Here is a 144,179-nt window from a genome sequence, read left to right on the forward strand (position 1 = left end):
CATATATTCATTTGTTTTGAATTTTGCACCTGAGCACAAGGAAATCAGTTTCCTCTGAGCAGATGTTTTTACAGCTGCATCGCAAAGTAGCTGGAACGCCACTTGCCAACACCACCTGCGTGAGTCACATTGCTAATTTGCAGTTGTGAGCAAAGATATAAATCAATGGTTAATGTATGTGGCTCATGCTTTTTTTTTTGTTTGTTTTTAGGCTCCTTGATCTAATCATTGATTAAACAGCACATGAAATGGTCTCTGGTTTACTTACGATCACAGTGCGTCTATAGACAAAAATGTGATTCTGATGCACTTAACTGGTGGCTGATGATCGAATCCCACATTTTCTCTTGATTAGAGCTGCCAATAATGATTATTAGCATCATCAATTAATCCACAGGCCAAAGGTCAGATCTTCAAATTGTTTGTTTTTTCTGACCACATATCCATTCAACTATCAAATAAGACAAAGAAAAGCTGAAAATCATCACACACAAAATACTTGAAACAAAGAATGCTCGGCATTGTTGCTTAAGAAATGACTTAAACGACTAATGAATTGCCTAAACAGTTGCCAAACAACTAATTGATCAATCAACAAATTGTTTCAAATCAACTCTGGTTCCCAATTCTGATACCTAAACTCATGGCAGTGGCCCATACAGAGTATCAATAGGCATTTTTCAATCAGTTGTGTTATTGATAACTTCAACGATGGCTCCAATTATTCAAGTAAACCGCTAAATGGAATTTTGATATTATTCACACCTAATAATCCGACAGACACATGTCAAAATGTCTTCTGTGAAAAAGACCATCAGATACTAGTGTCACTAGTAACACTGATATTTTTGTGAGGCAGCATTTGGGTGCATATTTTCTGATTTATAGTGTCAACATGGAGCATATCCAACCAGCATAGAGACTTAACATAAGGTTTAGGGTCACAGCCCATTTATCACATGCAACAAGATCTGTACAAAATTCAAAGACAGTTTAAAGTCAGGTTATCAGCCCCTACCACATTTCGTGACAATGAGCTCTAATATCTAATCTAACCCCGTTCTGACCTGCACTCTGCAACCAAAATGCAATAAAGTGCACAGCAGGAGGTCAAACGCAGTTGTTATACGAGGCCTCTTTTTCCTCGTCAGTGTGCCATTGTGATGAGTAAAACTAATCTCCAAATGTAAGTCCAATGCTTAATCTGTATTGGAAAAAACTGAACAGAAAAAATCTGATGCACAATAGTCCAGTGAAGATGAAGATATTCCATATAGCTTAAATACAATGGGCACACAATCGTTCATTCGTATAACCTTTTTCAAGGCTAGAAAAATCAATTCTGCTATATCTTTGTGTCCACTTCATGTCTAACTTCCTAACACTAATACTTCAAGTGATATCAGTTACAGCCATGTCTGATATAACTAAGTTAAGCCGTTCAAAAGACATAGCATTAAATTCTGTGAATGTCCCGGCAGCTCAGCTGTGAACAAGATTGATATCTGAACTCAAAAAGGCGGATAATTACCTCAAACTCCTATGGGAGGCAGAATGGTGTCAAGAAACTGTTGATTGTGAAACTATTCAATAAGACAGCAAATTACTTTGATTCATTTGATTATAAGCAGAGGAACGCTACAATGAAGTCAGCACTGCATTCATCTCTTATTTGTGCGTATCAAATATGGCATTGAGGAAGAAGAACGTGCGCAGATAGTCTTGACAATGGAAAGCGATTGAAAAGGGGACACAACTGTCAAGCTATCACTATGCATCAAAACCTGCTCGCTGCCTCCATGGGCTCTTATAGCTTATCAGAGCCCCTTTCGATGGCAAACGCAGCCTAGTCTCAGAGGGAATTGTTGATTGTCGGTAAACTTTTGACAAGGCCTATTACACAGATGGATAGCTGTTTTCACTGGGAAAACACAGACCAGCCAAACTGAGCTGTGTTTCCTGTCAAGTGTCCCTCAACAGCAAGCCAGTTAAAAACACTTCAGGCAACTCATTTCTGATGAGGTGTTTTGCTTTTTCAACAGCCACTGCCATGTCGCAAAGTGCTGTTACCTAATCACAGCTCCAATCATCTATAATACATAACTATTGTGGTTGGGAGTTGCAGTGAAATACAGCTTCAAAACTCATTATAGACAGCCTCTTACACGATGAGCAGCTCCAAGGCTATGCTTAACATACTTATAGCTTATTCAGAGTAGAGGTCGACCGATAATGGATTCTTGAAGGCCAATATAATAATAATAATTTGAAGCAGGAATAAGGTGATAGCCAATTAAAATCGGTCGATAACCCCATCACGGGGATAAGGAAACAATCAACCTCAGTGAACAATTGTTGACTCTATTACAGACTGTACACACTGGATAACTGTTGAACTGAACATCTAAGTAAAAAAAAAGAAAATCTGGATTAATGGACATTAAACTCAAAGTAATAAATACCTAAATAAATAGCCTATATACAGTAACTGATGAATCTGGAAGTGAACATCAAGCTCAAAGGAATAAAAAGTAGGGATGGTCACAAAAGTCACATACTTTATGCAACTATTGTCTTGTTTTAAAAATATTATATCACCGTTGCAGGCACAGCCTAGTAGTAACGTCGTAGTAACTATGTGTGTGTGTGTGTGTGTGTGTGTGTGTGTGTGTGTGTGTGTGTGTGTGTGTGTGTGTGTGTGTGTGTATTGCCGCACCCCCCTAGTTTCAGCTGGAAAATGTGTTCAAGCGGCAGAGCATTGTAAAACACACTTCATTCAAAACTCAACAGAAATAAAATAAAACTCACCAAAAACATCTTTCCACCATTCCAACAGTTGGCTCAAAACAAACCCTTAATTCATCAATTGAGAGTGGAAAATGTGCGGCTCTACGCACTGTTTTTGCCCACTCTCCCTCTCTCCCTCCCCACGGAGCTTCTGTTGCGCGTCCCGTTACCTTGTTGAATGCTACTCGTACAAACGATTAATGTTTGTGCATATTCCTGAGGGAAAGAGGATCTTAAAGTGTGCGATTTACCATGAATGGGTAAGTTACATGGCTGGATTATTTGGAAGAGAGAACGCCAAATTGGTAAGTAAGTTAAAGTAAGTTCTTCCCCGTCTGCCTTTTGTGTATCGTGAACAAAGAGCTGATAGTGTTGCGTTATATATTTCAGAGAAAACTTTTGTGGTGAGAAATAAACTGAAAACGAGTCAGATGTGACATGAATACCTCAAAGACCAGCTGTTCACCTGAACCGCAAAGGTTTAGCCCACATGTTCTGACCCTATCGCCAGAAAGAATAGAAAAGTTGTAGGTTTTTGGAGTTTTTATGTGTTGGAGAATTGCTTTCTGAAAAAAATATTTCTCATGTAGTCTACATTGGAAAAATGTAATTCAAGGTCTGTCAAGCATTTAGACATTTACGGATGAGTCACATCTATATTTCCTTCACTATGTTGAAGTTAAGTTTCTTAGGTGCTTATATTCAACAAGTCTTACGGACAAGGCTTTTTACAAACATATACACACACATATATATATATATATATATATATATATATTCCCTGATTTAAGATTTTTCCTGTCAATAGTGTGACACAAGCCCCACTGACACTCTGTCAGACTACCAAGCTCCAAGCTGCTGTGTAAGACAACCAGCTCCACAGATGAAAAGCTGACACGCCACAAAACAAAAAGTGAAGACAGAGGCAGAACACATATCCAGATACATCCAAGAGCAGACTAAAGGAGCCAGTCTATATCTGAGTCAAGGGACTCCTACAGCGTGCACTCTGGAGGCAGAATATGCCATGCCATCTTTAGGCAGCTGTAAAATCAATGATTGATATCTCCGTATGCACAACTCATGTCCGCTTCTCCCCAGCAATTAATACTGCACTCACATTAACTTCTCATCTAGGCGGGACATCTCTGCGTCATCTTTAAGAAGCAGATAATCTACAATGCTGACTGACTAATCCTATTCATAAATCACTTAACTGTTGGGCAACATTGTGTCCTTTAGTGCATGGAAAGATTGATGTTAGCCGAAGCATAATAGTGCATTATCAGCAGGGATACACTTTGTATTATCTTCAGGCAAATTCTTTAAGCTATTAAAAATGAATAGAGCCTCGTTACATAGTATAAATATAGTATCTGGAGCAATAGAGTTGTGCATTTATATCCTAGGTAATATAATAATCATCAGCTTAGTTAATGGACCTGTGCAAATGTGTAATAAATGCAGTGAAACTGTGGAGTGGGAAAATGGCGCAAATCATAAGCTGAATTACAAGTCCCCGTAGAATGCTGCTTTCTAAATACGATTACCACTTTTTTTTCAATACAGTAATGGTTTTACTGCTCCAAATCTCTGCTGATGACATTGCAGTCAACACACAAAAACTCAATCCTCAAGCCCCTTCGCGAAATCTGATTAGTGCCAGCTTTGGTGAGAGTGAGGAAGCAGGAGAGAGGGGGTTTCGAAATCACTCACTTTTTTTTTTCCTCCTCTGGACCGTTGCCAGGATGTAGGATCCACAGTGTAATGTCAAAGACGGGGCAAACACCAGGCAGGTGAGGCCAAGTCATCGCTGAGTGGTAGCGACTCACCAGGGGAGAGGAGTTGCTTTGATCTAGAAATATACAGAAAACACAACAATAGAAAACTTGCTTTTATTCCCTCATGTACAATGAAAGGATGGACAACTGAGTATTGGATATGTATGCAGATGTACACAGCCCTCTACTTTACAAGTTTCACAAAGAGTCATGCACACAAAAAAATATCTATCTTTCCCTCCACTTTATTCTGTTTAACCACAGGTGTTGTTTCATAATGTCTATCCACCTCTATCGATTTTACAATTGTGCTTTGGGAAAGTAAGTGTCGAGAGGACATTGCTGTATATCCACCTTAAGAGCTGGACAAGGAGGAGAAAGTGATTTTGTCTGGACACAGAACAAAACAAAAATGGTGTATCTGGACTCACTGAGCACTGATGCTTTGTTGTGAGTCGTTTTAAGATTCAGCCCAGCATTGGCTCTGCCTTAATGTGATTAGAGGAAAGAGAGGAAGGAGGAAAAGCTGTAGAGGTAGTGAGAGAAGGAAAAGTGGACGGATAGATGGCATGCCGGCGAGATGAGAGGTTGACTGGGCAGGGTTGAGGCTTAAGAGAATGACAGACTGGCTGCCAGAATTGGAAGATGAGGAAGTGCGACAGATGCGGTAAACAGAACTAAAGATGACTCAATACAGGGCTACCAGGAAGTGCTGTAATGAGATGCATTTGATCAGAATGCAGAATGTTCATTCAGAGGGAGAGGTAAGTAGAGTACAACTAACAGTCAAACTGAAATATTGCCAGAATAAAAAAAGAAGTCAACTAAATATGTACTGGCCAACTGTGTAACATCCGCCAAATTAAACAAGACCGGCAGAAAGAACCCGCCAAAAAGATATAAAAACATTATTTCTAGGATAACAGTTACGTGGTCTAGTCTTGCGGGGGCTGAGATGATCTCACTTTGTGATGAAAATACACACCTGGAAACAACCAGGTGCTAACAGACCAATATATTGCACAACCTGCCCCTGAACAATTTTAGCAAAATCCCAATATGGCCTATACTGAAATTTTCACATTGGAGGAGGCACAACATTTGTTATGGGCAAAATGTGTCTAATGTCTCTAATGTGTTTAAATAAAATATTGTCTTGCTGCTAAGATGCCATGGCCTGCACATCATATTCTACTGACTTAAGAGAACAACTTTGTTTGGTACAGATCACCGCAAAAAAAAAATCACACATAATCATTTTAATATGTTTTTCAATAAAAATTAGAATAATTATGTAAAAACTACCATCCCCTCTAACATACACTCGCTAGCTATTAGGTACACCAAGATAAAACTAATGTAATCTACTATGACAGCCACCTAATCCTGCATTCATAAAGGTTGTGATGTTAAGCTTTAGTTGAAACTGTTTTAGTTGTGGTGGTGGTACTGTTGAATTGTACTGCTTTTTACTGAAAAGTGTTTCTAATACGTGGTCCACCCTCATTGACGTTAATGGGGTGGACAAAATATAAATAATACTTCTCAGAGTAGCCGAATGCATCATGCATCATAAGCAATACAAGCTGCAGCCTTCAGACTAAAGATACATTTGAATCAACACTTCTCTAAAACAAAAAAAGCAAAAACTGAACATTATAGCCTTTGTGAAGGTGCGATTTTATTGCAGGGCTGTAATTAGTTTTAGCTAGGTGTACCTAATAAACTGGCGACTACATGTAGTCCTGCAACAGCATAATCAAATCAAGTCAAAATTATTTTCAAAATGTGAACATCTTCTTGCTTTCTTTAGTCTTCCACAAATGTAAAACTATAGCATCTCATTGGGCTGTTGGACTGTTGGTCACATGAAACAAGACATCTGAAGACGTCACCTTGGGCTTTCCTAAGTTGTGATCAGCATTTTTCATCATTTGACAATTTATAGACCAAACCATTAATCAAGTAGTTGACAGAATTATCAACATTAAACTGTTTTGGCCATAAATAAGTGTTTGTCAGCCAAAAAAGTAAGATGAAATTGCAGTGCAGATATCCCAAAGATATATCCCAAAGATAATTTACAAACTGTCATGTTGCAATTACATTATCACCCTTTTCCTCACACAGTACAAATACCTTAAGCACAATTATTTAATTGTCATGTTTATCAAAAAATGTGTCGTTATATGTGATACAATTAATATCGTTTAATCTATCATTATCACAGTTTTAAAACTCTCAAATATCGATATTGGTATCGGTTGCACTCTAGTCGGTGCAATCAGCAGGGGACACATGCAGCTGCCTCAACCCCATCAATTAACTGCTCTGCCAGCCCAACGATGCCTCTACTAAAGGCGAACACGTCTCTTGAGGAATGTTCCTTTTTCACACTTGTGTTGTGTTCCCCATTAATATGACACGCATCTGCATAATTCACTGAAGCCTATAGCGTTGACTTTTCACTCACACTAATGAAGTTAATTAACCAGGCATGTTGTTAGCCGCATTTTGTTGACAAGAGCACATTGCAACGTCTTTGTTCAAACCACCGCCCATGCAGTATTTGGAGCCTCGACTACACAGTTCTTTGAACTGGTTTGGAAATGTTGTACGTGGTTAACTATGACGTAGTTCTCACCCACATTCAGGCCAAAAACACACCACAGTTGTTACTTAACATGTGTTGCTGTGTAACTGGCCTCACAGGGCCACCTGACAGACAGCTCCCATCAGTCCAGGCAGAGGTCCAGGCTATAGGCTCAATACAGCTCACAAGCTCCCTGCTGCGCTGGAAACAGCCTCTCAGATCGCCTCATAATTATTCTGTTGGTCCTGTTAAGAGACTCTCTCCCTGCTCCATTACTCACACACTGCCAAAGACACTGCAAAGAGGCTCCCCAGGCTGCGCCACTACACAGCTGCGACTGTGTAGGCAGAGGCCCGCGTGTAAACAAACAGAGCAGACTCAAGGTGTGCTTTAACATTCAAACATTGCCTCATTACGGCACACAGACAGTGATTAAGATGCGTTTCTCACAACAACTTAAAGCTTTTAAACCGGTGGAAGGATAAAATGTTTCATGTGTTGTAAATCATTTGCATATGCTTAACAAGATCTAAAGACAAAGGCTGAACCGTTTGTGTCTTGTCCATTTTGATCAAATATGCTGTTGAGAAAAAGTGAGCCGAGAACGTGTTTAATGATGGCTAAGAAACAGTTTATATACGCAGCCTCCGAAGACAAGTTCGCAGATGAGGATAATGTTCTTCAGGTCCCCAAGGTCAAACATGAGATCAAAAAAAAATAACACCGGCATAACCTTAGATGATGACATCACCAGTAATCTAGTTCTCACACATCAGACACGTAAGCCAGCAACTCTCATGGGCACCGAAGAAGTAGCAAATTAAAAAGGAAAATGAGCTAAAAACCTGCCATGTGTTAACCTGTCATCCCATCAGCCATGCCTGACAGCAACATGAAAACCTTCTAAATTCCATTTCAACAAAGGATGAAGCCACCTGATGGCAACAGTTTACAATCTGCTGGATGTCATGGTAGCAAACATGATCCTAGAGGCTGGGCGATAAAAGGTTACATAACAGCCAGTGCAATGAAAGACAAACGTATGCAGGATGGGGGTGTTATGCTATCTCATGATGTGGAGTCCGACAAATTTATGGGATTAAATGTGACTGTGAAGCCAAGCCAGCCCATATGTTGCATTTGATTAAACGAGAGGCCTGTACCGAATCCATAAATATATGATAATTAGCTGGCTGAGATATTTAGATCAGTAGACATACATCATCAAAATCAAAAGGTAAAATGGGACCGACCTTGTACAGAATACAGCGCTACAATAAGACCGTGCACACACGCGTGCTGTGCTCATGCAAACCTGTAAAGGTCCTTGAACATTTTCATGCTGTACTCCCTCAAGAGATGCAAAGGGCTTTTTTTGTGATCCATTATAAAAATTATTGTTGGTTTAGTCTTTTTTTTTTTTAATACAGTTGCTGCTCAAACCCCTATTTATCTCTCAATAAAGTTAAAAGGATCTGTAGACCCCATTATAAGAACCTTTGTTTCAAAGGACAATGAGACATTTAGTGGGGGAAACTTTATCTGAAGGACTGCAGCACATTGTGACACAAAATGTGTGCTGAAATGTAGTGCTTTATAACGCACCATTAGTGGATTTTTGGGCCTTGGTTAGTTCATAAAAAGTAAATCGGAAGGTAATACAATCTTGAAACCCTAAATAATCCTTGTGGTGGCCCCTTGAAGAATCTCTGTAAGCATCCTTCCAGTGTACACACCATGGTCTTACATGCTGTATGCTAGCAAACACTAGTGAATTAACTAAGATCACTGGACATACTGCATTAGAAATAGCCTTATGTGGACAACTGAGCAAAAAAAAAACACACATCTTGAAATTAAACTACAAACCTGTGGATTTCAAGGGCCTTTGTGGTCATTGCAGTAACCCAAGGAGAACAGCACCTTGGCCTGTGAAGCACATGGTGAAGAAATTGTACATGTGATTTAGGCTGCCACAACGCTGCAGAGCCTCAGAAGGGAGGACGTCAAGAGAAATGACTGCACTGAAAGGGGTGTGGGCAAAGGAGAGCCGTACAGTTCATCAAACAAACAGCTCCATCTAGTGGTCAGCTCAGTAAAGCTAGAAATGGGTTTCTGTGCAAGGTGACCCATGCTTTAAATTGATATTCTGGCCTTTAGGATGCTGCAGCAAGAGACGCTTCCTACAAGCAAATTCTCCCTTTAAGCAGATTTAATACAACTTGGATGTAAACTAGTGCAGTTCAAAAGTTCTTTTGACTATAAAGCAGGAGCTATTTAACATTAGATGAACAATACAACAATACAACACTGCCAACATTACACCTGCACAGTTTACTGTAAACACAACTTTCTAGATAAGGTTGATGTTTTACTGTAATGTCACCTCTCACTGCGGTGGGATTTAGGATGTTAGGTCTCTAACCTTCCCAAAAGAATTGTCCCTCAGAAAACATGATTGCTTTCTTAAAATTGTAAGTTAATAAATCATTTGCAAAATAACCTAACGAGACTACGATGATGGCGATTCAGTTACTGTCTCGTGTTTTACATTGGAGACTTCAATATTAACGTTGGCTAAGTTTTGAGTCAATTAGTGAGTTACCACGATTTACCTCTGTTATGAAGACATTTCCTGAAGCTTCAGTGCAAGTAGAAACACAAAAATAATCCCATCGCTGCCTTAAGTAACTCAACTATAAAGAGTTTAATTAAACCCGCTCTGGAAGTTAGGAGTTGGCCCCTTTTCCTCGTAGTAAATAAAGATGGCAACCGGAGGTGACATAAAAGCACCTTGTAACATGATTAAAATGACATTATTTAATTACTAAATCTAAGTTTACAACGTAATATATTTAGCAAATTTGCCTTCATTTTACATTTCCATATCCTATCTAAAACCTATTTGGCTTGCCTTGTGCATCACTGCTGCCACCTTTATTTGGTTTAAGAAGTCAAAAACGTAACTTGCAATTAAAATACGTATTTCCCAGTTGTCCAAGCTGGATATACATTTTTACAGAAACTAGAAATGCACAAATTGAAGATGTGTTAGGTTTACTTGTTAGGCGATTGAACAAATAAGAATTCTGATGATATGGTCACAGTTGCAGGCTTTCATTTGTCAGAATGTCTAGGACATTTTCTTGAAAAACTACTCTATATACAACTTTCAGATAAAACTTTTAAATTATTAGCGATGTAGTTGCAAGCTTGTGAACGTGATTTAGCAATATGAATGTGATTGAAAAGACAACCAAACTAAAAGAACACTCGCCATGCACAGGACATTAACATTGGATTTCTATTTCTTCAAATTCTCTTTTCCATTTTGACTTTCTCATCATCATGGAAATCATATTGAAGAAAGACAACACATGCATAAGAGGTTGGATTTTATTTAGTCCACTTTCAAAAATTTACATTTTCTGTCGAGATTCATTAAAAAAAGACAAAGCATCATCAGCTTTGCAGTCCGTATCACAAAAAGACTGCAACAAGGAAAGAGTGAAGTAGAATGAAGATGACTTAGTAGGCACATTTTTCAAATGATACATGTTAATCTAATTGATGGCAAAGTATGTACAGCAATGATTTTATCTTGTGGTAGCACATGCTTGGGACTTCGGAGTCAAGAGTTCACAGGTTAGTAAAAGCACAGATTTATGCAGACAAAGACTTTTTCACCGTCTATAAAAAGATGTCTCAAGTTGACTACATGAGGCAGTCGATTTCCCAAAACTGTATGCCAGTTCAATTTGAAATAAATTAAACCTTAGATAAGAGAGGAATGAGGAATATCAATTAACTTGTGAAACTAATTGACCGGCGCTTGTCAAACTTAAGCATGTTAACAGACTTTAGCAAATGAATCAAGAATACTGAGCTAAAAGTGGACACGACATCCACCCGATGAAATAACTTGAGAAATAAATTAGAAATGGTTAGTTGTATTCAGAAGTACCTGATTTTCTCTCTCTCTCTAGCCTAAGTTTGATACCTTTGCATAACTTATACAAAACCTGTCACTTTCTTTTAAAAACTCACAGTAATTCATTCATTTATCACAAGTCCTGATACCACCTAAGACCGGCACAGGATTCTACCCTGCAGAATCCACATACCCTCGAGTTAAACGCGCTGGATATTCCATACAAATAAAGGACACTTTTTTTCCTGTTTATATACATAACACTTTTGTACAGTCTTTGCACTTCCATTATAACAGATTGAAGCATCCCCACGTACAAAGTAAATGGAAATCAAATCATGTTCAGTGGATAAAACCTTGAGTGAATCCAAAGCTTAAATTGAGCACTTGGTTACATGTAAAATGAACGAGTTCAACTGCTTTTACATTGAAGGAAAAGAACAAGAACAAAAACAAAAAAAAGGAATAAAACGATGAAATTCTGTCGTACTGGGTTATCTTGGAGATCCGGTTTGAAGTTTGCCATAGACACAGTTCAGGGTGAGTTTCAGTCATCCACACTAACTAAAAATTGTGAAACTGACCTGTGACCAGTGCCCATGGAAACTTCACTCCACTCAAAACAGGAGAAACTGTAAAAAATCAACTCTGTTAACCAGCTATGCTAAGTAGTAGAGAGTTGCATTGATAAAGTATTTTGATCATGTTATCAAGTGATTCAACTTATACTTCAAAACATTAAACAGCATTAGAATAGAAGGAAATGTTAACTGTGGATCCGCCCACCAGCCATTGAAAGGTGAACAGAACAAACAAAAAAACTCCCAATCCAATATAGGAGGCAGTGAATGTTCAAAGTTTGTGGGTCTGCTTAAGTCAAACCCCCGAAGACAAGTCCAGTCATTCCACCTGCTTTCATACCGCATACAGCTTATTCCTGGCTCATACCACTTCCTACGACTGCACACACAGTGCTGTCCTAGGCCTAACAGCAGTGTAAACTAAACAGTTGAGTGGCTATGACGCTCCACCACACATTAAGGATCTTGCTGAGGTGGAAGGTGACAGCTGGACCGTCCCAAAGCACACACCAGAGCCTACACTAGTGGAAAAGGGCCCAACAGTTTGGGGGGTGGGTTGGGACAACGGGGTCACTTGGGTCCCTTGGAAGAGGTGTCTGTCTCTGTGGATTGGCGGCCATCGTTCCAGGCCTCCCGTGTGCTCTTAAGGGCCTGCGTCCGTTGCTGGTCCACAACCACGTAGTCAACACGCTCATCTGAAACTGCCATTCCCGTTCCATTGCTTTTAACCTGAGTAAAGAAAAACACAAAAAAAAGGTCGGTCTTGAAGTTCCTTTAAAATGACTTGTGAACACACGGCTCAGGATGTGAGGACTGAGTAATTCCTACCTTCCTAGGTGGGGTAGACTTGCCGGAGTCAAGATCCAAATCCAGGTACTCCACCTGTTTGTCTCCCTTCTGAATCATCATAGGGCTGCTCCCACCATCCGCAGTCATGGGGGCACCAAGCTTCATGAACTACATAAGCCAGAAAAGGACGCTTTTATTGACTGACTGGGAACACTGAGTCAGTGTCAGTGAAGCAAACTCACACTTCAATACAATCTGGCATTGTCACAATACCCAATATTGGTTTGCTAAGATTGCAAGAGATTGACTGATTTGATTTCCCAAAAAGTTGGTACTTTCACATGTCGCATGTCCTGCGAGCCCAAACTACATTCAAGCCCAACTTGGTGGTTTGTGGACCGGAACATTTAAAAAAGGATGAAAAGATGGACATCAATATACAATTAACCCAAAATGTGTGTGTATACAATTAGTCAACATAATCAGTCCATGTATGAATTGTCAGAATTGGAGCAGTGAATAACAGCACTACCTCGATGAAGTTGATCATCGTTTCATTCTAAGAATAGATTCGTTTAATCAGTGAACATCTTTTCATCTCGCTGGTCTGATCAAACAGGCACCAGACCGTCAAAGTTTGAAGCGTGGACACATCATTCCGCTGATACAGCCAACAAAAAAAAAAAAAAAATGGGCGACAGACCGACATGCCAAAACTCCAGTTGCTTCAAAGCGGTCCAATGAAATACAAATGACTGAGCAAAGCATCTCAGAATTTAACATTTTAATTTAAATTCTGCAAAAGGTGTTTGCACTTTGTTCAGATTGCAGAGTTTATGTTTATCGTTTAGTTTGTTATGCTTTCCCTATTTTACATTGAATAAAGTAGTGGTGGGTCAGTGACATCACTTTGTGTTTACAGCAAATTCCAGATAAGGAGAAAGCGCTTTAAGTCAAAGTTATGGTATTGTGACAACGCTAAGATACACGTTGGACCTATAGGTAGTGTTAATTTCTAACTACAAGTTGGGGGTGGTGTTATTAGAACTAAGATGGTGACAAAACTAGTGCATACCAAGTGTAATGAAAGTGATGGTATTTCACTGCACTGCAAACTGTGTATCCAAGCCACAGATCCTAGCTGGTGTTGGGGAGCGATAACAGCACAGCAAAGTATGCACGATGAACTTGCTGAATGTCTGATCAAATGATAACACCGTAAACTGGTAACCGCTGGTGTTCTGACAGAGCAGGCCATGCACGTCTAAACCTGGCAACCCTGCTCACCTCCTCTATGATGTCAAGTTCCTCCACCTCCCTCTTTACAGGGGTGATGGGGACTGTGCAGTAGAAGGACTCCTCTCTACACAGAGTGAGAAGGAAGCAGCGACAAAAGGAAAAAAGAAACAGCAGATGGTCAAGAACAAAATGCGGGGGGGGGGGAAAGAAAACGAATGAAGCCAGAGCCTGGTGAAGCCAAAGAAATGAAGAACTAGGGAGAAAGAAATGAACATGAGTGATGAAAGAACAGGAAGTCAGCAGACAGTATCAAAGCAAATGTTGGAAAAAGTTAAATTGTTACAGCAAGAAAAACAGGAAAATGATTCATCTAATACCCAAAACTGTAAGAGAAAGAAACCCCAATGACGGAAATGTAATCCTATCACTGTATGGCTGATGTGCCCGATGTTATTACAGCTACATAAGCCAATTGTGCCCGTGTCCGCAGAAAAGATATCTCATTTTGATGCCATTAAAGCCAGTGCCCAGTAAGTAAGGGTACTTATTTGACCAAAAAAAAAAAAAAAAAAGCATTTTTCTTAATTCAAGAACACACTACCTGAAAAGCAGAAGAACAAAATAGAGAATAAAGAAAGCCGAGCTGCAGAACAAGAAGAAATTGCAAAGAAAAGAGCTGAAGTGTCGAGGAGTCCATCTGCAGCAACCAGTTATTTGTCCACACTAATGTGTGCCTTAGAGGAGCGAGAGCTGGAAATGGGCTTTCTCATGTTGTCTGTGCAACAATCACAGCTTAAAATTCTAGGTTGCTCAACCCTGAGAACTTTGCCTGCCTCGTACATACTCTCTACTGTATTCATGGTGCATCTGTAGTGAAAACTGTCTTTGTAAATTTCATATAGAACAATGATTTGAAATAGCTTCGACAAACCACACAAACACATGTCACAATAACAATCAAATAAGACATTTAGCACATTTGTCTATAGCTGTGATTATCTGCGATTTGAGATTAGAAAACAATAATCATGCAACGTCTTATATCAGAGGATAGTTGTGTGTTACATACTGGTTCATCTGTGGACTTATTAGAGACCATGGCTACATAATTCTCATCACAGTCTTCGGAGTCAGTGCTGGAGGCCGTACTATGCACTGACGCGGGTCTCGTTGGCATTGGAAACCTAGAAAGACTGAGCAGCATTCACAATGTTTACACACCGACTTTCCAGACAAGTGAAGTCTCTGGTGAGCACAGAATATATATATAACACAGACATAACAGCCACAGCTATAACCCACTGCAGCCCAGAGGAGTCCCTGCAGCACAAAGCACAGGAATAGACCTAATACAGGACAATAAACTGCATTCAGTGTAACGTAGCTCTGAGGCTGAAGCCCAGACCAGTGTGTATGAGCAGTGCTACTTCGGTCACAAGGTGACGACAGTAATGCATGAAGTGTTAGTGCCTACTTATTTAGTTAATTGTATCCACTACAAAAGGGAATGTTCACGCCAAATAATATTTTTTTTACTTTAAAAAAATAACTGTATTTTGTGTTGGTAAAAACAGTTAATGCACACTGTTTCCGTAACATCGGCTGCTTAAGTTCAGTCCCTTGGTGAAGAAGCGCAGCAATTTATTTTTATTGCCCCTAGCTTTTTTTTATTTTTTAAAGCACGACTAATAAGAAGGGAACCTTTTTTTTTTTTTTTTTAAACGGGCTAAGGAAACAGTGGCGTGGACATTCCCTTAGTTGTTAGCAAAATGCAGAACTATGAAAAATGCTGCAGATCATTTTAGGTACTTACTCCCGAGCGAATGAGCGTGTGACGGGCGAGCGGACGGGCGTAGAGGGCTCCTCCCATTCTGGCAGTGGTATGATCTCAAGTGGAGCTGGTCTTCCTGAAGCAAAGTACACACAACAACAGTCAGCTTCCTGCTTAAGAAACATACTTTAAACTACACTTATGTAAGGCAGGGAAAGGTCAACGACTGGAATGTTGTAAATACTGTGAAGTAAAGCAACCTGTGTGTTCCTAATTATACATTTGAATAGTTTTGAACCTTAAATTATTACTAATGCAGATCAAGTCTGGAACAAATGACTGCATAATGTATGTAGATGCAAACAATGTTATTTGAAAAAGAAATGATAACTTATCAGTTACAAACAGCTAAAAATCAAAAACCAAAAATTAAAAAAAAAACAATCGGGATGAAAATCAAAATATATTCCATTTAAATAGCAATTCTCTCTGGTATCATTTATTGCTCTACAAATTACAAATAAATAAATAAATAAATAAATAAATAATATTCAGCAGCATTTCCCGCCCATTTATTCCTTAAATTTCTATCACCCAAAGTTCTCATCACAAGCGGATCTTGTCTGCTACACACTGTGGCGAGACCTTTGTAGCAAGAGAACAACAATCGTTGCAAGTGTGAGGACATCAAATGTGTGAAACATAGTTTGAACCAATTTCCTCCCTTTAAGAAGGTGAAAAACAAGACAAACTGAAAACAATTGAGCAATTGTACAATGCAAAATCGTGTGCAAGGAGTCGGACTAAAAACATTGTAAACTACATACTTGCTAGTACAAGCTGCACGTACACAAGCAGAAGAGATCATCTGTCTGAGTCTCTCTTTTTATTAGATGATATCATCGTTTCATTTCCTCTTGAAGAGCCTTCGACTACTTCCCAGAGCCACGTGACTGTTCCTTGTGACAATAATTCTGTTGCGGCTGCTACATCTGAATGTGTGCTTTTGGAAAGACAATATATGAAATAAAGACACAAAAAGAAATGTTTTGTCGTTTGTCTGACTGCATGTAAGGAGTCACATCAGAGGGAGAAGATAGTTAGTGTAAGGAGGTAGTAACGGTGTATTCTGAGAGGCATGCTGTGACTCCAATCCACCGTGTATGAAGTGCACACTCAGTCCCCCTCCTGCTGGGATTTAAAATAACACTGGATTAGTGCAACAGCTCTGACACCCATGTTTTGTTCTTAAACCTATTTGGGCAGCTCTGGATGGATGTGCTCATCGCAGCCAGCAAATAGTAAAAAGGTACGGTTTAATTGAGTCTGGTTTGCACACAGTTTCTTACAAGAGGAATCCAACAGAACACGACATGCAAAGAGTCGGAGATGGAGTGTGAGAGAGGTCAGGGAATGGAAAGTTGTCAGATACACAATGGCAGTTCAAGTGGTGAGTACCTACCCTTGCGTCGTCCCCTCGGGAATTCACCTACGGTTTGAGAGTCGGTTCGCTCTAAACCGACACCTTTTGCTCTTATTATTTTAGGACTCTGACCTGATTGGTGAAAGAAGACTTTGCTCATTATAAAATCTTTGGTGATCACAACAGTTAAGCCCAAGTGTAACAACCGTCCCGGCATGCAAAGCAAAAGACGAGACTTTGCTAAACAACACAAACGACACCCTCGCGTACATTTTAAAATCACTTGTTTCTTGTGCAGCACAGTTTTCAAGAGGATGATTGTCATGACAACAGCGGGACCCATACGGCCCAACATGCACCTCACTCCATGCACCACGGCTTCCCACACAAAGACTGACATCACAGCTGTGCATGCACGACGAGCTGTGTATAAGCACGGAAGAAATGATGTCACGGTAAAGAAGACACATACTGGAGCTCCTTTTTTACAAGAGCAAAAAAAAAACAACAACAAACGTGCCAAATCTCAAAGTGAGACGATTCATTTCAGTTGAACATATCATGGTGTTAATACAGTAAAAGCCGTTTGCTGGCCTTGACCACAGATGTCAACGCCCTCGCAACATACGGCTGAGACAAACCGGAGCAGAGAGAGAAGCGCACACAAGATGAACATGGCTGCTGGTGAGTCGGGTTAGTCCACAGTACAGAGGAATGTTGTGTGGCTCAGGGTAAATAAAGACATGAATGATATCCCAAGGTAAAAATCAATAGATGTCAAATGTTTTTACTCTACTATAAACACAGAGTTTAGAGAATAGATATCTAAATAGTGATGTTACTCACTATTGTTTACTTTTCTTCACTTTCAGTCTGAATGTCACACTTTAAATACATCTGTCAAATAGATTTGTGTACATTTTTGGAATTAGCCGTGCTGAATTCTCGTCCATGTGCCGTTTCTACGACAAAATACAGCAGCAAGCCGATCCAAGTTTCCTAAATCCAAGATCCACAGAGCTGAACATTTTGTACTGGGAGCGGTGGGACTGAGGGTTACATCTGAACCCTAATAAAAATCTACATTTGTTTCGTAACTTTCAAATGATCAACTGCAAAGTGCTTTCCATAAACATTAAAATACATCAACAAGATAGCATCAGAAGAGGTTTTTGAGATGTTTTTAACAAAGAATAGCAGTAGATACACTTCTGTCTCTTAGCTCTCCTAATAACACCAAAACACATGGTAAAGTTAGTCAAATAAGATGAATAGTGGTAGAAGTACATTTAATTGTCAACAAAGAAAAAGAAAAGAATCTTGGTTGCTTGACAATAGCAATGAGAGGAAGTGATAGATGGCAAGAAAAAACTACAAATGGCAGGGCCAAAACTACAAAAGAGACTTTTGCCACACCTTTCTGGAAAGTAAGGATCAAAAGCTACAGGCCTAAATATGAATTATACTGACATCCCCCAGAATTCTGTACCAACAGTTAAACATTTCTAAAGACTGAATGTAATATGCGAGTCGATTGGGCAAACTGTCCCTCCGCTAACTAGAGTTTATACATTCTGGAATAAACTGTGTCCAACACACTGCATAACTAGTGCCAAAACAATCACAAATCAACAATGTAACTATGTAACTGTTTGACAATGTTTATCCATGTTTCATGAGCACTGAAGATTTACAGTTATGATTTGGAGAAATTAAAATCTTTTTATAACTTTCAGTCATGGTGGTCCAGCAATGATGCATGCCAAATTTGGAGATGCCTGATTCAAAGGTCAGAGGAAAAAAAGGATTCCCCACCGGGGAACTGTAAACCTCTACAACGCGTCCTATCTGTCTTCAGCGACATTGACAGCCACGGCTTTTGGTTTGCCTACGTGATGACTCCCCGTCTCCCTGACGTCCCTCCGTCCCCTTTCTCTCTTTGCCCATGACTCAGCCTTTCAATCTGCCCCAGATTGTAAGTCCCCTTGCTATTAGGTCTTTCATCAAAGAGCTCCATTCAGATGAAGGGAACAAAGGGGATTGAGGTGACCACTCCGGGCTTCGGTCACTCCATGGCACAGGGACCGCCCCCCCTCCAAAACGGTCTACAGGCCTCTTGAGCTCTGGACAAAAGTGCTTTTGACAAGGAGCTCACTGTGTTGGATGTAAGAGGATGTAGCAGGCACTAAACTCATTTATCAAGAGGTGAAATAAGCTGGTCAAGGACAGGCACAGAAGAAGACGATGGTATTCAACACACCAGACAAACAGAGAGAGACTAAATTAATAGACATATTTGTCCACAATGGCAACTGAAGTACGATGAAGAAAGACAGTGTTTTGAGGACGGTTGGAAATGATAAAATGCTGTGCAGATGGCTTCATGACCACGAGCCAGCACCGTGACAATAGCAGCCGAGTGTGAGACATGGTCAGTTGTTGCATTAGTGAACACTGAACATACTGAAGCAACAATACACTCCTGCACACATCAACCCCCTCAGCAAGAATTTCCACACAAAACACCAGCAACACGTGCATGCACACCTGTTGTCCTCTCACCTTTGCGATCAGGTTTGAGATTGCGGTCCACAGGCGGGGGCTGGCAGTCGCTGAGCATTGGCCTGCGCGGCGGGGTCTTGGGACTGGAGCGGAAGCCCATGTGGGCGGGCGGGGGGACCTGTTTCCCCAGGGAGGAGAACTCCATGGTGCTCGGGGTCATGGGCACATAGTTCGGCTCGTGCATCGGCTCCGACAAACTGCCCGAGCGATGGTGCGACGGCGAGTTGGCGCTCATGGGGACGTAGTTCTGGTCGACCTCTTCTGTGGACTGGCTGCCCACTGGCATCATTCCTTTATTTTTCTGAGGGGGAGAAGGCACACAAACACGTTCACAAACAAAGGACAATCAGAGCTGGTATGTGCCTCTAAACGGTAATGATATTCAACTTTATCTTAAGACAAAACCCTGAGCAGTCATCTGTACACACACTCAAACTATTTTTGTGTTAGATATTCCTTCAGACAAAAGCAATCGAGGATCAACTCAAAGAACTCATAAACCCATACAGGTTGGTGTTTGTTTTGATACTAGTCAGCATACATTACATTACACCACCAAGATATAGAGAAATGAATGCAGCAGCAGATAACACCGGCTCTATCATGAAGCAAAACTGCTTGCGGGATTGCTAAAGACTTATCACCAGCGAGAAATAATGAACAAATGTCAATACACACACGGTAAGTGTTGTCGACTGCTATTATGTTAAATTCAATGAAGGTCTTTGTAGAACACTAGCAGTCTAATTAGAAACTGCTACAGTGCGTCTGGTATCTCTTTTACACGTTATGTTACTTCAATCCTCAATAAAGTGAACTGATGTTCTTCTGTAGCCTTGGGACTAACGGAGCCAATTAATCACTTAATTATTTTGTCAGATTATTCTCCGATCACACCTGACTGTAGCCATTGTTTCACTTACATACAATAATGTATGAATGCCAAAAAAAGAAGAGTTAGCAGTGACTTATAAACTGCATTTAGCAGGCTTGCTTATGAAGTAGGGCAGCAATGAAGAACGGAAAACCGTAATACACGTCGACAGCTTCCTCTAACACGTTACGACTAATCTCTGCCCCACAACGCAGAATAGCATCATGGGAGCAGAGATGGGAATGCAGCATTTGCAGTATGAACGGCTGAGAAAAGTCCAAACTTTATTGTGAGCAGAAAAGTTTTCTCACGTCTACGTCTCTAATAACAATTACGATGAAGATTGTAAAAACAGCCAAATTCATGACTCAAAAAACGTATCTTTAAGTTGGCAAACGCTACTTGAAAGCACACATCTGTGAGTTAATAAACCGGTGAACCTTGGAGCAACACTTACAAAGTAGCTGTTGAAGCTTTCATTGAAGTCAAACGAACAGCTTTTCTCAGAGGGGAATGATCGAGGAATGTCGTAGCAGTCCTGGGATCCAAAATCTGAAAAAACAAAACAAATAAAATCAACAAATATACGCCTCCATTCAATATTCAAATTCGATATTGAACCGGCAATAATTTTATCAGTACATGAAGAGCACTACGCATAATGTTTCCCCATATCAAAGCAAAATGCTTAATTTCAAGCCCATTTATGCTCCAGCATAAACCCAACGCCACACACACACACACACACACACACACACACACACACACACACACACACACACACACACACACACACACACACACACACACACACACACACACACACACACACACACACACACACACACACACACACACACACACACACAAGGCCTTATTAAAGTACAGTACGTGTTTCCACTGGAAAGACTATTGTGTTTAGCGGGACAGAGCTCAGTAGCTGTACAGCATGTAATGACTCCACTGTGTAGCACAGAAGTATTGTTTTTTGCATTCTCATTAGGCGCTAATGCAGAGTCGCTAATGCATCTCACTTACAGCCACAAGAACCACAGCGGGGGGGGGGGGACCATGACGGGGAATAATTGCATTGACTAATGCCATTTCTTTGAAATATTGTAATTGCCCCCCCTAATAAGTAAAATGTATCGTTACAAATTGGTCGGATGAAATCCTGTTTACAGTATAAATAATTCAACTAGTCAATGGTCCTTCACAGTGTGTTTGCACCCTGGCCTGTGTATTTGTCACCAGGATGCAGAGCAGCAGAATTAAACCCTTCAACCCAGTCTCGTGTTGGGTGAAATATTCTCAACGTGAACTCACACACACACACACACACACACACACACACACACACACACAACACCTCCTCCTCTGAGCCCGGGGTATCCACTGTCCACAGCCTTCACAAGCGATGCGCGCAGGTTAGGCCGATAACAGAGTTTCACCAAAGACTTCAGCGTCTCTTGGGTTTGTGTAAACAATTATTTTGCCACCAATACTTCTGTAATGACACTTGTCACCACAAGAGGGAGGAGTGAGTGGAAGGATATATTATGTTGTGTCCATACTTCAAAAGTGTCTTTCTTCTTGTCAGACAGTTGTGTTCTGTCTATTTTAAGCCTTTCTACAAAGGGTGCTGTGCATCGATTTAAAATTGCTGCTATAAATGTAACATTTTATAATTAGATTTGCTTCTTTTTTTTCGAATTATACTCAACTCTCATTATAAAACGCATCTCTTGTCTACACAGAATATCTAATTCGTATGATTTTAGTAGAATCTTCTCTTGATTTGATACACAGTGGAAGTGATGCAACAGAGGGGATGCACTTGTCCACAAGTAAGGGCATATGAAGATGATTCCTAATGTATATTGCCTGCATTTTAATGTTTGAGCTGAGTATCATAACCACAAACCAAGGCCTTAAATCGTCAAGACATCTGCAGGAAACTCTCTGCTCTGTGTTCAGGTCTGATAAGCTGATAAGCATTGTGACCAGAACAGAGGAGTGAGGGCCAAAATAGGGATTGAAGGTAGAAGGAAACCTGCCAAGAGCTCCGGTGGTGTCATCCATCAACAGAATGTATAAAGAATACCAAATGCCGACATAAATGTTGTGCAAAAGCCATATATATACAGCTGATACAAATGATCACTGCACTTAAAGGTCAAGAAGTTATGGAGGAAAGTGGCTTTGTCAATGTGTGTGTCCTATCGAACATAACATTTAACTTAAGTATTCTAAGACCATAAAGCATAATTTCTACTTTCATAGTGGTTTTCCAAAAGCATAGGAAATCTCTCCCCGACACAAACCTTTGCGGAGGCGCGAACAGTCCACAGTGCCAATAGTGTTGCTGCGTAAAGCCTTATTCCCAGCGCTAGTAGGCACACAGTAGTTTCCGTCCGTCTCGGACGCTGAGCGAGGCACGAAATAGTTGTCCGTAGGTGAGCGCTCGGCTGGGGGTGGCGGAGGTCCTGAGGTGGAACTGAGCGAAGGCTTGGGTGGTCTGGGAGGGGGTACTGCATCTCCCCCGCCCTCTGAGCCTCCCACACCTGTCGACGCTGACAAAGTGCGGGGCACCTGGTAGGTACAGTTTGCGCCAGGCGTAGGTGGAATATCGTAACTGATGGAAAGGTTGCGCATCTGCGACTCCATCGAGGGCTTCCGTGACGGCGTGTTGAAGACGTACAGCTCGGAGGCATCCCCGCTGTCCGGGTGGGCCACGGGGGAGGAGGCGGACTTTGGGAGCAGCACAGTGTCCTGGGAGTAGCTGCGAGGGAGGTGGTACAGGCCCGCGTCTGTCGATAGAGAGGCACAACGCGATGGAGGCGAGTCGTAGATGGAAGAGGCGGAGGCGGGGGCCGGGTGCTGTGGGAAGAAGCCGTTGTGCGAGGTGTGTTTAGCTGAGGAGGTGGAGGAGGTGGGCGTGCGGTGAGAGGGGAGGTTGTCATTCAGGTCCGTCTCTGAAGAGGTAGACTTGGAACACTCAGCATGAGCTCTAAAGGAGACAATATACAAATACACCAGAGAATTAAATATCCACGATTGATTTTGGCAAGCAGAGAAATCCACTCAGTCAAGGTAAGCCTTCACAGCACTGTCTGCAAGCCACGGTTAGTAACACAACGTTATAAACAGAGACATCTAGTCACTAATCTCAGCACCTCCAGCTACATTAGCATCTCGTTTCTCAGAAGATGTCGGGTGAATATCTGTTTTCAACATGCAGGCAACGAAAAGTGTTAGGTAGAGGACAACTCGGTCTGTTCTGATCTACAAGGATCAGACAAATCCAGCTCTAACATTCATCTACAGGAGGCATGTAAATCTACAGCTATGAAGTTTTTGGAGTGTCGCTGTTGATCTGTCTTGTTTTCTTTTTTTAAACACACGGGTAGCACTCCACACACAAGCAGGCAGTTCCAGCTGGATGGCTGGCCACTCACAGACTAGCCTGAAGAGGAAGCGTCTTGCTCTCACACTCCTCCAGGAGCAAATACTGCTGGTCTCCCTCCAATGGAGAGTGACGCTGCACTGAGCTACACGGCCACACAGCAGAGACAAGGACGAGAGTGGCAGTGGGTTGGAAAAATATACAGCGAGCAGCTTGTGCCACAGTGTAGCACTCCGGCAAAAAAGTGAATACGGAGACTCGTATACGTACGATAAGCGCACGTTGACGCAAAACAAACTCACCTGTTGGGTTCAGGCTTTTTGCTCTCGCAGTTGACGAGCCACAGGTAGTCCTGGGGCTCCTCTGAACTGGACTGAGAGTCCAGGTGTCGCACGCTGACCGGCTGGTATGGAGGGGGCACGCTGGACAGCACTGCTGGTGGACCGGCGATATGTGCCGGGTGTGGTGGGGTGTCCACCACCAGGCCTCCGATGGCTGACTGGTGAGCAGCTTTTGCTGCCTCTGCAGGAAAGAAACAAGAAGGCTGTTTACGTATTATCTTCTTTAGCACAGCAAACCCCAAAAAATAAAAAATACACCGCTTTTTGACAGATGACTATAGAGGAGGTGGGCCACTGCTGCTGAATTAACGATCACCTGCACTAAAAACAGAATAACTTAATACACTTTTATGGAGCCTACAGGGGGTGCTATTTTGTACAACAAAGGCCACTAATTCATGAACTGGACCGTAATCAAGTGATTAAATTGATGCCAAAAGATGAGATGCCATCCAGATCTGTCTATGAATGGCTGTTTAGGCTTACATGTTGTTCAGTGGCTTTGCGGCTATTAATGAGGGCAGCACAAGGCACACATTAGAAGATCACATTCATTCGATGTAAGGCATCAGGATGATGGAAGTCTGAAGGATCCATCAGTTCTTTTATTTACTTTAGCTGGACTTTCTTTGGATGCATTTCAATAAATCCAGCGGTCATATTGGACTCATTTCAGTGGGCCAATATATTTCATAGACATCTCATACTGAATTTACTACATTTGTATTGGTCCTATTTTAAGCATTATGCTAATAATAATAAGCACATTGTTGCATTTTTTGTTAACCTATGGCTCCAACTGAACCCTCAGTCGTCCATGAAGCCGGGCCCTGCTCCTGCTGCGGATCTGTAAAGCCCAGTGAGTCAGTGCGGGCGATGTTGATGACTGATGATATTAAGCAGAAAGTAAACAGTAAGCTGTGTTTGCCGATGTCAACCGGCTGAGTAAACTTGGACCCAAGCTGTTTCCTAGCAACCCAATTCCACACCGACACTACATCAACTTTACACCTCGATAGCATCTGAACCTGAGCGGCCGATGTGTGTAGACTCAACAACACGAGGACAAATCTCAGATAGCTCTTTAGAATAGCTCAACCGAAAATCAACAAGCCACAAGAATCCAAAAAACTCACTTCCTTCTTGGGTGGAAAATAACAGGGAGCAACCAAACCTTTTCAAATAAAGCGCGCTGTCCAACTTTAGGGGAAGGACATGATATAGATGTGACATGCGTGATATTTGTGTGAGAAGATTCCCTGAATAACACCGTCACTGAGAGCTAATATCAAGTTAAAGCACACTCCAGTCATCGCTGTCAATGTACGTACAAAAAAAAAAAACATCACGAATTAGTATTTTCATCCTTCTTTTCACGTCCCGACACACACATATACGCATGAAACCCACTTAGAAGCACCATTTGTCCGTGAGCAGCCTGAATACGGTGTTTGCCTTCAGAATCCCACACACTCCTTCTCAGACAGCATTTCCTCAAGGTCTCTGCTTTGTCACACAAATACCAGAGTCCTTTTCAAACCCTTCTGCTCGAGCTGATTGTTGCACTGCACGGAGAGCCAAGATGGCTGATGCGTATGCTCGGTGAAATATCTGTATTCATTCCGCATCTTTCTACTTCTTTCACAGTTCTCCTCCCACTCTCTTCTATAACCGACATGGTTTTCTTTTACACAAGGAAGGTCCCCCCTTTCTCTTCTTTAAAAGGTCAACTTCTCTCATCACAGTGCATCATTTGCTCCTCTGCTCACCCCCCCCCCCCCCCCCCCCCGTTTGTTTGTTGAAGCTGTGAAGTGGAAAAGGGGAAAATCCCCTCTGCTCATACTCATCTTTACCTCCTCCACTGTCTCTCAGAGCACTCCTAATGTTCCCTCCTCTAATATCAGGCCGGCCATGAAGCACTCCAGCGTGGCCACACACACGACAGAACGCCGAGTCGGGTCTCACACGCAGAGGAGTGAGAGCGAGCGCCAAAGGGAGAGCCAAGGACATTCTTTTGTAACAGGAACTGTGAGGAGGGCTATCTGCGAGGAGTTTTGTCTTTAGACCCACTTTCTCCTTGAATGGGCTCACTGTTTGTCGGCACATTAGGGTTTTAACAGCCAGTTTCAATAACTGTGTTGAATAGTGTTGTCGGGCTCGCCCTGCGACACCAGCCATGTAACAGACGTGGGGGCATAGACGCAACGCTTGTGGAGCAGATGACCTCGGAGGAGCGTAATCGGTGACTCGGTTGCCAAGTTTGAAATCCCGGGTGGCGTGATATGTCAGACAGCGAATTAGTTCTCCTCACATTCAAATGCTGACACGTTTAGTTGAGGGGGGGGGAGATGCAAATAGCAAAGCTTGCAATTAGGCTCGAAGACAGAGGACAGAGAGGGAAACAAGAGAACGCAAAACGAGAGACAATGAGAACCAGATAAGAGGGAGAGAACCAAAGAGGGGCAGTGAGACCGAGAGGCACACAATGACTTGATTATACAGTATTGGGGACGAGGGTAACGTGAGATTTAACACAACACATGGATCAACACATGGATCATTAGACCTCTGCTGAGAACTATGCTGAATAGAGGCCCTCTGGCACATTCAGCTAGTTCGCCTAACTCCTTTAGAGAAAGAGGGGCAGATATTTAAGAGGTAAAACAGTGGCATGAAATAAGAGAGACCAACCAAATGTACAGTAATTAACTTGTGAGCGAATATGGAATTGTTAAGAGTCTAGAAATATACTTGCTGACTGCTGGTGATGAAGCTGCTACACAGCAATTCAGCTTTTCCTCTATTTATGCACATTCATTATACAAGGTGTTAATGCATGAGAAGAGCAATACCGTATTAAAACACACAATCCTTACTGTGGAGTGAGGTCAATAATATAACTTTTAAGTTGTTGTTTTTTCACATATGGTAATATCATAGCGCTGGTTACTGTCATAGTGACATCATCAGGTGGTTATACGGTTGACGGATTGCTCCAAGGATCTCAGAGGATGAACGTTTCCCGTTTGGTATTTTATCATTTTAGCAATAAATTAGTCAACAACAAAATGATAATGTGTGGTTAACTATCTAATGCCAATGCTTACCGTCATCGGTGGGGTTAAAACCACAGATGTCGCAGATGCAGCGAACCCACTTATTCATCTCTTCTTCGGTGTCAGCCACCAGGTAGAAGACACGGTCGATGGTCTTGATGTCGAATATGAAGCTGTGCTCCAGGTCCTTCTTGTTGAACGTCAGCCCAGCGTCCACCTGGAGCGGTAACAAACAAGTCGCAGTTTAACATGACATCAGTCACGAACAAATATATTAACAGATGTATAAACAAAGTGATGATTTACAGCCAATGAAACATGTATAGATAAATAGTAGAGCTGGAATAAATAGCCCTTCCAAACATTCAAAATGTTATTATTTATTTTACATTGTTATTGACATCTATACCAGTTATTTTCAGAAAAGCAAACGATTCAAATTGGGAAATAAATGATTGTATTTTTATTTAAATACTTGGGAAGTTAAACAGGTCATAATTCCCTCTCAAATATCTATTTTGCTGTGAAAACATCCGATTGAGTGTTTTAAATGTTTTTACGGTTTTTATTCACGGCTTATATTAGACCTGCAGTTGTGACAAATTGTGAGCTTTATGAAATATGAGGCTGACCTATACAGTCACCGGTCATGGCCGAACTGCTGAAAACCATGTGGTTGAAAAATGTTTGAACAATTCACCAGTCCCTCCGTATGACGTAAAGTAAAACCGCCTAACGTCACGATGACATGACGGGCATAGACTGCGATTGGTCAAAATTGGACTACATTTAATTTAAGAATGAATCATACATTCAGACTGTTGGAGACTGCAGGCTGATAGTATAGAGAGGAACCATACCTGCTCACACAAGTTGAGATCAATCACGCGGATGGGCTTCTTGGCATGGTCATTCTTGTAGTACTCCAATACGTCTGGGTCGCCCGTCAGACGGCCACTGCGAAGAACAAACCACCGCTTCTTCCATGCCTGCAGGGAGAGAAACGAGGCCAAAGGTTATATGTGTGTTCTCACAATGACTGCTCCATTCTTGCCCGACCGCTGGCCAAATGCTGTATTTTTCCAGTTTAGCCAATGTGTCCCGGGCATAGCTTGTGTCTCTGTGTGCACTCTCCACCAGCTGCACTGCCCTCGCTGAAGAACTCTCAAGGCCAGAGGCCCGCAACCAGAAATATGTGTCTGGGATGACCAGAACAAAAGACGCATGGTTTGACCTCGCACCATGATTGGGGTGAATAACCAAAAGAGAAACTGGGTATTTTCTTTCAAATGGGATTTGTTGTCTGTGAGGAAAAAGGTACCACAAAGCAGGGAAAGAGTTTAAATTCAGGCAAAGCAGACAGACAAAAATAAAAGCAATCAAGTGAGATCTACGACTTCATTTTGGGTACATGAATAAAAGGACAGTTTAATAATAAAATCCTTATCCTAAAGAGCATTAAAGAGATAGACAATAAGAACCTTCTCTTATCTGGGAGAATTTATTAAATGTGATTCATTACTGAATTATTAAAAAAGGCCCACTGTGCCACTGAAATTGAAAATACAGAGCTAATTAAATCATGGCAGAAAAAACAAACCATAAAGCTTGAGAACTTGTTTACATCTCACGCATAGCAGTCATATCATGTGTTGTTGTTGTCGTTTAAAAGATGTAGGTCAGTGAGAGTGAGAAGCCTCTTCAGCCCTTCAAAAGCAAATACGACGCCACATTGTTCTGTTTCTAGATTGCGTTTCCCACCTCATGGTGTTTGTAGTTATATTTAGAAAACATACCCAGCAGTGATTCATATAAATGCAGACTCAAGAGGGTCACGAACTCTCGATTTTGCCGAGTCATTGGAGTCAGGCTGAATGTTTTTGTTTTACGGCTCAAAATATGCTCTCCACAAAATACTAGCAAAAGTTGTCTGCGCATATTTGCTGGATTTGATCATAAGATAAGAGAGTTATCCAAAAATGATTCGCTCCCCTTTGTTGCTGAAGCTAGGGGGAAGTATGTATGGACGCTTTGTACAGGTTTCACCAACCGAATACTGTAGTACTCGACCAGAAATCAAATAACTGATCGAATACCAGAAACGTGTCCAGTGCCGTTTGAAATGTTAGTAAATGATAGACAAAGAACACAAACAAGCGGCACAGAGATCAGACAGATCAGGAAGCAGACCAACCGAGTGCGAGGAATGCGAACTAAAGCTTTTTTGTTATTGTTTTTGGGGTACGATTTTGTCCGTATTAACAATGCCGTGCATGTGGGGTTTTTTTCATCCCGTAGCTGTTTTTCCAACCACAGGGTGTCCTTTGTTAGAGGGCCAAGCCCCTGCCTGAGACAGCATGATGAGCATCAGACCTTTCCCTCCACAAACAGGATGAAGAACAAATTGAGGATCTGAACAAGAGCCTGGCTTTTAAACTGCAGGCACACGGACATACAGGAATCACATACAAGAACACTAAAACATGAAATCACACACACACACACACACACACACACACACAGTCACATATAAAAAGAAAACAACTCACATCCCACACTGACATGTTGCACACACACGTGCAGCACATGTTTCAGACAGTGTAGTTCAAAAGGACAGCGTTATATAATCGCAAACACACCCACATAGTCCGAATGAGGCTTAAACCTATTAAACCTACACGCTTTGAGGCAGGCCTCCTTAAATACCAAATTTAACCTGACGTGAATGTGCTAAAACAACAGTGATGTGTCTGTGTTGGGTTGGTCGCACAAAGGCGGTGGGTGTGGAGAGGGTCTCTCTCTCTCTCTCTCTCTCTCTCTCTCTCATGACAAAGCAATCTTGGGTCAAGTTACCCTGTGGGGAACAGAAGGACCGAGAGCTTGGGTTACAGCGAGGCCAGGCCCGCCCAGGGTGAGAAGTTGACAACTGGGGAAGTTATGCTGAAGACAAGAGGCAAGTGAGACCTGTTTAATCAGACTGCCTCGCAGTCATTGAGGAGGAGTTCCTTGTAAAATTCATGAGAAAACAACCAGTTATTTAGAGCGAAGAGACACGAACCAAACAGAGGGCGACATAAGATACACACGCTGATACGTCACAATGCATTTAATATTTACATTTTGATATCTGAGAAATACTGAATGCATTGCTTGGTCTGCTCTTTGACATCGACTTGGTGGCTGCAGTTTCTGCACAACTAAAAATGAAACGGCTTTAAGAACAGCACTTGACAATACTGATAGATCATAAAAATGTGCAACTATAAAAAAAAGGGGCCATAACAGGAAGAATATGGAATGAAAAACATCAAAACATTTCATCATGTACAACAAAGAAGAGATTAATATAGCAAGACAAAAGATAAATATATCAAATTGACTGCCCCAAACAAATACGACTATAAAAGATGCAATGAGCCAAAATTAGTACAGCCAGGAAATAATCAAAAAGATAAGAGAAAAGAGGATGTGTGTACAGCCGTTCAGTGCTGGGGCAAGACAGCCAAAATGCATTCATCTCAAAATAAATGAGAATAAGTTATAATGTAAAAAAAAAAAAAAAAAATGTAACTAAAATGTTATAAGCAGCGTTCTTCGATTCAAAGAAGAGAAGAGAATCTGCATGTTTCTGAAGTGCCACATTAGCACGCTCACAGACACGAGTGGTTCTGGGATGACAAGCTGTGTGCTAGCTTGAGCATCTCTCCTCCATCTGTGGACTTTCACACAGCTCTCCTCATGCACAATTATACACACTTGCACCACTTGATTCGTACCACCCATTCGGCACCAGACACATGCATTAAAAACAAAAACGTATATAATGATGCAAAAAAATTTAAAAACGTATCCCAGAGTCAGAAACATCCGTACTTGACATGCATATGGACACGGGCTTCATTTATATGCTCACAAGACAACAGGAAAGGGGAAGAAATCAGGTTAAGACAGGAAGTCAGACAACACATTTACATGCAGTGCAATAACTCGGTTACTGTAAAATCCACATTTGCGTGCAGCTGGTCAGTAATTCGATTTCTCCTCTGCCGTCCACCATGTTTTTGAACCAATGCGGGCAGATTTTAAGTGCGTTAGTGATATGCACTGCAGCCTGAAGTGTTCCTTTTTCTTTTTTTTACTCAAAGCGTTTGGGCTGAGAGCACAGTGGGAGAACAAGCACTTGTAGTGAGACAACACACAGTTTGTATTCCCTCATGTGCGAATGTGTCTGCATTTAAAAATCTACAGTTCAGCTGAGGGAACTTTAAAAAAACAGTAATTTATCTTAGAATTTGTCTCACTTGTAGTTGGACTATATTTATATAAGATGCGAGGATGCACCACTACGAGTAACCGTCTTGCCTTTCATCCCTATGATTTGCTCTTACTATGAGAATTTGTCATGCATGCACACTCTTGTGGCAGACTTGTTGAAAACCTGCTCGTGTGGTCAAAACTCTTTCCCTTGTTTCTCTCGACTAGATTTTGTCAATTTGACCCAGAATCCAGACAATAAATGTGCCAATAGAAACACATCGACTCCACCAATTTCCACCACAGTCACATCTCTTTGTGTGTGTGTAAACACACTGAATATCAACAAGACAGAACCCAAACCACACCAGAGTACTTTGAACCCAATGCCACAAACAAACAGTGGAACAGTGTTACCACATACTGAGTAGTTGTCCACCGTTACATACCTCCCGTCAAGGCTCGTGAAGAGCACGATGAGGCATCTAGTCCTGCTTTTCTTTTGTGTATTCCATTGTGTCCGGTGTAAAATGAATGGCTAAATCCCACCTGGTCCAGGCCAGGGTCAAGTTAATGACTGACAGAAACATACACATCCATTTCGAGTTTTCCTTAATCCACCGAATGATTGTGAACCGTTTGGCTCACTCAACAATCACAGAGCCCACTTCGGCTTGTAGGAGTCTAGTGTTCATGGGCCCCAGGGTTGGGAATGGGACGGCATGGGACGATACCGGACTGGGATGGTGGGGGCTCCCCTAGCATGGCAGCTGTCCCCGCCAACCCCTCTCTATCCCCCCCCCCCCCCCCCCCCCGTTTCTAGTGTCTTCTGATAGGGTGAAACACAGGAAGACACCCTCTATTCGCCCACCCAGGACCTACAGCCTGTGGGGCCAGACAGAGAGGGCATTGAGGGTCTGACTAAGAAGATGACCAGGGAAGGAAGGGTGGGAGGGTTGAGGGGAGATGCCAACTGAGTGGAGTCACGCTGCCGTCAGAGGCCTTCTGACCCAACATCACTGGAGCATGACAAAGGCAAAGATGGAGAGAGAAGTAGGTTAAGTGCGTAAGCAGGGAGAAAATACGCACAAATAGAAGATTTAATATAGCATTATGAGCTTATTTGCTTACTTAATGAGCAGTTGATATCCCCCTCGTGTCCGTCTCTACGGCCAGCAGCAGTAGTCAACAACGGCTATAGCGACAATGCAAGTGTTAAACTATTCCTTTTAGACACTGGCTGGCATCAATAGAGACATTATCGCCAAAGCCATGTGACTATTCTTAGAAATGTCTCATCTATTACAGCTCCATAGCCGACATGTTCAGCGTCTTCTCCCCGTTGACGGACATCAAAGAATGAAATGAGCCATAGCATTCCCACACCAGACTGTCCTACTTGGTAACATGCCATGCCAAAATCCAAACCAGGAGAAGTAAAGACATGAATGAGACAATATGGCAGCGCTGCATGTTGATTAATGACTTGGCAAGACTCCTAAAGTGCAGTAAGATGTGAACAAAAAGACAGTGGAACTGAGCTCTTATGTTTTAGCCTGCAGCTGCTAAAAATAAGTGTGTGGCCAAATACAAGAGTTTGATCTGATCTATTAGTCTAAATGTATGAAACTAGTTTCTGGTGAACCATCCTGCAAACACCACTCAAGCTCCACCAACTCCGCTTTTACTGCGCTTAAAAGGCTAATTGTGCTTCATGGTTTCGATAGATTAATGCGGCCTAAAAAGCCTTTAAGTGCACTAATTACTAATGCACCGTCATCGCAGGCTGTTAAACTACATACTTAAACTCATCCTCCATATCTCTAATGGTACTGAGACAGGCCTGTGGGTTACTGCGTTTCTGCAGTAGCAGCAGTTGGGACATTAGACTGTGTCTTCAGGATGTGGACAGGTCTCCCCCTGACACTGCTGTTGGACAATGAGTCACAATGACAACAGCGTCATTCGTGTTTCAACTGATTCATGTATGCCAGTCAGTGTTAGTGCAGGCAAACATGTGCCCGCTTTGCACATTACATTCAATGGACCAACGACGATTGTCGGGCATTTAAAAAGGGACACTAAATAGATTGCCAACACTAAATCTTAAGCGTTGCATTCGCACATTCACTCTCACTGTGAAACAGCGACGCTTTTATGTTTACTGCATAGGCAAGTTTACAAGCTAGTCTGGGTAACCTATGACTTCATAGATTGAAATGTTTCTGGTATATGTGCTGCTGCAGCTGCAGCATGTGCACTCACTCAAGACAACCGCACAGACAACATCCAAACATGCCTCCAATCTACGTACGTTTTTTTGCAATAGGAGGTTAACGGAGAACACAGAACACATTCTAGTCCTAGAAAGCATACAACCAAATAAGCATGGCTAAGGGAAGTGCACAGCAAATATGCCACATCATAAATCCTAATATATATATATAGGCACTTAGGGGTCCATGCTTCTTTTAAAAAGGCCGGCATCCGTGTCTCAGTATTCAGTTGAGATACACGGTCCTTGCACCGATGGCGAAAACAAAACAGCAAGATAAAAAATGAGTGTTATGATAGAAATCAAAAGCGTTGGCTCACTCTGGGAGGAGAATCTGTGCGTGGTTGTCCTATAGTGCTGTCAGAATTGCATCAGCGATTTTGTCACAGCCAATAAAAGCTACCAAATTTGAAATTCATAGCATATCTAGTACAATACAATACAACACAATACAAAGGAATTTGTATTATTTGTATAGTCTCTGCTGATTTCACTTGGGAATGCACTTAGTGTCATTGTTGTGCGTTCCCGAGTGAAATCAGCAGCACAAGCCACTCAAAAGAAAAAAGGCCCCGGTGCATTATTCATCTCTATCTACAGTAAATCAGTGGTTTGAGAGCATTATCTGAGCCTCTCACCCATTATGTGTTAGCATTAGCTTAGCTCACAGAATCTGGCTGCAGAGTTAGCACTTAGCAGCCTGCGAGCGGCCGGGGCCATCTGTCCCGTCTGAGTGGGCTGTGGGTAAAATGACCTGCACCCCAGCTGCACTGACTCATCCCGACTGGGACAGCTTCTCCGTTTGTCCCTCAGAAAAACACAGAGGAAGGGACGGGGGCGAGGGAGAGACGGGGCGCAGATAGAGCGCAGGGTGAAGACGAGGGAAGGAGGGTCAAGATTTTGGTTGATAGCGGAAACAAATGAGTACGTGGTATTGTTTAATCTGCCAGAAATCACAACCAGATGACATTTTATGGACACGGAGAAAACAGACCACCTTTTTACAGTCAGTTGATATGAAATGAAAATAGAAAAAAAACTCTCTCTCTAGCAGGAAATTAAACATACAACAGTGTGTCAATATCTGTGTGCTCTTCGGGGAAGTCCAATTAGAAGGAATGAGGATGCTTAGAGCGAGCTGAGAAAATGGGAAGTAAGTATCAGGCGCTGTGATTTTAAATAGAAAATGGAAATATGACATTCATGACTTAGCGCTACATCAGAAAGCAATTCATTTTATTTTCTTTGTTTTCAATTTTTAAAAAGGCTTCAGCTGTAAACATTTAAGCAGGTCAGGTACCTAAACAAATTGTTCTTTAAGAGTGAATATATTTAAAGGAAATGTTTCATAATTAAGGAGAACTCCGTGAAATGTTACACAAATCACGGACTGACTTTCAGAGAGTGCGTGTGACATTTTCAATAATCTTATAGCAAACACCTGGATATTCAATCGCCGCATTTGCTGGTGAAGAAAAGTAACAGAACTACAAAATATTGCCATGACACTGCAGTCTGACCCAAATGCAATAAACAAATACGCAATCTTGTAGACCGCAGTGCTTCCCTTCGCCTCACTATCGGGACCGTAGGACTGTGCTGAACAAAGGATGTTCCAAGAGAGGAGTGTCAAGAGCGTCAGAGGTTTTGGCGCTCACAGCGTTTGTGACGAGGTCTGGAGCAGGAGAAGGAGGGGGGGGGGGGGGGGGGGGGGGGAACAAAAGCTCCTCTATGCTTAGTGTCGCAACTTGTATAAATCAGTCTTTGTTAGCGAGACGTGACTGGGATTTTTGCTAAACAGCTATTTTTACATCCTTGAGCGCGAGAGAGGGCAGTTGACGTACAAGTAAGAGTGCACGGCCTTTTTGGCTCAGTGAGGCCGCTCGGTCCAACGTCATCGGCCCTCCGCCTGCTGGAAGGAGAGGGGACTTCCATGAAACATGAAACATGTACTTGCCTGAGCAGTGGGCGGTTAACAGTCAGCCGACTCTACCGCCAGCTTCTGACACTCCTGCTGGAGACTTGTTAGATAAACCCAATGCACTGCTCGACCTGACATGAACAACATCCACAGCCGGTGGGAAGCTCAGTATCTGATTCACAACAGATGAAGTGAAGAACCGTCTGGCAAACACCACCTTATCCCTCCATATGCATCCAAACCGTGTTCTCGATTATTCATCTATACACCAATAAAGATTAGGATCCAGCATGCAAATGTAAAGCTTAGACAGGCTATAGATATCTCTGAAGGTTTTGACATCTCCATACTTAACTATCTCCATTTGGTCCATTTCAGGCATCAAGCACTGTGTGCTATTTTTGCAAGCATGCGGTTAGTTCACATTTAAAGTCAAAGTAAACTAAACCCAAGCAGTCACAATTGAACCGGTAACACTGGCTATTTATATATAATGCTCTGCCTTTTTTTTATTTTTTTTAGGTAGAGAAATTGTGTAACTGGATCCAAAATTGAATGGAAATTGATAACACACGCTCAAAACAAGCTTTGGTGAACTAATAAGCACTTTGTCCTGATCCCACAGCATCGGTACCAACCTTCATGCCCAAACACTAACCGCCAGCACCAAGACTGAGGCAGAGCACCACAAAGCTCGACATAATAAAAAAAAAGACTTCAATATTCCCATAAATGTTTACAGATCTCCTGTTGAAGAACGTGAGTGGACAACAGTGACCCTACCTTGCGAGCTGTATATCCATAGGAGCTGTTTACTTCAGAGTCTCGTTTCTGTAACTGACAGTGAGTAGAAGCGATTGCTGCCTGTTGTTTGTTGTTGTTGTTTTTGCGCCTTCTGACTTTATCACGTGCAGCCGTGTGTGTGTGAGGGTCTAGTGTTCAAGACCTCTCCCTCCTCTGAACTTCCTGTTCTATGTAATCAGGTTGTCCCAGACCCTCTTAACTGCCACTGCTCTATCAGAGAGGGGTGTGGGGAGAGGAGAGACCAAAGAGCGTGCGCTAAGTTGACAAAAATGTGGTGAGAGTGCACCCCAATAAAAAAAAACAGTGAAATGTTTAGCAATGAAGTTATTTTATGTTACAATTTGGCTCTTTTTTTCTTATAATTGTGGCCACCAATGCTATACATTACTATTAAATTCCAAAACCACAGAGATGCTGTGACTCATCACAGTGTGACTGAGATCATACAGGTTTTTAACAAGTCCAGTTTAACCAAAGTACACACTAAATGAGGGTTAAGCCTGTCCGGCATACGTACCCTCTACTCTTAGACCTGCGATCATTGTGGCACGGTAAACATCCAGAGACTACCTGGACTGTTCAACGGCCTTTGTCTCCCGAAATGACATTGATTTAGAATGATCTTTCACTGCGTTATGCCATGCCTGACATCCTGCTTCAAGAGGAAACGCAGCACATTAAGGAAGTAAAGACAGCGTTTCATGGGGGTTTTAAAGCCCGTCTCGTCTTACCACTCGTGTTGCATGTCTTAATGGTTCTAATGCATCCCCGTCCCAAGATTCCAGCAGTAAAACATTCCTTTCTTCATTCCCATTGCTAATCAAAAGGTCTATGCAGCTCAGAGTTATTGACAAATCACTTTCCTTGTATTTCTCTTCCCAGTGTTGCATCTGAAGGCTCCATCCCCGTCTCTGGATCGGAGCCTTCCTCTGCTTCCTGTTAGAGACTTTATGATTCTGTTTCCCATCTGCACTCTCAATGAAAAAAAAAAAGGTCAGAGATGCCACAGCATGGACAGCTTCCTCTACATGCCCGCTTCACAAAAAGCTCTCCCTTGGCAGCCGGGGACACTTCTGCTAATGCTGCAAAGACAGCTAGTCAGTGACTGGAGGTCTTTTAAAGTGAGGCGATAACAAGGGCTTACAGAGCGCAGGAAAGTGTAAGAAAGCTCTTACCCAGACTTCTGTCCAATATTAAAAGGCACTGATTTGCGATCCTGTCCTCTGCCTTTGTGTTCTCTCGCAGCGCGCATGTTTGATGGTCGCTTTTATTTTACCATTTCAGTGGCAATGATGTGCTTTTTATTATGTTGCTCTAACAAAGTGCAGCACAAAAAGCAAGTGATGTTGCCGGGCAGCCTGAAGGAAGCTAAGTCATGCATGAAAGCTTTGCAGACTGCACCTTTCTGCATAAACAGAAGTACTTTTAACTACTTTGTAACCCTAACCATAGCAGTCTCAAGCCCTCAACAACAGAGGTGTAGAATTATTATTATTGCTCAGCCATGATTTGAATATTTCCACATTGAATAACACTAATGAGCTATTGTAAAAGTAGTCCTGTATAGATACAATGAAAACAATTGACAAAAATTGATAATTAAGAAATCTAAAAGTCTCTTTTCCTTGCACCCATAGTAGGATTGAGGCCGAAGACAACAGAGGAAATGCACAAAGACAAATAGAGTGAGGACAAGCTAAAGATAGGACCACCCAGGCAAACAGCAACACTAGCTTAGGTGTGACTGTGTGTGTGTCCGACTGAACCCGCACATGTCCATCTGACAAACGCCCACAGAGACAAAATTGTAACTCCCCGCTGTATCTGAACTTATCAATTATCATGTGTATCCACCCCATCGCGCTGCTCCCATGCGAGAGTCAACCTCTTCCTTTCTCTCTCTCTCCAAGAGAAAACAAGAACAAATCTTTGTTAAACTGAAACATCACAACCTCGCTTTGTGTGCAAGCGCCCCATCTTCCCACACAGGTCAGAGACACAACAGTGAGAATCTCAAGTCTCGATTCTTCCAGAAGAGCCGAAGCTCAAGATCCAGAGTTCCTAAGAAACGAGACATCCATTTTTAATGGACTGCAAAATGACTAACCTCGCATTAACACAAGGCCGTATACGCTTGTATGTGCTCCTAATTATCCGTGTTCTAGTTTTGCCTTAATCGTCACAAGAGAGACGATCAAGAGTTAGACGAAGTGACGAGTGACAAGAAACACAAATGTAGCGACGGATGTTAAAAGGACCGTAAGAATCAATGATTTACAACGGCTCCGATACGTCCTCGTTCTGTGGCTGCACATTAAGTCAGTACACAGCTGGGAGATGTAAATGTAAACTAAAAGGGTTTATGATCCATCTGGTTGAATCATCTCCTTGAATCATATTCAGAACAGGGGTGACCAACATGGACAAAATTAATATAGCAATTTCTTCTTTTCTTCTTGCTGTGCTTGAAATCTTGTGGAAATATTAAACTTGTTATCGTGCATTTAGACGCAACGGTTTTCCTAAAAAATGCGATTATATGAAACAACTATGAATAATACTATTGAATTATTCCATAACCAGATAGCAAGTTAATGGGCTTCTTTACAAACACCGCTGCAGCAATGTGAGACAGCTCGAGCCTCTGTGCCGGGCTACGAGGCCAAACAAGTTAGCTCCGTACCATAAAACAGAGCAGTTGTTTTATGCAGCTGGGCAGATGCTATGGAGGCAACACTGGTGTGTTCCTATTTTGCTGAAAAACTGACATCTGCCATGTAACGTAAAGACGGTGTTCATATGTTTTTATGTGTGATAATGATATTACCGAATGCTTCAAAGTCAGAAAGTGAGATATACTTTTCCTAACACCAACTTTGAGCAGCTGAGTCTACAAAAGCAGCTCCTCACTGAGAGTGTAGGTTACATCAGCATGCTGGCATGTAGGCTCATCAACCGCGTATTGATCCATAAAGGAGCACCGATGATCAAAACGAGTCGGTTTCTCTCCCTTCTCCGTCAACACAACCCCTCGCTCTCTCTCTCTCCCTCGATTTGCCATCTCACAGTCGCTCTCTTTCATCTGCAGCTGTGAAATTCTCACCCAGTCAGGCGCCATCTGACCCCAGCCCCGACGATCTACGGTAACCGTCCAAAGAACACAGACCGTGGTAGTCATACTGCTATCTCTGCAAACAGCGCACACAAAGACCAACATTTTCATGAAAGACCGTCTGAAAGGCGAACAGGTGTTCCTAATTTATGGGCTTTTCACGTGTGACCTGATTACAAGACGATGTCGTGGTTTTTCCAAAACTATCTTACAAGACAAAAACTATTACTACCACAAGTATTCAGAATGAGACCCTGTGTTCAGGACTACTACACAGAGGCCCATTGTGGAATCATTTAACAAGGTTTAAACTGTGATCAAACTTTGGCTTTTTCCACAAAACTTTCGACAAAAACTATCTGCAGAGGAAATAGAGACGCTTACCAAAGTTGTCAACAGCAGGTATTATATTCTCTGCTTTGTTGGAAAGGTATCTCACCGGCCAATTCTATGGTCTTTTGCACCTTTTCCATACATCCCAGGACCACCGTGCCGCTGTTACTCCAGTGTGTTGGATAGCCGAATGTGTAATCGCTGTCGTTGGCGTACACTTTCTCTTAGGGCGGGACAGGATCTCTCAGTCAAGTAATAATTCCGTATCATTCATTAGAGTATCCACAGACTGAGGGAGGGATGGACCAAGAGAGAGGGTGAGTGAGCGGCAGAAGGTGGGGAAGATGTAGCAGAGGAGAGCGCGACGAAACGAGGGACTGCGCTGTGGCTGAGGGCGGCAGGTCTCGTTCTCCTTCGGGATGGATCAATCATTTTTCTACCAACCGCATTTGACATCTGCCACCTCCAATAGCAATAAGCCCCCCCCCCCCGACAAACACAGCTACCCCCTGGCCTCTCTACGCAGCTTTCGGACAGGTTAGGTTCAGACTTAAACCCTGCGCACGGGGTGAAGCATTAACTCAGTGGAGAGCAGGTTTAAACATTAACACAACCTCACATCATGTATGAATGAGGGAGCGTAGAAGCATCAGTAGTCACACATAATGAAGGAAACTGTTCAGCAGTCACGGTGTTAGCCTTCTTCTTCAACACTAAACCAGCTACCTCTCACTGTGTTTTCCAGGAAACATGGGGCTTTGTGAAACACAGAAGTGGAGAGAAAAAAAAAAAAAAAAAAAAAAAAACACACACAAGGCAAAATAACATCCTTTGGTGGAAGTTTCCACTTTGTTAGCGCTTTTTATCTTCCTGGTCATCTGTTCCAGACACACACTCTGGGCAAGAAAGATTTCCGCTTTTGCCTCTGTGGTTGTGTTTGGGGGTCGGTCGGGAGCTAACTTTAGAACCTCTTCTATATTAACATTTACCTAATGCTGCAACAGCTAATGCCTCGTATGTTCAAGTACTGTTGCTATGTATGCTTTTAGTAGACAAAGCAGAGAGCAAATCACATCTGTACTGTGAAATCACAATAACCACATTTTGTGATTTGCTCACATTAGACAGGTTTTTTTTTGTCTGACCTGTGTTGGAGGAAATGTGACGTTATTTGTGAGTGAGATGATTCTCTTTATTCTAAAATGACACTAAGCAACTAACTGCATACGGTATACATGCTGCAGCACTACTCCACTGAAACAACAATCAAATGTATATGTGTATGTTTACACATTTCACAGATGGACAAAGGTACTGATGAAATATTTGCTTGACTTTATGCAAATAAATTGGTGACATTCTCATCATTTCCAGAAATACATGTGATAAAGGCAGAAGCCTACATTTTTATTTTTGTGGAGAATCCACTCATCAACCAAGAAAACAAATTTTGCATCAACATATTTGTATTCCAACCATACCAACCTCGGTTTGAGGTATCTCAAAAAACTAAAGCCTTTTTGGGGATTTGCTCCTCTACTGATGTCCTTGTTTGTAGCCGTTAGCCTCTATAAAAAGAGTCAAAGGAGAAGGATATACATAGCGCAATCAACCTATTTTATAACTAAAGACACGTACCTCGTGGGGCCACAATTTCTGGCAACCCACGTGCACGTACACTGCCAATCGTGTTAATTGGAAAGACTGACCAAGCCACAGATACCACTGCACGGGTCTACAGTGAGGGGCCCTGCCATCACAATATGCATCGATACATTGCACAGCTCAACTTTGAAAGAAACCTCGTGCTGACCTGCATGTCATAAAACTCACGTAGGAATCAGTGTCGAATTTTGTAATATTCATGCTTGTTTTTTTTTTTTACGTTAAAGTGCAACAGAGTGGAGCTAATTATGTGGCACTCAAATGGCTGTTTAAGAGCCGTTGACATGCCGGTAAAGGGCTTTTATTGTGAAATAAGACATAATGAATATCTCCACAGTCAGGTGTCGGGAATGTTACAATAATCAATCAAATACATTGGCACAACAACACAGCACTGAGCCTGCCACTAACCATAAAAAACAAGCGTCACCTGATTGCAGAACAAAGGCTCGGAGAGAAGACGAAGTAATCACAGAATGAACTTTGCTCATTCTTTCAGGCCACTGTGGCCTCAAGATCTCTTATTCAAAAATGCAATGTTGCAAACATTTCAACGTTCTCACGCCAGAGCTGTCACTGCACACGCTGGAAGTGGTCGCACTCATGGCCATTTCTTTGCATGGCCAAGGCTCTCACTTATCTTTATACGATTTATTATTTAACACTAAGGGTCACTCATACACTGCGTTGTAACCATTTGGTTTAATTCCGATTGCATTCCTCTATGATTCCCTTCAGGATTCATCTGTTCAGCTGTAACATTGGATCAATGCTTTTGACAGCCCGATGCCCCCAAAACACACCATTACGGTGGTATTGAGGTTCTGCGTCATCAAATTTCCGCCCACTTCCTGTCTTCCATATTTTCGCCCCAAACACTCCACGCTGATGTTCAAGAAGAATCGGTTTGACAGTTAAGTCCGTCTCTAACCTTCTGCTGAGAGAAACGAGCCAACAGCGTTTGTAAACCCCCTGACAGAGACAGTTTTCAAACGAAGATTCTAAACGACAAGCTTGCCAATTATCGAAATGCAATTCGTGGCCCTTTTACCTGGTTCTGAAGAGTCCAAGCAGGAACATTGCGATAGAAGCAAGGTAAGCAAGCTGCTGACCGGCCACTGTTGTCGAGTGAGTCTGGCCACTTTCCTGCCTACCCTGCTGACTTCCCTTCCCTCCTCGTTACTCCGTCAAGTCTGCAACACCCTGCTCCAATAACCCCTGACCCGCAGGAAGTAGACACAATGGACTGAAAATAACACACACACCACCTCCCCTGGCAACAACTGCCCACCCCTACCCCCTATTACACACCACTTCTCCACTACAGCACACCTACAATACGCCGGCCCAGCATAGGTGGGTAGAACCAAAAATACCAGTAACTACTCAACGAGCTGTGCCCACAAGCTAAACAAAAAAAGAAAGAAAAGTGCACCATCCCACGTCGAATTCCCGTAGTGGCTTTTGATTCACTCCTGCACAAGTCAGGTCCATCCATAGTATTATAAATACGGTCCTTCTGAGATATTTTAACATCAGATGCTTCAATAGGAGCCTGCAGCTCTCCGTGAAGCAGAAGGTTTCACACTACAGCCGGTAGTGGGTTGAGCGCAGACTCGTGATGGTTCCCACTGCTTCCTGTAGGGGAACCACTGCATGAACAGCATCTGTGGGTGAGCGTGCGTGCGGACTTACGTGCGTTTATGTGCGAGTGTTTGGATTATACCTTTAATGAGGATGTGTTCAAATCAATTTTCTTCGCATGCATTACACACCAATTAAGCAACAGAAAGTGTGGTTTGTATATTCTAAGGCTTTCTGATTGATTACAATTCAATAAGATTTAAAAAAATAAAAATAAAAAATTGGTAGTAGGTATACCTTGTTAATGTTGTCAATAGTGTTAGTCCACTCTGTCTGTCTGTGTGTGTGTGTGTGTGTGTGTGTGTGTGTGTGTGTGTGTGTGTGTGTGTGTGTGTGTGTGTGTGTGTGTGTGTGTGTGTGTAACCCAATCGTTATCCGTGCAGGGAGCAGCAGCAGTCTAATCCAATCAGTCCAATGAAAATTATTACAAATTGCATTTAGTGGCCAGTGAGAGGTTTCCTTAGACATGATCTAATTACCCCCTCTCCGGCTAGAGTCTATCCACTAGGAAATGGACTGAGATGCCATACGGGAGATAAGGAAATGGACTCTGATACGCACTTCTGTGTTGCATTCAAAGAAGTGGCCCCTGGTTACTCAGCAGAACAGGAGATGAAACCGCACACTTTAGCTTATTCCAGTCAACGAATATTGGAAATGATCTAATTAACAGGGAAATGAGTGAATGTCATTAATTCAGGTGCTGCTTTAAATTATATTTGACTATTTTTTTTTTTTTAATTTATGATCAGAAATACAACACGCTTCTTCTTAGTACTTGCTTTAACCGAGTTTGGCGTCCTGTTCTACGAGCTGAGCTGTTGAGCATGCCGAGGCTTGTTGAGTCTAGGAAGACACGCCTCCGTTTTTCAAGCAGTCCCCAGAAACCGGTACGCACCTCCACTCTCTTGTTGTCACATTCAGATGATACCGGCTTCACTTTCAGTTGAAAGAGAATGTGCGTGGTGAGAGCACATACCTCAGAGGCTGTGCGCTGCGTGTGTGTTCATGCGATTCCCGCACAGTGATCCACATTCAGGGAAGAATGTGTGGAATCCCTCGTGCACAGTCGCTTTAAGCCAGCAAGGGGAACGATGCAAAATATTTTTCCAACTAAGTCATTACGCAAACGGACCAAAAAACGATGTCAGCATTTAAAAAACATTTCAGCTGTGGGTTGGCTTCTGTGGGTGTGTGCCTGCATGTCTGGAGGTTTGTTCTAACAGCTTGCACTCACCAGCTCTCATTGTATCAAAAGGTGTCATTTTCTAACCTTTTCAGTGTCTGAACTATTGTGTTATTCAACCAATTACATTTAATACATTTGTGCATTTTACGTTTGCTGGATAACGCATGCTCTGTTGCCAACAGAGAGGCCAAAAGGACGGTTTTGGAACCACTGTTGACATAAACATAAACTGCTTTTAAGGATGTATCTACTTTAAAATGAAATAACCTGTAAAACCAAACACAAATCCCAAACGAAAGAGCCTTCACCACAACATTCCCGAAAAAGCTCAAAAGCACACAAAAAAACGAGCCACCAAAGACGGAGTGATATGTGAACCTAAAGCTGCAATATTCAACTTCAGAGGTTCAATGACGCAAGGAAAGACGACATAATCGATAATCTGCTGAACTATTAAAAAGGTCCATTACGTCCATTTTCAAAACTCATACATGTTATTCCTATGGTCCAAGACAGTTCAAATATATTAGTAAACATGAACAATTCTCAACCAAATCCAAAAACTACAATGCTAAAACTCAAATTTGTGATGTCATCACAAATAAAGTCTGGAGCTGCTCCATAGATAATGAATGGGAGACTGACACAGACTGTTTGCTCCTTTATACCCAAATGAACATTTTATTGTAGTGTTCTCAGTTGTGAAACAGAAAATGTACCCGTATATACTTTACTACGTATATACATATACTCAGATCATTCATCTGGGTGCTCGTAGTGGCATCTATAACATCTCTACCAATTTATTGTCTATGGAGCAGTTCCACACTTTATACTTGATGACATAACAAATTTGAGTTTTAGCACTCTAGTTTTTGACTTTTGAGATATACTCCTCTGGTTTCTGGCTTTGAGAGATAGTAGCTCATGTTCACAAACACTGATTGAACTTTCTCGGGCCGATAAAATAACATATTCGACTTCTAAATTTAGGTGGTGTTCCCCTTTAAAGTGGAGCTCTCGAAGACTTTCATTGAAATACATGTCTGTTAAGTCACTATCTATTGGTGAAGAGGGCCCACTGATGAAAGTATTGTAATATCTATATATTTGAAGTATTAGGGTGTTCGTGTCAACATTCCTGGAAACTTTTCTCCATTTAACACACACACACACCAAAATGGACCTGTGCACCTAATCCTGAAAAGTAATGTAATAGAAATGTCTGATGCAGCCCGGGACTCTAAGCTCAAAAGGATTGTCACTTTAAGTGTGTATATAACCTCCTTCGTTTCCAAACGGTCCAGTATATTCCCACCAAGTTACATGACGTATTCTAATGCTTTTAATCGGATTGTTGGGAGAATAAAGGACTGTATAAACCCTGCTAGCGATAAAGATTGCAATTGTACAGCAATACAATACAAATCAGATTCTAATAAGGCGCCTTCATGACAAGCATACAAATGTAGTCCGCACACAAGAAAGATCTCCAAAGCACACATCGTGTCGAGGCAACATGTGCTCCATCCCTTAAGTATCTTTCTCACTTTCTTGTAATTCATAGTTATTGCTCCTCCGGCATGGTGAAAATGCACTCACACAGGCTTGTGGTGGCAAGGGGTAGAATCCAGGTCACCAATCAATACCTATTACCCTGCAGAGTCGGAAACAGCATTCAGCTAAGGACGTGGAGACATGGAGGGTGAGCATCCGTTATGCACATTGTGCTTAAACCAGCAGGCCCAGTTTTTCTTCACTTTGTAAAAACACGGATAAAAGTCAAAACATAAACAAAAGCATTTCTCTTTCTTTTTTAACTCTTTAAAGACAGTTTTCTTTCCTACTTCACAGAAAGGATCAGATGACAGTCTTGTCGCACTGATGCATGAAAATGAAAAAAAATAACTGATCTTTTTTGATTTCTTGGTCAAATGGCACCAGCTGCTCGTGACTGTGTGTATATTTAACTCCTCTAATAAAGAAATGCCCAGACAGAAACTCAAGTGTTATTCCCTGACTAATGCATTAACGCCAACATTACTTCGGGTCCTTTATAGAAGAATCTTTGCTGAAAATGTCCGAGACTGGACGCAGCGCCCGATTCAATCTGCATACTCAAGAGGACAGCCCGCTCTCAGCCATGAGAACCGAAGCTGCACGAGAGATAAAGACTCTAAAGCCTCATCCGACTCTCCCCAAAACACAACTTTATCACATTCCCACAGAATCTCCTTGTCCTTTTTCAGTTATAATATTGTTTCCTTTTTTTCCCCAGATAAACAGGAGGTCAAACTGTTGCAGGGGTTGCTCCTCCACAATCTCTCTCTCTCTCTCTCTCTCTCTCTCTCTCTCTCTCTCTCTCTCTCTCTCTCTCTCTCTCTCTCTCTCTCTCTCTCTCTCTCTCTCTCTCTCTCTCTCTCTCTCTCTCTCTCTCTCTCTCTCTCTCTCTCTCTCTCTCTCTCTCTCTCTCTCTCTCTCTCTCTCTCTCTCTCTCTCTCTCTCTCTCTCTCTCTCTCTCTCTCTCTCCATGCTCTTGTCAAAGCAGCATCATTAGAATTCAACACATTCCTTTGGACTGGCAGACTTGGTTCACATGATCACGCTGTTCCTTGACCGCTGACGAGAGGCGCTCAAACAATTCTCCTTTCAGCCCCTCTTTGCCTCTGCGCGGCCAAACAGTGCAGCCCAGACAGATGTGTCCACAATAGTTCAGAAATAAACACAGTAGAACGTAGACTGTGGCACATAATCATATGCAGAGAAAAAAGTTCTGATTTAAGATGTAGTCTGGGACGTCAAATATTTAATACACAAGCAAGAGCACCAACACCACTACTGAGCAGCTAGTGCAACTTGTGCTATTCAGCAGGTTTTAGGCTAAATGTAACAAACGTTGTGAAAGCTATAATTCATGAAGTTGTCCCTTGAATCTTTGCTACACTACAACTGTGTCTGTTACACTGAACACCTGTGACTAATCCTGCTGATCATAAAAGGGTGACGCTGGAAGTTCCCTTTACAACTTCATCCAGTGTTGGGCAGGACTTCACAACACAGGAGAATTTCATTTGCCGACCGTCATGTTTTCTACAATTATGAATTTAGAAATTCATATTTCCTCTTGTATTTACCAATACAACCTGTATTCCTACCTCAAAAAAAACAATTGGTATATTATAATATTTCCAAATTGTGATTCAGAGTCAAACAAATTACCAACCTTGAGTTGTGCTTGGATTCCAAACAGCTCGTAGTTGTTTATCCGAATGCCATATGGGCAGGAGCTGAGACAAAGATGGTCGAGGTATTCCACAGGTTTTTTTAGACACACGAGCAAGAAGTGTAAAGAGAAGAGCAGAGTGCCAGGGAAAGTTCAGACAACAGCCAGGAAAGGACGTGGACAAGTGGAGGAGGTCCTCCACACTCTGAGCTTCCAATCAGACTAGAAACGAAATAGTCTCTGAGAGCGGGGGTCTGCTGCATCTGTGTCTCTCTCATAGTCTCTGTGTGTGTGTGTGTGTGTGTGTGTGTTTGTGTACATGTTTAACCACGGACAGCACCATAGTAACTGTAATGTAATCAGGGATGGTGGCCAGAACAGGACCGATGGTGAGCAGCAGAGAGCCCTCCGTCTTTCTCCGACTATTTGCTGAAGCTGATTTGTAAAACTAGATTAGATGATTGAATTCCACATAAAAATAATAATTAATTACAAGTACAGCTTTTTTTTTTTTTTTATTATTGAAGGCCTGTCTGAGTCACAGTAACTTGGGAAATTACACAGGTCAGTAGCAATATTTCGCATCTAGTCTCCAGGCTGACACCCCCAACACCCCCCCCCCCCCCCCCCCCCCCCGCTCTAACTCAGCCGGTTCCTCATGCCGGGACAAACATGCGCACGTATTGGTGCACGCATCTCACGGAGCAAAGGACGAGGGGCAAAAACTACCATGACAGCAGTGGGCTATATTAAGGGGCTGCAGACACAGCGGCTGGGGTCAGATCACACAGCACCACATGACTAGAGTGCCAGCTGCATGTGTGTGTGTGTGTGTGTGTGTGTGTGTGTGTGTGTGTGTGTGTGTGTGTGTGTGTGTGTGTGTGTGTGTGTGTGTGTGTGTGTGTGTGTGTGTGTGTGTGTGTGAGAGAAGTGACAGGTGAGCCTTTGGAGTTAAATGTGAACAAATAGTGTCGCACATATTTCTACCTTCAAAGGCTTCCCTCAAACGTGATCGCTCTGATCGTCCAACATTCTGGAGAACTGCACTTCTCCAAGGAAAACAACAGCAGTTCCCTGGGAAGGACTCATAAAGATGTAATCATCTGTACAACCTTCTGGGAAGTACCGTATTTTCCGCACTATAAGGCGCACTTAAAAGCCTTTAATTTTCTCAAAAAACGACAGTGCGCCTTGTAATCCGGAGCGCCTTATATATGGATCAATTGGTTAATTGGTTGATCCATACTGGTTGTACACGGCGCTCTGTCAAAATGTTTCAGTACGACTGGTAAACTACAAAGCCGCACCGCGGTAAACACCGGTACTGTGCTTACTCCTAGTCCAACACCACTTGTGTGTATAAAGACCCCAAAATGGCACCTTTCAAGAGACACGCTTACGACGCTATTCTATTCTATGCGCCTTATAATCCGGCGCGCCCTATATATAAAAACAGTTCTAAAATAGGCCATTCATTGAAGGTGCGCCTTATAATCCGGTGCGCTTTATAGTGCGGAAAATACGGTATTTGATGCCCTGCCTCTTCAACCAGTAGTATTGACAGAGTGGAACTTTTCTCTTTGACAGGCATTTGACAAATAAATAAACCCCAGCTAACGAGTAGATTACCCCACCAACAGGACGCGTTATTTTAAAGACCGAGGTCACAAGACACCCGACAGAAATGTCTTCTCTTTGTCAGACTAACTTCGGATCATAAACATCACATTGCTCAATCATTTTCCAAGTGTACACTGATAACATCATTCAAAATGTAACTTGTGATGTGAAGTGTCACTGCTGTTCAATTCAATAAAGCTTTACAGATGCATGTCATTTTAGAGCTGAAGCCAGTACTCAATTAATCAAGGAGGCGATCAGCAGGAACAATTTTGATTATCAATTGATTGTTGAAGTCAATTTTAAGCAAAAATGACAAAAAGCTTCCGTTTGGCTTCCAGATGTAATTATTATATTTCCTGGTTTTCTTACTTGTGATAGTAAACTTAATATTTTTCAAATGTAAATAAAATATAATAATGTACAATATCTTTTTACAATCTTCTAACAGGGATCAAACAATTCATGGATTAATAGAGAATAAAAGCTTAATTAGTAGCTCGGTTTTAATGAGGCAACAGTAGCAAATAATTGCCCTTTTTTTTCCATCTCTAAGCCAAACTTCTCCTCAAAGTGTTCTTATGAGATAAGATGATTAAATGCGGATCTTCCGGGACAAATTCAATGTTAGCATGCAATATAGCTAATGTCTCTTTAAAACTAGTTGAGGGAGAGCACAAACAGGTCAACCTCCAAACAAGGCAATTAGAGCTAATTGTTAAGTCATTCGTGACCATGTTTGCACCCTCGAGACTCCGCTGAGGAGGTGATAGTGGTCTCTGAGTTTAGAGGGCCTCCTGTTGGTGAGAAGCAGGCTTTCAGAGATGTCGGTGCTCATGACTTCTTTGCTGAAGCCCATCGAGCACCACATGCAGCCCTCAGCTCCTGCGCAACAGGTGCACACTTCTGTGGTGATTGCAGCCACAGCGACGATAAAGCTTAATGTTAAAACGTTACACTTAAAGAGTGTATGCGTCACGAATGGGCTTTTAAAGTATACAATCCTCCAGTGAGTCACCTATCACAAAGTGAGTCATCGTTTAGTGTCTGTAAGGGTATGTAACACCGAGAGAAACAGTACTTAGTAGGAAGCCTGGAGGCTGGCAACATCAGGTTCACCACCACTCTCCCTTTCATCCTCTTTCATTCAGAGAACAGTTAGCTGCTGCAGCAAAAAGGGGGGAGAGAAAGATAAAGATGACGACGAAACAAAGTGTTTTGTGAGAGAAAAGTAGAGGATACAAGCACAGAAAAGAACAATATAAAAAGAGGGATGGATAAAAAGAGAGAAGGCAGGAGTACAGGACCTCCTTCTCCTCCTCCTCTCTTCACCCGCCATCTGGTAGCCATCAGCGCCTCACACAGGAAGGGGCGGCCATGCCTTGCTGGGGCGCCAGGGAGCGGCTCCTCTTCCCTCCCGTTGCTGCAGAATCAACAATCGGCCAGTGCATTGCATAGCATTGCAGCGCAGTGCAGTGCAGCGCAGTGCAGTGCAGTGCAGTGCAACCCATCCTCGCCCGAGTTGAACGACCAGCGGCCCGGGACCAGGCGCTCACAGCCCAGCGAGACCGGCAGAGAGGAGCACAGAGCAGCCTCGCATTCCTGCCGTCTGCGGCTGCCAAGAAGCTCTGGGAACGGAAAGAAAGAGGGAGAGAACAGAGCGCGTCTCTCACTGGAGGCTGCACTCGCGCTGTTGCTTTGAGAAGCACTGCGGTCGTCCTCATCCCGCTCGCTTTCGCCTCACCGTCCACAACAGTGACGACGAGGTCATCGATTGCCATTGTGCTACGTCACAGCCTGCATGTCCCTGCATACATATCTATAGGCATGCAGCAGTACGCCTGAAGAAGTTTCCCCCTGCTTTCCAAGAATTCGGGGAATGCACATTATCATACTTCTGTTTGTCCTTCTTCTCAAATCGACACGCACACGCACACACACACACACACACATCTGATGGGAACCGAGATCCCTGCAGCCATTCTGTCTGGTTAGTGTTGTAGACCATCTTTGGCCATCTGTGTTCTCCTACCAGCCCTGTTTTATGTCCAGAACAGACTACAACTCTACTCTGGAATTAGAAAGCAGCCTTATGACACACACTATTTTTAACTGCCTGGTGTCATTAGCTGTAACAGTTGAAACATGAGACAATGTAAAGCAAGTATTTGAGACATTTGATTAAAGAAAACACCCTCTTTAAATTGAATTTGTTTCCCATCAATGTGTATGAAAACCGTCCTGATCAATCACAAATTGTAAAAAAACAACAACACATGATCATGTGTACAATTAGCCTCGCCAAAAAGTTGAGAGGTTTCCGTCATCTGAACTTCATAATAGCCGCGCTTCAAACTGTTCGACTTGGCACGGTGACAAGCGGCACAAAGGGATCATTTTACAACTCAGCAGAATCGTATTCCAACAGAAACAAGTCGGTTCCCAAGATTCAAACAGGAAAAACCGAGTCTGCATGAGAACCAGTTCTCTGCAGCCACACCACGAGCTGCCAGCGCACAGGAGAGTAAACAGCTGCACCAGGCAAAGAGAGACACATCTGTTTACAAAACGCTCCATATCGGCTCTGGCCCACCGATTCCATCCAACAATCTCAGAGCTGAGCTCCACTAAGGAGACAACTAAAGTGTAAAGGATACGATAACAACAACGTAATTCAAACATAATCTGCTCATAGTACCTGAAACTTTTTTTTTTTCACTTCCTGAAAATGTTTGTGACTTTGTTATGATGTACCAGTACAGATGCAAATGTGTTTCAACCAATAACATACTTGTTACCTTCAAACGTATGCAGGGAAGTCTCTAAGTATCTAGTTTACATGACAAACGAGTGACGATCTGCTGTGAAAGGAACCGTATACGTGAGGGAAAGTGACCAAACTACCTGCATTGTTCTGATGCAGATGCTACTTACAACTGCTGGTCATGTGGCAACAGAGACAACAGGGATGCATAAAACAATAAAAGCTGTGTGCGCGCCTAATTCTGTTTTATACAGCTCGATCGTTTGTGCATGAGCCCCATTTCCCCTCCCACGGGCAGCCAGTAATTGACGTAGAAACGCCCTGAGTCACTTGTGTGTCACGGGGGAAAGAGTGGCACCAATGTAAATATAAAGAACGATAACAACGCACCACTCTTGAAGTTATCTAAAATGAAGCTTGTAAATGTTACTGATTTCTGTGACGCAGTCAGGGAATTTGGCAAAGAAACGACCATGTTTTACTTCAAGACTACGTCTCTCACCTTGTGTCTCCTTATCGCCGAGCTCCTCTTATCATTTCACGCCTGGTCTGAGGTATGTGAGGAGCGCAGTCTCACCACACATGCTTCTTTTATAAATAACTGTGTTTGTGGGAAATGGCGAATGCATGGTATTTGTGCATATGCATCTTTTATACATAGATTTGTGGGACTCTGAAACAACGCTGCAAGGACCACAGAGAGACAATGAGCTGTCCGAAATACACACGTATGGGCGATCGTTCTTTACTTGTGATGTGTGTAATTCATGTTTTCAAGACTCTCATAAACTGCTGTCACATAAAAATGGATGACACACAAATATAATTATGAAAACTGTGTAAAATAAAGACAAAGACACTGATGTGAAGCTGCAAAACACTGGTGACATGTTTACCATGCGTCAACTGTCAGAGGGCTCTGCTCTCACTTGGCTGTGTTGTTTTTGTGGCTGTGTTGGTCTTTGTGATGCAACAACATGATTTCAGGCTCACTGCCCTCTATAAATAGCCAGAAGAAGACGGAGACATAAACATTTTCACTTCTATTGTGTTTGGAAACAAAGACCTAAACACCAGTTTGGTTCGTAAAAGCTTTTCAACTGAAAAGAAACGTATCCCTGGTGGGTTCAATCAAAGCTCGGCCGATTAAAATGAGACTCATCCGGCTTTCACCTCGTTTGCGGAGTCCTTACAGCAGAACTTTTAGCTATTCGGCTACATTGCAACTGATACGCCTACGTCTAACACAATGGTGATAGTCTGTGTCTGGGACAAAAGTGGGGCCGGTGAGGATAACTATTGTAGTAGCACAGATATGAATATTTAATGGATATTTGTTTGTAATGGACATTAAATAATTAATGGCACATGCAATCCATTTTCAAGCTGTGGCAGATCACACAACAGCAGTGCCGAGCCGAGTCGCTGTGGCAGCCAGGACACAGTCCAGTCATTTTGTCAGTGTTAGCCTGAGAGGCTAATGCTGCACAAGTAGCCCTCTGTTGCATCCTGTTCCACTTGCTCGGTGTTTGTTTCTTCAAGCATGTGGGGGGGGGGGGGGGGGGGGGTGGTTCAACAGAAAGTGAGTGTTTGTTCTCTGTTCCACTTGCTACGCAGATTTAATGAATCCTCTACTTAATCAAAGAGCTATGCCTCCATTTTCGTTTGCCTGCCCCGTCACATTAGTTACATAAACATTTCTCTTACACTTTGCAAGTGACAATTGCGTCCAATCAGACAGATGGATGTGAAGGCTCATGGCCACAAGTATTGTATGCTGTGTGAATGTATTTTCCCTCAGCTGAGAGGGTTTCATCCTCAATCTCCCTTTACAGCCATCAGATGAGGACCTCCAGGGTTCAATATTTTCCTTCTTCCGGTCTACACAGCAGCCTTGTAGCGCAGCGCTGAGGCCCTATTAAGGGCTGGACGAATACAACATAATCCTTATCTGCTTCTCGTGGGTACAAGCCAATGGACTGCAGGGATTAGAGTGGTCCATCCATACAGCCATGTGCAACGGGAGGAAAGAACCGAGGAGCTGCCCAGCCAAATTAGGGATAGGAAATATAATTTTACATCTTCATCGCAGTTGTGATAAACTGAAAATATATATACAGGATTCCCACTCTTCCCACATTTTCCAGGACTTTTTCAGTGATGATCTAGCTGGTATGACAGACAGGTATCGTGGCATACACTAATATGTTCCCCTCTGTGGAAGTCTGATTCAACAGACATGTGGGAACCCTAATATATACAGTATATATATACACAGTATATATATGAATGGATAGATGGACAGATAGATTGATGTATTTGTCTTTATATATAATCTTACCATGTATTACACACATCACAATGGACTGTCACACTTAACAGAGTGATGCTGAAAACAACCTTGGAACTTCCTGCCTGCATCTGGCGTGACGATACCAGCCTCTAAGCTGTTTTTTTTTGACGTTTTGTTTTTGACAAATGGACCTGGACAAAATGTTTTTAAAAATCCCAGATCGAAAGGTACGAGAAATGAAAGAGGAACCTGAAACCAGATGGAAAATGCAGTGTCAATGAAATAGAGAACTGCAGCGGATCATTTATGACAAACTGAGGCTGGGAAAAGTCCGACAAAAGCAATATTTTTTTGGTTAGATACCATCATGCTGTCCCCGAATGAGACATTAATGGACAGGAAGTGTCGACTCTTTCCCAGAGAATTTGGACTGAAACAACGAATTAATCAATTTCCAAGGCTGTGTCGTACATAATGCATCCATGACTTAGTTGTTTCAGAGACGGAAGAAAAACATCAGATTTGAATCTGTCACTCAGATTGTGAAACACTGATCCTCTTCAATAAAACCTCACCTGATTGGTCAACATCAGGTTAAAGTGATGTTTAAGAGGTCTCTCACTTACTTGATTGGTTACAAATAGAAAGGCAGCATTTTCTAGCTTGTGTCGAGCCCCTGATGGTTGAGGCTGCTCAGACAGGCAGGCCTGCTGAACTGCCTTCACCTTTGAGCTCCACCAATCAGCAGCAGAGCCTCGGGGGCAAACTTTGCCCTGAGTGGTAAATCAGGTAAGCAGGGGCTCCCAGCTTCTAGTCCACTGCTGCTCAGTCTGGAGACTCATGGAAGAGAGCTGAAAGGGGTTCATCAGGTTGAAAACAGTTCACCGACTGTAATCTGATTACCAGGAAAGGATTATTCTGCCTGTCAATCAAATTCTTCATCAATTAATTCATCAGCATCTCTGTGAGAAACGGTTTGGCGGTTGTGCATATAACTTTGACTGCACAATTAGAGGCATTTGGTTGGCAATGTAGATTCTGCAGTAATTGCTCATCATTTCAAACCGGTCTGATATGTGTCACCACCATCTGAGCAGACCCTGAATAAGCGTTGGGAGACAAATCAAGTAGAGCAAACATCTGGAATGGAGATCAAGAAGCTAGTGTGTCATACGGTTCAAAGTGAAAGCCGAGGTAGAGAAAAGGCTAGCTGTACTGTGGCTGACAAACATTCAGTACCTTTATATCTATGCATGTATTAATTAGATTTTGTTTAACATAATTAGGAAAGCAATGTTTAGGTCAAGCCTGATGCTGTCTAACACATAGAAGAATCCCTTCCACACAGTGAGGCTGACAGCTTATGTCGGCGCTGGTATTGGTATCGGGACTGAAGGAGTCGGATCACTGCATCCTTTTGTTCTGATCTGAAATGTGTGCGATTCCAGGTGAATACAGTGAACTCACTAACACGACAGGAAGCTTCGCCAACGGACTTCGTCGTGCGATTGCCATCAAATGCAACGCGACTTACATTCAAACACCGAAACAATTCCTAGATTCCGCCCCTACAGGTAGAGCCCACTGATCCTTTCCAGCCTGAAATCACAGCGCTTCATTACCGGCTGCACGACTTCTAGTTTAGAAAAGAATAAACTTCTCCGTGTATTTTGGGCATCGACTCAAAACAGCTGGTGGCTACATAGGTAACGTTTGAGCACTTTGTCATACGGCAAAAAAAAGAATAGTCAGCACTTCTGTGGATTACACAACCTCATGTGACAAACCAGTAAGACCGTTCACAGCATGGGAAACCTGGTCACAACACCCACAATCTGTATTTTTAGATTTCATTCTATTCTAGGCCACTCGTCGGATTGCCAAAATAGGGATTTTTGAAATTTGAATATTCGTTTGTGAATTCACTTCTGCTTTACAAGGTACTAAAGGCAACAAATAATGTACATGTTCACCATGTGTGAAATACTATACTACTAAATACAATGATATAACGGCCAGTATTCATTTCCCTTACACAACTCTTTCTTAATATGTGCCACTACCTGTTATGATAAACCTAATAACAAACGGGAAGGAGCTGCTGGTGGTGCGGGTATCAAAAACCCCCAACAAGTAGAAAGCGGTTTCTCGTGTTTAACGTATTTGTCGTTAAAGATAACGCACGGTTTTCAGAGATTTTCTCAAGTGGTGCAGAAGTTCTCATCAGTGTCACCGCTGACACAAAACAAATGGAAGAAATGAAAGAAAGAATCAGCTGTGTGGGATAACCACCGATAAAGGAATTCACTAAAACTAGAAGGATGCACACAATTAGTAAGTGAACCAGGATTTGGACTTCCTCCACATCTAATCAGACTTTAATCTGCTATAAATGCGAGAAAACCCTGTGAAAATCCTGCCTTAAGGGCTAGATTTCAGCTTTACTACTTTCAGAAGAAAACACTCCATTTGGACCTGTGGTCTCTGCAGAAACATCCCCCCGCTCAAGTTGCGGGCCTTGTAATTGAAATATCAACAACAGAGATGTCCACTCATCTACAAGGAGAGCATGTAGACTTGACAGCTAACGTGTGGTACTGAAGCGATTTGCTTTTGCATCGCCGCTGCTGTCGGCTATAACATTTTCTCCCCCAAGTGCACAACAAACGAGCAGAAAGAATCACACTCTAAACAGTGATAACCCACTGCCAGCATGGAAAATTAATGTCAGAGAAAGAGACGCGTTTTGTCCCCAGTAATTATGCATTACTACTCATTCAGTGTCACTGCAAGGTGTAACACTGAATGTGTGTGAGGGATCAGTCAGTTCTGGGACAGTAAACATAACGATTATAGTGGCTCTGACAAACAACTTCACTATGCATGTGACAACTTTTCACAAACACTGTTTGAAATTTACAAGAAAGGGCTCATTGGAAGTATCCGCAGTGGTTTTGTAAATCATTTACTCCTTGGTGTGACCGTGTACCACAGACTTCCGGCCCGCCAAACACTTTCTAATCCAACGATGAAAATGAGCTGATTCACAATGCAATTTTCTTGTACTGTTAATGTATATAAGGTGCCAGAGTGCATACAATGCATCAAAATACACTAATATAACTTGTTTATACTAAAGAAGTGCCAGGGGGAGGATCTGGTAGGGCTATGTCTTGAGTGATTGCATGATGGAATAAGTTGCAGCTGCCTTTAACGTGACATAAAGTCTTTCAAATGTAACCACAGCATTTACGGCTAAAATACAGATGCAGCTGTTAAAATGCAGTAAAATATCTAATGTATCCGTCATATAGGCCGAGTGTCAATCCTTGTGTAGAGTTAATTCGAGTCAGTTAAATTAAAAAGAAAAGAAAGCACTGCTTCACCAAATTAATCTGTGAATTGTGTTATTGGTCCAAGAAAATCAAATCCTCAGAGGTAATGCTGTGAGATTGGAGCGCTGTTGTGGTAGCATGAACTAGCTAATAAAGAGAAAAGGCCTCGGGTTTGACCCTAAACAACAACAATAGCGATAGTATGTTGTAATGGTAAAGCCGCTCTAATTGCCAAGGGAAAAAACACGGAAAACTGTGTTTGGAGAAGTCACTTTCAGGTTCAGAAAATACCAAAACTTTTTTGTTGTTGAAATGCACACAAGACGAGGCCTACACACGTCCGTCACAACCGTGCGCGTGAAACGCGTCCAGGGGAAGAACTGGCACGTTTCGTGTGATAAAAGGTTATTTTGTCACAATGTAACAAATAGGTTATAAAGCGCACTTACGTAACGTCTCAACTTTTTTTCAGGAGGAGACTTTCTCAGCCACCCTGAACACACCACATCTCCCCCACTCATATCGGCTCCCTTCAGATTGCTGTTTGGCTTCGTTTGTTTCTGGGAGTGTCTTCTTGTACCTGGAAGAAGAAAAAAAAACACGTTGGCACAAAGCTCAAACGGTTAAAATTGATATATAAAAAGTTCCGAGTGAAGTATTTTTGTGTTTTTTTTGGGGGGGGGGGGCGATAAATACCGTCACTCCTTCGAAAGTCGACTTGCAGACCAGGCAGTTCTCTGAAATGCACAGACCAGATTTTCCACGAGTTGGGAGTCAAAAACACGGGTATATCCAGGACTCGGGTTTAATATAAACCTCCGCGGCACCGCCTTTTGAACAAATATCAACGGTGACTTGTGTATTTTGTTCAAACTGGAACGCTGTGAGGGCAGAGGGAAAAAAATAAGGCACAGGCAACTGGAAGTCGCTAAGTTTGTTGTTGTTATATGTAACGTCTCATGCTAATTCCCGTCAAAGTGGAGCGCTTCCCAGTTGGCGAGATCAGATGTGAATGTCCCACAGTGTACCGGTGCATAGTGGTCGTTTCTGCGCAAATTAAAACAATCGTCACCGTAAACACTGTGGTTCCGCCGAGCTTCCTCACCAGTTTACTCCCATGGTTCCTTAATTGTGATTGACAGTGTGGCTCCGTCTTTCCCTAAACTCACCCTCCTCTGAAACATGGCGGTGTCAAGCTCACGGGCCTAACGGCAAACGAGCGGATGTTCATGGATTCCTTCAAAATAAATGTTTTGTCTTGTCCAGAACGTTAGTTTGAAGGGCTCTATCGCACCGATTTGAACTTATTAAACTGACATGTTACGTGTAAATTGTCCGTATTGTCTTTGTTAATTGATATTTGGCAGTCACAGTTATATATGCTCATTTGTCTAAACTTTCAGAGTCGTGGCTAGTTATTATATTTGGTAAAAGCAGGAGTTTAAATTGGACCAAATTCATTTTCACGCGTGGATCATGATCTTCATTCGAGGTAATATCCATGTTTAGAAAGCAAAACCACGCAAATCACATTCCTTCAACATCGTCCCTCAACGTTTGGAGATTTGTTTTGAAAGTTACTACCGGATGTCACATTTTTGTAGCTCTGCTCGCTTAATTACTCTAGAGGACGAAATGGGGAGGCGGCGGCGTGCAGTGAAAACTATAAAGCTCAAACATGGGACATGTAGTTCAACAATCGTTTGTGTTCCGTCCCAAAACACAACAAATGACTGTAGGACGGTTTGATAGATGCAACATGGTGTGACAGAGCCACGTGCACCTCTGGGTGATTACAAAAAGTGGACTCAGACAATTGCAGAGAAGACAAAGAAAGGCCCCACCTCAGTCTGAACCAAAATCTCCCAAGGAATCATTGCACGTCTAAACTACATTATCCATAATGCGTGAAAAACTCCTTATAAAATCATGCAATGTTCGCAGGATAGAAGGAAGGAAGACAGTGCACTCAAGGTGTCATATTATGGCATTTATCTTCTGTGGTATGAAGTCTCATTGTTGTACATATATTACAACAGTTTAAATATCAGATATTTAGTCTTTTTTTACTTCTTAACAATGCCTTGAAACTACAACTTATATCAGAGATATCTTTTGTCAGCATGTGATTATTTTTTGAACTGAATTCTAAGATAGATAGATCAGTAGTTTTCTAAACTACTGTCAAACACCACAATGGTAGATAAAGGTATTGTAAAGTGTAATATTGATCTGGTTTACCATATCTGATCAATATACCGGACACATCACTCACAACTGGTCTACTTCACAACAGCAAAGACGTGGTCCCTGTAGACTCCCAATGGTATCCGAGGAATCGTATTGGAATGCCATTGTAATGGTGAACACTTCCCCCCAAAGGATGTTCCTCCGTAGTCTACGATTAATGATTTTGCCATTGCACATTACCTCTTTCAACAGCCGTGGTATTGATGAAGAAATAGGGAGCAATTACAGGATGTAGACACAATACACCAATTCCTGTTAATGAATCATTTTTCATGACAGCCCACCATATATTTAGCACTATACAGTCCTCGGTACAGCATTAATTAGCTTGTGTGCAACATTCTGGATGCACCATGCTTCCTAAATGTGGCATGTCTAAGAGGCTGTGCATTTGTGTCTGTGAAGCTGTCTTTAATATTGCGTCGTGTTGCTTTACAGGTGCATAAATCTACAGTGTTTGTGTGAGTGCACTCTGTTTGCTGCTGCCACAGACAAATTTCCCCTTGGGGATGAATAAAGTACTATTCTATTCTATTCTATTCAGTGCAAAACTAATTTGTAATGACACCAGATAAACAGACCGGGCTTGCTGTCAGTACATTCCAAATGAATATGCGTACTGTATGCAATGTATGGCACTATACAAAACCTATAACGAATTTTAAAATGATAAAATCCTAATATGACTTTAAATTGAACAGAAGATAGATCATCCCATAAATGGTGTTCAACAAATGTGAGGTGAAAAGTGGAATGCTTCGGTTGATTAATAGTTGAGAATCAGTGATTTTTTTCTCCCTTAAAGATTTTGTGCTACAACAGTTTTTTCCCATTTCAATCCCTAATTAGTAATAAATGGCACCTATGTAAATCCTTTGCTGTTGCTTCATTAGAATTGTCATTTGTTATTAGCCCAAGAACAGTAAGTGACTGTATGTGATTTCCCAGTTCCTTTTTCAGACACTGCTTTGTATACTCACTTCCGTTTATGCAAAACAATATTTTGCAGTTGAAGCAAAACTATGATACATGTGCTTGTTTTGATGAATTATGCAACAATGTACACTCCCGTTTCTTTCTTTTTTTAAATCAACAAAGTAGCTTACACCATAAAAAGCTGCATGCTTTGGAGTGGCATTATTGAGGTTAGTAGTGTCAATAACATGCTGAATTTAACATTTAATCATTTTCATTTTGAAGCATCTATTTAATAAAGAAAATGTATTATTTGCAAATCCATCTTGTCACACTTAGATCTAGAAGAAAACTGGCATTCGTGTTGAAAAGTCTGTATATACTTTAAGAAAGAATATAAACCATGTACAGTGGGTGATCATCCCATAAAAAACAAGATGTAGCACTCGAGATGGCTCCTTGTGGTTAATATATTCTATGCAGTGGAAATGTGACAAGTGGTCATGCAGACATTGAGGTATGCTTAAGCATAACACTCATCATTTTGGTGTTTTCCTTCACATTTCCAGATAAATTAGTCATGTCGGCTCAATTGAGCATTCAATAATTGCCTTTCATCTTTAGAATTTCTTATTTTTTAACATTTCTATTGTCATGTTAGCCATTATATTTATAGTTAAATCCCCAACATCTGACCACCTCTTTAAATAACTTTACCTTAAATAACCTGCCTGGTTAAGTAAGACAATACAACGTAAACGGGTTTGTTTTTACTGTAGGGACAGGTGAAGCCAATATGAATATTAACACAGTACAGCTGAGGTGTGTATCCTGACAAATTCCTCTTCCAAAATCTGCATTAAATATATCAAAAAGGCACATAAAATCAGCATGAACACCAAAGTCTCCCTGAATGATCAACTCAGAGGAATACATTAAAATATGCCGTCAAACAGTTAACTGTTGTCAAATATGTTCAAAACACCACCCATTAGTCAGCATTAAATATTCATGTTGAAAATGCCTTTATCGTGCAGATTACCCAAATGTAGTATTCAATTGTCCACACAGTTTCGTATTCCATGATATTTTTCAGTATGTACATTTATTGCATGGGATATGAAACCTGTAAAACACAGCAAAGCACACATCAAAAAAGACCCGAATATCATGAAAACAGCTCGTGAAGAAAAGCTGCATGCAAATCAGAAAAATACAGTTTGTGAGCTGCATGTTCAGAACTATGACAAATCAAAAAAAAAGTCTGTTACATATCTATGTATGTATGTATGTATGTATCTTACAGTTGAATGCTTTCTTCTGTACGGTGCACTGCACATGCATGTATTTGCATACATTTGTGTGTGTGTGTGTGTGTGCGGTAATATAAACACCACGACAAGCCAGATAACATGAGCATGTTCTAGACTCAACCAGTGTCACACATTTATCAATGTATGCAATCGATTATTATTACTGTCATTTAAATTTAAGGGAGAGAACACATTTGCAAGTTTTGAAATTTGGAAGTTTAATGAAAGATTACAATGCTGAGATCACAAAACAAAAACCCAATCTAAAATAAATAAAATGCAACCAAATAATAAGAGTGAAACAGTGGTGTAGAAAATATTTTAGTAAGAACAAAAACAACTGTAGTATCAGAATCAGCACAGACGCTGTGTGTGTGTGTGTGTGTGCGTTCGATTTCAGTGCTCTTTTCAGGGGGTTATATGCACATCTATGGTATGATCAGTTCTCGACTCTTTCAGTGCCAGTTCATCTGGTTTCCTGCAGCAGATTTTCCTTCAGAAGACCAGTCGACTAATGGTATTGAAGCCCCCACCCCCTCCCCCTCCACCAGATGGGCCGCAGCTCCCTGGTGGGTTATTGTCATCTGAACCGTTGGGCCTGAATGAGCAGGACGACGACGGCGCCTGGAGAGCCTGGGTCCGAGCACTGAGCTCCTGCTCCTATTGACAGCGTGGAGGAAAGAGAAATGTGTCGGCGTTAGATCACTTCTTACGTGTATATGCCAAAGATATGAGATATGCCAAAGAGCTAATTTGGCACAGCTGTAGTTCAATTTGACAGAGCTGTCACTTAACATTATTACAGCACCCTCTAGAGGTGATTTACTTTACTCACTCATACGAGTGCACTAGAAAGTCAACTCTACACAACACAGTTCAATGACTCGTGAAATTGCACCTCATGTCTTGTAACGGGACAGTTCAGATTTGGCTTCAAGTTCAGTCAAAAAAAAAGAAAATCCTATACTCTCTTAGTCTTCTGTTTTCACTCAGCCTCTCTCCACCTGAGAGAGTCTTGTACAGCCCTCGACTTCCATAATAACGTCACGCTTAGAGGGAATGATGTTACGCGTCAAATGCACGGGAAGCATGAAAAATAAGCAGTGGTTTCACCCAAAATATCCAATGAACCTCTTAGCAGCAGATTAAATACTTGCTCTAATGCTAATCACTTCACACTTGGCTAGCATTAATTGGTATAATTCATAGGGAGCGACACAATGCCTGTAGGTGGGAGAAGTATAGTTTTTTTTTTTTTTCGTTGGTTCACCCCCACATACCTGTAAATACAGCTTGTTGTCCTTGATTATAGCGTCCAGTAGTTCTTTCTGCAGGGGAGGCTCAACGCTCAACCTCATTCCATTTGCCATCAGTCCCCCATTTATGTTCTGCCCCGGTAGCTCCTGCTTCCTGTACATGAGCACATACGCCGTGTCCTTGGGGAAGCGATTTGTAATGTTCTGCACCGACTGCAAGGACGTGAATGTCACTCTGCTATCGTTGAACAGCAGCCAGTCCCTTGCCTCCTGGCCGCTATTAGGCAGCGCGCCTCCTTGTTCAGGTGGAATTGAGAGAGCGGAGCAAGTGGAGAGGCTACACTCGGGGTCGCCATTCCCCGAATCCTCCTTGAGGGCAAAGTGGTTGGCTGGATGCTGTGCTCCATCTGCTCCATTAATGTTGTGACCGTAAGAATAGTAGTGGCCACTCTCCGACGATATCCCAGAATGCATCACCACCGAGCTGAGGACATAGGGCACTGACTGGAATGACATCTCGCCGCCTCTATTTATCTGCTCTTCTCCAGCTATTCTCTCCGTCTCCTCTTCCTCCTCGTCCTTTTGAGACGGTTTGAGCTTCTTCGCCAGATTCTCGCTGCTCTCGGGCGAATCCACTTGCAGAGGAGAAGAGGTACAAGAGGAACATTGTGTAGGCATTAAAGGGGCGTGGACAGGAAGTCTCATGAGTGGCGGGATGGTGACGTTGTCCAATATCTTCCTCCGGACGTGGCATTTGGCATCGTACGAGAATCGCAGCAGGGTGAGGATCAAGTATTCAGGTGCTGACACCACTTTCATGGTCCTCTCTGCCCGCTGGAGGGAGCTACACTTCTCACAGAAATAGGCATTCTCTTCATCCAGGATCTCTGGAGCCAGGAAATAGTTCACCAAGTCAGGCACAGACAGGGGAGGCTCATTCGTCACGGGCACAAAATGGACATTGCTAGCTGGTGCTTTGGCCGAGCCCGGCTCAGGAATTTCACTGCCGCCATTGACGGATCCCTGACAGAGAACCTTGGGTTCCTCAGAGGGCCCCTCGGGCTGAGGGCCGCCCTGAGAGGCAGAAGGACAGAAGGCCAAAGAGAGGTCTGTGAAAGGCTCTTCTTTCTCGGAGATGCCGTTGCACTGCATGCAGCGAATACCTGTGATCAGCTTCCCCCCAAACGCCCGTTCTATCAAAGTACTCCCGTCATCCTCGGGTTTGATTTCCGCTGGAGCCAAAGACGACTCCTCGCCGTTCTCTGGAGAAGTCGGACCCGCTGGGTCTTTGCTGCTCGTGTCAACGGGGGGGGCAACCTTTGGCTTAACCGATTCCAGGACTTGAAGTGTTTTCTCCTCTTCGTGCAACCTTGGGATCAGGAGACAAGGGGGCACTCAACATTAGAGGAGAAAATACAACTGCAATATTGATTTTAATGTGTGCCACTGCTGTGATAGTGTACCAGATCAACCCCTCAGTCACGTCCATTAGTTCTAAAGAAAACCATCAGAAACCCACAGTCATGCTCACTCAACACTCTAAACCCTTTATGCGTTCTTTATAGCAAAAGCTTTTTTCCAGTTTGCATTTAGTGACACAAAGATGTTGCGCCAACATTGCACAGTTTTGCCTCGTGTCATTCATCAAGGGGAACAATAAAGGAAAAAGACATTTTGTACACACACTAACTTGACACAATCCAACTGTGATTCATCTAATGTGCTTGGAGAGCGACCGTACCTGTCCAGAAGAAACCGGAGGTACTCGGAACAGTCCTGCTGAGAGCCAGCATTGAACCAGGGAGGCCGAGATACTTCCAAGAAGTTTTTGGGAGCGTATGCTGCCCTCTGCAGGAAACAGACAGGCACCACAGAGTTCGTTGTGTCATCAATAATAAAAGCTCCCTCTCTCTGTATATATCTATTACACAGGACAACACTAACCTGAGTGTGTGCAAGGAAAGCAAAGAGCAGCTGGAGCTTTTTCATTAGCGGGTTGGAACCATTTAGATGTAATGATAAAACATGCCGCCTGAAACTGCGAAAAAAATAAAAAATAAAAAGGTTAACTACACTCAGACTGTCCGTGATGTATGTTTCAATATACAAATATAAAAATGCAACAAGTGTGCACGTGTTTCTTGCACACACACACACAACTCACTCTGTGGCCATGAAGAGGGTCTGGATGATGCTGTTCAGGAAGCAGGTGTTCCCCAGGTTGACCAGGCCAGTCTTGCCGGTCTCAGACTTTCCAACTTGCCTCAGAGGACCTGAGGCGAATGAGTTGGATTGGGACGTCCAGGCACTTTGATTCAACACCAGCTTGATCTTCTCCTCTCCGGGTTTTGGGAGATCCTGAGAAGAGACATTTAAAATATTAGATAAGAGAGCACACTGAAGAAGTTGACAATTAAACTCTTAAAGCTTTTGATTATTTATGCAATGTAGTAAATATCCTTCTAAGTTAACTGTTTTAGCAACATTTTCTTAAATACCTATATACATGAAAACATATATATATAGAATATGCTCTTTTACCTTGATGGCCTCTAGTATGTGGTCATAGAGGTCAGGGAAGCCGGAGTATTGGTACATCATGCAGTGTATGAGCTCAGTGAACTGCAGCAAGAACGCTTTGCTGGTGGGGAGACCGTCTGTCCTCAGAGACTGGACCAGATGCACCACGTGTGGAACAACCTGGGACGGTGAGGGATAAAGATAAGACACAAACGTTGAGGACACCGTGGTGCTGGAAGGTGCTGCTAATATTAATCACAGAAACATGCAGCACGGTCAGCCAGAGGGTAGTTGCCCATCGGGAACCCCACAGAGGGTTCAGCCTCATTTGCTGAGTATTTTGGAGAATATATACTTTTTTTAGATACTAATGAAATTGTCCAGCTCAAGGGCCATTGCCCGACGTTTAAGTGCTTCACACATCATTAGGAGGGGAGAGCGCTGCCGAGCCTGGGGGTTCTGGGAAAAGAAGTCTATGCGGCTTTGAAGTCATTTAAGCCAGAAGAGAAGAAAATGAGAAAACCAATCGAGTGGCCGTATGAGAGGGGAAATGGGCTGTGAGGAGGCAGGAGATCCCGTACCAAATGGAAGGCTTCAGGAGAGTGCTGGAAACTCAGCAGCATGTGGGAGAGCACAGCTAGCGCTCCCTGCCGCACAATGGGGTACCACAGACGACTGAATACCTATGGGTTCAAAAACAAAATCATTAATACATTTATACAGCCCTGGGTAATATATCTTAACGAACAAAATGCTGCAATCCAGCTTCATTATTACTGCAGTTTAACATCTGCGTAGCTTTTTTTATTTTTTTTTTAATTCATGCAATTTATGACTGGCTTCTTCTCCTTTCTTCATCCATAACAAATCAAAATGACGAGTTCCCACTACAAACCAGTTCAATTTTAAGCAGAGTGACGTCTATGAGGATAGTGAACTTCTGAACGGCAGCCAGTCCCTTCAGTAGAGCGATGACCCAGGTATCAACATGTTGGGCCAGAGGCCAAGAAAGCCAGTCAATCATCCTGTAGATAGAGAGAAGCACACGGAGTGAGAACAATGTGCAAACACGCGGGTAAGTTATGGCAACATCGATCTCGGATGATTCAATGCGAGAGGGAACCTGCAGAGTGCTTTCGTCATGCTTGCATCTTTGACATTGTGGTCCGTGGTGAGACTCTTGATGAGCACGGTGATCATCTGGACGGGGATGTGCTGCACCAGGCTGGCCAGAGCAATGGAAGGGTCAAAGGAGGGGTCTGCAGGAGATCAATCACAGTAGAGGTGGCACATCACTACACAGCATCTGTTATTTTTGCAACACCACCACAAACTAAGGCCTTATGTTTAAGCTCTTCATGTTGTTTTGTCCATCTCCTGTGACTTGGGATGAAATCGAGTTTTTACTATTGTACTATTTGGATATACAGTAGTTCCATAGTGTTTGTGTAACATCTGGGAAGAGGAGTGTGGATCTGTTGATTTGTTAGTGGGACAGGATTTTGACACCAGCATTTTAGAAGCACAGCTCGCCTGAAAAATGGAACTGAAAACAAGGCGGCGGCCTTTTAAGCCAAAGCGGCTCTGCTTCCATCGCTCACTGAAGCAGGCTGCCTGCTGTTATTTTGTGCTGCTCACTATATTAGTATTCTGAACTCCACCACATCTTCACAGCTAATGCTTCAATATTTATCCATGACGACAATGCACACCTTGTGGATTTGAAGGGTTTTTGTTTTTGCTCCAGGGATTGCTCCAAGCAAGTGTAAAGTGAGGCCATTACCACGAAAATGACAATAATCAGCGAGCCAATAATACTGAATGGATGAACATCAGCCAACCTATTCAAATGAGAGAACTAAAGGATCAAAGTCAGCTTTTGGCAGGGCCCTGAAAAAAAACAACTAAATCAAACAAGGTAACTGTTCCTCGGTGTTCCATCATGTGCTAACAACCCTGGTATTACTGGCAAGATTTATGGAGGGAGAGTCATAAGTCATGGTCCCATGCTGCCAAATGCAAATACTATTTTTTCATTACTGGTTTATAAATCTATGAATAAATCCGTAAGCTTCTTTAGAACATCTGTACCTAATTCCAGGTGTCCCTAAACTTACCCTAGAGAAAAGTAATGGCTGTTTTTGCTCTATGTATTATAGACATTTTAGAAGGAAGAAAGAAAGGAAGGACAGAAAGAGTCTTACCTGTGGAAGAGATAATAGCAAAGACTTCCTGCAGTGAGGGAAGCAGCGTGGCTGGATCAGCCTTCCAGATATTTTGCAGCAGGGTGCTAACCTTCGTCACCTGGCCTACATACTCTCTCAGCTCCCGTTCTTGGCTGGCGAAGCAGTGGAAGTAACTGATGGTCCTCACCAGCTGCTGGCAGAACAAAACGCCCGACTTATCCCTCGGGATGCACTGCACGAAGTCGGACAGCAAAGTGCTCAGGTGGGCACAAAGAGCTGGCTCGGGACGCTCACACACCATCCTCAAAACCTCCACCTGAACCACGGCGAAGATCTCAAGCACAGAGGGGCAGCTGATGAGCAGCCGCAGGCAGCAGTGAATGTAGTCTATTATGGCTGGGTCTTTGCGGTCCAGCTGGACATAGCCCTGCTGGAGAAGACCGAGGACAAAGTCTTTACTGAAGAAACGCTCAAACTCTGGGCGGTGGTAACGCGCGTAGGCTTCCAAAACCTGGAAGCCGATCTGCCTCTGAAAGGCATCTTCACCGAGCAAGATGAGGCGGGTGGTGAGGGTAAACAACGCCTGACACTGCTCCTCCGACACCTCTTTCTCTGCCGCTTCCACTACCTTCTTCACAATGGCCCTCTTCACTGGAATGGAGTGATCGGAGCTCACGAGGCCCTCCAAAATCTTGTCCATGATGACGGTCTGCAGAAGGCAAATGAGGAAATAATTAGCGGACACTTGAAAAGATCACATTAACTTCTGCACTTATACATAACCGTAAAATAAATGATCGGGCCTCATGTAATATCAGTTTGTACTGTAGTTCTAATGACTTTACATATCCAAATAGTCCTGTCCAATAGGTCTTTTTTCACAGAGGATATTTTGACATGTCACAGTAGGAAACCGACAGATGTAAATAAAACAAAAATGAACGACAGCTGAATTCCATTTAGCTGCTTCAGTTTCAGAGTCCTGGTATTGTAGATGCAGGCTCACTGTCACGGCTTACAGGGGTACTAGATTGGTATTATGTAAGTGCATAGGGTCCTTTCTACCAGTCTAGAGTCCACACATTGTCTGCATTCATTGAGTGCACAGACTGTGAGCATTGAAAAGGTAGACAATGTGTAGTCAGCGTTAATGTGCTGCAACTGAAACGTAGAGCCTGTAGACTTTACTGGGATGTGACTATTGAGGTGAAAAGGGTTGTTTTATATCATGTGACAAGACTTTAAAGTATCACACAATGTAATCTCAGGTTTTTGCATAAAGCTGTGCTGTGCAAAAGACAGGGACATTTCTAAAAATACAATACCAGAACGGCAACTAATTTTGACAACTACATTTAAGGAACTAAAAGACTATTTTTTTATGTTTTCAAATCAATTTTACACACACAAAAAAATTGAAGGAAATGGTCAACATAGTATTCCAAGTAGTAGTGTTTTTTTATTTATCTATTTAATTTAATATAAAATATTTAATATAAAATCTAGTATACAATATGACTGAAAGGCTATAGGCAGAAGCATAATGCCTAATATATATATATATATATATATATATATATATATATATATATATATATATATATATATGCCTATCTTACATTCTTATCAATCAAGCTACCCTCAAGAATATAAAAAAGATGAAATAAATATATTTCCTTCACACTTATAACCCTCAAAAATAGCTTTATAAACAATCGTTTTGAAAACCAAAAATGTGTTACACATTCTTACATTTTTCCATAATTTAACCTAAGAAAATCCTTACAACTGAGAAGCCGGAGACAGAAAATGTTGAAGGTTTGCTTGAAAAATGGATTTGACAACTAAATGATTTTAGAAATTGTTAATTTTGGTTTGTCATCTAGTGGACACATTTGTCAAATGAAATAAGCTAAATAGGTTGTTAACTACAGAGTCATTATATTATATATATATATATATATATATATATATAAAAAAGAGTAACCTAAACACAGGATAAGTTAGTTTTACAATAACAATTGCCTTACTTGAAAAACTTATATTTTCCAAAATATGCTAAAATGTGAACAGATCTAAAGCAGATGTAATATTTAAGTGGATTCTATCACGCGATTGATTTTTAACCAAATTTTGATCATCATTTTCTTTTTTTTTGGGGGGGGGGGGGGGGGTCTTTTATTTTTTTTATGTCCTCAGTCCAAAATCCATTAGCTATCCGCAGCACCACAGAACCCATTAACGTTAGACAACGTATCAAACGAAAATTGAATGACTTCACATCGGATGTTTCCCCCGTTAGCCCCTATTTGTGCTTCTGTGTGGATACAGGCGGCTAGCTTGCTAACGCTAGCTGTAACGTTAACCGTTATTTATTTGCGACCGGCAGTTAAAACATGGCTTTAATAGCTAAAAGTAAACAGCTGGAGCCCGTTCCGCCGCTACAAGGCAACAAGTGTTACTAAAATCCTTCGACAACAACAACAAAAACGAACAAAGCAACCAAACAGGCCTACACGTTAGCTCGGTAACGTTAGGTTCCTCTGACTTAGCATAAATACGGTCAAGTATTTGCGCAATACAGAAGCTTTACGATCTGTGCTTACCCAAATAAAGCATGTCAACAATGTCCAAATCGAATATCTTCAGTTGTCGGTAGATGTTAACCGTCTTTAGATAGAAAAAACTATGTTATTTTGGTTCATTTGATCGCTCAAAATCAGCTGATTACCCTTCCGACGACGTCATTCCTATGGACAGAGAAGTTGGTAGGACCCTTGTGTGAAGTGATTTTCGTCTTAACACTGCCTGTGACGCAGTTTGTAAATTTGAGTGATAAAATCTTTAGTGGTTCTCCGTAAACGATGTTTTTGAAAAGGTTGAATCACAGATTATATTTTTTTGTCAAATTTTCTTTACGGTATGAGGGTATTTCTGAGCCGTTTCTGTACAGTTGACATGCTGCCTTCAAATACCCCTCGTTAACCTCCACTTTGGATTGGAGGTCCGGGGCGAAGTTGGATTTTGGTCGAAAATAAATTGTCTATCAACAAACGTTGATTGGTGCATAACAATACAGTATAACAGTATAAGACATGATTTAAAAATATGAAAATGTACGTTAAAATATGGTATCACAATCACAAAACTATAACACCATTACTCTGTTGTTTGTTTGTTGTTTGGTTAAATCTTTGCACTACTGTATACTTAGTTAATTTAATATTATTCTATTTCATTGATTGTATATACTGTGCATTTTTGTATCTAATATTTGTACTATTTTATTCTTATTGTATAAATTGTGCATTTAATATTTGTATTTGATATTTTACATTGTTACTCTGTTATTATTTAATAATGTAAAATTGATCTCCCGCTTCAACAGAATTTGTTTGGTGTTTCCTTTGGCTTAGTTGTTAGTGAAAAAAAATAGTCGTCATTTCTATATAAGTGTGTGTATGTGCACTAGGAAGTAGTTGTTGCAATTATATAATTATATCATTATGATGCTGTATGATTTACTGCATTTAAATATGTAGGCTTGAAAGACTTAATGCAGAGTACATACATTGTATTCAGAGAAGTACACCTTACTGTCAAATGACCAAAAAGAGGTGTTTTTGATAACATAATATGGGGATATGATATTTTATCGGGCCAAGTTTATCTTAGCTTTTATGAAGGCCATGCTGAATAGCCCTCCTCTTTAAAGATACATATATCAACCTGACAATCACACATTTGGACTTATCTTCATGATCAGTTTAGCGATATCCAAAAGTTTTTTTTTACAGAATGGGTTGAGACTACCTATGTTGAATACACTTATTGTTAGTCGCTTTGGATAAAAGCGTCTGCTAAATGACTGTAATGTAATGTAATGAGAAAATTGATGAACATCTTTAAATAATCAAAGCAGTGTTTTTTTCTAATTATTATTAATATACTATTGAAAGGATTTTCTACTTGTATCTAATTTATATCATTGTAGATTCATTCTATTTAGGTTGTGGACTGTTAGTTGGAGGAAACTAACTATTGGAAGATACCACTTAATTTAGGAAAAATCTGTGACGATAAAATTGAAAGACTTTTTGAGACAAAATTCCTCGGGGTTGTTATCGATCTTAAAATAACATGGAGACAATATATTGACTATATTAATGGTACAATTTCAAATTATATAGCAATACTGTATAAATCTAGAGCTGTATTAACTTATAAGGCCTTGCATATCATTTTTTTTTTTACTTTATCGGGGTAATCATAAGGGTACAAAAAGTGAGTCACTCCTTTCGGGTATAAGTCAATATACTGTAGTAAATTACTTTGTATGGACAGGAAACATATATTTTAGTCTACTTGCTGTAGATTGCACAGTAAAGACAGACAGTAAATTGGGTAACTACACATGCTAATATTTGAGGTCATTGTCAAAATCAGCTGTAAAGAAATCAACTGAGCTAAAACTAATTTTTACAGGGCCCTAAATGCATCATGACCAAGTCTCGCGATAGCTCGGACACAGCGGGGTTGGCGCTGTGTGAACGCGACTAACATCTTGCTAGCGGGAACGTGCTGCCTGTGAACAACCGGTATGCCTTTCATATAAACAACAGGATAGTTCTTATTTACTGCGAGAAAGTTCGGGAAATCGTCAACGTCTCTTATAACGCGATCATTTAAGGCACAAATTACGATATTTCCCAATCGAAGTGGAAATTCGACATGTCCGAAATCCTAAACTGCGTGGAACAGCGGGAAGAAGAGCAGCCTGAAGTTAAAGAAGCCGGAGGAGGAGCGGAGGTAAGATGGTTTTAAAATGGGTAACGTTAACGTTATTGTCTCCTCTCAGCACGGCGGACATCTTTCACGGACGCGCAGCACAAGTCTTAAACTCTGTAAAATAACCCCTACGTTTTTTTTTGCCCACTTATTCGTCAAAGTAGGCTGTTTTAACTTTCACCGTGTTAATGGTACTGCGGGCTCTTTGAGCTAACTGGTTAGCTAGTTAGCTAGCCGCGGCGCTACCATTAGCTCACGACAACAACAGCTCAGGGCAGCAACAAGGCCAGCCTGTTTCATAAACGCTCACACTGCTAGCTCAGCTAGCAACCCTTCGACCATGACGTTAAAAAGTCCCAGCGTGTTTATTTTATTTACTCCCAGTCCAGATTCACTCAGCGAGTTGCTTGTGATTAAAAAAAAAAAACTCGTGAAATGAACCCCGCTGAGCTGTCCTGTCTGCGTCTTTGTTTTCAGTAGGACAGTGAAGCATAAACGGCTTTTGTAACCGAGGGATGCTGCTTTATGCCCGCAACGTGCCTTCCGCTGCACTTTGTGTTGATTTAAAGTCCTTAAAAATCAATTGCTTTTTTTCAGGGTTCCGTTACAGCATTTAAAATAAGATCAAATGAAACAAACTTTATTGATCCCACGCAGGGAAACTGCGTGTCACAGCAATCGAAGTACAGGAACAGACGCGTGGTATAAATAAGTAACAATAACTGGCCAGAGTACTACAATACATTATGAACACCTATCATACTAAAATACACCACAGATAACGTCAAGCAAGGGCAGTAAACACTGTATTTAGCATTAATAGTAAATCCAATGTGTATTGAGACAAATAAGGGACAAATAATACGTTAAATACAAAAATTGCACTTGAGCAAATCAAATTGTGTGGTGGGCAGAGTGTCAGCAAAGTGTTAGCAGCACAAAAACCAGTAAAAACAAAGAGAGAACTGAAATGTGTGTAATAAAAAGGCTGCATTTCACCGCAGAAGGTTGATCCACTGTGAGTGACCTGTGATCCAGTTTGTGCTCCTCTCAGAACAATGGTAACTGCAGCGAGGACAAAAGACTTGAGGTAGGGCTCCTTCACACCCGATAGGTGAAGGAGTTGCTCAGAGTGTTTAAGGTTTTGTGTAGGGGAGGTTGGGAGTCCATAGCGAGGCGTTTTTCCATATGGTGTCTCTCTGCTGCTTCCTCTGTGTTGTCCAGAGAGCATCCCAGAACAGAGCAGGTAGTTTGTCTCGTCTGTTGTTGTTGTTGTTAAGCAAATCGGAGGATTGCCAGTAAACAAGACTGTTGGTGTTTACTTTTTTTTCTGCTCAGGTGAAGTCTGATTCTTCAGATGCTGGAAAAGAGTCATCTTCGGATGCAGGGGCCGATGGACAAGATGCTTCATCGTCCACGACTGTTCCAGGTTACGAGGAGAAAGTGGTACGGCACCTTTTAACGACAGCCTTCACTACATGGCTCACCACTCTGTTGTTGGATAAGTTAACAAGACTGTCTTCCTGTGTATCTAGCTAACAGACCGGACCAACAGATTTGAGTACCTGTTGAAGCAAACAGAGTTGTTTGCTCATTTCATCCAACCAGCCGCACAGAAGACCCCCACCTCCCCTCTGAAGATGAAGCCGGGGCGTCCTCGCATCAAGAATGATGAGAAACAGAACCTGCTGTCTGTCGGAGAGTGAGTACACGTCCGCACATGTTTTGTTTTTTTTCTCATTTAGGAAGGTTACTCCCACTGTGATCATGAATCATCGTTTCTTTTCTGTGCTTTAACAGCAACCGACACCGCCGCACAGAGCAAGAGGAGGATGAAGAGCTTCTGAACGAGAGCACCAAGACTACTAATGTCTGCACTCGCTTTGATGCCTCTCCCTCCTGTAAGCAATGGCCCGTTTTCATTTTGGCTGGAGAGAAAGGTGTATTGCAAATGTATATGATGAGCAGAAGTAATGATAATGTGTTTTCTTGTCTCTCATTTAGACGTCAAAGCTGGAAAAATGCGAGACTATCAGGTCCGTGGACTGAACTGGCTCATCTCTTTGTATGAGAATGGCATCAACGGCATCCTTGCTGATGAGATGGTCAGTACTTTCTCACAGTCAAAGCAGTTTACCTCTACATTTAAAACGGAGTGACAAATATATGTTTACACGCTCTGCTGCTTCTTAGGGTTTGGGGAAGACTCTGCAGACTATTTCCCTGCTGGGTTATATGAAGCACTACAGAAACATCCCCGGTCCCCACATGGTGCTGGTGCCCAAGTCCACCCTCTACAACTGGATGAATGAGTTTAAGAGATGGGTGCCTTCACTCCGTGCAGTCTGCCTGATCGGAGACAGAGAAGAGAGGGTAGGCCGAGTCAGAATATTACTATTGCCTGAAAAGCCCAATGTAACTGGAAATACTCACCATAATGTGATATTTTACTCTGTAATGCTTCCTTTTTGTTTGATTTTAATGTGTTTTTACAGTTACATTTATTCCAAGTTACACCAGCTTAACATTAAGCATTATTTATAGACAAGTTAAATCATTTCATTGGTTTCCCTGATGGGATATTAGTAGTGATATTACTGACTGTGTGTGTGTGTGTGTGTGTGTTATTAACGGTGTGCACAAGATTTTTTTCTCAAGTAGGAAATCTGTCACTGAGGGCTACGGCCAACTTTAGCTTCACTAATAGAAAATAACTCAAATCTACAATTCTAAAAGGCTGAATGATTTTTGCATCACTTTCAGAATGCCCTGATCAGAGATGTGCTGCTGCCTGGAGAATGGGACGTGTGCGTCACATCCTACGAGATACTCATCATTGAGAAGGCAGTGTTCAAGAAGTTCAACTGGCGCTACCTGGTCATTGACGAAGCTCACAGGATCAAGAATGAGAAATCAAAGGTCAGACAACCACTGAAACAAACTGGACATTTACATATGGCGGAGCCACTTTCACAAGATTTCCTAACAAAGCAATTTATTTCCCCTAGCTGTCAGAGATTGTGCGAGAATTTAAGACCACCAATCGTCTGTTGCTGACTGGAACGCCCCTGCAAAACAACCTTCACGAGCTGTGGGCTCTGCTGAACTTCCTGCTGCCTGATGTCTTTAACTCAGCCGAGGTAGGCATCGCCTCGACATGAACAAGATCAACGGGGACTTTCACTAGAAGATGAAGGCTCTTTCAAGCTGGAATCCCTAGTTGCACTGATGTGGTCTGTTATTTAGAAGAAAACTGCTCTGTGTTCTGGTACTAATTACATTTTTCCCCCAAAGGACTTTGATTCCTGGTTTGACACCAACAACTGCTTGGGTGACACAAAGTTGGTCGAACGTCTTCACACTGTAAGTATTGAATTTTCCTCAGGTCAACTTCCAACTAATCTCTGTACATTTCCAGATGTGTTCCTCTTATGTGGGTTAAAGCACTCCTTTTGAGCGGCCATTTTTTATTATTTTTTTTAAATATAGGTTCTGCGTCCTTTCTTGCTTCGTCGTATAAAAGCCGACGTAGAGAAGACTCTGCTTCCGAAAAAAGAGATCAAGATGTATGTGGGCCTGAGTAAGATGCAGCGAGAGTGGTAAGCATCCCGAGTCGAGCTGTAATTTGTCCTAAGCTTCTTTGTTCGTACTGATATTAAATTGTTCGACACTATTATGTAATATTACCTCATGTCACAAACCATCAGGTACACAAGGATCCTGATGAAGGACATAGACATTCTGAACTCGGCGGGTAAGATGGACAAGATGCGTCTCCTGAACGTTCTCATGCAGCTGAGGAAATGCTGCAACCATCCGTACCTTTTCGACGGAGCCGAGCCGGGTCCCCCGTACACGACGGACCTTCACCTGGCGGTGAACAGTGGCAAGATGGTGGTGCTGGACAAGCTGCTTCCCAAGATGAAGGCTCAGGGTATGTAGATGGCCATGCTGTCATTTCAGCAGAATTTATTGTTATCATCTTTAGATGAAGTGTTTCTATTTCAGAATCCTGAAATCTAGAATATTAAGATACAAAAGGAACAACACCTGCGTTAACTATTCATAAGTGGTGGAAGTAGTACTCAGTTAAAAGTACCAATACCATAAAATACTTTATTCCACAAGTCAAGTAAAATCCTACTGTATTCAAATATACATTTATTTTTTGGACTCTTCTCTAACCTTTGCTCTTGTTCTGAAATATAATAATGATGTACTTACTTTCCACCACTATCCTACACCCAACACAGTCAAACTCAAGTGTCTGATCTGTTACATAGCTTCGATCAGACCGAATGGAGGAACCACATCTCCAGTACACACAGCACATTCCCAGAATAGATCAGTTCAAACTGTGTGAAAGGACTGCATTAGGACGACACTACGTTGACTGATCGTACCGTCTTTCCTTCTCTCCAGGTTCTCGTGTGCTCATCTTCAGTCAGATGACCAGAGTGCTGGACATCTTGGAGGACTACTGCATGTGGAGGAACTATTGCTACTGCCGCCTGGATGGCCAGACGCCGCACGAGGAGAGACAGGTGTGGCGCTTGGGTCTTGTCTTTTCTCAGTCAACTATAAGATGCATTTTTAATAATAATACATGTCATTTTCATGTGTCTTTGTGTGTTTTCAGATCTCTATCAACGCATACAATGAGCCCAACAGTTCCAAGTTCATCTTCATGTTGAGCACCAGAGCTGGAGGACTGGGTATCAACCTGGCTACAGCAGATGTGGTCATCCTGTACGACTCCGACTGGAACCCCCAAGTTGACCTCCAGGCCATGGTTAGTACTGAACGGTAGCAAGGAGTTACAGGATCACATTTCCTTTTCCCTGAAAGTAAGCGCGGACGCTGTAGAACTTTGATTTCAGATGCACTGGACATGACCAGTTTTATGTTTTTTAATCTCAGGACCGAGCTCACAGGATTGGTCAGCAGAAACAGGTGCGCGTCTTTCGCTTCATCACTGAAAACACGGTGGAGGAGAGGATTGTGGAGAGGGCCGAGATGAAACTGCGCCTGGACTCCATTGTCATCCAGCAAGGTAACTCCTTTTTCCCCCGTCTTGTTAGCACAGAAAATATCTCTGAGAAGTTGGGACAGTACACAACATACCAATAGAAGAGCCACTAAGCTGTCATCTATTTGTTTAACAGGAAGACTAGTTGACCCAAGCGCAAACAAGCTGGGCAAAGATGAGATGCTGTCCATCATCCGCCACGGAGCCACGCACGTGTTTGCTTCCAAAGAGAGCGAGATCACAGACGATGACATTGACGCGATCCTGGAGAGAGGTGAAAGGAAGGTGAGTCTGGATGCAGGAGAGGAAGATGCTTTTTTGTTTTTGTTTTGTTTGTTTTCTAGTTTTTGAACTTGCCATAAAATGAACACTCTGATATTGTCATTTGCTAGACTATGGAGATGAAGGAGAAGATGTGTAATCTGGGTGAGAGCACTCTGAGGAACTTCACCATGGACACAGAGAACAGCAGTGTGTACAAATTTGAAGGAGAAGATTATAGAGAGAAGAAAAAGGTAAAAAAAAAACATCAGTATTCAGTCTTTAACTCCAACAAAAAGATCCTTTTGAGTCTTTACATCGTTTCCTCTCTTGCTTCTTCATTCAGGTCATTACCAACTGGATCGAGCCGCCCAAGAGAGAAAGGAAAGCCAACTACGCTGTGGACGCCTACTTCAGAGAGGCTCTGCGAGTCAGTGAGCCCAAAGCGCCCAAGGTAGGGAGGGATCACTTTAGAAGCACACTTAGGATTTAAGGCATTAATGCAACAGAATATGTAGTTAAACTCCTGGTCTGGATGGCATGTTATCCTGGTCGAGGCATAACATTTGTTTGACTCCATTTCCCAGGCTCCTCGCCCTCCCAAGCAGCCAAATGTCCAGGACTTCCAGTTCTTCCCGCCACGTCTTTTTGAGCTTCTAGAAAAGGAGATTCTGTTTTACAGGAAGACGATCGGCTACAAGGTACAGAGATGTTCTTCTGATGAGAATTAGATAATTTGTACACGCATGTAGAAATGTCTCCAATTCAGTCTGTGGCTGTGTCTCTTTAGGTTCCACGTAATCCAGAAATGGCGAATTCGGCCCAGCTCCAGAAAGAAGAGCAGACTAAGATCGATGAGGCCGAGGCTCTCACAGAGGAGGAGCTTGAGGAGAAGGAGAACCTGCTGCAACAGGTACTGATTATTCCCCCCCAAATGCAATCAATTTCAAGGATAATATGCCGCAAGTGCTAATTAAGTGTTTTGTGTCCCAGGGTTCTAGATTGTGCATATTTTGATCAACTGTACCTTCATTGCAGGGATTTACTATTTGGAACAAACGTGACTTCAACCAGTTCATCAAAGCCAACGAGAAGTGGGGAAGAGACGATATTGAGAACATTGCCCGAGAGGTTGAGGGTAAAACGCCAGAGGAAGTCATGGAATATTCTGGTAATGACAACGGGTTTTTTTTATCGACTATGTATCTCACAGGCAAACTTCAGAGTTCTTTGCATACCAATTGAATTTGTGCTGGTTTGATCCTCCAGCTGTATTCTGGGAGCGCTGCAATGAGCTGCAGGATATCGAGAAGATCATGGCCCAGATCGAGAGAGGGGAAGCCAGGATCCAGAGAAGGATTAGCATCAAGAAAGCCCTGGACTCAAAGGTAGCTGACTGTCAACCATGTGGCTGATCATTCGTCGCTCAAACTACCTAATTAGCTTAATCTCATTAAGCGTCGTGTTAAAACACTTTGACTCTTAATCTTGCTTGTCTCCTGATCACATTATCTGCTCTTCCTGTTTAATTCATTAACGATCCCTCACCGTTTCTCATCTCCGTGCCCAGATTGGTCGCTACAAGGCTCCCTTCCATCAGCTCCGTATCTCCTATGGCACCAACAAAGGCAAGAACTACACGGAGGAGGAGGACCGCTTCCTCATCTGTATGCTGCACAAGCTGGGCTTCGACAAGGAGAGCGTGTACGACGAGCTGCGGCAGTGCATCCGCAACTCGCCTCAGTTCCGCTTCGACTGGTTCCTCAAATCCAGGACTGCCATGGTAAACGTTGGCTATTTTTATTTTTATTTTATTTTTTTTTTTACTATTTCTCTTTTGTTGTTATGAATGTTTTTAAAAAAGGTTGCTTTGAAAATGATGTTCGGTGCTGTGTTTAGGAGCTACAGAGGCGATGCAACACCCTGATTACACTGATAGAGAGAGAGAACATGGAGCTGGAGGAGAGGGAGAAGGCTGAGAAGAAGAAACGCGGCCCAAAGAATGCCTCAGTAAGTTTCAAATCCATCTCACGTTGAAGGAAGCAAGCCACTTGATAATTGATGCCAAATAAGTGTTGCGGTTTGCTTCCTGGCCCTCTTACTCTGGATGGTCGTCGACTTTAATGTCGCGACTCGTGAAATCTCTCCTAATAATCTTCTCCTCCCACCCAGGCCCAGAAACGGAAGTCGGAGGCAACCCCAGACGGCCGTGGACGCAGGAAAAAGCTCAAGTTGTGAAGCTGAACTTAAATCTACTGAGTACAGTGTCAGAATTCGAGGGCGACAGCCAGCTCCGGTATCATTAGTCCTAGTGTCTGTGTTTGTTTGGCAGGCTGTGATAATGTACTGTGTGAAACCCAGATGGACTGACCTCGTTGTTTTAGGAAGTGCTCCTTCACAAGCCTACCGTGACACTTATCTAAAACACCGCTGCTGTGCTGGTTTAGTTTTTTTGTTTGCTAGTTTTTTTTTTTTTTTACTAGTACTTAATTGAAAAAAATGTATTTATGCCTGTTGGTTGTACCACATTCCATTGCTTGAGGCGATATGTACCCTTTTTATTTTTAAGAAAACATTTGTTTCTTTTATCTTCCTATGTGAAGTAGAAAATGTCTTTTTTGAACGTAATAAACTTTCCCGTTTTTTACAAATGTGTGTACTCTGGTAAATAAGACACTGATTCAAAAAAAGGACATTTATATTTGGCAGTTGAAGTGTACATACATCCAAACTCTTCAAATCGACACAAAGTCAATAAGCCATAGAAGTCTGCTAACTGGCACGTTGAAATATATATATGGTCACCTGTAGAAGAATAATTCAAACTTTTAAACTGCACTTACAATTTTCAGGACTTGATCGACAAACCAGAGAGACGTATAGTTAATCATTTTTCAAGTTTCACCAGGGTGTATTAATACCTTTTTTCATAGTCCTACATTGATATTTACACCGATTAGTTTTGCATCTGAATTCAGCCACATTGACCTGAAAAAATGTAATAACAAAAACACATTTTCAATCCCTTTCAATGACACCATATTGGTGTTGTTACTCAGCAGTGGGCAGGTATACTGCAGGCTAAAGCACAACAGTTAAATACCAATACTAAAAATCATTTATCACATCATTCATTAAGGTCAGCTTCAACTAACATTCAGTCCATTTTGCTCTACTCGCCACAAAACAAACAAGGTGAATAATACAAATAAAAACTTGATAAACTAATTATTTTTAAAGGAGGAACATAGAAAACCATTTTCTCTCATGAAATTCAAACAAGTTTGAATTGGGATTTTCATGCATTTGCAAACACTGGATAAACAGGATATTTTACAACTTGGCAACCAATGAAGCAGGTGAATCCTTTTGGGGGGGAGGGGGCTCTTCGTACATCCATGATTCAAAATAAGCTGCAGTACATCACAGCAAGAACTAACCATCAGAGATCAATAAGTCCCTGAAAACTCATTCTGCGTTGTAAGCCCCAATCACTGACTTGTTGTGCTGTCCCTCAGGTTGTACTGGGCTCTATTCAGTGCTACAGGAGTTGGGCTGTAAAGGCACAATGGTGGAGGAGACTATCATAGTCTTTTTAATAAGGGGCAGGTGTTTGAGGTGGAACAGGTCCACATCTAGACCTCAGAGTTGTCTGAGCTGCTCCACATGCCCGCTGGGCCTTGGCTGTAGCCATTGTAGGCAGAAGAAGAGGAGGTGGTGTAAGGAGGGAACTGGGTCTTCTTCTCACTCTTCTTGCGCCGCATCAACAGAATGACAACGGTGGCGATGAGGCAGATGAGAAGGATCAGACCTGCGAGGCCCACTAACATTGGCAGGGTGGAAGTGTCAGCCAGTTCTCTGCCAGAACTTTCCAGCAGGGGGCGCTCCAGTAGGGGGTCATGGTTAGGGGCCCAGGGCTGGCGCTGGCTGACCACCATGCGGTCCGCTCGGTCCAAAGCGATGTGCTGGATGTTGGTGCCTCGGTTGTTTTCAACACCGATGTCCTGGGCCACGCCACGGTCAGAGAAAACAGGGGCGGCACGGCGGTGGCGGCGGCCGGCCAGGTCGGAGGTCTCAGGACCCTCAACAGAGGACATGCTGTGATGCAGGTACTCCACACTGCGCTTGCCAATGTTGCGGTTGGCATTTTCTCGGGAGCGGACTGTGTAAATCGTGTGGATGAACCATTCTCGACCAGCAGCCACCTGCAGAAGAAACGCATGTTTCAATCCATATCTGTGTGTACGTGTTGATACAATGCATGAATATAATGAATTTTGAGAACTATACAGACCTGGAAAAGTGGAGAAGAGGAGAGTGTGAAGCCATCTGATCCTGGCTGTCTGGCCAAAGGCAGACCTCCAGGTGTGTCTTGAGCCAGTGTGGCCTTAAAAGCAACGTCACCAAATGCTGAAGCTTGAGTCTCTGGCTGGGCCTTGTCCTGCAGAACAACACACACAGAAATAAGACATGACCTCTGCTTCTCCACAACTCCTTAAAGTATTGTCCTTGTGGTTTTCATTGCATCTTACCAGGATCTTGAATCTGTAAAGCAGAGAGGGAGCGTCTGCCAGGCAGCCGTACTCCTTGTTGGTGGGGTTGTACTTGGGAACGTAGCCGTCTGCTCCAGTGCAGAGGAAGACTTTTTCAATGCCGCAGGAGAAAGAGTCCCCCAGGTTCTGGACTGGGTCCACCATCACACGGCCGTATATCATGGAGCCTGAAGCAAAGAACAGATGAAATTAAAGGTAGGACTATAACATGGGGTTCTCAGAGGGTTTTAATGGCGCTCAGCTGTAATGTTTACTAAAATACACTAGGGTGCAGTGTTGTAGTACCGTCTGAAAAAGCAGCATCAGTCCCTTCTCCAAAGCCCATGGAGCCGTCAGACAACCACAACTCCCTCTTTGACAGCAGGAACATCTGAGTGTTGAGGCTGAACTCAGCTGCAACTGGGTCACTCACCTGGAGCACAAAAACAAGAGTTACCGTACACAAAACAGATTCTCGGTGTGACTGAAACCATCTTAACAAGACATTTTGTAGTAAATGTCGTTAACTTTTCTGGACAAATGAAACTGCCGAGGAAACTATTAAAAGTCATTAAAATCTAAATGATTGTTAAGATGGTCTTTTTGTAGTGTTATCTTAAAAAAACATCCGTGTTCCTGCTTTGGACCTGACTGTAATAAATCCACAACTAAATAATGCTGGGGTATTTTTGTCAGGATATCAAGGCGAACCTGCTGGAAGCGAATGTCCATGTCGAACGTAAGTGGCTCTCTTGGGTGGCACACAGGAGGGATGCTGAACTCCCCATTGGGTGATGCAATGCAGGAGGTCAACTTCACTGTGTAAGTCCCGGAGTAGTCTCGCACCTATAGAGGGGACGCGGAAACACAGAAACAATCATAAAGACTGTCTATGAAGTTTATTTCACCACAGCTGGCAAGTTTTGATTGCATATCGACTCACAGCAAAGTCTGAGACAAAACTCCACTGCTGCATGGGCTGGTTGTAAGTAGGCTCAGTCCTGACCAGGGCGAGAGTGAATGTCAGCCCAGGGTGGTCAGCACACATCACCATGGATGACACGCTGGTTCCTGAAAACAAACACGTAGACAGTCATAACTCTTTTTCGTCCAAAATACAACTAGCAACAGTCTACTTTTTTTTGTTATTTAAAGAGTGACCTTCTACGTTGTTTGTGTCACTTGCTTCCTAACTGTAAACGCTGAAGGGCCATTTTGACATTTGCTGAAATGACACTTTTGCACAGGAAGGACCCCCCAACGTGGAACTCCAGAAATAGATGAAGAGAGGATGTCGGCCACAGGGTAATCCAATAGGAGGTTACTGTATAGAATGACCACACTGGATGGTTGTAGGGTATGTGTGTGTGTGTGTGTGTGTGGCCGCCACCCTCTTACCTGGATGAGACATAACAAACTGTCCCCTGAAGCGAGCCTCTGTCTTGAAGTTAACCACCAGACGTCCCTCCTCATTTATACGCATGCTGGTTGGGTACATGGCTCCTATGAGAACAGAGAAAAGGGTTTTACAGCGCTTCACACGTGGACCAGCAGCACCAGCAGGGAGCAGCATCGCTCTGAGAACATACCTTGTAGCTCATTCTCAGGTGGGCTGCCGATGCCGTCCTGCCACAGAATAGCTGTATCGTACACAAAGGTGAGTTTGAGCTCTGACTGCAGGTCAAAGTGCTGCCAGCCTCCCACAGCCACCGGAGAGTGGAAGACGTAGGACACAAACAGAGGGACACGCAGGGTGACGTAGGACTGGACCAGGTTCAGCACCTAAGGAAGAGATAACTCAGTCATTATCAGGGATGATGTAGGAAGTATCTCTGCGTCAGTTTGAAGGCCTGGTCACACCTGAATACTTTGACCCTGGGAGTGAATCCATTGATGAATCCATTCTGGTGTAACCGGTCCTTAAAAATGTTTGACTCTGTCGTTTTTTTTATCTCTATGCATGTCCTACCTGTCCATCGGTGCCTACGGAGCCTCCACAGTCATTCAGCAGCTCCGACATGTCGTAGTAGCTGGTGAACTCCCAGAGGCAGGCCTCCAAGTTGAGGTTCCTGTAGAAGCGCAGAGAGTTGGCTGAGCGCATGAGCGGGCTGTACTGGTATGGTGAAGTCTCGCCAATGATTTCAGGGTTCTTTGTTGCATCGGTGATGAAGCCGTGGCCTGTTTGGATCTCATTGAAGTCCAGCAAGTTGGAGCAGCGGTGGTTGCCCACGCGTGTGCCGTCTGGACTCAGGGTGAGCTCAAAGTTGGACAGAGGTCTTGTGGAGATCACTGGTAACATGCCTGTTGATATTGAAAAGCTTGTTACTATTCTGGGTCTTTGTCAAGATTACTAAACAATAAAGACTATGTATCAATGCTTGAAACAAATGTTCACTGCTCACCATCCATGTGAGGCATGTTGATAGTGAGTTTAATGAGGTTGGGGAAGTCGGGGTCATCGGGACCGGTGTAGCGGATCTTAGCAGAGAAAGGTTCAGCTCCAACAGTGCCTTGGACACGAGGCTGACACATACCTGCAACGATTTAGAAGTCAGTCAAAACAAGGAAGTCTTTACTGTGTATATATATTTGCATCTGTCCAATCAGTGTTTCACTCACCCTCCTCCTTGCTGATCACAGCAATGGGGCTGGACAGCTCCAGACCGGCGTCCCCATTGGCATTGAAGGCTCTCGCTGCACATTGAACCCTTGAGCCGGTCTGGAAGTAGATCGAATCCAAAGTGACGGACTTGGTGTTGGTGAAGAAAGTATTAGTGTCCACCTCCCTCATGGGGCTGGTCACTCCATCTGACCCGGTGGGGGCGCTGACCAGCCAGCGATACTGAGTGAGAGTGTCGTTGATGTTCTCCTCAGAGCAGATCGAGCCGGTCTTGTCAAAGTCGTTGTACTTTGGGTTGCAAGCCTGCAAGGGATGACAAGACATATGGCAACTGAAAAATGAAAGAAACCTGGAAGTATGTGTGGCTGTCAAAAGCAGCAGAAGCATTTACACTCACCGTCACACACACAACAGGGTATCCATTGGGCGGGTGGGGCTTGTCTTTGGTTTTAGCTGTGTCATCATACATGAGCAGGGAAATCACTTGTGGCACGGCGGGGAAGGTAACATCCGCCACACTGTCCATCTCCTCAATGTACACAATGGCCTTGTTCATCTAGCAAGAAGAGGAAAAGCATTGTTAGCTGGTTGTCAACTTTAAAATCTAGCCAATCTCAACTTTCATTCATGACTTCTGCCAAAGTATAGCATCCTTTCGCCATTCCTCCAACACATTTCGTCCTATCTCGCTAAAGTCTAGGTACGTAACATATCTGAATCTGTGACGTGAGCGGTGCATGCCTGATGTAGAGTATATGGGTAGAATGTCGCAGCTCTGTTTATAGGTTTGCCTAGTGTTTGGCTCTGCTGGGACATTCCCCTCAGCATCTCATTCCAGAGGGAAAAGCTTTTTATAAGACTCTGTGGTTCAGGCGCGCTGACAGCAATGCCAGCTGCTGCCTGGCTATTTTAACACAGGCTGACATGACAGAGGCGCATGCTCACGTGTGTAGATTTGCAGCACTGTACGTGTGCACATATAGGACTTGCAGGACTACTGGTTTATATTTGTTTGTGTGTGTGTGTGTGTGTGTGTGTGTGCTGTGTAACCTTTGTGTCACCTGTATTTCAGCCACCATGTTGTCATCAGGCTTCATGTGTACAGTGAAGGCCTCTCTCATCTCTCTCTGACCATCAAACAGGATCTCAATCTCCACAAAATGTTCCTTTTCGCCCTCCTTGAACTCAACATCTTAGACAGAGACACAGCGAAGTGAGCACTGACCAAAAGACATCAATTCATATGAAGAGGCACTGTGCAAGCTACCGCGTCACTTTGCAGCCAATGAACCATGTCCTTACCCTCTGACAGTGGGTTGTAGTCTTCTCCGGAGGTTGCAGAGCCGTCCTTGGTGTGCACTCTCACCACTGACACCTTTGAGGTGTCTCCAACACGCAGGATGGGAATTTTCACGACAGCCACGTCACCTTTGACCTGAGGTTCACGCACACTGTACTTGATCTCAGAGAAACGGATGATGGGCTCTAGAACGGGAAGAAAATCACAATGACCAGAATTATTATTATTGTGAGCCAAAACAACACAGTCATAATTCTTTTCTCAAACAAATAGATAAATAATAATTGAATAATTTTAAAAGAAATATCTGTGGCCTGTTTTGACCAGAGAAAAGACAATGCCGTCTTTTCCGATGGAGTAAAATATTTATCTTATTCAGTTTACATTTATTTGCAGCAACATCCATCCTTCATATTTGTAGCATGCCTGGTACAAAACACTCTCCACAGTTAGAAGTGAAGTGCTTTGCTCAAGCGCATCTCATCAATAGTTCTTCAGGGAGGTGAGACCACTGTATCTTCTACACCCACTTTGTATTCATCCCATTGTTTTCATCTATATGCCACCTACAGAATATTTTGCCTTTTTTTGTTTCAATATTTCTTTATATGGTTTTATGTTGGAAGTAAAGTACGTACTATCTTTCCCATCCGTGACTGTGACCAGCGCCTCCTTCTGCTCCCCAATAGAAGCTCCATACGGTGACTTGCTCTTGGGAGTTCCCAGGACGAGGCGGAACTCCTTATCCTCTTCATGGACGGAGTCGTCCATCAGGCTGACCACACACGGCTTTTCTGTTTCACCTGGAGAAAAAACGGTCAATGTACTCAGGTAACTGCTGAAGGACGTAGAGGAACAGAGAGATTAAGAGGGAGAGGGGAGGTCTCACCTGGTAGGAAAGTGATGACGGACGCGTCAGTATTGGGTCTTTCACTGTAGTCCATCATGACCTGAGCAGAGCCTTGGCGGGTGTAACAGCGCACCGTGGACCTGAGACTGATGTCTCCACTGCGGTACACTATGACTGTTACCTCCCCATCAGACTCATCCACCTTGTAGCTTCCTTCTTTAAACTGAACCTTCGGCACTGTAGAGACAGTAATCGACTTGTTACGAGAGAGTCTCACTGCGTTTGAGTGAAGCTAAATGTTATGTTTGAAAATATAATTGTTAAAAGCAAAAATATAAATAATTTAAACAGTTGTGGATACATTTACAAAAGCAACTTCAGACTCATACCATGACATTATAAATCCACCTACAAAGATTTGTACATTGGTATAATCACTTCATAAATGCTTTTATATTAAATCAATACATATTGGCATATAAAATGATCCTTATCTCCTCTAAAAGCTACATTATAGTGTGTTTCAAACCATTAACTAATTGTTTATGCACTTATGTTGGATATACATGCTGAATAGGGGGATAAAAGGAAAGTGTTTTTGTATAGAATTTTACTTAGATTTGATAATATTATAAAATAATATTGTAATTATTATAATTCAGTGTATTGATTTTAAAAGATTGGCAACAATCATAGAACTTGACTCACATCATCTCGTATAGAATATACTGTAAAGTTACTGTAGGCTTGGATACATTATTAGGTTTTGTATGTGTGCTTGACACTCACCATCGGTGACTGTATCATTGATGGTTATGGTGGTCCTGCTTGGTTCTCCCAGCACAGAGTTCATGGGCATCCGTAACACGAGGTCAAAAGTCTCAGGTCCCTCCAGCTCCGGCTGACCCAGATCATCCAGGATGGTCACTCTGAATGTCTGCATTGTCACTCCGGGAGCAAAGTCTAGGTTGCGACTGATGCCGACGTAGTCTAGTCCAGCTGGCCAGATAGAGGGGAAACCATGAACTGACATTGTAATGCAACATCATGACCAAATGCTGAGTCGAACTGCTGATTTTACCTTCTGCAGAGACAGGCTCACTCTTCCTGGAGCGGACAGTGACAGTAGCCGTCTTGGACAGGTCGGTCCCTGTCCTCCAGACCTTCACCTCAACGTAGCCGGAACTCTCATCCGCCACATACTCGGGTTCCCCGAAATACAGCGAGGGCTCTGTGAGATTTGGGAATCATAGGAAGGAATAGTTAATGATTAAGACTTAATATTGTATTTTCATCAGTTCTGCTGTTTGTTGGAACAAGATCTTCTTGTTAGAGAGAGATAGCAACATAAGCTTTTAATCGAGCCGCGTTCAGGGACAAATTCGCATGAATAGCTGAGCAAACTCTAAAATTTTTGACTCAGCACAGGAAGAGAGCTGTCATCCCTCTTATCGTGTTCTCCTTCAACCTTCCTCCCCTACTTATCTAAAACCAGACAGCTCTGTCTGAACTCAACGCCAAAGAGCCGAGGATACACCTGAAGAAGAAGGCGTGTGCTTGTGTGTGCACGACTGAAGGGATGTTCCCAGTTTCTGATGATAGAGCAGCTGATAAGCGGTATGGTGAGGCTTTGGCAGAGACAGAGAGGCAACCGTTCACTTTGCAAAGGCAGAGGGCAAGAATTCAGAACCCATTGTCAATTCATCTCTCCTCACTTCTGTATAAAGCATGTTTTCATCACACCCTGTCCAGCCCGAGCACTTAGAGATCAACTGATAGAGGCTCAAACTCAGGCCTTAGGATTTTTTACCAACAAGGAAAGACAAAATTTCAGTGCAAATTATGGTGCAAATTTTAAATAAATTACTCAAAAAACATTGTACACCAAGGGTCGTGATGAGGTGCTGATTACCGGAAGCAGACTTAAATTATCTACAAATACTTTATAGGTCAGCCATAAGCCATCAACAAGAACATTTGGTGTGCCAGGTTGTGAAAAATCTCTTTATTTAAAAAAAAAAATAATAAGGATTAAATGGTGGTATAGTCTATTAATCAATGCTCAGGATTTCTAATCCTGATGAATCCCGTTATTAAAGCCATTAATTACAACCTATAAACCCTTTCAAGGTGCTGCCAGGAACGCAGTCATGAAGGTAAAAAGTCCAGCATCTCTTGTATGAAGTTAACAGAAGTGAAGAAATAAAACATTCTTCCTCTTACAAATGAAAAGTTGAATTCATAAGCAATAAAATGTATCCTTGGCAAAGTCAAACTACCCAGGGTTTTAGTTGCTACAGCCTCACTTAGTCTGGTAGAATGACCAGTAGCTTATTCATCTGATGTTAGCTATAAGATGTTGTTGGGTGACTGACGGTACTGTATCATTTTGCTGACACTATGGATCTTCTTTACTAGTTATAATGCAAAACTATGCAAGGAAGGATTTTTGGCAGACATTAAATGCCTCTCAGTCTCCGAGACAGCTATTTAGTGCCAGGCAGGATGAGAAGGGGGGTTATATAGGGGAATGAGTGCCAACATGGCAACCTTAAATATCAGTGGGAGGAAGAGCCAGACAAATACAGCAACAATGGAGACTCGATGTTGGCGAGAATCCCAACCACAAGTTTACTCAGACAGGCAGATGGTTTTACACACACACACACACACACACACACACACACACACACACACACACACACACACACACACACACACACACACACACACACACACACACACACACACACACACACATTCTCTAAACCAGATTTATGATGGGGTGTTAGTTTAGGACCCACCAAGAAGTAGAACCACAACAATGGTTTACACTGACTAGTCTTCTCTTGTCTGGGAATGCACACTGATTATTTCTACATAAAGTTCAATTGTACTTCTGTTCCAAATTGTTTAGGATGGATGCTTTCTCTGTGAGCACATCTGTCACTACAACAAGCAAGTCCAGGAATCAGCTTTGGTGAAAAGTTGGAGAAATAGAGGAGAAATGTGAGGAAGACAAATTGACTCGGGTTAGTACTGGTTGCAAAAGAAACTCAAGACGGGACTCAAGGATTTTAAGAATTTGGGGACAGCAATTTGTCAAATCTGTTAAGACATTTTCTTTGAGGGATCAAATGAAACCAATAATGTATCTGTGATTCATAGCTTTAAAAAAAAAAACTGCATTCCTTCTGCTGAATTCCATCAAACAGGGGGAAGAGTAAAAACATGCCAGTCATTTGGACTCCCTGCACAATAGTCCCTCTCTCTCCACCACCTGCCGGTCCCTGCAGACAAAGGGATGCCCTCTGTTTCCCCTGAGCTACCCTGAATGTCTATGAGGACTGGGGGTCGCTCGAGGAGCACGGTCAGGTTTAAAGCCCGTTTATCTGTCAGACAGGCTATAGTGTAGCATAACATCCACTGAGGACGCCATTCTCCCTCTCAACACCTATCTATTGTTATCTTGTTTCTATCACACACAGACAGACACGGGCAGACAGAATATGGTGGATAAATGAGGCAGAGAGTGTAAAGAAAGCTGTTAGACCTAGACAAAGGAAGGGTAATGGACCTGAATATACTTTAAAGCCATTAAGGCAAGTACAGTATCCAGGGCTTTGCTTTGGCGACTGTGGTTATTGTGATGCCTGGGCACTGTTGGTGGATTAATAGTGTCAATGAGCAACAGGATCACCCACAGCTGCCACCATGATGCCATTATACTGTAAACGCGGCACATGATGCCATTCTAGCTCGACCTTGAGCAAAGCAATGGGTTTCGGGCTCCATACTCATTGTCAGGCAGCTTTTACAATATTTCTCTGTGAGGGATTTTGTTCATTTGTGTGCATCACTTTCAAGTATTAATAAATCTTTTCTCTTTTGCAGCAAACAAATATCTTTCTGCTATTTTGGGGTTGTAAGCTATAAATCAGAATCATACCCAGATCAGTATAGCAAGACTAATATTCAAAGTCCTATAGATTGTAAAGTAAAGTAAAGTTTCATCAAATATCAATGCTCTTGTCTCAAGAGTTGTAAATCTGAAAATGTATATGAATAATATGTATCCATCCATCCATCCGCTAAACTGTGAAAAGTGTCAGCGATACGAAAGAACAAGTCCTTCCAACTCCGACGCTTTACTCACCATCATCACTGTCAGCCAAGATGGTGATCTTGGTGGTTGGGAAGTTGGCGCCCACCTGGCCGCCCATGGGCATGCTGAGGCTGACGTTGAAGCTCTCTTCCTCCTCATACAGGGAGTCATCGATGATGATGATGCGGCAGAGTTTCTCTCGCTCATCCTTGTCAAACCGCAGCACACTGGTGTGGTCCTCTGGTCGGGTGATGTAGTCAGAGTAGGACAGCACAGAGCTGGGTATGGTGCCAGTGGCCGTGGCTAAAGAATAATTGGGAAAATAAACCAAATTAAAATGTTGGTTGCTGGCAGCATGAAGTCATAGGATTCAAAAGAGAAAAGGTAACACACTACACACATATAGGATCTTACTGTAATATAATAGCTAAGAAATGAAAGAAAATAATAATAAAGGCAATGGAGTACAACAGCACAACTGTTTCAGTATGTCACAATAATCAGACAATGAAATATGGACAAAAAGTAAGTTACTATGCCCACACATTTACTGTTACCTACATTTTAATTACCATTCACTCAAAGTCTCATTATTTAATCTGTAATATGTAATCTTGGAACTTTCGATATGTGGTATTTATTTTGTCATCATTGTCATTCAGCTAATTTTTACGTAAATACTCAAGTTGCTACACTTTCTTTCGAAGCACACTAATTACAAGTAAACGTAAAGTTAATGTTAAAAAGCCCAAAGAAGCAGCAGGTTAACCGCACCTTGCTGAGTGAAACAAACAACCATGAGTTCCTGGCTGGCGTCTCCTGATCGCCGCACCGGCACTAACAGCTCTCCAACATCCTCCTCAATCTTGAACTCTGCTTGAGGAATATAGACAGTCGATTCTGTTTAGGAAGAGAAACACAGATGATGAGTATAAGAACTGATTTCATTCAATAATACATCTATGTAAGTCTTTCAATAAATAATTCAGCATTTATGGTGGTAAGGCTTTGTTCAAATTAATTGATTATTAGATTCCTACCATCCCCAGGATCCACAATCTCGACTGTTGCGGTGTCTGGAAACTCCAGCACAGCCATGACGGGGTCTGACAGCTGTATCTGGAAAGTCTCTGAGATCTCAAACTCCTGGTCTGTGAAGATCTTCACCTTCCAGGTCGCCGTAGTCTGACCGGGGTTGAACTGGACCTGCTTCTGGGCTTTGCCACGGAAGTCTTTGTCCTTCTCAGCTGTTCCATCCTTGGTGTCAATACCTGAGGGAGAGGGATGTACATGTTTTGAGCTTTAAGTAAAATGAGATTCATTTGTTGTTTGGATTCTGTCTGATGTCAAAAAGCAAAAGAAGTCAATGTCCAAATTTTTTGCGCTTATAAAATCTGCATCTGTAATGTTAGTTATGGGTGTGTTTGTTGCAGGCAAACAGACCAGCATGTTGACATTTCCTTGTGACCTTTACTCGTAAAGGTTATACTGTGTGTGCTTTCAATCAGACCTCTTTAACAAAAGAGAGGAAATGGAGCACCAGTCAAACAAAAGCACAATAGATTTACACCTTTTGCGACAAAACGTTGTTATTAGTGTTGAAGTGTTGGGATGAACTGAATACATCCTGCAGCTTAACACGAATTTGCAGAGATTTTAAACGCTTATGTTTTATAGCAGGACTGGCCCTTTAGATGGCACATAAACGATGTAATACAGTCTAACAGGGGCAATACTTCTTTAAAACAAAATAATTCTTTCTTAAATTGGTAAATTGGTTTGATTAGAAATGCTACTGAAATTCGATGCTGATTCTTAACAGGAAACAAAAGTGAAAAGTAAGAAACATCAAACATAAAGACTGTCAACACTTACTGACGAAGGAGGTTTCTCCCAGGTAGCCTCTGCGTTTGAGTGTCACCTCCAGGAATTTTGCGTCCTCATCCACTAAATAGTGTTCTCTCTCCAGAGAGATCCAGGCCCAGTTGAGCCTGAATGGCTGAGGCATTAGTTTGTTTCCACCTAAAGACAGAAAAAAAGCTTACTGCACTAATACTTCATTTGAAAGACCTCCTTCACAGCAAAGTCTATTTTGTTCATGTTAGAAACCAGTGAGGCATATAAACTGCAATCTGCTCTGGGCTAAAAGGAATCAAGGGGGCATTTTAATTTTGGGAAGGGAAACATGATAACTTAATACCAGGGCTTCCCTAAACCTCCCTTCACTTGGCCTCAGGAAGAGTTGCCTTACTTCTCATTTCCTCTGATTCTCATCCACCTCTATATAATGCTTTTTTGTACTCTTGATCCTAAACGGCTCAAGTACAAACACATATATATATATATATATATATATATATATATATATATATATAGTCTGCTTATGGAACAATTCTGTCATAGTTTCATTTCTTTAATGAGCTGGCCTCTTGTAAATCTGTGTCGCACCATCATGTCCACCCTCCGCTGCTCTCCCTCTTCAACAAGGTGAAGTTCAAGTGGGAGGAGTGAGGATTCTTTTTGCTCTAATAGTGACCGCAAAGACATACTTCTGGTTTTGCCAAAAACAACAACAATTGTAACACTTTTTGACCTTCATTTAGTGCCTCTTTATCATGTGAAAGAAGCTGTGCTCATAAAAGACAAATCTCATCGAAACACTGGAAGCAAAGAGTCACAAGCCACTGATCCACAACTTTAGACTCAACCCTGTCCTTAATCCATACTATCTCATGACTCATGTAATCCCTCAAACTGTCAACTCAGTTTTGTCTGCTATATAATCGGAATGTTTTTTTAGCAGCAGCGAAAGGCCCTAATGGCTTATTCTTCAGTGAGAAGAGCCTGGTGACCTGTGACTTTTGATGTGAAATGGGTCAAGCTCAGTGGGTTCTTTGGATCAGGGAGGTTAGAGCGGGCTGTCTCTCTTTAGTCTTGCACGGCTGGTCACACTGGCAGCAGCCCTGCTGACCTAACCCTGCTTAAGACGCTTAAAAGAGTTAGGGAACTTCCCTTGGTCAGAAGAAACATTCAGCGTTCTATGTTAAAAAACAAACAGTTTGTTATCCGATGTGATGAACCTCTCAGAAATGATAAAACAAACGGTGAACAGAACATCGTTCCAGCTTGAATAAAAAGTAAACAGAGAACAATGGCTCCTGCCTGTCCACACAATAAAGCAGCATTGAGCTCAGTTTTGCCTGAGTGACGAAGAAAGAGGCTGCCGTTTTTATGCTATGTGGCTGGGGACAATGAAAAAAACAACGGGTTGAGAGCGGGGTTTTCAGGATGGTAAGGGGGCCACTTCCTTCCACCCTGATGCCAAACCAGGCCAAGTCACAACACGGGGCAAACCACACTCAATCACAGAAGCATGTTCAGATGATCCTGATAGCAACAAGTGGATTTACTGGGACAATGACAGTACTCCATCACATCTCTATTGACATGAATAGACTAAAGACGACTGTAAGATGAATTAAATAACGTTAAGGGTAGTGACAACAGACACGCTACACAGATATTCCGATTTCTGTTGTAGCCAGCGCATTCATTTAGATCGGTGAGCAGGCAGTTTAACCGATATTACGCAATGGGTGTATGGATAAGTAGGTGTCCATTATCAAGAATAAATGAACACCCTGCAGCCAATCAGAATCGAGTATTCGCCGACCTACTTATTCTGCCATCTTCCACACACAGACGGTCACACGAATGCATGAGCTCCACTGGTGAAGGCCACGCCCGGTAAGGGCAGGCAACATTGAGCAGCTAGCCCAGTGGGCACGGCTACCATCCACCAGGCTTCATGCTCAAGTTTCCAACAGTCACGGCTAAAAATACAGGAAACACGGATCATGTCGCCCGAGATTCTTGAGTTGTTTATACAGTGCATAAAACAACTATAATACTATAAATAATAAATTGAAAAAACATTCATTCTGTCTTTGTAGTCTTCTGTGCAGAAACAACTATACACATTAACTGTACAATCTATGCTCAATCTGCACTGATTCACATGTTCTGAACCTGTTAAACCAAGAAGAAATCAAATCCTCATCTCAAATAGAAAAATCCTTAGAACTGATGTACAGTTCCAAACCGAAAAAGAATAAAGTCTTTGACAAACTGCAATTATCAGATTGTTTCAGTGCCGGAGAAAGTTTGTGCTGGCAGCCGGCCCTATGTGGAGCTGATATGAGGAGAAGCTTAGTCAGTGGCTATCAACGAGGATTATCAAATGAACACGGCAGAGACAAAAAGCTGCCTCTGTTTTGACGTCAAGCAATCAAGCTTTAGGTTTCTGCTTCGCTACAAAGAGTAAAACAATGGAGTTTTTATGAATGAGAAAAGAACACCGTATTTGCACTCGTATTTCATGGACTATATTGTGCTGAATAACAGACTCCTATAAGAGCACACATACACAGTGGCTTTTAAGAGATTCAGAATACTGTAGCACTCGTTTCTCATTGTTGTGTTGATGTACATGTTTTGTCCTATATCTAGATATCTTACTAATTTTAGTTTAGTTATATTTTTATTATAAAGAGTCAAAAATATTGTGAAGAATAATATGAACACTGACCAGATTGACTCAGGTAGTAAACCGATGACTGTAAAAAGTGCTACCTGATATGTGAACTAGAGGCACAGGTGTAACATGACATTATGTGAAATGCCGCAAAGGGATTGCACAAATGGCCATCGTATGACACATTGTTCTTGACGTTTAATTGCCTGTAATTTATTTGTAATAAAGACAGAAAACAAGTTATGAGCACAGGATCTCTTACTGGAAATGTTCCTGAGCTTTTAGCCACATCTACAATCTCAAATAATGTTTCCTGTTTTTGTTAATACGCAAATAATCTTCAGAACTGAGTGAATGCCTACACCACATTTTCACTGTTAACTCAAACAAAGTCACATGGTAACAGAAACTCAGATGGAGCCAAAACCATTTCAGCAGTTTTACGGCTGAAGCAAAGATCTCGCTCTGTCTCCCTGTCTTTGTCCGTCTATCTATCTCTCTCCTCCTTCCCGCCAGACTCCCAGATTATGTGGAGCAGAGTGACAGCTGTACTCCACAAACCTCCCCCCCCCCCCTCCATCTTCCCCTTCCTCCCTGTGTCGGCTTTGTTCGCTGAGGGGACGGACAACGGAGAGGGACAGCAGGCCACAGTCTGGGTGGGCCAGATCTACCACCATGGCATGCCTCCCTGCCTGCCTCCACATTGTTCACACCAGTGTTAGAGAGGGGAAGCTCCCTTTCTCTGACTTCTTTTGTACATGCTGTCAGACACTGGGGCTGGAGCTGGCATGAGTCTCAAGAAAATCAAGAAATACCCAAGAAGCCAGACTTCCCAGTAGAGTTATCCTTTAACAACTAGAGCACCCAGACAGAGTGCTGCTGACAGAAATGAACACGGTTTCAATGGTCTCAAAATAGATGAGTTAAAATAGATGTTTTGGTGCAGTATTTAACTAAAAGTCTAAAAGTCAGTGTCAGAAAACACAAAGCTGTACAATTGTGAAATATTTTGGATGTAGCGTGGCAGAATGACTCAGCGAAAGAGTGTTCTTCATAAAATTTCAAGTATCCAATATCCTGCCTCAGCAAAAAAACGAAATATCAAGTCATACACAGGACATTATAGCCTGAGATTTCCCCTGCACCTGTGTCCTTTGACAGCACATTCTTCATCAGCTCATATTTACACAGCGGTGTTGCGTGCACCATACATAGATGCAGTGGGATAGTCGGTCAGGCCTGAGATATAACTGGAGAGGAAGGTCAATATGAGGCTTTAACGTTCACCATGATGCAAGGAGGAGCAACCTTCTAAGAATATCCTCATCAGGTGACAAGCATCGCCATTATTACATTTCCTCATTAATCATCCTGTTGATATAAATACTGCGGAGGTTCCAGTCAGCTATGCTGCGTATTTAAATGTCACTGTCTTTATAAGTATACTGTTTATTAGATCATGGAGATGGATTCAGATGAATGTTTCTTTATTTCGATTCTTCAACATCTTAATAAGTGTAGAAGAAGACATTTTTCAAATAGTGAAAGCTATAGCTTCCTCTCTGCCTTCCAAGGAATCCATGTTGGGAATGCTGCATGATTATATGTATTAATAACTCTTATCATTCCTTCAGTACCGCAGCAGTATATGCTGTAAATCGACACATCACAGTGGCTCGATTGCTGCTTCGTTTCATGACGGTGAATTTATCTTCGCAGGATGTTACAAATCATAATTTGACAGGGCCTGAGAGTCACACCTTTGACCGTTGCTTGACATATACTTGACATGGTGACACATATGCTTGCAACATCTAATCACATACCAGATGTGGTACTGGGAATATACAGCTTTTGTCAAACTATTATGTGCAGCATGATGAACAAAGATGCAAGAAAAGCAGTTTTGGGTAAACGTTAGCATGTTAACATGCTCCTATCGACAATACTAACATGCTGACGTTATAGCAAGTGTTATGTTTATCATGTTCCCCATCTTAGTTTAGCGTATTAGCATGCTTACATCTGCAGGTAAGTACCTACAGCTGATGCTGATGGAAAAGTCTTTAGTTCTGGTAGTATTGGGTCATAAACCCGAGTTATTGAAGTTTAAATTTACACCTACGGGCACTATATGAAAAGTTAAGAAATGACCAAAGATATTAGAATTCATCATTTCATAACAATCCATCAAATAGTTGTTGAAGGCATTTGAGTAAAAACCAAATGTCAACCTCATGGTGGCGCAAGACGAAGGGTCATGGTATCACCAAAATCAGAGAGCTACGTCCTCTGGTCAACATGGATGTCTGTACAAAATCTAATCCAAAAGTGGTGAACCGTCAGACAATCTGACAGAACGACATTGCCGTCCCTAGAGCCACGCCGCTAGCATGGCTAAAAAGAAAAGGACAAGGAAAGGCGTGCGAGTCAACGACGGCTTGGCTAGGGGCAGCGACAGCATTGCCATATGAGAGCAGATAAGAATAACCGCAGTAGCCATAGATCATAACTCTCCGCCATTCCAGCCCTCCAAGCACCATAAATCAAGGCTGAAGAAAAAGGACAAAAAGAGAAAGTAAAGCAGTGAACAAGGTGATAATATGGCTCATTGAAATGGATATTGGGGGAAACCTGAGAGGAAAGAAAGGGGAAAGAAATAGAGAAGTAGTCAAAAAGATGAACACGATATAGAAAAAGAATAGTAAAACCATGAAGGGGTCTTAGAGGAGGGGAAGGAGGGAGAGTGACAACAGAGTGGGGTGTGTTGGAGGGGGAATTCTAGTCACAGGGGTCTTGACCGTGGCACCATTAGCCAGTAAATCTCCTGGTGACTGTTGACACGGGTGACATGTAAGGTCCCAAAACACAGTTAGGAAGTAGGGGAGCATGCAGTCCTGCTGTATAACAGAGTACACCAACTGTACGGAAGAAAATTCACCAGACAAACATTAAACATAACATATCATTTTTCGTTCCCCTCTGGGGAAGTGCCCCACCAGATCAGGCACATCTGCGGTGGAAGTCTGCAGGTTATCGGGCTATCTGAGATTGGGTTGGATTTCTGCGGAGCTGAGAGTGGGGTGACGGAGGGCTTTGAAAGGGGATCCCCCTGGACCCTTCCCTCTCACGCACACACCTGTCTGCTCGGGATACTACTTTACTTCCAGGCCTTGCTCTGTCTGTGGCCCTGGAGTCTGGAGTCTCCAAGGAAGTGCATTCCTCTCCCGGCCCTGAATGATCACATAACACTCAACCCACTCGGGTCTATGATTTCTCTCCAGAGCTGGAAGACTATATTGTTGTTATTGGAAAAAGCACAGAGGAGAGGCAGAGTCAACTTATCTGAATGTAGAGGCTCTGTTCTCCCTTTATTCTCGTCTGTTAATCTGTTGAGTTTGATTAGTACTGCTATGAAATCTGAGGCGATATTGTACCTATAAGATTGCCAAGCAGAGGCAGTGTTTCTGAAGACCGAAGACAATGTCTAAAGACCTGACATAAATATTATGCTAGTCCTTAGACTAAGAAATGAACAGAAACCTACGTCTCAACACGTCTGACGGTAAATAAGAGTTTCTTCTCTTAGCCTGTGGCTCACTGGGCCCATGCGTGATGGACAAGGATAAATGTGAGCTGAGTACCACTTGTAACAGCAAGTATTTATTGCCTCAGTGTCCCACACTTTTGAATGGCTGTAGGGAGTTTCTGACCTGCTCACTTCCATGTAGGTTATTGCTTTTCCAACAGAAATTCCCGGCAGACAGAAGGAATGACCCAAGTTGAACTGCAGTTTGTATTTGAGCTCACTGCCACAGGACAAGACAGTTCAATTTGTTTTCAGAACTGTTTTGAGAGAATCCATCTGCTTTCCTATCATGTAAAAAAAATTGTAAAATGATGCAGCTTTTAAAAAAATCATTGTTGAAAATCACATCTACGGTCAAATGAAGACAACACAACAAGATCTGCTTTACAAGATGAAGCAAACCCGTCATGATACAATAAATATATTTAACGATTTATAAAATAAGCATCTGTGAATGGATAGTTTATTCGTTCTATATCGTTTATATTCCAGTGCACAATGGGAGGATATGTTTGACTTAATTCACTCATTTAGTCGTGCACAAACACCGCAATCCGCATTGCAGCTTCCTCCAGTTTTTCTGCTTTTCTCACGTGAATGATTTATGCACCTCCGAACAAACTATTGCTACTCCAGACACAGCACTTTCAAGCCTCTAAGATTAAGATCTTGATGTATCTGCACATACATATACACAGTTGCAGAAACAGACACGTAACATGCAACATTTGAGCCTTATAAGGTATGCCAAACTGCTACACTACTCCATGAGGATGTGTTAATGATCGGGACTGTGTTTATTTGTGTGTGTATTCTTGTCTTGTGAAGAAGCATCAGTGCAGTGCATGTAGTGGCAGGTACCTTTTAAAGGCTGCTAAGACCCTTAAGCAGCTGCCATATCAGTGCCTCTGAGGGTTATTTCTTAAAGCGAGGTCACACTCAAACTGTGTTAAACATAAGAACTTACTAAGCTGGATAGTTTTGAAAATGCTAAATGTCAAGGAAACAGAATGATTAGGCAATTCAAGGTAAAACATGGCTGTGTATGGGGGAGGTTTACATGCCATAAGATCATTTTGGACAGTTTGGGTAAAGCACAAGTTTACTCTTCTGTCTCTCTTTGTCAAACTAATCACTGAGTGTGTTTCCAAAAAGATCCTGACCAATGGAGAAATTGATTGAAGATTTTTTGGGATGAATTCCAAACTTTTGAATTATGAATTGTAATCTTTTTATGGTGTTTGAGCAAACATTTCTTTTCAACTTTGAAAAATAAGTAATTTAGTTCCATTCGAATGTTAAGATTAGCAATGGGAGTGCTGACAAGGACCAGTTTCAGGGGATTATCTTGGGTGCAAATCTCTAATGACCGGGCGGTCTGCTTCCCACACAAACAGCTCACCTACTTAGATTTATGAGCAGATAGGTTGACCACCAGTGTGCTCTCCACCTTCATGTCCCTACATGTCCAGGATAACACCACGTCCCCCAGGAGTCTCAACTCTTCACATTAGTGATTCACCGGTTGGCTTGAATCGCTTTTATCTGTTATTTGATCTTTTTCCGGGTGTGCCTGTGTATTTGTTTGTGCGTGTGTGGCTATGTATGTGCGCGGAGGTGAGTGTGCAGCTGAGCACATGATAACCAGTTTATCTTTTATGTGGAATTATATATGTGTATGCTATTAATTACATGAACATTGTGGCGTGAGCTGTCTGTGGCCTTTACATGTGAACCGTGGTCATGCAGAAACACGGTTTTGTTTTATGTCACAGCCTGCACTGCTGCACTTGGTTCAGCTGAGCTGGCTGGAAGCTTAAACAATGTATGAAAGCAAACAGAAAAGGGACTGTTGAGCTAATTGAAGACTTTGCGTTTCCTTCCTGTGGTTAAACCTCCACTTAAAACAGAAACAGAAAACTTTGCAGAAACTTTGCTTCAGGCAGATGAATAGCTCCAAAATGAGTATAGAGAAACATTGGTGAACAGTATAGAACAAAGAATAATAATGGCTGTGTTATCTATTTAAATCAATGCCAGAGCTGCTGACCCTGATTCAAAATAAATTATCACCTACTTCACTTAAAGTCTTGGGGAAAAAGTTAATTACTGGGAACCAGTTGAGGCTAATAAGAGGCTTCACTTTGCTGACAAAAAGACAGTCATTTGACAAAAAGAAACATCCTCCCAGTCCGGCCTTCTCAATGGCCCTGATGGTGATGGTGGTATTATCACCAACACAGCTCTCAATCCAGCATAATTATAGACTAAACTTTCCCTGCTGCATTGATTACATTTCCAAATCTTGTTTTGTATTTTATAGCTGATACTTAACGCAAAAGCCACCTGTTGCAGTTTTTATTGCTTTGCATTTGCTAAATTTATAATGTTGTTCATGTAACTCTATGTAAAAGTTAGAGGTGACAGGCCACAGAGGCTATACAGTATATCGTCATGTCTATTCCATGTATATTTAGTTAATTTAAGAGAATTCTGTGGGTTAAACAGGATGAGAACATGTTCACAGATGTGTTAAATGAGAAGACAACTTGACTGTCATGTTATACCCGTAGACATTGATAATATTCTAAAAATAAGGCTCATATAACTGGAGGCTATAAGGAAATATAATATTTGGGTAATACAAGAGTTAATGAAAACCAAAGTGTTTGAGTGGAGTGCCCGAGTAAGATGAGCAATGGAATTTGAAATGTAAAGGTCCCTATTGAATGTTGTTGGCTTGTAAAGCAAAAAATAGAGACTGGAAAACATAATCTCTTCATTTAAATTCTATTAAATGCATTGAATAGATTACACAGACATTTCCAGTATTCCTACACTCGTAACATACACAAAATATTATTGCTTTTAAAATGTTTTTGAAACCATTCACACACACTATGGTACGTTTTCGAGGCCAAACCGAAAGTAGACTAATTCCAGGAAGAAAGTCTCAACTGAAAAGCTCATCCTTTACACATTTCACAGCGTCACTGCAAGAACAGGATGAAAGGGGGTGATTTGAAAACTGAGAAATGTGCCCTGGGGAAAAGGATCCCATTGTTCCATAACAATAAAGTTTAGAGCATGAGGTAGTCCCATCTCTTTCACTTTTACTAACCCACAGTCAGTGGCCGAAGTCCCCTCTGACCCCTGTCCTTTAAACCTGCAACCCATTTCCAGTGAGGCTTACAGAGATGGCGGCACTATACTGAGTGTCAGTCATGGCCAACTGCCTTAAGTCTTTGTGATGCAAACAGTTGGGAGATTGACAGAGAGCAGGAAGTATCAATTTTAAGAAGCTATTAAAAGACAAATAAAGTCTGAGGACAGCCCTCGAGCAAACGGTTCCTCAGTAATGGGCCCCAATTTGGTGTCAGTGCACACAAGTATGAAATATTAAAGGATTCCTACCGTTGTCTTCAACAGTGAAGTAGAAGATATCACTTGTGGCGTTGCTCCCATCCAACAGCACGTAACAGATCTTCATGTCATCAATATCAGCTGTTGGTATGACAATAGTGTTAGCTGAAAACATTAGGTAAGATAACTGTGACAACTAAGCCATTTTTACAAGGTTTTACTTACAACCCTTAGGCTGCATTTAACGTGATATGGGCCACAGGAGACATGGTTTTAATCAAAGTCTAAATATCTTATTAGTTAGAAATATCTATTAGTTATTATTTATTTTGGTTGTATTAGTATCATTAATAGTAGTAGTATTACAATCGTACAATCAGTTATTTTGTTTTATTACAATATCTTCATTAATGTATTGCTACATAGTTATCTATAATTTACACTTTTTTAGAAAAACCTTATATTGTTCATCAATAATTCATTATTTTGTATTATAACAGAAAAAGATTACTCCATATTAGGGTTGCATGACAATGAACCTTGAACAATATTAAATTATTATTTTGGCATTGACAACATTGACATTAGAACCTAATATAGTGTTTCAGTCCAATATTCCCTCTCTTTATAGCTCTGTTTTGGTCTCCACCAACTCCGGAAGGAAATATCTGACTCTTTAGCTGCTAAATGCTAAATGCTAGATTATGTTATGAGCTTTACTAAAGCTCTAATCGCTGAATACAGCTGCCTGCTATAGCTGGAAACGAGGTAAGAGAAGTAAGAGTGAACCAAAGCAGTGGGCCATGAAACCAAAACATTGAGTTAAAAATGCTAAAATGCTTTGTAGAACTGAGGGTTACTGCAGAGTCAGATCATAATGGACCTCTTTAGTATTACATATGGTCATATAATTCATTGCATATTACATTTTAAAACTCTAAGATGAAATAGTGTTACATTGTCTTACCTTGTGAGAAGGTCTTGATGCTGTCGTTGCCCAGGGCAGTGTTCATGATGAAGCCATGCAGAGGAGCCTCAGACACAATGTATTTCAGGACCTTCTGGGAACTGTCACGGTCCTCTGATCGAAGGGCCTTGCTAGTGATCACGAAGCCCAGGTGGCTTGTTTGGAGGACCTTCAGTGAGGCAGCAGCTTTGTTAACTACAATCTGGGGCACACCGTTGTCCACAGTGTTGATGTGAATGGTCATCATCTGAGGCTTGCGTGTCTCATATACAGTGTCAGGAAAGACATAAAAATCAGTATGAGTGCCATCTGTGACAGTGAAGGAGAAGCTGTCTTCGTTGGACTCAGTGCCATCGTGCTTATAGCTGATAAGGTTCTCATTTAGGTCCTGCTTGGAAAAGACTGTGATTGGTTTGGTATTGTTGAAAAGCAGCTGCCCGTGCACTGGCACCTGGGTGACTATGAATCGCAATAGGTTGTCTGGGGTATCCCGATCCTCAGCTGTCAACTCAAATGGTGTGATGAGCTTGGTTTCTCCCTCTTCCACAACCAGTTTGCTAATAGTCAAGACAGGTTTCTTATTATCTACGTCAGTGATGGACACTCTGAAGGTACGGAAGACAGGATTGTAACCATCTGTCACCTCAAATTCAAAGCTGTCCATTTTCATCTCATCATCAGAGGTGTGGATGTAGTAGATCTTGTTGCCAGCAAGCTGCAGTTGGGTGAAGGTAGAAATGGGAACACCTGGGTGGTCAGTGTTCTCTAAGTGGCCTCTACTAGGTGCTCTTGTGATGCTAAAGCTGAGGAATTCATCAGGACTGTTAATGTCAGTAGTGCTGAGGAGGTCAGTGGTAAGAGTTACTCTTCCTCCTTCTTTGAGAGTCACACCTTTGTTGATAACATCTGGAAAGACCATGTCAATGCTTCCGATGTTGATGTAAAAGTAACGGTCAATAAGGGGATTGATGCCATCTGTGACGTCAAACTTCAGCAGGTCACGGATTCCTTCCTGGCCTGTGTGTACATACTGGATGAGCTGTTTGTCAATTTCGTCTTGTGTGAAGTTCATCCCGAGGGTGATATTACCTAAAACATTACCAAACTTACTGATACGCTGAAGGTAGCCCTGGCCTGGGCCGTAACGCACAACATATGTTAGCTCTTTATCTTCAGAGTCAAGATCTGTGGCTTTCAAAACCCGGTTGCTGATGACTTTTGTCTCTCCAATGTCAACATCAAGGCCATCATTTATAGCCATCCTTGGTGTCTCATCATCAACAGGAATAACCATGATAAGAACCGTTTTCTCCACTGTATGTTTCCCATCTGAGAGTCTGATCTCAAAGCTGTCCTCTTTGGTCTCTGAGTCATCGTGTTCATAGACAATGTTGGATGCCTCTTTGATCTGTTCCAAGTTGAATGTTTCCACGGGGATGGTGCCAGTGCTGAGCTGCTGAACTATCGTACCGTGTTTGGGGTTTTTGATGATCTCAAAGTGCAGCTCATCCCCAGGGATGTCAGCATCAGCTGCATTCAGAATCGGTGTGTCAATGATCAGACTCATGCCCTCCATTACCAAAAACTCGCGGATGAAAATCTCCGGCTTCTCGTCATTGGCTGGAATGATGACTATAGGGAAGAAGTGGCGTTCAGAGAAATTAATACCGTCCGAGCAACGGAAGGTGAAACGATCTTCCACGGGTTCAACTCCTTTATGGATGCTTTGGACATAGAAGATATGGCCGAGGGCAACGTCTTTAATGCTAAAGGCAGTGATGGCTGTCCCAGTCCTGGATTTTTCAGAGCCTGCAGCTGGGGAGATGTTCTCGACATACCCAGATGTTGGTTGGACAATGATGGTGCAAAGGATATCATCATTGTCAGTGTCGATATCCTCAGTTTGGATGTGGTCCAGAGTAATGACATTCTTCTCCCCTTCCAGTCCAACAAACTGCTCTCCAACACTGACAATAGGTGGAATGCTGTCAACAGGAAGGATGGTGACGTGAACTGTCACTCCTTGGACCTTGTTGCCGCCAACAACCCACTGCTCTGACAAATCAGATAGAGTAAGATTGAAGGAGTCGTATTCTTTGACTGGTCCGATTTCACCGGATGTGTGTGCATACACCACTGCCCCATTGATGATGTCTTCCTGGGTGAATCTCTCGGCGGGAGCACCGTTAACTAGGATTTCCCCCAGCCTGGGAGGCTCCTCAACAATGAAAGTGAGGACGAGGTCATCTGTGTCTTCATCACGGCCCTGAATGACATTACTTGTAATCTCTGTGGCTCCGTTCTCTAGTACATCAATGGCTGCCCCGAGCAGACCGGCTGGGAGCATGATAGTGGGGGTCTCGTCATCAACTGGCTCAACAGTGATTTTAATGGTGATGGATACCTCATGAAAACCGTCACTGACATCAATCTTGATGACATCATTGTGGGATTCCTCTCCACCGTGGATGTAAGTTAGGTGACCATTTGCAATGTCTTCGAGTACAAATGTTTCTTCGTTTGCTATGTCGATCCCCAGATACTGCAGCAGCCCGTACCGAGGAATCTGGGTCACAGTGAATATGATATTTTCATCATCTGTATCTGTGTCTGTGGCATGCAGCTCTTTCCTAGTGATGATATATGTACTTCTTTCCATAACAGTGAACCCTGTGTTGGTGATAAGTGGAGGTTTGTTGTCCACTGGCTGTAGGAAAATGGTGAATAGTCCATCTAATGTGTTACCAGCAGTGTCTTCCACAATGAAGGTGAACTGAGCCACTTTTGGAGTAATGCCCAGCTCCTGGTCTGGGGGCTTGTAAGCTACTTTATGGTGATTAACCTGGGCCTGTGTGAACTCTGTAATTGCAGTGTCTGGGCTGTCAGTCAGTACAATTTCACCTAAGGGGGCTGGATTGTTCTCATCTGTGTCAGTTGGGGGCTTACTGATGGTGTACTTCAGGTCCCTGTCATCTGAATCTAGATCAGTGTAACACAAGAACTTCTTCTTGAAGTATGTTAGCTCGTACTCCTGGACTGTCATGTGAAGGATGGTGCCTGGAAAAAGCTCTGGCGCAAGGTCATCAACAGGATGGATTTTGATGATAAACATATGTTCCCCAGATTGATTGGGAGGGTCATTGTCATCTTGGACCCGGAACACAAACTGATCAATCACAGTGGTAATGCTATGGGGACCGACGTGACGGTAGAACAGTTTTCCATCCATAATATCCTGCTGAAACCATTCAGTTACCACCTGCTCAAACATCTCATCTGTCTCGCTGAACTTCCAGAGAGACGGGTCAGAGGGAGGCTCCGCTTGCCTCAGCAGGAGCTCCCCTACAGTTGAGTAGGGCGCCTCCAAGATAAACTTAATGGTGGAGTCTTCTGAATCAATATCTGTGGCGCTCAGGATGAAGGGAGAGATCTGCATGACTTCATTCTTGAATAGTACCAGACCGGTGTTAGCATTGATAATAGGCGGCTCATCATCAGTGGGAGCAATAGTGATAGGGAACAAAAACTCCACATTATTACTGCCATCAGTCATTCTAAAAATAATGTTGTCGCTATAGGTATCGCTGCCGTCATGCTGGTACACCACAATGCCGGCGTCGAGATCGACAGGTGTAAAGAATTTCCTGCGAGCTCCGAACACGGTTAGGACTCCATGCTTTAAGCCATCAACAACAGTTATTCTCACATCTTCCAGGTTGTCCTCATCACTAATCTCTAAATTCTGGGAGCTGGAGAGAGCTCTGGACTGCCCTTCAAACAATAGCTGCCCTGTATTTTTGGTCGCCACAGGAGCCAAGGTATTCATAGGCTTCACCACAATCATAAAAGCAAATGTATCAGACACAGCACCATCGGTGTCTATAATTTCAAACTCTAGCTGGAAAATCCTCTCTACCTCTGAATCATCTGAGGGTGGCTTATATGCTATTTTAAGATCTTTGATGTCTCTCTGATAGAAAGAGGTGATAGGCAGGTTCTGATCATCTGTGCTGATGATATAGCCCTGCTGAGGGCTCAGCGGTGTAGTAATGTTAAAGATTAAATCATCGGGGTCAGATTCAACATCTTCAGCAGCCAGCATGTCATTTGTAATAGCTGTCATCACAAACTGATCAACTTCCATCATCATCATGGCTACAAAGCTCGGTTTAGGAGCGGTATTCTCTGCACCCTCTCTGATTCTAACCATCATTTGGAAATGCTCTTGCATTATGATGTTGCCTTCATTATCCTGCAGCTCTACCATCATTGGAATATAGTCTCTGTTTGGTGAGTTTGTTTTAGCTGTGTGCTTGTAGCGAATGCCTTGTTTCACAAACTCATCACAGTCAACCATTTGGCCATTTGAGGGGTTATTTAAAAGAGTGCCATACCTGGGAAGACCTCCAGCTCCGACCAGAGTGGCCATCTTACACTGTGTGACACCGTCCTCAAAGGAAAACTCCAGACCCTTTTTGTCAATAGGGTTGCTGTCACCACTGAGCTTTTCAACATTAAGGGGCATGTTCCTGGTGAGGATCTCAAGCTGCTGGAAAACCACTTCCACTTCCAGCATGAAAGGAATGATAACTGTGTCCGTCTGGGAGTCATAACGAAGCTGCAGCTTCACACGATCCTTGCTGGGGCTCCGAGATCCGAAATGAGTGTATTTCACTTCATCTGGTCCGAATGAACAGGGGAACTTTTTAGGGGTCAGAATCCCAGGTTTCTGGGCCAGCGGGTCATTGTCCAAAACTGTTATGTGGCAGCGGTCACCAGGCTGCACTTCTGTTACCAGGTCACTCACAGGGTCCAGAAACACGGACTTCCCTAAAGGCACCCTGATCCCATTGTTAGCGATAATGATGTTGTCTTCATTAGGTCCAGATCTGTGGTGATAAAGGTGAGCTGGGTCAAACGGCTCTGCGAAACAGAAGCTGAGAGAAAATGTCACAAGCAGGCATCTTAAAACTGCCCACTTTTGACAAAGTGGGGAACTTTGCAGACAACCAGCCATATCCACTGCTAGTTGCCTTGCAATTTATCTTACAAGTCAGCAGTAGCAGGCTGTCCCAAGTGGGGAAAAAGCATAAAAAAAGAAAACTCTCTGCGTTGGTTTGGGCCTCTGAGTGTGTCCTCTGTGTCTCTCTCTGTTCGTGGCCACACAGAGACACAAGTGTGGTGAATGCTGCAAGGCTGTGCAGGTAATAATGAAAGAGTAGACAGTGACAGGCGCAGGCCCCTCCTTCTGTCAGCGCAGGGAGGGAGCCTCCTGCCCCCATGGCTAATTTAAGAAAGACCATTGGACAAGCTGTGAAAGTGCTCCCCCCAACCAACACCCACCCTTTTCCCCTTCTCTCACTGAAAAAGGTGGGGGATAAAATCCAGTGCAAAAACTAACCTAATTCAGTGGAGTCTGTGTGATCAAATACATTGTCACAAGTTTTAACAAATTTGACAATTTATATTTACGTTGTATAGATTTGGGCAATAGCTATGTTTTTGTGTTATTTTCCTATTCTCCTCCTTCTTCATTTCTAAATAAATCAAAACAAAAAAAATATGTCAACAGCGTTGATCAAGTTCCTTGATTTTTTAAGGTTACCTTTGAAAATTATTGTTTACATTACAATTTAATTGTAAAGAAAACTTATGTTGGATTTTTTTGGAATGCATAGGGCCTGTTCCCTCTAATGGGTAAATGCTTTGCACTTAAGATGAATAAATTCAGCAATAAACTGCCATTGATTCTGGTAAAGTATTTCTACAAGTGGTATAAAATCCACTTTAAAGTCTGCAATTCTATAATGTATCATCATTGACCTGTGTGATTCCACACACTTCAGAGGGCAATGAAGGGAGTGGGGACTATGTGAATGAAGTGACCAATCACTACTTGCAATAACATCAAAGTCTCTATGTCAAGTTTAAATCTGGCATCCGAGAACTATTTCTGTATACTGGGGAATCATTCTGCAGCGCACAACTAAACCTCTCTCAACTTGTAATTTAACTATTGGGGCTGATTTTTCTTGTTTTTTCTATATTGTAAAGAAGTTTGAATATAAATAATGCAATATATTGTGTATTTGACTTATTACCTAGGCTTCGATAAACAAAATAAATTAACGTTTATTATCAGCATCAGTGTAATCTAAAAAATGCACATGACCTGTGTGAAATGATCCTCCAAAGGTTTTTGTGTTCTTCTCACGAGTGCCTCTGAGGTCGGGTCGGTGGGACACCTCGGCACCGGAGTGGTCATTAGTCCCACACAGAGGGACTATAACCTGACATCAGCTGGCAGGACAGGTGTGTAGACACTGTTTGGTCTCACACACACACAGAGAGGACAACACAGCTCAAAATACTGCTCAGATACTTGAGGTATATGAGTTCTCTATCGACAGGTCCACGTTGGTCCCTGGTAGTAAGGCCATCACTTAATATAAGACCTAAACCATGCAGTGTCCAATGTCGGATATCCCAGAAATGACATCAAATAGGATTTTACTGCAGCGATACTGACACAGCACAGGATGGAGAAATCAAGCAGTCATACTGGATGCAGTGAGAATGTCAGAATGTGTACTCAATACGGTGCACAAGGTCATGTTAAGATAAAAATACCTAGTAGCCTTTTATGGATCATCTTTTGAGTTGGGCCTGACACTTGATGAAGTGATCCGTGTGCATTGCTCAACATTTCTTTCAACTATGATGGTTGATTTTTTTGAAAACTTTTGAAAGTTTTGTTGTCACTTATGTCAGTGATGATATAATACTGGATAGCAGGATACATCTTATATACAGTTACGTTTTTTAATGGATGAATATGTTTAGCACAGATGAAAAGTGCTTATGATCAATTAATCTCTAAATACAAGAGAGCAAGATTGAAAATCTTTAGGACACCTTTAATTACACAATGAATACAAGAAGTCTAATTTGATAGTTACTATAACAATTTGAATCATTATTCTGTGGAAGTTTCCCTGTTTATTGGACGTGGACATAATGCTTTGAGGACAACACTGAACACTCAGCAACCTTCCCTGAAGTCTGGGCCAAATAGCAGAGATGCCATATGCATCCAGGCATTCTGTAGCACACTTTTCATTGCATCCCGTAAATAAATCTTGCCCTCCTCACTTGACCTGCCAAGAATAAAAACAGGGACACACACACCGCAGTGTGTAACTATAGAAACAAACACACCAAGCTTTTTTATACCCTCTTACGCCGTGGTTCCACTCACAATGTCGAAGAAGTGCAATGCAAAATATCAAGACCCGTGGATTTAAATATTCAGATATCAATCTTGAATAAAAAATCTCTTTTAAAAGAGAAAATGCAAATATTGATTCCTGAACGTATGAGAAATTAAAATGAGAAATCAGCAGTAGGTGATCGTTGATATGGAAAAGAAAACAGCTACTAAATGCATCTGTTCTCGAGCTGCAGCATGGCATTCATTAAACCATGAGTTTGGCTTTGTCCAGTTTAGGTATCAAAGAGATGACATGCCTTTAATGAGCGTCTAAGGTAAACAGAGAGTGAAGTTGGGTCGAAGCCAAAACCCGCTGCCCGTGGATTAACTCTTCATCCAGGGGGCAGCCAATGATGACAGCAGGCAGTAACAACCTCATGATAGATGGAAAACAAAGCCCGAGTGGATCCCATCCCTGTATCCCTCACAGCCACACAGGGAGAGGACAGGATTTGCTTTCTTTCCTCTTGGTGCAGTTGTTACGTCGGTCAAGATTAAGCCACATTCAGATCCAGATCTCCATAACTTAATAATGTTAAGCTCTGTAGAAAGGTCCTAAAATACAGTACTTAAATAAATATATGTGTTGTCTTTTTCTTTTGTTAATTTCACATTCGTCATAATGTGTCATGTTTTCAGCACATCAATAATGTGGCTATGTCTTTTGAGCTCTGGGGATGAATTAGTCCTCCAGTTTGGTCCAGACTGAAATGTCAACTATTGAATGGATTGCCATTAAATGTAATGACATCCATGTGCCCCTTGGGATGATAATTGATGACTGTGGCAATATTTTCACAATAGCAATGTATTAAATGACAATAATAAGACAGTGTGGCAATCATCACCCCAATCTGCAGGTCCACTCGTCTTTACAGAGCTATATAGCGAGTTTCAGCTCATTGTTTATTCGTCTGGGCGCCACTTTACTGTTTTGGTTCACTCTCACTGCTCTCAATGCATTATTTTTCGACTGCAACAGGCAGCTGTTTGGGTAATGGTGAAAGGTAAATGGAGTTGTACTTGTATAGCGCCTTTCTAGTCTTCCGACCACTCAAAGCACTTTTACACTACATGTCATTCACCCATTCGCATCCACTACGGGAGCAAATTGGGGTTAAGTGTCTTGCCCAAGGACACATCGACATGGACTGGAGGAGCCGAGGATCGAACCGCAGATTTTCTTAATGAGGGACGACCTGCTCTACCGTCTGAGCCACAGTCAGCGAAAAGGCTCTAAAAACGGACCATACACTTTGACTATTGGACTTACCTTCATCAAGTAGCCACCAATACGACTCCAAATGAATGATAAAGTTGTTCCACAGCTGCTGTATTTGTAGGCTAATAACTGTTCACTAAAAAGTTAGTCTCACCAACTTGTTTCTGCGTTTATCTTTTCAACTAGCTCCATCATCATTTTAATTTGTTCTGTATTTTTGGTTGATCCCTGGGTTATGCCCAGCTTTACTTTGTGTTTATTGCTAATTTGCATTATTTATTTATATGACTTCAAACATGATGCAATTGGTGAGGAAATGACTTAGTGAACTTAAATCATTACAACATACCTCAACTTAGCACACCGACAGACGCTTTAATGGATGTTCTCTTGTTACAAAGGAAACCGTTTTAATCATCATTCTTCACATTCTGGGCTTGTCCATAACTCTTCTCACTCCAGAGCATCTCAAGCATTATACAGCTGATGGACAGCTCAGTCCAGCTGTGCAGGGCACTTGATATGTGTCACTGTTAGTTTGTGGTTGTCCCTGGAGACAATACAGAGGGCCATATGCAGGTAAAGGTCTGCAGCATCAGAGCTACTTTACCGGACACACGCATAAATGCTGCCTCCACATACAGTTCAATAAGATAATGTATTAATTATTGCGAGCCCATAGGAAAATAACTCATAAATACATTTAAACCACGTTTCAAGACACCAACAGATACACCAGAGATATTTGCTTGGGTTCAGACCTTCCCCACTATCTTGATACATTATCAAGAAAACTCCAAACCTTGTCTTCCTGCATCAAGCTTTTTTTATGTTTAATGATTGTGCAGTTGACTATCATGTCACGTTGTGCGCTTGACTGTGGAGATACCTTCACAAGAAGAGAACTATATACTTTTTTTATTTATACACTGTAACGAATTACTGTAAATTTACGGTGGATTTTCAACGGTATCTTACAGTATTTCATAATAACTGTAACATACAGTTAAATGTTCATCCTCACATGTAAATTAACAGTCAATGCTGTAAATTAACAGTTAATGCCGTCAATTAACAATAATAGCAGACTACCGTAATTTAACAGCATGATACAGTATTTTTTGTGAAGAGGTGGATACACGCTTCTCTATACAAGTTGAGTGAATCACGATCCATCTACATCGTACTGTCTATTGTAGGTTAATGTGTCTGTAATGACGATAGAATATTTTTATTATTCAAACTGCTCATTGCCTAAAAGTCATTTTTGAGTGACAAGATGTGACCAACTGCTCCTGAACGTGACTTTGGACACAACAGCTTCAGTTCATCCTTCTGAGCGACAGCCATGTGGAGATCAACCGAGGAGCCGAGGTAACTTATCATCCGAAATTCAAATTCAAAGTCTAGTATTGTTTTGTCTTCATGATTATTGAATTGTTGACATCTCAGATAATGTTTCACTTGGTCTGTTTCATTACATTAGGTTGCTAATGTTGGTGGAGCTAACGTTAGCTCTGTGACGTTAGCTAGCTCAAGCTCAATTAGCCTTAGAAAGGTTAGCTAGCTAACAGCATAGCAAGTTAAGTTAACATAAATAAAGTGAATCACCAATTACAGTGTTAAGATGTAACGTTAGTAACCTAACTTGTTTACTTGTGCTCTTATTGAACTGTAGGACCGCAAACAGGACGATTATCAAAAGGGAGAGGAGAACAGAGATCACCGACGTGTTCAAGACGATGAACAATTGAGGTAACGCTAACAGTAACGTTACCCGTGTGTGTTATTCCAGGAGCAACATTAACACCAGATCAAACTCATTTTAGTGTTGAACGTTAGTCCATTGTGGTCCATTGTCTTAGCTTTATTACTTCACCTAACGTAATCAGCTCATCACATAGTCTGTTCATTTAAACTGTACGGTATTCTTGTAGGCCTATTAGCTTTTTACAAAGACTTACATTGATATGTTAACATGTGTGAGGCACAGGCAAACCCACAGCTGCACACCCAAAGCTTCTTTTGTTTATCCTGGATGTCATAGAACTTTCCAGAAGTTCAGAACATTGTGTTTCTAAAGTTTTTATTTTGTTTGTTTACAGTCACTCGTCATCAGAGATTGAGGAAACCAGCCAGGCGCTGCAGTCAAGTCCTCTTTAAGGTGTTCTCTCTCCTTATTGTTTCATTCATGTGAGTTCATGCTGTTCAAATTAACTATAAATGTGTATAAGACTTGTTATCAAGCTAGACTGTGAAGCAGTTCTATTACACTGTTCTTGATACTATTTTAATTCAATGTTATACTGTTGATGCTAATGAGTTCAGTTAAGCTGGTCATTAATGATTTTATTGGTTTATTAGTTTTTGTCACGGCTCCGCTGTGACCTCAGCTTGTCTCCCCTCTGTTGTCTGTCTGTCTGTCTGTGTGTGTGGCTTGAGTGCGGCTGCAATCATCCAGCACCTGGGCTCATCTCCTCACCTGACAACAATTACACCATCATCACCTTCAGCTTAAATACCCCGGCTTCCTGCAGTCTCATCGTCAGATTGTTCCTTCAACTCAGTGGTAGCTACACCTCGGCCCCTTTGAGTTTAAGTCTTCTATTAAGCGAAAGTTGGCCTTTTTGACGTTTTTAACTAACTTGTGTTTTCCCTCTGCCTCAGCGAGTCCCGTGCCACGTCGCCGCCCAGATGCCGCCGCACACACCGCCTCGCTGCTCCACCTGCATGCTCCACCTGCATGTTCCACCAGCTCCACAGACAAGCAAAATAAAACTCTTTTTTCACCTACTCTGCTGTCCCGGTGTCTGCGTTTGGGTCCAGGATAAACCGACCATAACAGTTTTCTTCTAAACATGCAGTACATTTTGAGTTTTGTGATGTAATACAAATGTCCCTTTATTATTTGAGAACATGTAATAAACTGCAACTATTATGTATTGAATGTCTATTGTTGTTCTTTCAATTTTTGGGAATTAAATGCAAAAGTAGCGGGTTGTATTACCCTTTGTAAATAAACGGTAACATTCTGGCATATACCGTAAAATCACGGTAAAACCCAATTATCCTACTATCACGTACCGTAATCCAGTATACGGTATGATACAGTAAAAGTAAATTACGGTAGTGTACCGTAAAAAAACAGTAACTTACTGGCGTCCCTGCTGCCAGTAAGTTACTGTTAATTTACGGTGAAATAATTTAGAGTGTACGGACTCTCTTATTTCTTCTCAATTTTAGTGTTCGCTGGGCTGGATCCCAACACAAGCTTATCACTACTTTGCATCACATAGATATAATGAAATACATAGTAGATACAGAAATATTGGTGTGGTGCTGCTTGTGTGTGCGCATTGACTTTACGCGTGACTCAGTTATGTTTGCTGCCTGTCTTCTCTCTGATTGTTTTATTTTGCTCCTCTCTTGAGATTTCTCTGAGATCAACTGATTATATATGTTTTCTTTTTAAAGGATCACCTGGAGAATGTGTGAAGTAGCTCTGACAGATTCTTTGAAAACAAGAAATTACATCAGCAAGGTATCTCACCCCTGATAAACTTCTTGACTCCTTAGAATAGCCGAAGAAGATTGCCCCCACATTCTCTTCATTACTCGCTAGCATCCTAATCATCCGGCCCGTTGTAAATATACACAGCGTATAAATAGAGGATACTGAGACCTGAGACATTTGGATTCAGTTCCGAGGAGGAACAGGTTTGTGTTCTGCTGCACTGGATGATTTGGTGCACGGTGTCCATGACTGCGGTCAGGTCTGAGAGGTACGCACACAAAATTTAGACGCGCTCCTGCCGTCACTGCTGCACCGCAGGCTCAGTGCAACATTTCATCTGCTTAATGGTGGATTAAAGCATCCTGCGAGCGGATTGATATAGGCCGGTGCTATCACTTGTCTTTAAAGGAGAGCGGAAGCCCATGGAAACAGGCTGGATATAGCAGCTGGATCAGACCCAAACACTGGGCAACACATCACTGAAGATGGAAATTATAAAAATATTATATGGCGCATGAAATGAAACAGGAATCTAGATCCATATTTATAGGTCCGTCAGTGATGAGCTGAACCCCCACACAGCAATTCATTTTGCTTTTCTTAACCACAGTAAATGAATAAAAAGATGAATCCTCCATTAATCTTCTGTTTAAGGTTCAATTAGCACCAACAATGACCTTACTATACGTCTACTACAAGACACCGGTTTCACAATCAGAAAGCCGGCTACTGACCCAGGAATGTGTACAGCACAGTGCCGGGGGCGATTCCTGTCTTTTAACACTGTCACTTTGAACTGAATGTGTTTGCACCTGGAGCTCATGTTTGCACTTACAGTCAAATGAGTCGGGGGCGATCGAAAAGAACAGTTGATGAAAGTCAGCAGGGGAGCAGCAGAAGAACAGCATGGTGGGCTGAACAAATGCTAATTGACCTAATAATTATTTCCTGAGGCCAAAGACGCACAAGAAAAGTTATGTCTGCATATTTCAGTGGGTGCAAGTATATACGGTTTATTTATCTAAATCAGAAACTTCTGAATATCGTTTGTGGATAAAGTTCTAAATGCATTATTGAAGGTTACATGGTGTTATATAATGTTAATCAAGGTAGGTTAGGTTTCTAAGCAAAATAATCATTTAAAATATCTGGTAAAAAAGAAGATTAGCCAAGATTGATCAGAACCTTTATACAAACTGTAAATCCTTAATTTCTAATGGTATATAATTGCAAAAAACATATAGGACATAGTTACAATAGTTTTCTTTAATACATTTATGTCATTCATGGCAATTTTTTAGCATAACGAAAAGTTTAACTACTGATTGGGAACAGCATGGAAAAGCAAAATGCAGGAGCTACAAAAAATAACATTGCATCCTAAATTGAAACAAGAGCACTGATTTAAATCTGACAAACCTCTATTATCTTGTTTATTTATGTATCATACTAATCATAGTTTACAAATATGTACCAAAAATATTGTTATGTGACAAAATAACAATAATTAAGGTTAATTAATGTAAAGCATTTGTCAGCATATTTCATAATATTACAGTTGTATTTTACTCTATTAATATACAGCCAAAGAAAGAGTTACAGTTGCTGCCAAAAACATTACAGACAATTATATCTGCTTACACATCACAGTGTGTTATAAACCATTTATCATATGTTTATATACCGTTTATTAATGCTAAATGTGTGTAAAAAGTGTAGTACTAGTACCAAAAGTAATTATACATTTAGTTTATAAACCCAGTAAATTGTGATTGTTTTTAAAACACAAATTCAGTTCAATCAGTAAAATGCTAAAAACGCTTGACGCTGACGTTTAACTTTGAAAAAGCTGCTGTGTCACAATACATTTGTTTCCAACAAAGAGGAAACAGCCCACTAGATTTCTCACACCTACGAACAGATGTGTCCTTCGTCACTGCGGTCACTGCTTCAATCTGAAAGACAGAAAAAAAAGACCCAGAACAATGAACGTGTCCCACAGTCACACGTCCTGCAATCACCTGTCTTTTTCCACTTGTAACTTCTGCTTTGACCAAGTTTATGTGGCCTTTACCGTGACCTTTGACCTCTGTGGAGAGACATCTGTTTGAGGGAGATGATCACTAACATAATCCTCCTCCACATCTATTGATGTGATTTATGCTTAACCAATAAGCAGCTGCAAAAAACAGTGTTACCTTGAGTGTTATCTGACAGTGGGACAAGGAGGGTTAATCTTGGGATTTATCCAAATATTTGTTTGAATAAATACATAATTAGCCATTTCTATTACGTTTTACACTTTACAGCCTTCAATTAAAACGTAAGGGCTAACTGGTCTGTTGCACTTTGACAATCATTCAAACTCAATCGTTTATTTCAAAGTGGTTATTTGTTCTCTCAAATTTGTCACGAGCTAATCTGAACTGCATCCTATATAAAGGGGTTTGGTTTTAGATCAGTAATGTGACTACTGAGGCTCAGGTTGCAGGTATGACTTCCCATTGATCTTAGTCTACACAGTTATGCCGAGTTGAGCCACAGGGATAGATAGGGATCTGTGGAGACCAGTTAGCCGCTATAGTGAAACCTGGCTGCTGAAAGATTTGGAATTCCAAGGGGGATTTAGTCGTGTGGAAGAAAATGCTGAACTAAATCCCATGCAAGGATGTTCCTCTTTTTCAGTCACTTACAAATAGAACATCCACAAATGCCATTCAGGTAAAACAATAAGAGTTTGTGAAAAACATTTTTGAGGTTTTGTTCTGTCTGCTTCCTTATGTGACATCTGAAGTAAACAAGACGTTTCTAACAACCATGTTTGAGGGGGGAAATAATTTCACTAATTCTCCGCAGCTGAAATGATGCCATGTGTCACTGAATTGAAAATATATGTATTTTGTGAAGTGATGAATGTCTTTATTGGGGCACAACAAGGGGCGTGCACAAAAACAGAAGTTGGAACAACTGGAGTGATGAAATGAATCAGAACTGACGGATTGATTATTTCAAGGTTAAGTTTCCTGAACCAGACGATGTTGCTCACAGAAAACAATAATGCAGTTTTATGGTTTCGCTGTAAATTATTTGATTATGACTTCAAGAATTCTGTCAAAATAAGTAAACATGTAAGGAACAAAATCCTAAATTTATTCAAGTAGAACAGAAATATAAGTCATACTCTTATTTATTTAAGATGGTAGTTACAATAGTGTAAAATATTTATTTAATATTTGATTTAGTGTTGATTTACTTTGTTTCTGAAATAGAGTCAGGATCAAGTTTGAATTAGAGTGATAAAAATGGTATAGAAAACGGTATTAGGTTCTGGTTAAGGTCAGGGTTTAAGGGCCGGTCACACCAAACTTTTGCAAAATCGATGAATTGTAATGCATTTCGTTGTGGTTAGCACATTTACTCGAAGGGTCAAAGTAAATCCATACATTTGCGTGTAATGACTTCAACTTTGGTGAACTTTGACACATGAATTTGTGCCGCTGACTGATAAAAAGCCATCATGACAGTTCTGACCTTCAAGGGGATGAAGGGCTTGAGAGGCAAAAATGGAGAAAGTTAAATTATTAGCTTTGTTTGATTTTATCATTTAAATAAACTTCATTAACTCAAGTCAAGTCAATCAAGCTGAATGTCACAAATCACAAATTAGCCTCAAAGAGGTTTTGCAATCTGTAAAGCGAACGACATCCTCTGTACCGTATTTTCCGCACTATAAAGCGCACCGGATTATAAGGCGCACCTTCAATGAATGGCCTATTTTAGAACTGTTTTTATATATAGGGCGCACCGGATTATAAGGCGCATAGAATAGAATAGCGTCGTAAGCGTGTCTCTTGAAAGGTGCCATTTTGGGGTCTTTATACACACAAGTGGTGTTGGACTAGGAGTAAGCACAGTACCGGTGTTTACCGCGGTGCGGCTTTGTAGTTTACCAGTCGTACTGAAACATTTTGACAGAGCGCCGTGTACAACCAGTATGGATCAACCAATTAACCAATTGATCCATATATAAAGCGCTCCGGATTACAAGGCGCACTGTCGTTTTTTGAGAAAATTAAAGGCTTTTAAGTGCGCCTTATAGTGCGGAAATACGGTACTTTGACCCTCGTTTTGGATTTTAAAAAAACGTACTGTTACATTAGCGACCAAGCTTAGCAAGCTAGCTAGCGCCTTCGATAACTCTACGCTAAATGAAAGGAATCCCGAGAATAAAAAGCCAGGCGGAGTAAATGGAGCAGAACCATGAAGATAGAAAGAAGCTTGGAGAGCTGTTTCGACTGACTAGTGTCATCATGTTCCCGGCTGGCCAGCCTGTTAGAGGTTAACTCGCCAGCTACAATAATTTACCCACTAGCCCAGTCATTACATCACAACGTCCCACAGGATGAGCTGAATCTGATGAATTTCAGGGGTTCCCTATCAAATTTGGAGTATCAGCATTGGATAATTATTTTGCAGTGCCACCTGTTACCTTGTACTGATACACAGTGTATATTGTAGTGTAGATATACTCATCAGGCTCAACGTGCAGATTTAATTTTCCCACTGTTTCAACATGAATGTTTCAACATCAACTGAGTAACATCGAACGAAAGGACACTACAGTTTTAACACTTTTGGGAACTTTCATCCAGCATCATCTGAGATTCCTCCTGAGTTCACTTTAAACTGTGTGTGAAGGACAAGAGACAGAGATGTAATAAAGCCCCGGTGTGACAGTTTGCCTGAGGAATGTGGAGTAGATGCCGGAGGCGATACCAGCAGGTGAATGAATGTCCGTCTGTCAGCAGGCCTCCTGATCACAGTAGTCCTGCCAACTGCACAAAGCCAGGCCAGGAATGTCTAAAGCAACCTGGAAAGGACAACAGGAGAGGAAACTGTCCCTACGACTATAGACCTCATGGGGTTCAGAGTCGTAGGTCATTGAAAGAGTCAGCTGCGTTGGGATCTGGGCGCGTCGACATGAAAGTGGATGCATCTTCATGCTGTGTTCATCTTTTTAGAGCCAACTTTACCAAGCTAGCTTCTTGACAATAGTTGGAAGGTAAATTTAGTACAAATATGTCCCAACCGACAGCGTGATTGCTTACTTTCACAGTAAGTTTCGTGATTTCTAAAATTTCATGACAAATGTGTTAGCTTGCAGGATTGTTAATGCACATCCAAATTTACAACCTGATTTATTTGACATAAGAACCTATAAATAACAGATTTGCTATGGAGATTACAAACTTGAACACACATCTTTGTGTGGCAATGGAGAGATAAGTGATTTCTTTATTCTCTGCAACATAATGTTAACATTGATCTAATCCTTTCCCGGGGGAACCAGCAACACAAACACGTCTTAAAAGGCTTGTGCACCGGTAATCATGACAAATTTCCAAACCACAGTAACCTGTCATTACTTCGACATCAACTAGACAGATGTTTCCTCTTTATAGAAGATGAGCTGCAAAAAAAGAACAAAAGTATTGGTAACCAGGCAGAGTAAAGGCAACACGGTCAATAAATCACAAAATGTCAAGGGTGCGATTGTTAGCAACTAACTCACTGTGACTCGACATTGTGGGGCTGGAGTGCTAACTCTATTTCTGTGATCTCTAGAAATTGTTCCACACACACACACACACACACACACACACACACACACACACACACACCTCCCCTCCTTCCTTTCCTTCTTTGAGAGACTGGCAGCGTGGTGTAAAGAAGTAAAACATGCACTACTAAATTGAGCCCTTTAAATATTTTGTGGGCCACCTGCCAAAGTATGGACTGGACTACAAAGGAAGAATCTAGGAAATGTGACACTAGTTGTAAAATATCTAAAGAGTAAATAGGGAAGGTCAAGGCGTGGCATAATTTGACATCTCTTAAAATAATAGGATGTAGGTCAGGGAAAGTAGAAGTACGTTTTTAATGTTTCATTTTACCTTGCTTCCTGTGACAGGATAGAAAAAAAATGTACAAAATCGCATGGTTGAATATAAAATATAAAAGTATTGGGTGAATGGTGGAGAAGGAATTCTTTACTGACATTGAGCTCAACCAGTAAGCAATTATTAAAATTATTATTATTCACATTTCTCACAAATATTGTTTTTCTTTTTCTTCAGGTTCTGTCATGTGCAGTGGCATTTGTTGAAATGCATCTTGGTTTGCGCTACAAATCACAACAGCCGCTGCGCATCCAATTCTGCAGAGACTTGCTCAATGACAGGCAAAGAATGTGAACCAGTTGACTCTGACATTGAGGCCACATTATTCTCCTGCAGTCACTGTGTACCCTTTAATTAGGATTGTTTGACCTATGACCTTTGGACCAAGAAACCTCTGCAGGCCGAGGAAGCGAAGCACGAAGAGGACACGCACCCGAGTTGGTTTTGATAAAAAGGCATGAGACAGGAAGCTAACCCGAGAGGCTAAAATACAGTATGCATTCAAGCACACACTGGTGTTCATGTCTAATGACATCACGCTGAAAGGTTCTGCATTGTTTTTTAGTTTGAAGACGATCAGATTGACCTCATTTGTCACTGTCTGAGCCTTGTTTTCCTCTTCAGAAAAGCATGCCATGACCTCATAAGGGGCTCAGTTTCACAAACTCAACTAAATTGTTTGTTGATGTGGCTTTTAAAGGAAAGTCGAAGTCAAAGGTCAAACATCACTCATTCTCTTCATATTTTGTCCAATAACGGACACTTGTATGCCTGGAATGACTAGTAAATATTTTTAACTTTAACAAGTGAAACTGAGCTCTTTGTTCAGCTTTACCTTTGCCACAGCAAGTTGTACCACCAACAGCTCTGTTACTGCTAAAGATTTTCAGGGATTCAATTACAAACACAACCTGATTTCCTTTAAAGCCCTCGAAAAGTTAAAGCTAAGCTAAGCTAACTGGCTACTGGCTTCAGCTTGACATTTCTTGTACACATGAGAGAGTGGTATCAATCATCTTATCTAAATATATATATATATATATATATATCCAGCACCAACATTATACTATCAAACATGAAGTGCTATTAACGAGCCTCTCTTTAAACTGCAAGTACATGAGTGTACTTTACCTTGTGGGTACGACAACATATATAATTTCACACTAAACACAGAGAAAAAGTTTTTTAAATCCACTGCACCAACAACTTTTCTCCATCCATACTGGAGCCAACTGTAAAGTCCTTTAAGGTCATGTTAGAACATGAACATCGCCAACATCTTCACGTGAAAAAAGCGATGAGACACACAATCCTCGGCCTCAAAACTGCTTGTACAGTACAACCCGGACACAGTCCTTTAATGATGCAAGTCTAATAGCTATCTTCACAACTTTGCAACTACAAGTTTTCAATTTCTTGCCCAAAACTAGATGTTTTGTGGTAGGAAGTCATGAGCGGAAGGGGAAGAACCAGCCTCCACCAGCTGTTTTCTTCAGTGTGTGTTCTTCCGACAGTCCCTCCTTCCTGAAAAGCTGCTCGGGTGTAATGGCCGACCTGCCAGTTTTAACCACATCAAACCACAGACGCAGGAAGCTTCCCCTCACTGTTATTATAAAGATCCTGCATTCACCACATTGCACCATTGTCATCCTGCACAAGATAAATCTGCATTTACACCTGTTGTATCGGCCAAGGAAATTGTGACTTTTGCTATAAAGCAGGAAAAGGAGACAAATTGCTATAAAGCAAAACGAGTCAATTCACATATAAACTCTTTTTTTTCCTGAGCAATGAAAGGACATAAGGACTCATTTATGATCGCAAGACCACATACAAAGGCTTTTGAGTAATAAACAAAAACGTATTGTTCAGCTTCAGATCCTTGACCCTCCTCGGCTCCATGACCTGTCTCTGAACCAAAACCAGCAGCCCCGTCACAAAAAGAGAATCTGCACATAAAACAAGCTGCAACAAGCTAACAACTAACCTTGTTTGTCTCACATAGTCAAATCTCACTCTGCCGCTCTCTTTCACTTGCCTCCTCCGCGCTGTGAAATATGCATCCGAGGCCGCACAGACAGTTTCCTCCAACATTAGCTATCGAACATGAAAGCTGAGCTCTGACTGGAAAATAACACAGTAAAGTCCCAGGTCTAATTATGCTGGTTTAGTTTATGACCTGTCAGCTAATATCCATTATCCACAACTACAGAATGGTAAGCCGCCTTTTAACTTCAGTCTCCAGCTTGCTCATCACTTCCCAGGCCAGGTGGGAATGAGTGAAGAGTTCACTTTTTCCTTTTCTTTTCTCTGTTTCAAATAGCGTTATTCACTGTTTTATTTTGGAAGGAAGACTTATACTGACAGCTGCAACATTTCAGTCTCTCACATACCAGGGACATGATTGGCATTTTCTTTTACAATGAGTTTAATTATCACCTCCAGACTACAGACAAATACATCTCAATTTAAAATTCATCACCACAGGTTTTCAGCTTTTTGGTTGGTATTATTAGACCCCACAAAAGTAAAAAAAGGTAAAACAAAAAATATGTAATTGCTTTCCATAACTTTGGATCATGTTTTGTATTAACTGTTTTGAGATCATACAATCTACTGTATATCAATGTATGTGGTGAAGAGAGGGCTTGCCACCCACCCAAAAACTCTTGGGTAATTATTTAAATAATTATTTTCTGCAAGCGGAAGGATCTCTTCACATCGGAACTTCTGCTTTTCTTTGGTAAATGTGACACCATCAGACAGAAATACATGAAGATTCACCTAAAAAAATGCCTTTGGTATATAAGAGAGAGTAGCTGTTCTCAAATATTCGAAGCTCAGAGGATTGGAAATACCCAAAAGAAGTCTGCATCAAACTGATCAATACAACAAAGGAATGAGATGGTGAGAGTCCAAGTTTTACTAGCTAAAAGTCAATTGAGCTGTTTTTACTAATCACATTAGGGCTCTTATACAGCACCTTTTAAAATTAACACAGAAGTAAAAGCACATAATCAAATTTATGATGGCTGAATTGAATTCAGCTGGTGGACTTTTTTTTCTCCACAGACATTTTGACACGTCATAGCAGGAAAAGCACAGGTGAGATTGATAACATGAACGATGACTCCCTTCCATCAAGTATCCCAGTAAGCTCTGCCAATGAGCCACGATGCACAATACCAGGTCCTCCCCCATCGTTAATGTTATTAGATGCACCTGTGCTTTTCCTACTATGACATGTCTGCCGCACATGCTGGCTCACTGTCACGCTGTCATGGCTTATTCAATACAACTGATCCATTATTAGTGCTAACAGAAACACCTGCAGGTTTCTTACTATTAATGACAAGTCAAAATGGGTGCAGCTGGACGGATATCCAAAGGCAAGGCAAGTTTATTTGTATAGCACATTTCAACAACAAGGCAATTTAAAGTGCTTCACATAAAGCCATTAAAAACATCGAAACATAAGGCAAAAGAAAAGGAGATTTAAAAACAATTAAGAACATTGATTGAAACATTAAAAACAGTCATTAAAACACCAAAAAGCAGTGTAAGAAATAAATACAGTAGTGAAATGCAGGAAATTGATTAATATCCTTGAATCTGGTTCAATTAAAGGCAGCAGCAAACAGAAAAGTCTTCAATCTTGATTTAAAGGAGCTGAGGGTCTCAGCAGACCTGCAGCTTTCTGGGACTTTGTTCCAGATATGTGGAGCAGAAAAACTGAACGCTGCTTCTCCATGTTTAGTTCTGACTCTGGGAACAGAAAGTAGACTGGTCCCAGATGACCTAAGGGGTCGGGATGGTTCATAAGGTAGCACCAGATCAGAGATGTATTTTGGCCCCAAACCATTCAGTGCTTTATAAACTAACAGCAGGATTTTAAAGTCAATTCTTTGTTGGACAGGAAGCCAGTGTAAAGACCTCAGAACTGGAGTGATGTGATCCACTTTGTTGGCCTTAGTGAGGACTCGAGCTGCAGCGTTCTGAATCAGCTGCAGCGTTCTGATTGACTTTTTACAGAGACCTGTAAACACACCGTTACAGTAGTCCAGTCTGCTGAAGATAAATGCATGGACTAGTTTGTCCAAGTCCTGTTGAGACATAAGTCCTCTAATCCTTGATATATTCTTCAGGTGATAGTAGGCTGATTTTGTAATAGTCTTGATATGGCTGTTCAGGTTGAGGTCTGAATCCTTAACTACACCTAGATTTCTGGCTTGGTTTGTGGTTTTTAACATCAGTGATTTGAAGCTGAGTGGTGATTTTCAATCGTTCGTCCTTGGTACCAAAAACAATTACTTCTGTTTTATCTTTCTTTAATTGAAGAAAATTCTGGCACATCCAGTTGTTGATTTGTTCAATGCATTAACCCAGCCCTTGTATGGGGAAAAAAGGTCATGTCACAGGTATAACAATAATGTAAATTCAAATCTCATTAGATGTCATGGTCATCCTCTAATTTATCTTAAAGACCTTCAGAATTAAAACTGAGTGCCTCTGCTGAGTGGGAGATGTTTGGGATTTCTGAAGCTGGTGTTTTTGTGGGAACGGAGATGATCCGTGACTGCTAACACGGAGCATCTGAGAGCCCCTCAGATGTGAGCTTATCATCAGCTGTTAAGAGCGGTGTGAATTCCTCGGGCCTCAGGCTTCGGCCCTGAGTGTTTCTGAACAGATAGGAAGAGAGAGGGAGCGCAGGTGCAGATGCGGGCCTCACATCCTGCAGCACATGATGATTAGACTGAGAGGGCCCATGTTAGCACTGGTGTGAGAGGAATCTCATCCATCAGTGGCAGAAGGAGGAAGGAATGATGCCAAGTGTGGTTTACATACAAATTTAACGGAATAGAGGTGCATTAAATAAGTAAAGGAACGACTGCTTGTTTCCCTATTATTTAGAGCATATAGACCTGTAGATGAGCATGAAGATTAAGTTTTGACCCTGAAAAGGATCGTTTCAATAAAGAAATCTCAACTCAAGAGCCACTTACGAGCTTTTCCACTTATGAGCTTTTCCCTTAATCCGTGGATTGAGTTGCTTATAACCTAAGAGTGGTCACATCGTAATGTAGATGGAGACTGTGAAACGCAGTTAATAGATTGGGAAAATGCTAAAAAGTGGACCTTGATGATGTAATATTATTGCTGACAGCTATAGCTACTTAACACAAAAAAGTAATTAAAAAGAATCCATTAGCAAAGCAATCAAAAGTAAAGTAGTAACACTTTGAATGATGTGTATGTTGTGAAACTGACTTGTTCAATGGCCAGAGTGGCAAAGTTTATGGGTGCAGCTTCCAGTACATATTTATAAACTACTGCATGTCAGACTGTCAATGTGATTTACAATTTTGGAGACAAGCACACTTTATAATTTTAGATTTAATGGTTATAACTTCCCTATTTTTAATTTTTTTAATTCAGGACGAGAAGCTGTAACACAGCACTCCCAGTGGTCATTCATGATGCCTGCCGACCTGCAGGGCGGGGTGGGGTGGGGGTGGGGGGGGGTTTACACCTGAGCTGGCTGAGCAGCTGCAGCAGCTGCAGCAGAACGTCTGTCCACTGTGCTCTTACCGAGTTCCTCAAGAACGGCACAGGGGCAGATAGGCAAAATGTCTCACACCGGACAATCGAGAGGAACGTCCCAGAAGTTGATGCTCCTCTTCGTATCTGTTTAAAAGAAGCAAGGGGTTAACAGAGGGTGGTTTAAAGATGCAAATCATGACGTTAAACTGAAAAAAAAAATGAATATAATGTGACCTGATTAGTTTCTTGTACTGTAAATTAGACAGAAGAGTCAACGAATCCGGAGAGGATACAGCAACCAATTACCGTATTTTCCGCACTATAAAGCGCACCGGATTATAAGGCGCACCTTCAATGAATGGCCTATTTTAGAACTGTTTTTATATATAGGGCGCACCGGATTATAAGGCGCATAGAATAGAATAGCGTCGTAAGCGTGTCTCTTGAAAGGTGCCATTTTGGGGTCTTTATACACACAAGTGGTGTTGGACTAGGAGTAAGCACAGTACCGGTGTTTACCGCGGTGCGGCTTTGTAGTTTACCAGTCGTACTGAAACATTTTGACAGAGCGCCGTGTACAACCAGTATGGATCAACCAATTAACCAATTGATCCATATATAAGGCGCTCCGGATTACAAGGCGCACTGTCGTTTTTTGAGAAAATTAAAGGCTTTTAAGTGCGCCTTATAGTGCGGAAAATACGGTACTAATAACCAATAATATTTTTTGAATGTCGGCAACAAACTTGGAAGAATCTTTTAATGTTGCACAATACATTTCCACTCAACCAGGTATACACAATACACCCAGAAAATTAACAAAGTGAATGATTGCATAGTTCTTGTATTTGTCACCCGGTTAGTGGAAAATGTGTTGAAATGAGGCATGTTGCAGTAAGTTGGAACTGAGCTATGAACAAAGGAGCCGTCATTCTGTCATTATTCTGCCATCTTAACCACCAGGCAGGTTTACAGTAGAGTCAACAAACTTAGATCACTACTGTCCTTTTTCAATCCTAAATGGATGAACACATACGATATAAGCAGTAGATAAGTGTGACTGTGAGATAATGAACATCTCAGATAGTACGAGGAATAACAATGACAAACTTTAAATACCAACCTCGAGTCTGACTGAAGGCAGCATTGTTGCTGTTGTTCTCATTCGTCTCCTTCAGCGACTCCACAGAGGTCTTGTTGGAGACGGCGCCTTCGTCATCGGTTTTCTCCTCCACACTCGGCTCCACAGGTGCGGGGGGACTCTGCTCAACGACGTCCTCTTTGGGTTTGTCCTCAGAGCTGTCTGGGGTTGGCACCGGAGCCGCAGACTCAGCGCTGGGATCAACAGATTTACCAGCCTCAGCTGTGAAGGAGAACAAAAGCAAACCACATTGAGTTTTGATGAATACTGTTTTTCCTACTCTAAATCCAGTTGAAGTGTGACAAATAGAACAATATGTGGATGAATTAAAATAACACACAGCTTAAGTCATAATGGAATAAACTGGAAAAACACAACATTTATGTCATGCCTTTTTAATAGGAAGTAGGACAACGTTGTTGGGACATACTTTTAACTTCTATGACATTGCAGATTTGCTATTCACATTCTGTACTTAGCACCCACATAATAACAGTATTTCCACCCATATAGCCTCAAGCGGTTTCACACTCTCTGACAGTCAGGTGAAGGCATTTCAGGGGGCCACCATGTTGTTAATGAGGCGGCTGATTACTGACCAGTTCCTAATGAGCCACAGCCATGCAGCTGTTGGAGGCTGTGGGAAAGTAGGGCGGACCCATCATTATCTGACCCAGGGTTAGGTGGAGGGAAAGGGGAGAGGAAGGTGACCGTTCTAGACATAATTCTGTCATGAGATTCTGTCATAAGATGGCTCCTCGAGCGACTTTCCAACCGTCAGGGAATCATCATGTCTGTCTGTTTTTTTTTGGCGGATGACTAGAAGCATTATTACAGGTGGACTCTGGATCTGACTGACAGCTTTACATTATGCTTTAGTAAAAGACTGGACACGTGATCTGTAGTTGATACTTTGTGTTATGTTAAAAAGTCATTGGTTTAAATATTGTAATAAATAGCTCTATACCACTCGCATGTCCGTGCGTTATGTACTGAGATAGAGGCAGGTGGCAGTTATCTTCACTTAAAGACTAGAAGCAGGGGGAAACTGCTAACTTGGCCTTTTCCAAAAAATGTTTTTATTAATTAACACTTTGGGAACAACTGGGTGCAGTAACCATATAGAGTTTTGTAACTTAAGGTAAGTTAACTTAAGTTAAACGATTACTCTGATATTTCTCAACAACTATCAGATGGATTGCCTTGTATTTATATCTCATTGACACTGTTATTTATGTTGTAATGGAAAGAAGAAGTATTTATGAACTCACAGGAAGTGACAAATCCGACTGCTGGTGAAATGCGTTTTTCCTTTTCACTTCTGATAAAAGTTGACGTGTTTGACCTTGTTTGTCACTTTAGTATCCTTTTGGTATAAAATGACACAGACCGGCCATGTTGTACTGAACTTTGTGGGAGAATCTTGTATCGGATTGAGTAATTCACAATTTGCCAAGCGTAATTGAAACACGTGAGATAGAACAAGTGGGTTTGAGTGCACTCATCATCAGCCAAATCTGATTCTTCTTCTTGCCACCAAGTTGAATCCAAACAGCAGCAACAAACCCAGGTGCATGATTACAAATCTGACTGCCCACCTGCACTGATTGCTCACACAGTTTCAATTATTTTCCAATGAGAAGAAGGGAACCATTTGAAAGGTAGCTGACTTTCAAAGCGACCATCAGCACTGTCCATTTCAACAGAGTGGCCTAGGGCAGGGAGGCAAGCCCACACATGAAACGTTCATTTGACCTTTTCTTATTGAGCCTGGGAAGACCACTGAGTAAAACTGGAATACTTAATTCATTCTCAAACAAATGACAATTTCAGAACAAGGCAAGAACAAGCATTTATGCTTTCATACATATTACACTATATGACACCAAATGTCTAGTTAAAGATTTAGCATAAACGTATAAATTATAGAGGCAGTTATCTTGAAATATTTACTGAACATCAGGATTTAAAAAACGTTCTGACTTGCTACATATGAAGACGACTTTGGTATGTTTAGTTTCATACTTTCGTAATTTCATAATTACACTGAAAAACACTCGTGTTATGTTGCAAGATGACCACATGCTCAAGAACCACTGAAGGAGGTGTGAGTTGTCAGCTGCAGTTAAGGCAAACTGAATGAGCTTGTAATTTGTTAACTTGGCTTCCATTTCCACCATGTGGTAGACATGAGTACTGCAGGCCACATTTTCAGCCTGTCCCTTATTACAGCAAGGAACTGTTGAGTGTCAGTTGTCCTCATCTGATCTGAATTCATCTGCAACAGAGTTGTTTTTCAAGTCAAGCTTGAGTCAAGCTGCTGTGCAGAATTCAGATTTCCTTCCTATAAAATTGACATCAACTGTGCTTACAATCAATTCATAAACATGTGGTTTGGAAAAGTTGTATGACATATGGTAAAAATGTAACATTATTTTATTTCATATTTGCATTAGGCTGACACATCAATACCTGGAGTGGAGCGCAACATGTTTTCTATTAAACTAATATATTCTGTATGCATGCCGGTCATTAACACGATCTCACAGTTAATTTAGACTGTAGAGAGAGCAAAAAACGGTACTTCCTTTTATTCAGTTTAACTGATCTTGTGAAAGCGGAAGGAAGACAGCACACGATTAGCCCACAAAACGCGTACAAGTTCACAATGTGATTTGCTAAAAACGGATATCTTATCCTGGTTCTCTGAGCTCCTTCGACACAATAAAGAATGCTTATGAGTGAGAGGTTTGTTCTTACCTTTCTGCTCCTCCTGTACTTCAAGTTTGGCCTCTGGTTCCTCCGGCTCTTTTGTAGTTTCTGGACTTTCAAAGGTTTGCAGACCTGAAAAGCAAACATGGATCAGGATTTATACTATTTCTGCAACAACAGTAGCACAATTTGATTAAGTTGGAAGGGTAATTATTTTCCTTTATACAAATGTGACATCTTCTCTGTTGATATAGTTGATATACAATTATGATGGTGTGTTGGACTGACCGTTCTGAGGTACAGCATCAATCGGCTCCACAGAGTTGAGAGGGATGTTGGTTTCATCCGGTCTGGAGGTGAAGTTGACAGAGTTACGCTGTAAAAAGATGGGATTCAGAAACACACCAATAGTGACAAAAATGGAGGGAATGGTTTGACATTTTGGGAAATTAGAGGATTGATAACATTTTTATGTCTGCAGGCGGTTAGCTGTTTCTGCCTCTCTTTAGTCTTCATTCTAATCTAAGCTAACGTGAGTGTGGTATCAATTGTGTCGTCTAATTCTGAGAAAGTAAATGAATAATCTCATTAAAAAAAATATCAAACTATTTCTTATTTGGTACGTTAGTGGAGACAAATGGCTAACGTTACTTACCCTTCTTCTATTCCGTAGGAAGCAGGCAACTCCAAATCCAAGGCCTACGAGGATGATCACAACTACGATGATAATGCCTGAAGGAGGTAATACAGTTTGTAGTAATGTTTACATTGCAATGTGGACCTAGACAAAGACACAATGTCCATCTACTGTTTGTGGCTGAACTTAAAATACATTGTGGTTTGATATCACTTGATATCTTGTGTGCTGGAGCACATTTAAGTGTAACTCACCGGTGATGTCACCTGCTGTCGATTTAGCTGGCTTGGCAGTGGTCTCTGTAAAAAGATATGTATACGGTTTATATTTCAAAAGAGAAAAACAAATCAAACAATGCCCTTTGACCTGAAGTTAGTCTGAATGATTAGTCAAATGTCACCTTCTATTTATAATACACTCGGAAGGGAAAGCTGCTTCCAGACTTTATCAGTGTTTAACTGGTTTAAAGCTGCATTAACAGATTTGTTTTGGCCACTTGGGGGCAGCAAAACAAGCTGAAAACAAGCTGAAAACAGTGACATTAATTACCCGATAAAGATGATATATCTAATGTTACACTTTCAGCAGACACAGAGCAACATTTGCATTCATTTGGAGACGTGTTCTTGTCCACCTGGTGCAAGTAAGTCCAATATTTACTGTCCTTTGTGTCTGTCAACTCCAGAGAGAATATGTGGCTCTTTAGCAAATGCTCCACTGTGTCCACTGTGTGGTACTAGTCGCTGACTTCAGCATCAATTATATTCATCACTGTATCCAATTTTAACTCATATATTTCTTTTTTTTCTGTCATTTGTCATCGCACAAAGTGATGAATGTGTTTCATGCTGAAGATAAGTATAATTGTAGTTGTTTCATTTATACCTATTCCAGGCTATGCAGCTGTATATTATACCTGGCATATATGTTTGTTTTACTGTTATTGTACAAGGAATATATCCCCACAGTATCACAATGTTTGGTAATGTACCAACGGTCAAATCTGACTAATTAAGAAACCCCAAATTGAATATAGTTTATTTCATCAGCAGTCTCAACTCACCTTTGTCCTTGTTCTTCTTGTTTGTTTTGGCGACAGATGTTGTGGCTTTAGGTATGGGAGTTGAGAGTGGGGTTTCTTTGCCACTTTTAGAGCTTCCCCCACCTGAATCAGAGAATCATGTTAAGCACAAGCAAACAATGATTCAGACAGGAACGATCATAAAACAATGAAGACATGATGATGAATCGGCTGGCTATGAGGGTCCAAAGCATCATTTTTGGGTAATCCAACACTTATGGCTACTGTACATGCATAAGGCAACATGAATAAGCTCTCACCGTTCTGCACTGTTGTTAAAGGTAAGATGGTGCCGTTGTCCTCGGTGGTGTTCATGACAGTGTAGCTGGTGGTTATGGTGACATCGGTGGTGGCGCTGAGGGGTGTCACAGTGGTGGAATAATTGCTAAAGTCATTTGAAGTTGTGGAAAGCCAGTTCCCTGTTGTTGTCTCATTTGTTATGTTAGGAGCCACAACCAAACCTGCAGGAAAAGATACACAGCCTTATCAAAACTATACACAAAAATGATCGAACCGTGAGCATAAAACATTCACAACAAGTTCAGATTCAAGAAACTTCAAGTTTTTCTTGGTCTGTTTGTCTTGTGTTTGTTTTATTGTGTCTTTGCATATATAAAATAAAGAATTGATCACATTGATCACACAAAAATAAACTTTACTGCAGAGTCATTTCTTTGCTGATCTGCAAATCAACCCTGCACTGTGTCATCAGACTACAAGACTTACAGTAGTTCTGTTAACTCTAAGCCCTAAAGGGAACCAGCTATGTAAGTTCTGTATATTAAGGTGTGGCCCTGCTTGTCTTATGATGTTTTACTCATAAACTCTGGCTTCAGGCTTTTCAATCCACTAAATGAAGCATTCAATTTAACTTTCATTGCATTTTTACCATCTACAATGAATTACTTAAAAAATACAGAACATCATACCAGGTTCTCAGAAAAACTTTCATATGCACAACAAAACTTAACACGTTGATAGTGATAACAACACTGATTTAATACAGCTTAATCAGGTGCATTTAAAAAATAAATGGATACAAATATAAAGAGCCTTACCCAGGAAAAAGAAGAAAAGACCGATCGGAGGCATTGTAAGTTTCTTTGATGGTAGCAGCAGGTGGGGATAGTGTAGATACACAGAATATATATGTATTATAAAAGCTATGAGCGCAGAGGTGATGCTTTCATGCGCTGCTTTTCTTCCTCAATGCCTCAGAGCATGACGTGCTTATAAAAAAAAACCCAAAAAGAGGATCAACGCCTCTGACCACAGCAGGATGCATCTAAAAACAGTGTTGCTCAAATGGTGTAAGTGAGAGGAAACACAGTGTTGGTACATTGCTTCAGAATCAACAATATGAGTACTCGTCTATTTCGGTTCACTGTAAATTTAAAATCAATTCATTAAATGAACAATATAGCATGTTCGTGGCAGCTGTAACACCTGTGTGGGCAAATATTTCATCTATTATTGACCTCTTAGTGTTTGACGGATTCATTTGTCAGTTTGTGGTTTCACTTTATTTCCACTAAGCAATACATTGTGATGTTATAAGACAACTGTGTGTCTTTTTCTTGAGAAACGTAAAGTGTTGCAAAACAGGTTACTTGGTGCAATTGTTCCACTGTTGTCAGTACATTTTCTGCTCACTAGATGTCGCTGTGACAAAAGGGAAAAACGCCAGATGGGGTTAAGACAGTTGTCCTCTTTTTCTTTTGCTGAAGGTAAATTTAACTTGAACTAAATCGATTTCCCTCTCTCATGAGAATAAAGGCGGTACAAAAGGTCCACAAAACATATAGGAACCTTGTATTTAAGTTGCATAGCATTTTAAAAAAAACCAGAAAGATCAATAACAATATGTTGAGGCAATTGTTTTGGAGGCTGACGAAGATATGATGGTGGTGAGAAAGCAATTAGAGATGCAACAATCAGTCGATTAATCAATCAACAGAAACAGAGTCGGCAACTAATTTGATAACCGACTAATAACTTTATTCATTTATCAAGGAATAATGCAATAATGCCACATTTTCACTGGTTGCAGCTTCTCAAACATGAGGTTTGGTACTTTTCTTTGTTGGATATGAGTAACTTTGGGTTTTGGACTATTGGTCAAAATGCAGAAAACATCTGAGTACATCTTTTTTTGGCCTCTGTTGGGAATCATTACAAGTACTTGTCTCTTTTTTCTAGCCTTTTACAGGTGTGTTATTTGCTGTAATGCTGTTTTTTTAATGTTTGTAAATGTGTGTGTGTGTGTGTGTGTGTGTGTCGTTGAACAAGTGTGTCAGCATTACTTGTCCTGTGTGGGTGGAGTTGTTGTAAGGGTGTATGTGTGCTCAGCCTTGTAGGTTCATTTATTACTGTTTATTTCCCCATGCCAGTGGTAATCAGCAGCAGGATTAGTGTTAACTGCCACCCAGTCACTGGCAGGCTCCACGTGGGCCACCGCAGGCCCCTCCTGCCGACTGGCCTGACCGGGTCTGTCCACGACCAGCTCGCAGTGACGAGGAACTGGGAGTCCGCTAATCCTGAAGAAAGACTGGCCGTCTGGCTTCCTCTCTGGGCCACCTATCACCACATCACAGAGCCCAGGCACCAGCACCAGGCCCGGCCCGGTGGATGAGCTAATCGCTGAGGGGAGAGCAGAGTGTGTTTCTATGTGTGTGTGAGAGAGAGACACAGAGAGGGGAGAGAGCTGGACCACCCACCCGGAGGATTCAGAGGCACAGGATTCACAGCCCATTCTGTTGACCTGCCACACCGCCCCAGCTCTGGGCAAGGCCCTCCCCAATTGTTCCGCCTGCTAACACGAGGAGGGGGGGTTACACAAGGGGGATGGGGGGTGGACGAGCAGTAAACAGTGGGCTGAGCTTCTCTCCTTCAGCGCACAAAGGGGCTGAATTGTGTCGGGACTGGAGCACTTTTTAGAGTGGCCCTGCCATGGGGCCTGAATGAAACATCTGTGGAGGCTGAGCCCGAGGGAGAAAATGCTATTTTGCTGTTCAACCACACTGACAACCTGTTTTCTCTTTCTTTACCCTCCAACCCCCCCCCCCCCCCCCCCCCCCCCCCCCCCTCACACACACCACCATCACCACCTCCCCTCACTGTTATTTCTCACTTGGCCTTGTAAAACTATTCAAACTGTATACTCACATTTGCCAAGCAAGTAACAGAGAAGCAACAGTAAATGAGGGAGAGAAAGAGAGAGAGAGAGAGATTACTTGAAGGTTTGAATGCGGATTCACTGAACTGGAAACTGGATTTTCATTTAAAAAAAATTCCACATGCTTATGAACCTGCACAGGATTTTTTTTTTCAGTTCAATTAAATTCAACAAATACAAAAATTCAATGAACTGAAAAGAAACGTTGATCACGTGGACTGGCTCCCAGATTTCAGTTTCCATTTGAAAACCTGTCAACGTTTTGTTGTCCAACTGATTTCAACTATCTATAACTCTGACGTAGCTTATAATAAAAATGTTGAGTCCTGATGAGACATATACAGAAATGTTTAAATAGTATGTCAGTTACCAATTGTTATGGTAACATTTTGCATGAAGGCTCTGAAAAGCATGCAGAGATAAAGATAAAGAAATACAATTTCAATATTGCGATGTTGCCACATTTCCAGATTTAAGCAATTAACTTGATGAGTACAATGTTACTATTTACCAAAAGCATTTCAGTCAAAGAATTGACCATTTACAGCAAATGGTTACACAGTTAAATGTGGCGGGAAAAGCTCTGCTCGTTGAAGGAGCTCTCAAAAAATCCAAACAGCCACGTTGATCAAACTGGATATCCCCCTTTATCAAACATGCATGAATGTTTAATCTTAATTACGAAACACCACATAAGGAGTAGGGAGCTGCTGCAGCAAACGCTGTTTGTGGTGTAACATCCGCACTGTACACCTGCTGTGAATGAACTAAGAATGCTGAAGCTTGTAGAAGCCAAGGGCCAAAGCTATGAAAATAAATTGTTATACACTGGAACCATCCTTTAATTCATTAATGTGTGCGAGCTGCAGACAGCTAACGTCCTTTAATCAGATGAATACAGTGACTGGCGTATGGAGGCTATCATGGGTGTCGAGACCCTCCATCCATCAACATCACCTCCCCTCTTCCAGAAGGAACCCCCACACTCTCGACCTTCTTCCCCCAAAGTCCTTCTCCACCACACGCAGCTCAAAGAGCGAGACCACCGAGACATTTCAGTTTAATTGAAGGGGAAACAAAGATCCCTGCTTACTTCCTGGTCACCCATTTTCTTTAATCAATTTCCTCCCTTTGGTCCTATATCATCTGTAATTACTTTCCCTTTCCCGCCCCTTGTGGGTTCCTCCTGGAGCAAAGGTCCCCATACACACATATAAGGACACACACACACACACACACACACACACACACACACACACACACACACACACACACACTTATTGCTCACCCCCTACCGTAAGCAGGCAATACCTTTGGCATCAATACTCGTTGCCCCTCTTTGGCTCCTCCAGCCTGAACAATAGAGAAGGCCCACTGGCTCCAGAACCCCACCAAGCAACCCCTGACCCTGCCCACCTACTCCACTAAACCCCTACACACATACGCACGCACACACACACACACACACACACACACACACACACACACACACACACACACACACACATACACACACACACACACAGGTTCATGTAGTGTAGTATGTACTCTTATATTCGAGTCATAGACATTGTCACACACAGCTCACACGAGTCTGCAGTGAATGGGGGGGAAGGAGAAGAAGAGGAGGGGAGGCAAGGGGGGGGGGGGGGGGGGGGGGGGGAGTAGGGCCACTTTAAATACCAGCTCAGCTTGTAATCACTGGAGTTTGAACTCAGAAGACTTCTTACGCTAAGAGGTCAAGAAGCCAGAACACTCATTCACTCCTTTCTTTCTTCCCTGCTGCCCTCTGTCACTCACTCCTCTCAGTGGGTCTCTCTGATCCATAAGCTGGTCGCGTTGTGTACAGTGAAACCCACGCTGGTATCCTGAGGAAATCCTCCAGCAAAGCAATGAGTGTGTTGTCTTACAAGCACCAAATTCATCGTGGCAGAAACTTTGACTTCCTCCTGCGCTCAAGTAAAATAAAGTGAATCTTCTGCCAAACGGGAACATTTTCTGGAAGAACTGAGGTTTATTTGCAAGCAGATCCAAAGGGAATTCATTAAATTTGACCAACCTGCCAAAGGGAATATGAAGACAATGCCTGTAAATATAATTTAATAGTGTTGGACCCGCTGCTTCCCTCAGGACATTTTGTGTACATCTGGTAGAGGCTGGATGAAAATGCCCCTCCAAATTATACACCTTTATTGGACTTCACATTTCCAAAATATGACCACCCAGAGAACGCAGCCCATACCACCCACACACTATTGAGTGGATTTATCACTCAGCTGATGCCAGTGTGCTTGATGAATGAAAGCGGCTTATAGTATTGGCATCATTACCTTGTTTGATGGGGAAGCAAAACATCAGAAACTCCTATAAATAGGTATTAGCCATGGGAATAGGAAAGGGAAAGGTGTTGCCTGCAGGCAATAATCACTATGTAAATGCCAAGAAAAGTGCTGGTGCAATATTGTAAAAATAAATAAATAAAGAGCTGAGGAGGAAATGTTTGTGTGCGTTAAAGACAGCTCTAAAATTGGCCTCCAGTTAGTCAGCAGTGCAGTGGGATACAGATAGGAGGTAAACAGTGGTGTCAGCCAGAGGACAGTGCTGCAGCTATAACGATTATTTTTAATACCACTTACTCTTTTGATAATTTATTTCATTAATCTGGTAATTATTTAGTATTGTAATTGTCCGAAAATAGTGAAAAATGCCCAAAAACTAAATTCAAAGGGTTGCATTGATGGGGGTGTCTTATTTCAGGTCAACTAATTTGAAGACATCACTATGGACTATATTTGTGATTGTCTTTTAAAAAAATACATTTTCTATTTTATAGACTAAACAAATAATTAATCAATGAATTGTGAAAAATAGGCAGATTAATTCAAAATGAAAATAAAGATGAGAGACTCGTGTTCAGGACATGTAGAGATACAAGACGGAAACTCTCTTTTCGCCAGTGCACATTACCATCCAGCTGTATCTAAATTCAGGCACACTGGCAGGACTCCAGCGCTTCCAGCATCCCATCATCTGCACTGTGCCACCTAGGCAGCAGATAAAACCAACTGGTATATATCTCCACATGCACACACACACGCAGACACACTTGATAGACCATTGGTGTGGGCCTTCTTGTGTGGGATTTTTTTTAAAAGACAGCAGGAAGGAAAGGACAAGACGGATTTTGGCCTCAGAATTTCTGGAGTATTTTCAAAAGTCTAATGTGCAAATGATAACGGCGGTTCATCCAAACAGTGTGTGTGGTCAGGTGTTGACGCACACATGTTCTCACACACATACACACACACGCACACACAGCAGTGCCCACACACATACTGTATGCACACACATGCACACAACGACTCAGTGATTGGAGTCTTTGGTCTTCATCAGGTCAATCAGTGGAACCGTGGGACCTGGAGGCTTTGAGGCTGGATGTCCTTCTGCTTCCAGACTTCAGTGTGGCCTATTCCAGTAACTCCTCAGAAAATACAGACCATCAGTGTGTGTGTGTGTGTGTGTGTAAGAGAGAGTTGAGAGTGGGGAAGAGGGGGAATTGTAGTAGTAGGAGCTGGAAACAAGCTCTGTGTGGGGTACAAAATGAAAATTAGAGGGTATGACCTCATTGTCATTTACTGTAACACACATTACACGTTAACCATCCAGGTCATTAGCGCAGCCATCAGCTCTGAGGCACCCATAATGCTGAGGGGTCTGCTCGGACATCATGTCCAGGTGTTGTGGTGCATGTGATCGGTAGTTGGGAGTATGCTCTGAATGGAGTTTGTTCATTAAAGAATGAAAGCCGTTTGTTGTTGCTATCGCATTGGGGGCCCACCTGCGGCCGTCCGTGAGCATGTGCGTGTATCATGCGTATCAGCTTGCTTCATACTCACAAAGCAGAGCCCACCACAGGCAGAGCCCACCACAGAAGGTGCACAGATGTGCCGCTGGCTACGAGCAGAGGTAGGTCTTGCGTTTGGAAGTGAGAGCTCTCATATGGCGTACGGCAGTAATAGTGAAATCTGACATCACTTCCACTCTAAAATACACAGCCAGAGAAGGAAAACAGATTGCAAAGCAATTTGGTGTAGAAGGAATATTCATGATCTTTCTTTAAAATGAAGTTATGTGTGGACACTGATAAGGAAAGCGTGTAATCATGGCGTTCCACTTCACTGGTGGTTTGTGTGACAGCGGGTGATTGATTTTGTTTGCGTTGGGGATTTCTGAAAAATATATGTTTAGCCTGAATTCAGAACCACATCAGTAGGAAGACCACCAGCTCCTTCCTCAACATGAAGGTTAACACATTTATGTCCTCCACACGCATAAATCAAGAAGCGTCATGACTGCACATTAAGGGATTGGTTCGTCCAAACAACATGACAATACAATACAATGGAGGTGAATGGAATTGTGTTTGTGGTGACGACAGACTAGAATAAATAATTACATTTAAATTAGACAAAGAGTCTACAGCCATGCTAGCAGCTACGTATGTGAGGTTCAGGAGAGGGAGGGCAGAGAGGGAGAGTATGGACTGAAGTTGTGATGTGAAACAGTCTGATATTCCAGTGAAGTGTTTGAATTACACTCTACTTTCAGTGACAAACAGAGTGACGTCTAACTCATGAACGGGGCCATGTGATATTCCTCTGGTGTATGAAGGTCTGTATTGATACTGCCCTGCGTCTTTTTTAAACTATGATACTCTGGTCATGAATCACATCTCTTGTCGTCCAGGCGCCGTCTCACTCCATTTTTATCTCCTTGGATTTGTCACACAACTGAAGTTACATCTACTGACTACTATCAGCATTAAGAACGTTACCAGCAGATATTATCTTCAGTAACATCTTCTGCAACACCGCTCTAGCTCAATGGAACAGCTCCAGTCTGCAGTCGTCTTTGCCCATCTGTGGTACAGCAGCCTGATTGACCATTACTCGTGACCTGTAACCAATCAGATAGTGCTGTGGCGGGACATTGAGTCAAAAATAACGAATCAGGTAATCATAAAAATGGTGAATACCGAGGCCAATTATTGGTCCGTCCCAAGTGTGGATATCTGTACCAAATTTCACGTCAATCCATTTTGATAGTTGTTGAGTTTTTGACAGTTGAGTTATTTCAGCGGACCAAATCAGAACATGACCGTCCCTGTTACTCTGGACAATTGACAAAAAACTTTGGAAATATTTATATTGGTAGAAAGTAGTTTATGGGAAGAAAGTATAGTCAAAAATGAAAACAGTTGTTTTTTCATGTTGTGAACACCATAAACGAATTAGGGGTGGTGGCATAAATCTCAAAACCTAAAAGGTAAAAGCCTGGCCTAATAAAACCCAAACTATATTCATGACAAGAAGAAAGTAAGGGAGAAAACATGTCGTTTTATTACCGTTCCTTGTATTCCACCCGAAAAACGCCGCGAAGCGAATTGAAACCACATGGCTTTCAGACATATCCCTGCCAAGTGCCAAAGTCGGGATTGCCCCTTTTTGTCAAGAAACCACAAATGTAGCAGATTAAAGCTGAACCACCACCCAGCCTGCCAATACCAACTAGCTTCATCTGCCATTTAAAGCCTTCTAATCCATCATTAGCAGAACGTTAGGCCTGCGCTTGCCACAAGCTTTTCTCTGCACTGGAGTGTCACCACAAAATCTGCTCTGACTTGCTGTCGCCAGGTTCGATACTTGCATTGAAACCCGTGCGTACACACACACCATGGACATTTTTTCCCTTCCTCACAACAGCATGCCCCTCTTTCCGCCTCGTAAAACTTGTTTATCTCCTTTTAAGTTCCTTCAATAAAAACATTTTTTTATAGCAAGTCTCCCCTGCTTGTTTTTTCCCCAACAACTTCCTTTTGATCCGGTCCCACAAGTGTCACGCTGAGGGCACGGTGTCTTACTGTAAATCAGGAACCCAGTTTTCCGAGTACCATGACACACGGCACAACCGGTAATGACCACCAGGAGGGTCGTGGTGAAATTGGGGGTGAAGTGGGAGCAGAGCAGGGGTGTCCAGCAATGCGTCACCAATCCCCTGAGTGCTTTCATCTCCTCTGATAAGTGCCATACCTAATCAGGTTAAAGCAGCGCATGCCACGGAAGGAGAGGAAATTCCAGCCAAAACGGTAACGTATCTGTTCCGCTCTCATGCGTCGCATTCCTCCAGCTAATTAGGAGTAAATATCTGACCCCGGAGAGAAAACGTCCACATTAGTCCAACCAGTCAGTCGGTGTGGTCCATCTGCACTCTCTCTTTCGCTCTCCTCACCCTCCCCCTCTTTCCTCTCACCCTAATTTGGCCCACAGATGACAAAAAAAATAGGGGAGTTCTCAGTAGGTTTCTTTCTTTCTTCTACGGCTCCCCTCCTTTTTCTTCTCCTGCGTTAGGCCCCATCATTACTGACAGGCTATCAGTTGTTCTCATACCAGATTATCTACTGCCAATGACCTCCAGGTCGTGGCAGCGTGCTCTCTGCCACTTTCTCTCTTTGCTTTGCCTTTGTCTCGCATCAGATACACTTCAATGAGTTTTAAGGCCCTGCTGACTCCAAATCAAAGATACTATTGATCGTAGCTCCAATTTGAGTTTTGGTAGTTTGGGTTAAAGGAGAAGCTTAAACAGCGTAGTGCGTTATTCCTAAGATCACCTCGGATCAAATAAAGTGTATTAAATAGAGCTATTCATCACTGATGAGAAAAAAACAAAGCTTTGTTTACAATGTTTCTTGTGCTGTTTTATTCCGTAATGATAGACAAATATTGTGTTTGTGCGTTTAGTTGCCTCACTCTCTTCACTCTTAACAGCAACTGATTTCAAGTTGCCATGACAATTCTTATCGTAGAAATGTCAAACTATCATCTTCCAATGCAAATGAAATGAAGATCTGCAGCCAGACGGAGTTGAGAGCAGAAGCTAAGGAATCTTTTCATCAAAATTTCAGACAGGAAAACTGAACAATCCATCACAAAGTCTTTGAAATAGCTCACAAGTACATACAACGATGAATTAAAATAACGTTTATTTGTGGAGTCTCATCCCAACCCTTTCTCATAATGATGTTCCCATACAACCAAGCTGCTTCCTCAACTACACTTTGAGGGAAACATATTGTTTCCCAGATTAAGGTTGTTGTTAATCATGTGGTTAACTTTGTAAATTAGAATAAAACAAAACAAAAATACAAGAAAATGACTTGGTTAGATTTAGTAAAACATTGGTTTGGCTTAAACTTAAAATGTTTGTTATGTTATTTAAGTTATGGACTAAAATAAGTCAATGTTGACTTTTGGTTGCACACGAGACACGTCTTTTTTGCACAACTGGTCAGCGATGGAGTCTCAGAGCTCGAGCAGTGATGATGTTATTTCGCTTTTCATGAGATGATGACGAGTTTCCCAGACTGGCAGTGTGTTTGAGGTGGGATCAAGACGTTTTATTTGTATATGAGCTAATTATTTAATTAGCTCTACAAATAAAAAAAAAAATTAAAAAAAATTCTGTTTTTGTCTGAGGTGTTACGGGTGACCTCAGTTAAACTGATAATCTGACTGAATTGCCATTTGTTTTCACATCATTAAGTCATATATTTGAATAAATTACCAAATCCGACATGAGGATGGCACTTTCATGTGGATGACACGCTGGCCATCATAGAGACGTAATAATTCTTTAAAAAATAGGGGTAACATTTCCAGATTTCTCCTGGAATGCATTATAGAGTTAGAGTTGCACACGGTTATACACACAAAACAATACCATAAATAGTGTAAGAAATGACAAAAGAGAGGAGGTTAGAGAGTTAGAGAAGTTAGAGAAGTGCAAAAACTTCCGATTCTCACCTCCACACACCTGGCCAATCACTGTGTGAAGCGGGTGCGAATGTCTTTGTGGTTGGAAGGAGTTAGCGAGCCTGTTTGTTCGACCCTCTGAAACACTTCTGATGATTAGCAGAAAGTTCGGTC

At 41.9% G+C, this 144,179-nt stretch overlaps 4 protein-coding genes across 9 annotated transcripts; 1 reads left to right on the top strand and 3 right to left on the bottom strand.

Annotated features, from left to right (window-relative positions):
• Positions 1 to 10,541: 10,541 nt before the first annotated feature.
• Positions 10,542 to 58,416, bottom strand: gab1 (GRB2-associated binding protein 1). Of its 6 annotated transcripts, none has more exons than XM_076091390.1 (14): positions 58,263 to 58,416; positions 58,016 to 58,146; positions 27,995 to 28,123; positions 27,186 to 27,351; positions 24,040 to 24,259; positions 23,790 to 23,882; positions 22,656 to 23,341; positions 20,789 to 20,883; positions 19,443 to 19,758; positions 16,935 to 17,027; positions 15,515 to 15,608; positions 14,771 to 14,894; positions 12,502 to 12,630; positions 10,542 to 12,402 (listed from the first exon to the last, which is right to left on the bottom strand). In XM_076091390.1, exons 2-14 carry the CDS (start codon positions 58,085 to 58,087, stop codon positions 12,244 to 12,246), a joined length of 2,376 nt encoding a protein of 791 aa, XP_075947505.1. In that variant the 5' UTR covers positions 58,088 to 58,146; positions 58,263 to 58,416; the 3' UTR covers positions 10,542 to 12,243. The 6 variants fall into 6 exon arrangements, with proteins under 6 accessions (XP_075947505.1, XP_075947506.1, XP_075947507.1 ...); XM_076091391.1 differs by having other exon boundaries at positions 19,458 to 19,758; positions 58,263 to 58,392; XM_076091392.1 differs by lacking the exon at positions 23,790 to 23,882 and having other exon boundaries at positions 19,458 to 19,758; positions 58,263 to 58,389.
• A 3,070-nt stretch (positions 58,417 to 61,486) lies between these two features.
• Positions 61,487 to 70,772, bottom strand: usp38 (ubiquitin specific peptidase 38). Its single transcript, XM_076091397.1, has 11 exons — positions 70,613 to 70,772; positions 68,025 to 68,715; positions 66,944 to 67,079; positions 66,716 to 66,845; positions 66,402 to 66,503; positions 65,842 to 66,000; positions 65,465 to 65,658; positions 65,245 to 65,338; positions 65,042 to 65,148; positions 63,325 to 64,669; positions 61,487 to 62,704 (listed from the first exon to the last, which is right to left on the bottom strand). The coding sequence occupies exons 2-11, from the start codon at positions 68,704 to 68,706 to the stop codon at positions 62,540 to 62,542; spliced, it is 3,114 nt and encodes a 1,037-aa protein (XP_075947512.1). The 5' UTR covers positions 68,707 to 68,715; positions 70,613 to 70,772; the 3' UTR covers positions 61,487 to 62,539.
• A 1,784-nt stretch (positions 70,773 to 72,556) lies between these two features.
• Positions 72,557 to 80,735, top strand: smarca5 (SNF2 related chromatin remodeling ATPase 5). The gene is made up of 24 exons (XM_076091398.1): positions 72,557 to 72,815; positions 74,133 to 74,240; positions 74,330 to 74,496; positions 74,595 to 74,695; positions 74,799 to 74,899; positions 74,988 to 75,167; positions 75,558 to 75,713; positions 75,803 to 75,934; positions 76,089 to 76,157; positions 76,284 to 76,393; positions 76,502 to 76,728; positions 77,217 to 77,338; positions 77,434 to 77,586; positions 77,715 to 77,847; positions 77,960 to 78,108; positions 78,216 to 78,338; positions 78,431 to 78,538; positions 78,672 to 78,785; positions 78,875 to 78,997; positions 79,123 to 79,255; positions 79,354 to 79,472; positions 79,655 to 79,867; positions 79,984 to 80,094; positions 80,257 to 80,735. Exons 1-24 carry the CDS (start codon positions 72,738 to 72,740, stop codon positions 80,320 to 80,322), a joined length of 3,096 nt encoding a protein of 1,031 aa, XP_075947513.1. The 5' UTR covers positions 72,557 to 72,737; the 3' UTR covers positions 80,323 to 80,735.
• A 946-nt stretch (positions 80,736 to 81,681) lies between these two features.
• On the bottom strand, positions 81,682 to 108,961 carry frem3 (Fras1 related extracellular matrix 3). The gene is made up of 24 exons (XM_076091920.1): positions 103,945 to 108,961; positions 103,029 to 103,118; positions 93,367 to 93,513; positions 92,532 to 92,762; positions 92,266 to 92,391; positions 91,543 to 91,794; positions 88,468 to 88,617; positions 88,176 to 88,385; positions 87,426 to 87,623; positions 87,175 to 87,339; positions 86,539 to 86,721; positions 86,298 to 86,428; positions 85,634 to 85,792; positions 85,236 to 85,539; positions 85,019 to 85,150; positions 84,586 to 84,917; positions 84,206 to 84,398; positions 84,015 to 84,119; positions 83,560 to 83,687; positions 83,328 to 83,462; positions 82,923 to 83,049; positions 82,617 to 82,804; positions 82,379 to 82,525; positions 81,682 to 82,289 (listed from the first exon to the last, which is right to left on the bottom strand). Exons 1-24 carry the CDS (start codon positions 108,959 to 108,961, stop codon positions 81,720 to 81,722), a joined length of 9,420 nt encoding a protein of 3,139 aa, XP_075948035.1. The 3' UTR covers positions 81,682 to 81,719.
• Positions 108,962 to 144,179: the final 35,218 nt, after the last annotated feature.

The sequence above is a fragment of the Anarhichas minor genome, unplaced genomic scaffold (assembly GCF_050575085.1).
Source record: "Anarhichas minor isolate MPS153535 unplaced genomic scaffold, ASM5057508v1 ptg000014l, whole genome shotgun sequence".
Classification (NCBI taxonomy): Eukaryota; Metazoa; Chordata; class Actinopteri; order Perciformes; family Anarhichadidae; genus Anarhichas; species Anarhichas minor.

What these genes read in the sequence shown, in the direction of transcription:
- usp38 (XM_076091397.1), bottom strand. Translation starts at nt 68,706, where the DNA reads ATGGACAAGATTTTGGAGGGCCTCGTGAGCTCCGATCACTCCATTCCA. An exon ending in TGCTATTATCTCTTCCACAG is followed by an intron (nt 67,080 to 68,024) that starts GTAAGACTCTTT and finishes GATCTCCTGCAG; the next exon opens with ACCCCTCCTTTGACCCTTCC. An exon ending in CTCTGCTTAAAATTGAACTG is followed by an intron (nt 66,504 to 66,715) that starts GTTTGTAGTGGG and finishes TTGAACCCATAG; the next exon opens with GTATTCAGTCGTCTGTGGTA.
- frem3 (XM_076091920.1), bottom strand. Translation starts at nt 108,961, where the DNA reads ATGGCTGGTTGTCTGCAAAGTTCCCCACTTTGTCAAAAGTGGGCAGTT. An exon ending in CGTCATCACTTTCCTACCAG is followed by an intron (nt 87,340 to 87,425) that starts GTGAGACCTCCC and finishes TTTTTTCTCCAG; the next exon opens with GTGAAACAGAAAAGCCGTGT. An exon ending in CAACATGCCTCACATGGATG is followed by an intron (nt 84,918 to 85,018) that starts GTGAGCAGTGAA and finishes CAATATCAACAG; the next exon opens with GCATGTTACCAGTGATCTCC.
- smarca5 (XM_076091398.1), top strand. Translation starts at nt 72,738, where the DNA reads ATGTCCGAAATCCTAAACTGCGTGGAACAGCGGGAAGAAGAGCAGCCT. An exon ending in AAGCCGGAGGAGGAGCGGAG is followed by an intron (nt 72,816 to 74,132) that starts GTAAGATGGTTT and finishes TTTTCTGCTCAG; the next exon opens with GTGAAGTCTGATTCTTCAGA. An exon ending in GGAAGTCATGGAATATTCTG is followed by an intron (nt 79,256 to 79,353) that starts GTAATGACAACG and finishes TTGATCCTCCAG; the next exon opens with CTGTATTCTGGGAGCGCTGC.
- gab1 (XM_076091390.1), bottom strand. Translation starts at nt 58,087, where the DNA reads ATGAGTGGGGGAGATGTGGTGTGTTCAGGGTGGCTGAGAAAGTCTCCT. An exon ending in AAAAAAAGTTGAGACGTTAC is followed by an intron (nt 28,124 to 58,015) that starts GTAAGTGCGCTT and finishes CTCTCCCTGCAG; the next exon opens with GCATGGAAGAAGCGGTGGTT. An exon ending in ATAAGTCCACAGATGAACCA is followed by an intron (nt 12,631 to 14,770) that starts GTATGTAACACA and finishes TGGCTTATGTAG; the next exon opens with TTCATGAAGCTTGGTGCCCC.